The sequence below is a fragment of the Penicillium citrinum genome (genome assembly GCF_028827155.1).
Source record: "Penicillium citrinum strain IBT 23319 chromosome Unknown utg000005l:1.0-1900146.0:1.0-1900348.0, whole genome shotgun sequence".
Lineage (NCBI taxonomy): Eukaryota > Fungi > Ascomycota > Eurotiomycetes > Eurotiales > Aspergillaceae > Penicillium > Penicillium citrinum.
In genome coordinates, this window is record NW_026622690.1 from 1 (window position 1) to 144,179 (window position 144,179).

Here is a 144,179-nt window from a genome sequence, read left to right on the forward strand (position 1 = left end):
CTAAACCCCCATAAATATCACAGCCACAATACAACTATTCCCGTATTTGATGGTCTGCAATACAGAACTCTGATTCCTCCGCAATACTATGGTACTATTCTCCATTATATACTGGAATATCTCTTCTATATTGATCTGATATAAATTATATTGCCGCTTGATATAGACCTCGGCGGTTTCCACTTCTCATAGATTGGACTTGTGCTAGATACCGGAGGTCTGGCGGTCATATTGAATATATATAGACTCGAATCCTAAAAAATAATGCCAATCCTGATTTGTCTGGCGGAATAATTCGCGGTGCTATGCTGTGGTATTGAGATTCTCCATCATCATCCAGCTATATTGTGTTCCGGCAACATTTGCGGAATATATAGTCTGGATATCGGCAATAAATGCTCGCATCCTATTGTCATCTATAGATATCTCATTATCAATATTCTGGAGCTTCTTCTCGATATTGGCCATGAACTGACTGCTGGAACACAAATACCGTCGGCTGATAGCGATAACAATATCACAATATATCTGCAAATTCAATCTCTGTTCTTACAATCCAATAGCGGTCTTTTATTTCAATATCTTCCACAACCGGGTTCCACTCCATACAGTCTGTCTATCAGGGTCAGAGGACTATATATATTTGGCCCGTTCGCCTATAATAGCGGGTTCACTGTAGAAATACTGCTGGTACAACTGTATCTGCTCCACAAATAGCAATATCAACCATAAATACTATATCACCAACTTGCCAATCTTCTGGAATAAATATCGAAAAACAATCTTGATATTGTTGGCCATATGAAATCCTTTGTGGTATCAACTAACAAATATCACTATACTATTCTCGATAAAAATATTGCGGTGCTTCTACTTGCTGTTGCGATAGCGGATATTCATTAACTCGGGACTACAGCTGGGCTGGCCGGCACAAATATAAACAACCATACTTAACTGTTCTCGAAACTGGCTGACAATACAGAAAAAATAGTCAATGGCTTGAATACAGAAACTCTAACCGCCGGGCTGTACAAATCAATGCTGTAATATGGGCTCCTGCTCAATACACTGTATCAATCACTATCAATCTAGAACAGATTATGGTATACAGATATCTTGAATAAAACTCCATTCAGCGGTACTTTGGATAGCATTGTTATATAAATAATTCTATAAGATGGCCGGAGGCTTTTGATTACCGCAAAATATCAATTTATGGATCAACTGCTACTGTATCTGGTCAATCAATCTATATACAAAACCTCAGAAATTCTCTATAGTAAAATAGATCTATTTGTACAATAATTCATCTCCGGACTTCCACCCGATATAATTCTCGCTGGGAATATTCATAAATATAGTCCGTCTATATATATATAAATCTAACCACCACTGAACAGAACTATTGGTTCTACAGACCATAAATAAATCAACCAAATATTTGATCTATTCGGGAAATATTCGGCTGGAATACTGATACTGCTCCTGGATCAACTGTCCTAATATATTATTGCGGCTGGAGAGGAAACTATATATTGCTGCCGGGGACGGTAGTATACTGCTATATTCTTTATTGTTATATATATATATTTTGTCAATACTGATTATATTGCTTTCAAACTATAACAGATTCTGCTGCCCAGCAAATCCTCGGCAGATCTCCAATGACTGTGGATCTAATTGCAATACTTTGTGTAAAATCAAAAACTATATAATTTTGATCAAACTAGATATCTGGAGAGAAAAATTCTTGGATATAGTTCAACCAAACTATCCGCATTCAATCACGACTGTGACACAAATTATAGTATACCCATATTCATTGTTGCGGATTTTCTGGCATAATAAATCAATACAAAAATTCAACAATATATACTCAATAGAACAAATTTCAAATGGCTTGGATTCTTTGTTGTTGTCGGGATTGGAACTACTGGCATGGGTTTGGATATACTGCTATACAGTATTCTATAACTGCTGCTGGCGGTGGATAAATAAATATTTGGGCGATTTCCAATTATATTCAATCTGAAATAGTCAATCAATCTTGATATACAATGAAATATATCAGAGAACAATAAAAATGGACATTGAATATATAATGGATTTCACAACAGAATATAATATATGACAATATATATATTATTGTATATCCCAGATATAGATTCCTATATTTTCAATACCGCGAAATCTTCTCAACCAATATAGTATACTACTGTATTTCCGGGATAAATATAAATATATCTGGATTTGTGCAAAAAATATCATAATCTGCTATTATAGTGCTATATACTTTTGGATAGCCGTGGCATCTAAATATGTCAATAATAACTTATGCAGACTCTCATTCTTTATAGTATGGACAACTTCAATATACAACAAATATCTATATATCTTGGCAATCTCCTAGTTTACCAATACCAATCGCTCTATGATCTTCTAAATAATCAATGCTGCGCGCTTCAGTCCCTCGGCATTCTTCTCGGACTGCTGGATACTCTCAAATAATAGCTGCCGGAGAGTCCTTTGTAAATACCGCACCCATTTTGTCCGATTCAACTATAGCATAGCTTCATTCAAATCCTCCGCTTGGATAATGGTTTTATAGATCTTTTGATCTTGCTGCTGATACTCTTCAACAGTCTGCATCAACTGACAAATACTGTCAGGATCTTCAGCGGGATTCTCCAGAGATTTATTGGGATTTGGCTGTGCAACACAAATATAATGCGACCCGGGCCCTTGGGCGAATATATACTGACATAAAACGGGCCGGATATTGACCTGGATAGTGGCCTGGATGGCTTGTGTCTGGATTGGTGTGGGACAGCCACGGCTTTGCTGTACCCGATATTGATGAATATTCAACCAATGCATCTTCATAGTACTGATCTGACGGCATATATATATTTCGCATTGTAAACACAATATCCCGTTCTCATGGATGGACAATTCGGGGATAGATTTGTCGACCTGGCGGGGCCAATACTCTATCTTGGGCTGATTGTTGATATAATCCCACTGTTGAATGGTGGTATGGATATACTGGGCCCATATACCGGGAATCCGATGAATACTATTTGTTAAATGGGCCTTGACCTGGGCCCGGTGTACGGTATATTGACATTTCTGGCAAATCAATATGCGGAATTCGGCATTGACACAAAAAAATTTGTGGGCCTGATATTCACAGTTCATTCCGAATATCGATATATATATAATAACTGACACGGTATATACGGGAAATAACAAAAATATAATGTACTTCAATCGGGCTGAAGTTCAAATGGGATACTGACAGGGGATCTGGTAATCAACCCCTGAAATTTGAAAAAAAAAAACAAACAAAAATGATACTAAACTGATTGTGGTGGTGAACTGGGATGGTGGTGATGACTGGTCGCAACAGACGGCTGATGGATACTTCATCAAAAAATCTGGCTATTTTTGAACTACAAAAAATATATCTAAATATTGTCTGATCGGGCTGAAATTGAACTATCTAATAAAACTAAATCTAAATTACAATATACTGAAATCTGGGGTTTATGGGACCCCAATAATGTAAATCAAATGGGGGTATGAAATCTAAATCAAATGGGCCCCGTCTCCACTTTTTTTCCCCATACTTAACAAAACCCTAAAAAATCAAATGGGGCCCATTTGATTTACCCCTATGGGATAGGGCTATCACCCCCGGCCTAGATGATCAGAATGATCTTCTCTATTTTATTTCAATCTCAACAATTTGAAAATTTCCTATTTGGGACTACTCCCCTCTGCTATTAAGACTATTAGTCATCCCTACTACTAGTCTTCACAAATATAGAGATAGAGAATCTGTGAAATTGTGTACAAATCTTATGAGATATGATTTTTGAGATATGATTTAATCTAAGATATTTTTGTACAAAAGATCCGTTTCTTTGAAAAAAAAAAAAATTAAGAATAAACTAAGAAAAAAAAAAAAAATATAAAGATAATAAAATCATACAACAGATAGATACTGAGAGTTAAGAATTAAGAGAGAGATGTAAATCTTTCTGACTGTATCCCATCGAAAATAATTCATGATTTTGGCCAAATTAGGATTTGATCGTACAACTGCAATTTTAGAGCAACTGACTTAAGATTAGAGAATAAGAAACTATATATATTTATTTAGAACTGATAAAAATTTCGTACGATTTGACCTGACAGATCTGAGTGCAGTCAGCCCCCCCCCAAAAAAAGTGCAGTGAGGGTGGTGGGTCCAAATACTGCCCATACATTATTTTTTTGACCGCCCTGCAGTCAGCCTCACTGCACCAGGTACTCTGGGATAGGGTTAGCTCGTACAACTGCTACAGATGATTAGAGAAGCTAAAACTGAAAACTTTTGAAGAACTTGAGTCAGTCTATAACTTGCCAGAGTTTAAGCCTGATTGTCCAAAAAAAAGTGCTTGCAGTCGTCTTCAGAAAATAGTGTGCAGTCGTCCAAAGTGGGTCCGATTCTGCCCATACTTAAGGCCTCTCACCGACTTGCAGTCAGGCCCACTGCACCGGGTCCCTTGGGATAGATATACCGTATTGTATACCCCAGTGTCATATAAGTCTTTACCGTCACTCAACATTGTGGTGTAATAATAGTGCTGGTAGAATGAACACTTATGCAGACATTCGCGCTAAGTGTCACTTCTTCAAATACGGTATCTGTTGTGACGGTTCGTAGGAGGCCGTTTTCCACTCCCTTTGTTCCGCCTTGTTTATATAACTCCAGACCCTAGTAGGTTGGTTGGCTCTCGGTGGCCCATCAGTAAGTTGCGTCCCCTCGTCGCATGGTACGTAACACTATTAGGCACGGTTTATTAGAATCTAAGAACCTTCGTGCTAGAACAATTATATACAAGTTGTACTTCTTTCATTTCATCACTATCACAACTTATACTTTCCAAAGATGTCTCCGGAGTCCTTCTTCCTGATGCAATTCTGCAAAGTACCGAACAAGTGACACTTCGTAGGATTGAATTCGGGGAGAGGGTACGGTTGTTGCGTTTCACCATCAAGCCCGCTTTCGTAGGATCTACCTTTCGATTAACGGTATCCTCAAAATGTACCAGCCTCTTTCTACAAAGAAAGCGCACTTTGCAATTATAATTTGCTCGTGATAGGCTGAGGAAACCCGAACTTAGAAATATCGTTAGTTGTCTTTCCTTCCAGTGCCAACTCAGCAGTTACGCGACCAATAGCCGGGGCAAACTTGAAAGCATGAGCATTTCCGAGAGCAACAATAATGTCTTGGTGCTTTTCCATTGGGCTGATAATAAACTGGCGATCCGGGGTGATGGTGTATTGGCAGGTTACTGTCCGTAGCTCATCACCATGGTCTGGAATAAGGCCATCGACGAAGGTCGTCAGTTCCTTGCGCAACCTCTCCGAGGGTACCCAAGTACGCTCCTCAGGTGTCATATCATTCCGACCAGCATCCTGACCAGCCTTCAGGGCTGGCTCTCCGTACAGGGGAAACCCGTAAAACCACTTCTCGCTCGAATCCGCGCCGCCCCATATCCATACGGGGAACTTATCGCTCTCAAAGCGAGCCTCGTGGTCGCGCTTAGGCTTGTAGTATGTGACTTGCTCCTGCATGACCGTAATGGGCAGCTCGACACCAAGTGGCTTGAGGAGTTCGTTGGTCCAGGCGTCAGCGGCGATGATGACCTTTTTTGCCTGGAAATCGCCTTTAGACGTCTTGACGAGAGCGCCGCCGCTGGCTTGCGGTATTACGCTGTCAACACGGGTGTGATCCTTGAGAACGGCTCCGCTACCGCGAGCTAGGTATTGAATAGCTGTGACTGACTTGGAAGCATGTACGATGCCCGTGTCTGGCGTGTAAACGGTATCTACACTGTCAGGAACATTAAATCCAGACCATCGACGATTTGCTTCAGCGGCACCTAGGAGCTCATAGGGGATACCATTGGCATCCAGGCTATTCATGAAGGTGTGAGAACCGTTTGGTCCCTCCTTTGGGAGGAAAACAACGCCACCAGTGATAGTAAGCATCTGCATACCAGACCGTCTCTCGATCTCAGCCCAGTCCTTGTAGGCTGAGCGGGCAAGAGCAACGAACTCAGGGGCACCGTAGGAAGTTCTGACAATGCGTGACGTATCGTGGGATGCTCCCTTCACATGTCCAAACTCATACTGCTCGAAGCCGATGACTCTGGCGCCCTTGATAGCGGCTTGGTATGCTGCTGAGCTTCCGAGGGCACCTAGGCCTACAACAGCCACGTCGTATCTCTCAACTGACATAGTAAGATGAACTTGAGTGACGAAGAACCTAGGGGAGGAAGATCGGAGTAGTTTGAGAAGGAACAAAGATATGAAGCTTTGGAAGTGAAATAAATAGTCTGAACGGGCTTGGAACATATATGTAATGAATGACAGGATCGCCCATCCATGTTTTTGAAAGTAGAAGGTGGTTCCATTTTGGCGGAAAGATCACAACTTTCCCAGCCGTAGTTCGCATCGGTGACCCTGGCCGTAGCTCAAACTTTTGACAACCGTTTTTTACCATGGGTGTGTTGTATAATTAGTGCGAAAATAACGTAATTAGGCCTTAACTGGCTTGTCAACCAACGGAAGCGGGGAAGGCGGGGTAGAACCTCGTCTTCTCTTCCCCAACTCCGCCCACTAGTTTTCAGGGTGCGTTAGGAAAGCAGTAGACTTCTAATAGATTATTTCTATCTATATTCTAATTTCCATAATGGAGATAATCTACTTGAAATCATCTAACTAGATATAACTAGCTCACGTTAGGATAGGTTCTAATCTATTATGCAACACATAATTATGGGCTCATCAATATTGGGTGTGTAATCGTCATTTTGACTGCATTAAAACTTGCAGCTCATATTTGGCTTTGGCAATGCTCGGTTCACGGCTGGATATTCGCCCAGCTGCCTCTCGCAGTTACGCAGGAACCGTAGTTTAAACAGGTCCAGAAATCTCGGGGTTTTTACCCGTAACCCTAAAGCCAAGGCTGTGCTCAACTACATTTGTCGTAAATGCGCAATATTGAGGGTAGTCGTATTGCTTGTTCGCTAGTCTTTAGGCTCCATAAATATGGTCCCTACATGCTCGGTCCAGGTACCGGTACCAATCCCCAAGCCACTTTCTCATCAGAAATTAGAGTCCGTCTATACGCGTGTCTGCTCCATTGCTATGCTGGTACAGAAAATACGTGGCTAAAGCTGCCTGGGTAAAAAATTATTGTCTTGCCGGCCCATCGGATAAGTGACACTACGGCATTTCTCTCCGATCCGTTACGTGATTAGATATTACAAGGACCTAGATATCGTAGTTCAATATTATCTGCAGCCATGCCGAGGTGGTCGGACTAAATGTGGGTATAGTCGTGCCCAATGCAGAAAAACATATGACAATATACGAATTTGAATAGTGTGGAGACAATGGATGTAGTTTCCCGCTTGAATTTTGACGCTCGCTATTTTGAAGAGTATGTCAGATACTTAGGGCTAGGAACCAGCGGCTTGCAGAGGATACGCAACTGGGAGCTGGTTACTATTCGGAGACATGAGGTCCCATACTTATAAGTTCGGTAACGTCAAATGTAACCTGTCTTAAGCTCATGGCGGATACCGTCAGTCTGTTTCCACTGGCATGGGTGAGCAGAAAGAGTGTAGTTCGAACTACAGCCTTTGAATACTACGTCAGATTTAGAATTTCATCGTAGAGGATCGAAACCTTCTTCAATGGCAGAAGGCCCCTTGTATCTCTCAAATCGATTGGGCCCATGGGTCTCACTAATGCCATAATGGAGCTCGTTCTGGTGTTTGATGGTTTCATTGAAGTAACAGTCTCGCTCTCGCCGCAAAACAGACCGCGCAAAAAAAGGTATTATTTTGGCCGGATTTGACGTGAACGCTGGCACTTACAACTTGGGCTGCTTAATGCGAGAATGGATGGATGTGCATGGATGAACGGATTTATTTACCCTGTCCCCTCACAACTATATAGATCCAGGTGCGTACAGGTTGAGTGTACAACTTCCTGTAAACGAAGTCAGAGCCTCGTCAACCCCTTGTAGCCTAATTGCCGTTCCCAATGCTAGGCTGCTCGCTTGGCGCGCGACTTTGGAACACCTCGGCGGAGTCTAGCACGGCATTCACCGTCATAACCCTCGATACTGTATCTGGTTTACCTCTCTTACCTTCGGTTGAGCCTCGGAGTAGACGCAACACGCTTCGGAACGCGTCCCCTACTCCACTCCGTAACACCCTTCAAATATCTCTCAGAATTAGACAGTCCACTAGCACGTGATTGACTGTCACCTGCGCTAGAAATGTGAAGTATCAGGAGTTAGAGTTATCCCAGCAGCTCCATGCCGATGAACCCGACGCTGCCTTGCTAGAAGCAATTATGTTCACAATAGATCCGTAAGTCCCCGCAATCATAACAAATGACCCAATGATGATGATAAAAATATTCCAAGCTGACAGAAGAGCCCATTTGAGAGTTGCGTTTTCCCTGCCCTGTTTCCAATTATCATATAGCCACATACCACCCATTGGCTGGAATGACATTGCTGTGCCTAGCAGGGCACCGATGAGTGATACCAAGTCGCCAAAAATAGGGATACCACTGGCAATAAGGTATGAGGATATCGTGATTGCAAAAGTACAGCCAAACCAAGTTGCCCAATGCTTGAATGAATTTGCTGTCAGATGCTTAGAGCCTCGCAAGATCCGCACGAATAGATATTTGCTTGAGAACTAAAGCATTTTGCGTTAGAAACTTCTTAAAGCTAGGCATCCTATCCAGGGCTCCCTATACACTTACATGAAGAACGATAACTGTGCTAGCCACAAGACCGGGTAGTGCAATCCCATAAGCGATTTTCTTGAGTAACGGACCCGCGGATCCAAGAGCAGGGGATGCGACGTGAGATCCACAATAGTAATACAGAACAGTGCCAATGGCGATATAAATTCCGGTTATAAAAGACTGACAGATAAGAAGAGATCGAGTGTAGGTAGAAGGATTACGCATTTCGGCAGCGATAGGGAAAAACCCTAGATTAAGGTAATCAGTATAACTAGTCAACAAGCATTCAGGATAAGCTTGGGTTCATAGCTCAATCGGTGATGAGAGGTCCAAAACTAGGGGATAATTCACCAGGGGTACCGGCATAGGCGAAGACAATAGATGATACTGCTGTGATTCCTTCAGTGAAAGACGGACTACCAACGAGCTTGTAGTCTGACATCCAATTATCATTATGGGCTGCAGATGCGACTGTTGATGGCCGTCCCTGAAGGCCAACCGCGATTGTAGCAATCATAACTTCAGAGGTATAATCAGTCAATTGGGGAAAGGTGATCGGGAAAGAAAATGGCGTCTCAACTTACCAGCTGTGAAAATCGAAAACACCCCAGCCCATGCCGTCCATTTAATTTTCCCTAGAGTACGAATACTCGCAAAACCAAAGGAAGCAATAGCAGACACAGCAACAAATACTGCAGTGCATGTCCCATGAGACGAAACTGCATTCAAACCTATCGACGTGCTCAAAAGCCCAGACCCAGAACAGAAAATCCAGTCTATCAGACATAAATGAGATCGATTTGTGAATTCAATGGCTTGTAGAGCTCTTACAGATGCAAACCCCTATTCCAAGTACCTCGCGACCTGTCCGGCCGAACATCAATTCCCCCGCATCATCGATAGCATAAACCTCAGGATGATTCAACTTGAATTGACCAATCACGTAGTTCGACCAGGTCGTGATAGCTGCAACCGCAAGTATACAGATGATACCCGGAATAATCCCTAATGAATCTAATACATGAGGAATAGAGAGAATCCCAAGACCAAATTGCGTCTTTAACATAATGGCTATTGCCCCAACCCATCCAACCTAATACATGTCAGCTGCACGAGTTGTTCGCGCTCGAACCTGGCTGGCCGGTACTCACGTTACGGTAATTGGGCCCCTCCTCAGTTATCTCACCAAACACTGCATCTTGTACAAGAGCGTCTTGAGGTGGATGCAAATCTATTGATAACTTTTCAGCCTGACCGATGCCCTGGTCATTGTATTCTGCCATAGTGTATAATTTCAAGTTAATGGACTTTTTCCAAGCTTGTGATGACCGGGTGCAACAATTCAAATTTTCCTTCGTAGGAATTAATACTAGAGCAAGGTTTTGGTCGGTATAAACAAGATTATATAAATACGTAGTAAGTGAGCAATGCTAGTTCGAGTAGTACCTGTCTATGATGTTATCAGATATCGGAAAGACATGCCATTAGTAAAAGAGCATAAGATAAATCGTTGACCAAGGTACGAAGCTAAATTCTGAAGGCAAAAGACATATAATTCTATCTTGTAATACATGCATTCCAATGTTCTTTGTGGTTTGTGCGACGCATCCAGTCTAGTAATATATATCTCCCTTGCAAGAGCACCTTGGCTAACAAGGTGAGATCGCAATTCTGCTATTTTCCCAAGAGAGTGAAAGTGAGCTCCGGCTCCGGCTTGGTATCTGACACTTTTTCGATATTTTACGGATGATCTAGTGACATCCCCGCGTGGAGTCTTGGTGCCGATCGATCCTCGGGTTTGCCTTTGACTGGTTTAACTTAGATTGTGCGGGGTTTGATGCGGGGAAATCGGCAATGTTGTATCATGCGGTACCCTACGGCCACGAGATCCGACGACAGGTGATGTCTTGGTGGTGGAATCGACGGCCCAACTGTTGACATTGAGAATGACGTTGTTCATCCAGGAGGTTCTGTCAATTACTATTCGAGGGTATGCATGGCTATTCCTTCGGTGCATTTCATGCCTATATTTTGAGCATAATTGTGACAGGCCAAGTTTTGCACCCCGCGGGCAGCGCGGGCCGTTTTCATGTCTACATCATCCCTGTTGGGTCCACCCAGAATATAGACGGATAGAGTCAAACTAGTATACTCACCGTTCATCGGATTTAGCCGATAGTGAGTGTGAAGTGCCACCAAGGGGGTCATGTCGGAGAGACTTGCCTCGATACCAATAAGGTTTATATGCCAGTGGCGGTGGCTTCAAAGGCTTCTCGTACAGCTTCGCCTCCCTTCCTCCTACCACTGAATTCTCCGAATATGGCTCTAACAGCCCACTCCCGCTCGGGCCTTGGGTTTTGTGGGTCTTTGATTAGGAGGCCCTCTTACGCGAGCCCAAATCATTGAAATGCGCGTTCAGACCAGACTTCATCTTCTTCAACTCCGCCGTCCTCCTTCAAGATGCCCCCTAGTAGGATTGCTCCAGAAAGACCCACGCTAAGGGCTAAAAAGCGTGTCACCAAAGCGTATGTTAATCCTCCACAGTCTCAGAATGGCCACCGCAATGACACGTGATGGGAGGGGAAATCAGTTGCAGGAGGTGTCGAAACCAAAAGATAAGATGTACTGGTTCACATCCATGTGACCAATGTAGCAAACGCAAGTATGTTTGCCATTTCGACAGTCTGTCAGAGCAAGTGACGGTCACACGAAGGCAAGTTAGGATAGCTCCGCGGTGTCAATAAGTGTCTAAGTCTAATGGTTTGATCAAGACAGATATATCAATGAGCTTCATGAGAGAATATCAGCTCTCACGCATAGACTCGGGCAACAAAAGCCTGTCAATCAGTCTGGAAATCGTGAAAATCGTCTAACGATTGGTTCAAACTCGCCAGGGCACTCTCCAGATGAAAGCACAGCATTATTACCCCCTTCAGAGAATAGCCACAACCCGGAACCACTTACTCAAGATGTTTCAGCATTGGTGTCCAATCTCTGTGATAAAACCAGGATCAAGGCTCCGCTTACGAACCCACTCGCTTTTCATATCACGGACTGGGTCCCAGGTCCAACAGGGAAGCTACGTGAGTGCTTCTGGTTACTTATAAAAAAGGTTGAACATTTCAACTAAGAAGTACTCATAATAGTGTTCATGGGAACGTCGTCTACCTGGGCATTCGCTAGACGAGTCTTAGGAATGACCCACGTGAAACTGACGGGATCGACGCTGTTTCCAGATCGAAATAACCTACTGTTTGATGATCAAGTTTACGATATCAAGTGGGATGGGAACAAAGCGAGCTTGCCTCATAACAGCTTTGATGTTTCAAATCTTCCTACGCCAGATTTTGCTAACTTCATTATCAGCTCTGTTAGGTTCCACTGTGGACAGCTGTTCTATCTTTTTGATGATGAGCATTTCATGAATCATTTTGAGAAATTCCAGCGAGATCCTATAGCAGAATCGCGAAAATCACCACTATGGTTTTGCCACTATCTCCTGCTTCTCGCATTTGGGAAGTTTTTCGTGGTTCAATCATCCGAATCAGAACGTCCTGCCGGCGTAGAGTACTTCATTCAGGCTATGCAATGTATTCCGGATTTCAGTTTTTTTGAAGGGGATCCAATTGAGAGGATTCAGGTTATGTGCTGTGCTGCATTATACTTACAATCTATACACCGTCGTGGGCCAGCATATCGGATGGTCAGCCACAGTCAGCTGCCCAAAGCATGCTGTATACTAATTATGCGTTTACTTTAGATCGGCAATGCTCTTCGTTTATCCTTAGAGCATGGTATGCATACTGAGATGCACGGCAGCTGCCTTGATAAGCATTATGTGCAGAAAAGTAGACTTGTCTGGTGGACTGTTTACATTCTAGAACGTCGAATGTCGTCTCTTTTGGGAGTTCCATTGGGTATCTCAGAGGAAAGCATCAGTGCCCCATTTCCTTCAACCTCGGCGCAAATCGACAGCTCAAATACTTTAGAAATGCAAGCAAAGCTTTGCCAAATATTGGCAAAGGTGGATTTGAGTGCGTTCTCCCTTCGCTTATTTCTCTTTGCTTAACTAAACCAAAAATAGCTGTATACGGTGTTGAAGGAAAATTGGATATTCGTTATCTCAGTGCTACTCAGACAGTTCTGCGAGATATTGCTCACGTTACAGAATTGTTGAATCAATCTTTTGATCTTTTTTCAAATGGATCTGTGCGTGCCACATCGCGGAGTTCAGCGCACCTTCATATTCTTGAACATCAGGTATGGATTCCTCAACTCATGATTTGTAGATGCTATCCTAACAAAAACACTTTAGTGTATCATTCTGACAACAAGGCCACTATTGTATATTTTTCTCCAGTCGAGATTAGGCCACTCTGATCCGGCATTAATGGACTGGCTGCAAGTTGATACTATCAAGGCACTTATTAGTATCTGTGTGGAGTCAGCTCAGGAAACTCTGAGAATTCTATCAAATCTACAAGAACAAGGTGTTTTAGGTATGTCAGCCCATGTTCTGTGCTATTGCCTCGCTTTACTGTACTTACGCTGCCCTTCATAAGAAGTATTCCTGCCTTTCGACATGGATGCAGCATTCATGTCGACAGTTTCACTCTTACTAGCCGCGGCAATCGAGCCTTCTATACTACGCGATCACACGCCATGGTCAAAGCGTGCCTACGCCATTTTGGAGAATATGAGTTCCCGTGGTAATATTTCTGCAAGACTGATTCAGAAGGAGTTAAGGCAATTGGATGATGAACTTGCTCAGTTGATGGTCGGGTCCAATTTGACAACATTTTTATCTCCCAGTCTACCCCGCGAGCCACACAGGGGTAGAAATCAAGGCGGGACTATTCCGGCGGTTGTGGAAGAAGGCCCTAGCCCTTTTATGGATCTAGGTCTTACGGGATTTGGGCAACATTACGAGCTCTGTTCAGACCAGTTGATGGATTTGGCCAACTCGCTAGATCTTGATAGTCTGACTTGGCCGCTTCCACATCTCTCCACGGATCTGGAGATGTAATCTTCACCGTGATTACTGAGAAATTATTATAGACTAGTCCAAATTTTTCTGTACATCTTCATGACTGATATCAAGATCATTACCATTCAGGAGCAGTATACGACTTGAAAAATAAAAAGGAATTAAGAATACTCAATGGGAATGATCTATTGCATTGCTCGCAATTCAGCACTTCAGCTTCGAAAAAGACACAATGTCAAACTCGTTCGCAAATTGTTGTCAGTTATATTCTTGATATCTTTCACGCGACAGGTATCAGAAATATGAACTGCTGTAGATGCGAGGGATGCCTCGTCGGCTGAGATACCACGCCAATGGTACTTACTGGGCCAAGACAACCAAATCGGCTTAACTTGGATTTCTCACTAGCATTTTTCAACTCCGCGGTAAAATTTGCGACAAGTTACCAATTTGCGAATCAGACATGTCGTGTCGAAAATTTAGATCCAGAAAGTAACTATGCAGCGCTACGGATTCAAGACTCGCCCAGCCAATCAGATGGTGAGTTCGGAGAAAACAGCCGTAGTGCAAGACCATTCGCATCTTCTATGTCTTATGGGTCTTCATTGTTTAATGATTCTCCATATCGGTAGATTTGTATCCTGTCCCATGGAGGACTCTTTGATACCACTGATAAGTCCGCGAGGTAAGCGAACTGGAAAGAGTGGGACGTACTGCAAGCAACATAGCTCCCACCACTATGTAGTCGAGTATGAATGACACCCTCGCTCACCAATACTAGTATCGTGAGTGTAGTCACGTCCTCTACGAATATGCCGATCAGGTCGGTATACTAATCGAGTTTCCGCAACAGCTTCAGAATTCTTCGAAACAGACGACCGTGGTGGTGTGGTCCTGTTTGATGGACGTCGTCTCACGGCTGACGTGATGATGACCGATGGAGTTGGTACCAAATCATGGGCATTGGTCGTTGGAAACAAAGAGCCTCTCATCAGCTCTTGGGCTATTATGTTTAGTCGGGTACATGTATAGAAGGGCATTGTCGATCCGTTCGTAGGTTCCCACTTCCCAGGCACTTTCATCAAATGTACTCTTTCAGTCCCTTTCGGCGGGATAATACTTCATCTGAGTTAGTAAATGGAGCTTCTTCAAACTGCCTAAGCGGTTAGCGTCTCTCTTGATGTCGCTAAGAGAGCCGCTAGGCCGAATTAGGTAGATGGTTGCCCCGATTTCTTTTGTTGTCTTTCGTTGCATCTTTAATTGAAGTCCACAATAGCTGTGCTGAATATGTCTGACTCGTTTCGAGCATGCCTGCCACCTCTATGTCATGCACTATACTGGGACACAAGACTCTTTAGGATCAGCTGCGCCTTTGGGCGAAGGCTACGACGTCATAACCACGCTCGCCAAAATGAATCCCCTGTTTGTTCATTTACGAATATGTGTACATTGTTATACTGTATTGAGCTACAACCGCGGATATTTGCCTTCATTTCGTTCATTTATTCGGCAATAATGTGTACCATTTCGCGCAAACTGAACCAAGTATTCCAGTGAAATGCCGAATTCCGGTTACCAATTCAACTAGCATACTAAATTCAGAAGCTTTTCCGTGGATGGTAATGACTTGCTCACTCGGCTGCAGGGGATATAACAGGCTGCGTTGCACAGTGGATGACGCCACCAGCCAACGCGAGTGTAGGCACATGCACTGGTCGGATCACACGCTCAGGGCATAGCTTGCGGAATAATTCCACTGCATCCCGGTCTCGCAAGACGTCGCCAAATTGAGGGACAATAACGCCCCCATTCACAAAATAAAAATTAACGTAGTTAGTAGCAGGCTCCTCATACGAGAGTGGGCCTAAACTTCTAGGATCCGGCTCGCTGAGCGTATACAACTCAAAAGGGCGACCTTTTGCATCAGTTGACATCTCAAGGGTCCTCCGTATTTCTTTATATACTTCAAACCATGGCCCAGGAGCACTCGGGTGCGGCTGCGAGATGATAACAACCCCAGGCCGGATAAAATTGACCTCGGCATCAACATGCACATCCGTAACGTCAAGGTCTTTCTTCCCAGGGAACCAGATAATTTTTTCAACCCCCAATAAGCGACTGAGTTCGCTCTCGATTTCCTCAATAGAGATGCCGGGGTTGCGAGGCTCGCCAATGATGCTGCTCTCCGTAGCTAACAGAGTTCCTTCGCCATCTATAACCAACGCGCCGCCCTCCAAGGAAATCTTTGAGTCAATGCGTACCACTGGAGAAGGTAATATGTCCCAATCAATCATCCGTTTCGCGAAAGTCGAATTTTCTTCAAGTTGATGAGGCTCCATAATAGGCCAATGAAGTCCGTCTGCAGCGCGAATGTGGTCGGCGATCTTTTTGCGTTTTCCCCATTCACTGAACCTAAAGTCAATGGCAAGACGCTGCCGCCGATTGTTCTCATCGGTTCCACGTACATACACCGGACCGGTGTCACGAACCCAAAGATGGTTTGTGAGGAAGGGAACAGCAAAGATGTGGGAAGTATTGCCGAAGGATTCTTGAATGGTTTTATCGACCATGGCTTGGGCTTTGTCGACATCTTCGGGTCGACAGAAAAGACGAACAGGCTCGAACTCAGAGATTGCAGCAGCTAAGTGCGCAATTTCATTGCAAGCAGCCTCGTAGTATTCTTCGGCAATCGAGTATCTTGACGGAAATCCCAGTATGGTGGCGATGTGAGGAGAGGTTTCTGCAGGATAGACATATCGGCTGACACCATCCATTAATAGAGAGCATTCCTCCAACCCTTTTTGGTGGTTGGCCATATTTCCCACTAGGTTCTAGTCAATCACGCGCGTTCCGGGGGCTATGCTACAAAATTACTCACGTCCTTCGATGTCACCGGTAGTTAAGCCCGCAATTATGCCGTTTGGCTATATATACAAAGTCCTTAAGCGAAGGTCTCGTAGTATAGTTGACAGTTCCACGGGGATGAGTAAAGTGCAATATTTATATACTAAAGCGCACGCCACTAGTGCTCGGGGGCACAGCGGACAACAGTCCGCAAACGTAGCAAGAACGTGTGGGTCCCCAATTAGAAAATTGGAGTGAGGTATGGTTGAATATTCTTGGCAACGAATTAGTCATTTTTTGGAAAAGAACAAATCCGTAGCTCATGTACTAACCAGCTTTGGAGTCCTGGTTGAGCCTTTAAAAGGATATTCAAGTATTGCCAGACTGATACATCAGTGTTGACTGCAGCCGATATCCATTGCCGTACACGAAGGCTGCTTTGAGTCCGCAATTTATAACTGACTCAACAATTCGCTCCACATCATTTGGCCCCCGATAATTCCGCTGACACAGCTAAAGTGGATCGATGCTCGCAGATGGGTAACGCAGCAGATCTGCCACATGTCATTAGCCGTCAGATTCGCCACTGGACGAACGGTGCGGGTTTGCGGAGGTTCTGCGAAACGTTTGCGACATGGCCATATGCTTCTACTCAAAATCCCACCAATTGGGCACCCACCCTCCTCCCTGTGATAAGAAATGCCCTGTGTGATAAAACGCCCAGCAGGTACCTGCACATTCGAGCACCATCACTCTCAAACCACTTAGGGAATATCGCTTAAGAGCAGCAGAAATAACAATTATTTAATTCTTATTTAATAGCTTTATTTATGTGTATAAAATTCATAAAGTGCTAAAGTGGCGAATCACAAGACAACACGCAGAACTGGAAAATCCGCTGTTTACTACTATAACGCCAAGATCACCCACGAAAGCATCCGAGACAGATGCTTTAGAAGACGAGGTCGCACAGTTCCGCCTACCCAGTGAAACGGGATAGAAAGCTCGTGACAGCACGGTCGGTACGTGCAGGTCGAATGGGGCAGAAGGATGCGAGTAGATAACACCCCAACTAGGCCTAACTGCTGGCACTCTCTCGAATAGGCTGGAACTCGTGTAATTGATCTCTGGGTGATGCTAAAGATGCTATCTAATGAATGTATATAAGGCTCCCTTCCAAATTAGGCCAACTTCCTTACATAATCCCCATACTGGTGGGCAGGCCGATACTCCCCACTAGTTACACCAGTTATCTACATAATATTTATATAATGAAAATTATATTACCTGAGAATGTACAAATTTTCGTGGAAAGCTTGGCAGCAAAAAGGTACATAAAGGAAAATTACCGATAAGGCGAATATACGGGGAAAAAGCAATCGTGTAGCTTCGTGTATGAAAAATACTAAGTTATTGCGGGTAACCGAAGCAGCAGCCCCGCAACCCTGTCCGCAAGTAGGAAGTGGCTTGTTTTGAGGAAACATACTTCTAGTCGAAATACTTAGGGAGTGCTTCATATTATGAAACTATACTGTGCTTCAGGAAAATCACGAATTATGAATAATGTATTTCTATGTATGCTGCCTTGACAGTAATGCTATAGATACAAATCTGGAATTATGCAGCTTCTCCACGTTTCCCGCGTTCATCCAAGAAGTCTAAATGATATTGAGAGAAATGACCGTTTCGGGATGCTCGCGACCAAGCATCTTCTCTCGTGCTTCCAATGCTCATTGATGTATCTCTTCCGCCTCTTCATATTTCCCTTGTCTGTAGAGCATATTCCCAAGGTTACTGACACTGCTAAGTGTGTCATGATGCTCGCATTCAATCACCTTCTCATGTGTTTCTGATTCCGATCGATACATCGATTCTGCCTTTCTATAAGCTTCTTGAAGATTTAGAAACGGCCTATAATTAGATCAGAGGGTGGCGGTATTTAATCGATCTTCATCATCTGCGTCATTGATAGACTTCAGCACACTTTTGGCATGCGCAAGGAGGAGCATTCCATGTTGAGCCTAGTTTTTGTACTCGCCGTCCTGAAATGCCCGCGCTATTATCCTTCGTGACTTGGCCTGCCAGCCGTGGAGCTGCTGGTGCATGTCTAGCCACGCCCGGGCCGATACTGTAACTGCACCAGATAGTGCATGTTGAACAATCGTTCGTTTACAGGGGGTGTGTGTGATATCATTTACACTGACCTCTCGCAATTCAACAGCGATATGCAGTAAACGACAACTATATATCTGAATACGTACAATTAAAATGTTCCACTTCCTGACATGAACTTAGAGCCTCGTCACGGCCTATCGTGGCCAAATGCCTTTCCCGTTGTTAGGCTGCCCTCATGGCGCACGGCTGCGAAACCGCTATGACGCCTCGGCGAAGTCCAGTACCATCTATACCGTCTTCGCTCGCGAGACGGTGTCTGGTTTCCCTTTCTCACCTTGTTTTGAGCTTACAGTGATATTCGAGATCACATTTACCTCGATACTCTCTCTTCTTATCTCACGGGGGCCCGCCCACTTTCCCTACCACGCCAAGATACCATCATGCTATGTAGCCTCCATGGGTCATGATAAATTACCGTAAGCTGTGTGTACACGCTTCCTCTCTGCTTTCAAGTAGCGTGTTGCTTGTTGGCCGGTCTCTGAAACTACGGTAGCGTCTAACATCGGTTTCCATGCTACAGATACAGAGGCTCATTCAAACCCTAATCATATGACAGGTGATAAATGGCCCTTTCTGTACATATCTGTAATAATACCAAATCCTTTTTATAGATTTCAAGACAGATACAATTTTTTGTCTAAATTTAGAAGACGAGAACTCCTAGAAGGTTCTATGCAGGGATAACATGCATGACAAACAAATAATATTTGAACTACTGTAGCAAGGTGCCAACTTCTCCTTCTGCAACTTGCAGTTGCTTGACTGCAACGCTTAGTGCTTCTTGTTTTTTTATTCGGGGCCAAGGTTGATAGGCAAGGTTTTCTGAATCATTGAAGGTTAGCGTTCCCTTTACAAGATTGAACCTGGACTGGCAATTACAGATAATTTCAAACGAGGTATAGTTCCTGACTAATTTCAGGCCAAGGGATTATTATTCTGTCTTTAATAAATCCGATCAGGATATGTATACAACGCAGTCATAATTTCGAGAATTTTAGTATCGTTGAAAAAAAAAAAGCAAGGATACCTTTTCGGCCCCATAAACTTGCCCAGACACTAGCGGCCTCGGGGGCTGGGGGTCGGCGGTCAACTTCTCTGATCGATTTTTCTCCCCTCTTTCGACCACGATGACTATCGGTCCAAATGCCACCAATTACGAACAAAGGAAGTAATAATCTTAAAATTATTCTTTCCGAGCCACCGCCATGCGGGCACCTCCCATGTGATACCATTATCGGCAACATCGTACGATCAAGAAGCATTCTCGCCACGGACGCTATCATCACACTTTCTTTATGCGGCCGCTCGAAAACAAAGATCAATAAGAAAGGAAAATGTTTTCTCGACTCTCGGCGTCTGGTCAAAATAAGTCCCAGGATTATCTTCAAAGGTGCTTTACATTTAGCAAAGGGCAGCAAAGACACACTTAGCTGGCCTTTCGCAGTCGGCATCCCCTTGAGCCCCCGACATGCAGATCAGGCCGCGATTGCGGAGTCAGCCTGATTCCTTTAGATCAGGAGCACCCCGGTCATCATTTTTTACCGGCGACTTTTGAGTCCTTAGGTCCTGCTTTTGGCGAGCGGGCGATGTGCTTCGTTGAGTACCATATCACTGCACATCTCCAATCTGTATCTACCCGCCGATCTGAGAGCTGTGAGGCAGTACACAGAATTATAATGGACACCCGCTAGAAACCATATTAACAACGCCTAAACTCAAGGTATTTGAAGCCCAGGGGTAGATTCAGAGCCACCGTCTGATGCCGGGAAAGGAGTATACGAAATTGACGTTCCGACAACATATGCAAACATTTCTTGAATCTTCAAAAGTGCCAGATCTCAACTTCCGTATCATCCTCAAAACACCGGCTGCCATCCAGCTGGATAATCCAGAGCCTTTTCAGCACACAATAGAAATTCAGCCTCAGCCCGACAGAACCAGCGACATCCTTCAAGACCGAATGCCGAACGTTGTAGTTGCCAACATTCAAATGGTGCTAAAACAAAACACGGTCCTTATTGGAGAAGACTTATTTGGCGGTAGCCTTACACACGCCTATTGGGAGCCGGTGGAGCTGGGGTTAAGCCATGCCTTTTGGAATCAGAAGTCTCCTATCACCATCTCTACTACTAACGAAGATCCATTGGTAAATATAGGAGAACGTTTTGGGCTAACCATTCAACAAGATGGATTGGCATCGAATGGAGCAATCCTAGTTGGCGGCAAGAATATCGCCCCCGACTTTCTCATTTATAACATTGAGCGCACGCATGAGGTTGGGTGGAAGGTGACTATTCTTGTGGCTGGAAGAGCCCATGAAGTGAAGTTCAATTCTGATACAAGAATATTTGCTGCCCCGTGTCGTTGATAGTGCATTTTTAGGTATGGTCGTTAAGCTGTTATTTTCCGTTCTGAGGTATGGTTATCTGTCATTTGGTCGGTTCCGCCATGTGGCTAAATGTTAGCACCCACAGAGTGAGTCTTCTATTGGAATGATTTGTGTTCGATTAGAATGTTCTGCGCAATTTGATTCGCAAGTCGATCGTCTAGCATGGATATGGAGTGATCTTTTTTTTCCTTGATCAAAATATATGCTCAGCTACAGTGGAGCAGATTTGTACTTAACCCTCATCGCTCAATAATTGTGCGGTATCCATGGACGAAGAGGGGAAAGAGAATGAAGTATTTAAACAAGCAGACAAAGCAAATATTATCCGTTCCTCTTCAATATCAAGCTTTCTCTCACCCCGTTTTTGGCTGCCACTGGTTCGGCTCAATCTGAAGAGAGAAGCGGCGGCGGGTCAACCGCCGTAACAAGAAAATTTTCTTATCAAGTGTCTGTTCAATATCGCTCTTCCCATGAATATAGACAGAAGGATTATTGATTTCAGGCGTATTTTCACTGCTGCCCAGTGCGTCGATACTCTGCCGACAGCCGATTCAGGGTCAGAGCTGGCTTCGCGCAGCACGCATCCGACAGACAGTCAGCTGAAGCACAAAGATCACCCAGCACCTAATCACAATGCCAAAGCGTTCGAGAACGATATTGCCGTCCTTGCATTACGAGGAAGTCTTGTAACCGGGCCCAACGTTGCTGCTCTAGAGCTTCCTTTTTCTTGGTTAGATATTTCGGCGACAGGAATCAAGTGTTCGGTTTCCGGCTGGGAACTACTAGCCATGGAGGAGCAAATTTTCCCATCAATCTCCTATTCGACTATCTCGAAATCGTTGATCAGAGCTCTAGAACGCAGGTCGGAATTTTTTCTTGGAGTTGTGGGCGTGGGCAGCATGCCTACCTCGGCCTTTAAACTAGTACCGTCAGTGATATTGCACAATAACAAGGGAGTGAAGTATATATTATGAGGCGTAAATACTTCTACGTAGATGTGATTATAAGAATAAGTGAAGTATAGCTTAGCGATATTATTTATCTTAGACCGACACGCCTGCTCAACCTGCGCCCGGTATGCCGTTTGTGCGACGTATGAGAAGGGAGACGACATAGAATGATGCGGTTAGAAAAGCAGAATTTCAAGACCTCTAGAGACTCATGGGTGCTGGAACCATCGCAGATCGACAATCGTGGCCGACCGCCCGCTCGGTCTCGAGTCTGCGGATCAAACACATGCTTCATCCAGTACAAGCTGATTTCTGTGTTTGTATAGCCTGTCTTGGAGCAGGCAAAATGCCAACCAGGGGTACAGTGCCGCCCGGTATTGCCTTCCATATCTGGAAACAGAGAGATACTGTCGGAAGCGGTGAGACCGTATATAAGGGTCATCCCAAAGTGGTGGAAATCTGGTGTATTAGTTACTATGGTCTATCCCTAACAATTTGTATGTAAGTTTACATAACACTACCTAACTCTTCCTGGGTGCTGTATCCTCCTTAAGTAAGGCTCAATTTGTTCTGACAGATACTCTTTTAAACCCTAGTCACGTGATCTATTAATCCAAATATGGAATTGTGTAAAGTACGAGTTATGACGATACGTAGTACTGGCATCTGATTATGTATCCCAGTTGTACCGATACAAATCTTGGAGGCGGGGCCGACTAGAAAGCTCCATGCAAACCAAGCAAACTAGCGACTGGTAGCAATAGATCACCTTCCATCATCCCTCAGTTGATTCACTACAGAGTATTTAGCACTACATTTAGTGTCCATCTCCGGCCAAGTCAATAGGCAAGGCTTGACAGTAAGCCTTGTTTCGTGATTACAATTGCTTATCGCCATGTGGCAGCTTCCGTTGTTCATTGGGCATCAGGCATTCCTGGCTAACCCCTTAAGGAGTACAGCTCTAGGTAACCCCTTCCAAGATTAATCATGTTGAGCTGCTAAAACTATATGAATTCGAGATAGAAAAACTAATTTAGAAGGCTTGGCCATTGGTCACCCAGTCTATATCCTTCTTGGAATGGATCTGTCGAATCAAGAACAACCTGTTTGAATGCCGTTATCCAAGCCCGACCTTTCACGGTTGGCAGAACAGCAGGGTAGTTCCCTACCTTGGAAACACCACGTATGCGGCTAATGAATTCCGTTCCGATGATGCTCCTATGTTTGAAAATCTCTCCTTCTTGAATCTCACCCCTCGCATACATGACCGCTAATCTGGCACATGTTCCTGTTCCACAGGGACTGCGGTCAAATCGCCCGGGTGTCACAACTACTGCATTGGTAGCAACTTTAGAGCCGTCTTTCTCGGTTTGGAGTGGATCTGTGAACTCAAGAACACTGAAGCCTGTGATGTCGGGGTTCTCCGGGTGAATAGGGGTGTAGACAGCTTCAGTCGCACGTTTAATTCGTTCTGCGATATCAATCAATTGGCGAGAATGTTGTTGGGCGATAGACAAGCCAAGTGAAGATGTATCCACAAGTAAGTACATCATCCCTCCATACGCAATATCGACCGAGATCTGGCCAAGTTCCGGGACTTGCACTTTGAAACCGAGCTCGAGAACGAAAGCAGGAACGTTGTCGAATTCAACGCTTTTGCATTTGCCAGCTTCGCACTCCGCAGTGACTGTAACCAGTCCTGCAGCAGTATCTAAAGTCACCTGTGTAACAGGCTCTTTCATTGGGATCATGCCAGTCTCTAATAAAACCGTTGTAGTGCACATTGTGTTCGACCCAGACATAGGCGCATATTCGTTACTTTCCATAATGAGAAAGCCGGCATCAGCGCGGGGGTCGCAAGGGGGGAGAATGACATTCACATTCATTGGGGCCCTGCCCCGGGGTTCATTCAAAAGCAATTGGCGTAAGCTATCGTTTTTTTCAAAATATTGAAGTTTTTCGAACATCGTCTTTCCCGGCACGTCAAGAACCCCACCAATAAGCACATCGCCCACCTCCCCTTCCGCGTGGCAGCCGACAATATTGGTCGAGCGCGAGAATGGCATTGTTGAGGCAAAGCTGGAAATCACGTCTTGTCACAAGAAACTTCGGACTTCGGAGTTTGTGGCAAGTTGCAGATAAATAGAGTTGGAGTGAACTGCAGTCCTTGAATACTGATAGTTAAGTGGATTGATGGGGGTAATTCAATGACATATATAAATAACTTCTGAGATTGCAACTGCAAGACGAGATCGAAGTGACCGAGAAATAGAATTAATTCCACCCGGAAGGCCTTTCCCCAGTATTCATTACTGTGCGAGGATGCCGGAGGAATAATAGTGAAGGGTAGAGTGGGGTAGGTTGATTTGAATAATAATGATTAGATACAGAGTGTTTGGGGAATATGCTTCCTTTCGGGGAAAAATGGAATTTTTTTGCGAAAAATGAAGAGCAACCTCGACAGATAAGAGCCTTAAGCACATACTGTGGAGTTTATTTCCTCCGTTGGTTCGGGGTCTATTTCCTTTATTGATTCGGAATCTTTTGACGCTACCGAATAACCGCTAGTTCTTTCGTATCTTAGTGATTGAGCGCTCACTACACTGCGCCACCTTCGCCGTTTGCTTTGTAGTGAGCCTGTTCTTGCTGTATATCATATAAATAATCATCTTACGTTGCCAGAAACCGTTTTTTCTTGACATTTTTAAAGTGGTTTGGGTGACTGGCATGTGGGAGGTTGGGAGTCGGAACGAACGATCCTTTAGTTATATATGGACATGTCACCGTACATTACTGTACTATACAGTTTTATACTTTCATCCTCGATACCATGCAACCCTAAAGAACAAATGCTTAATTACGGAACTAACCATATGAGGCTTAGCGTATCCCGTGACTTGGGTTTAAAAGAGTAACTATCTGTCAGAGCGATTGGAGTTATGTAAGCATGCGGTGGAGTCACCATGAACTCGGATAAGGAGAAAGGAGGTCACCCCCCATATAAATTACTATGGGGTAGTATTTAGTAGAACTTCAGACTAGACAACACCAATCTCGTTGAATGCACACTTGTTTTACACCGCCTATCTTAGCTTTGACAGTATCTCTCTGTTTCCAGATATGGAAGGCAATAACATGCGGCACTGTATTGTGAGTGGTCCAGGAACTACGATGGGTGGCTGCTGGCCAGATGATGAGAGGGTGCTGGAATCGGCCATTGGCAGAAATGCATTCAACTGCCGTGACCAGCGTACGTTTCACGGTGGCCCTCGGTGCTTTCTCACATCATCCTTGCCAACAAGCACTTCGATGGCGTTGAGAACGCTGAGAACTCCTGTCTCGTCCATATTATATATATTCTCCAGGAGAATGGTCGGATCGGTCAACTCGCGATCAATGATGGCAAATAAATGCCGGACCTTATCTATGATTTGCCGGTCATCTCGTTTCCAGTCAATGGCTCCTATCCGCGCGCTCTTAACTGCGGGTGGCGTCGATAAAACCCTTGCGGCCAAATTTTCCCCGGAGGTCGGTTTAGAAACAATTTTCACCAGCCAGACCCGGTGATGCTATCACAATCCTTAGGTATACTGCCGAATTGCATTGCATCACTGCGCGAAGCTTAGCCACAGTATCAATCACGATATCTTGAAAATTCTAGCATCTGCCAACCTGCTGAATCTTGATGACTGTCAGTGGTGTTCCGGACTTAATTAATTGCGGCGGATTAACTATTAGACACGAACTTTACCGGTCTATTGGTAGTGGTGAATTGGTAGTGGTGAATTGGTAGTGGTGAATTGGTAGTGGTGAATTGGTAGTGGTGAATTGGTAGTGGTGAATTGGTAGCGGTGAATTGGTGAATCGTCACTAATCACCGGCCTAAAGATCGCATTTTTGCCAGTTACGCAGGCAGAGATGACTTGAATACTGCGATCTCAGTATACTTTTTGTATATTCTGTTATTATGAGATTAGAATCATGGCTCTTAAAACTAATACTGTCGCCCTTGAACAATATTATGAACAAAAAGATCTGAGCAACTAAATAGTCAGATAATGAGCCTTTTCGCCGTTGAACACCAAAAACATTTAAATACTCTGGGTTAATCAGAAATAAATACAGTTGAGTATAATTGGTGGCGCAGTCATGTTGATAGAAATGTACACACATTTTGACTATCAATCACAATTGAATGACTGTACAGAGTGGGCAAATCCTACCATTTGGCAATTTTCACCAGGGTGCTTAATTCAAGTTGAATACTTGATTCTGGAGAAATCCCGCATTCTACCTTATGTGAACTCCTGCTCATATGTAGTTCAGGGTCTACAAGATGCCCCCTACGAACAGGAAGTTTTCATTTATCTTGTATATACGATCATGTGAGTGATCTTCTCACATAGCGCTGATCTTGAAGAGATTAGTTCTGATAGGTCAAACACGGCTAGTATGAATTACAGTGCCCAGTGTTGATGCCAAAGCACTGCGCTCTGTGTTATACAATATTATTGGCAATAGTACAAAAACTGAAATTAGTAGGGAAGGTAATGGTTTGTGCTCACAGCCAAAATATTTACAGCCAAGATATACACCATTTTGTTTGATAGTTCTAAATAGTTATAACTCGAGTGGCGTTTTCACCTCTCTAGGAGTGTTGCGATTTGTGAATATAGTATAGAGATCAAAATAGTCTGATTTTGCGATGAAGATATAAGGTGCAACCGAAAGTGTTACAGTACTGAAATCAGGGGTATGATTATCTGAAATCTAAGATTAAAGTAGTTGAAGATCTCTCAGATTGCGTAAATAGGCGATTTGTCCCTTTTATTCAATGATATTAAGTATAGTGAGCAGAGAAAATACAAGATACCAAGCAATAAGGATTTCGAGAGTTATTCTGTTAGATATTTGAGATACGGTTCGAAGTCATGTGAAATGAATATATCAGCGCAAATGAGTATTTGCTTGGTCCACTAATTAGATGAATATGATTGTCGGATATTTGTGGTAAGATGAGAGTATTCAATGAGGTTCTATGGGAAGATATATTTAAAACTGAAAGTGACCGATAATCTTATGCAGATCTTGTTTTGCTATATACAAATATTCCTCGCGGATAGCTATAGTCATCACCTGATCGACGGCCCGAGTCTGATCAGGTAATTTTCTATAATAATTACAGATATACTGTAGAATGATTTCTATATTAAGTGGCAGTAATATACTTTATATAATTCTTTTACACAATTTGTTATTTTCTATGTATTCAATTTCGTAAATTTGTAATTTTTGTATCTCTCTACTGCCAAGAATTTCGCTCAACTCTATATTGTTGTTATCCACATTATTGTAACGGTCCGAAAAGATAATGACCGCAATAGGTAAGGTTCACTTATGCATAGTTCTCCTTTATACTTATTTCTGATATCTTGAGGAGTGATCTTGGTATCCCAGTCGTCAACAGCAGATTTCATGGTAGTACATTATATCTTGTACTTCAGCACTGCGATATAGTATTTTCTTTGTTTTTCAAGTGCAGTGATACCAGCAGCCATCTAATAAAGGTATTCTCTATTCAATTGACTTGTCAGAGGATAAACATGCTGGACTTGGTAGGTACCTCGCGGCTGTTTCATCACATAGGACATTTCATAATACCGGGATGGGGGTTAGAGCAGTTCGGGTGGCCTTAAGTTGGCCTGTACTATGATCCAAGTGAACGGAATAAAGCGAATTAGATTATATGGCTATCCCAATTTGAGCGCGGGGAATGGAGTAGACGGAAACCACAGTGTGCTAAGATTATGATAGGATAATAAGTACATATTTGCTTTTCTACCTTATATTCTTTTGTCAATTTTTCTCCCCAAGTGGGATTATACGCCAGCTCATTGGGACGCCGTGCGTGTCCGCAGTCTGGCTTGTGCTCGGGAATCCCGCCAAAAAATCCAACAGCAGGTCCTCATCACTATCACCACATCCCTCACTATCGTCATCATCTTGATCTTGCCTTGAATCCCACTCACATAATATATATATAAGAGAAGACTCGGCTCTGTTAAATGATTACTTTTTAAAATAGACATCATTAACTTAATAGAAGAGGCTCATACTAGACGACCACGATATTTTTAGAGAGATTGGTTCAGAAATACTGTAATACTACAGAAGACTTTTCTGGCATTCTAGATAGATAATATAGTTCATTGATGGAGCATAATTGCTTCAGTCAGACTTGTGGAAAAACTTCACTTTCTTCAGTCTGTAATTAGCAATTGAATACAGATATTGACTGAGCTGTAATTATAGTTCCAAAGTTCAAGTCTTTTTGTTATTTATATTCAAGCGCTTATATCTATAGCAAAATTAGTAGAAAGTATTGTTTGTTTATTTCTTTATTAAAAAGATAAATTGATTTGTCACTTGCTATTGAAAAGTGAGACTGAAAATCTTGTTTATCACACTGGGCACAAAAATAGAGCAAAATCTATTTTCCGCAGAGCTAGCAGCAATAGGATATATATTTATATATATTGAAAATGTGAAGGGCTAAGGCCAGGTTTAATTTCAACAAGGCGTTGCCTGCAAACTGTTATTGTCAAACTTGAAGAAATGTAAATACATGGCCGACGCGATTTGGATACAGTGTAGCTTCGGTGCTATATTGTTCTGTTCCGACAGCATATAGGGTAAAAGGTAAACACAACGACAAGATTATGTGGTACACATGACTCTATATCGGGTTCTGACCTGTTACAGTACCCTCCCTCTCCTATATAGATGTAAACAATCTATTCGACGTAGAATATGCTTCGCTAATCTTCTCGGTAGGGCCTGATTTGTAGCCGAAACGCTACTATGTTTGGCCTCAAATGTATTCAAAGCGTTATACTCGCCCATGTTCTCTAGAGGCTTCTATATAGGCTCTGTGTAGTTCGTCTACTTCACTAATATCCAATGCTTTTTGTGCTTTGTATACGCTTCCAGTATCTTATCCATTTGCCATTCTAATTCGTTATTGATCTCAATCGGAGGGGATCTCGAATCATCAACAATCTGTATAGAAAGCGGATCTGAAGCGGCTGGTCTAACAAGATCGATATAGAATACTGAATATATATTTTCTGGTATATTGAGTTTCACTGTGTGGGAGAATAGAATCTCTAGTATCTTATATTATATATATAGCCAATCCAGTTTCTTATATAGTCTTGCTGAATAAATATTCTTCAGATTTAACTATATTAGATTGTTTTTCTTGTAGATAGATACTGTTTAGTATATTCTATTGATACTGTTCTGCTGCTTCTTCTATGCAAATACTATAGTAGTTTGTGTCTATTCTGTTGTATCTCGAATCCGATTCATCAGTATTTTGTCTGTGAGACCGGGGCCTGTTGTTGTTGGTATATCTTCTTCGATTGTTGCTATAAAATCTATATTGTAGCTATATATAAAGAAAAATAGATTTATCTCTATCAATCTGATATTATAATTGTTGATTGCAATTGTTACTATTGGCAGCAGATCTATTCAATTATTCTGTGTATAGTATATAAATATATACAATATTTGTTCAACTTTCTGATTTATATATTCTATTGATTTATCAGTCTGCAGATAAAAAACAATTGATAGTTGTCTCTGAATCTGTAGTTTCTTGCAGACTATTCTCCAGAATTTGTTTACAAACTGCAGTCTATAATTATTTACTATTGTCTTTGATAGATTGTAGTATATATAGAAATAATATAAAAATACTTTAGCAATTGTATCTGATATAATAAAGTTTATTTCAATAAGAATAATATTCTTTGTAAATCTATCTATAATTATTAGATAGTTTGTCTCAGAATCTTTTTTTACTACTGATAAACTGATAATAAAGTCTATAGAGATTTTGGTCCAGATTTGTTATAGAATCAGTAACAATTTTAATAGTCTATATTTTGTGTTTTGCTATATTGTTGTCTTTCTATATACTATATAGTTCTATACAAATCTTCTTATATTATATATCAATTTAGATCAAAATTATCTTTGTGATAGTATTACAAATATAGTATTCTATTCTAGATATTTAGTAATAACTAAATTATATATTTGTTGTATAATCTATATATATAATATTTCCAAATCAGATATTTATATTCTATTTTGATATTGTAATAATTCTCTCTTGTCAAATCTGTATTTGTCTAGATTAATCTTTGTATCTATTTCAGCTAAAATTTATCTTTGTCTCTATTATAGTGTAGTAGTATATTTCTGATATATTGTATTTTTGTATCTGGCTTTTTTCTATAATTGTTATATTTCGCTATCTTGAAATATACTAATCAATATCTCAAAATCGATTATCTTCAGTTCCAGAGCAGAGAATATCTATACTATTAACTATATTGTTATTTTCAATATATTCTCAAATAGTATACAAAATCTGTATAATATATATTTATTATCTAGATTCTATAACCAATTTTGTTTCTGTTATGACAGAATATCTGACTGAATAATTTGTTTTCTAGAACAGTAATACAATTCGAAATCGAATTCTTTTAGCAGATCAGCTCAATATATTTACTATTTTATTAGCTATTGTTTCTTGTAGAAATATTGAAGATTCTTATAGTCTGTAATAATAGTGAATTGGAATATCATTTTCAATTCTAGTCTTTACTTTTTTAATATTTATATAATTGAAAGCAGTTTCTTGTTGTATATTTTGTAGTTTATCTTTGCTGAAGATAGCTATTGTAAAAGATAGATACAGAATCTTAAAGATCTGTCTTTTTGTATTTGAGAAAATATATTTTTTGTGGTCTATTCTGATATATCTATTTCTACTATTGTTTCTTTGTCAGTTTCGAAATATACTAGAATTAATACTGATATAAACAGATTCTTTAGTTTCTCAAATCTATACTGGCAAGTTTTATTCTATTAAAAGACTGTATTCTTCTTTATTAGAGCAATCAGCAGTTCTGCCAAATCTGCAAACTCTAATATAAATATTCTATAGAAATTGGCGAAGTCAATAAAATTTTGAATTTTCTTTGTTGTGGTAAATATCAACTATAATTTGATGATTTCAATTTTCGCTGAATCAACTGTTATTTCTTCTCTAATATATAGAATATATTCTAGATATTTTATTTTTATTTATTTGAATTCTGATTTTTTGATATTGTATTGCAAACTAGTTTATTGCAGTTTTGTAAATATTTTGTATATTTTCTGTCGGTAATCTGCTAGTGATTTATCGGAGTAGATAATAATATTGTCTATATATACAGATATAAAGATATCTAGATATTTGTATAGTATTTGATTAATATATCTCTAGAAAATTGCCGGAGCTCTGATAAAATCAAAAGATATAATATTTTATTTATAGAGTCTATATTATATTTGAAATATAGTTTTATATTCTTTGTCTAATTGTATTCTAATTTTATAGAATATTGCAATAATATCTAGTTTGGTAAACTATTTTGTTTTTGCTATATTCTGTAATATTGAGATCTGAAAGGGGTGAAGTTGCATATTTTGGTATTGTCCTAGACTAGCAGTATTATATACAGATGCATAAGCATATATCTGTTCGGTCACATACGGATACCCTAACACTAAGATTATTTATACAGCAGCTGTAATCTACCGGAATAGCAGTTCCGGGATCTTATTCTCCCCCATCTGATTCAAAGTATATCCGTATGCTTTATACTGTGGTTATAGCATCTGCGGAATAATAGAATAGCAGTTAGATACAAATTGTCATAATTGTAAACAATCTTTTAAGTATACAAACGAAAATTAACAACAAACAAGTATAGTAGACATATTATAATATATCCGGTCGGCTGTTATTGGTTGGAATAGCTTCAGAATTTTCTAAAGAGATAAACAAATCGGAATAATTCAGGACAACCAGTTTGCATTGTCTGGCAAATTCCATTTGCCACCGGCCAGATCATTCACTGGGAATTTCCGCATTGCGCCATCTGGAAATTTTCTTTTGCTACAAATTGGGTCTGTTTGCTTCCAGGGTCTAGAGTTATATATAGATTCTTTTTGCCTTCTATAGATTTTTTTTTCTTTGTCATTCTCTTTCTTCTTCTTCTGGTGTCTTGGTCGAAAGTTTCTACTTTGTTATTGCTAGCTGGTTTCTTCAAGTTAGATAAGTTTGGCTGCGGCTGTGCGCTTTCGCATTCGCTAATCAATTCGGCAGTCCCTTTTAACCAAGTCTTACTATCCCTTGTCAGGATTTGTATTGCTCCGGATAGAGATTCTTCACTTTCTTAATATTTGTTATCTTTCTCAAGATAGATATATTTATATCCAATCTGTTGTGATAATCTCAACACTAACAGTTTTTGACCAGTTTTTTCTATTCCGAAACAACTGCAGTCTGGCCAGATTCCGGCTCTATAATCAACAATAAGCTTTTATAGATCGATAACTTCTGTTTGCTGTATAGCAGTATTGTCTTCAATCAGTTGTCAATTGACTGAATATAAATATCCGCAATTCTTTATCTGTTGTCTTAGACTAATATCTGATTATAGATATAAATTTGGATGTCTTATACAATTCTATAACTTCCATTTTCTTGATTGAATTGGACTGCAATCTACTGGCTATAGATTTTCTTCGAGTAATCGATTGGCATTCGGATCCAAAGAATTGTAGAGAACCTCAACAATTGTATATAGCTTTTGCACAATATATAGAAATAGTGGCTTCTCCCGGATATATTTGTATATTCTATAGAAATAGTTATAGTCTCTTCGGTAGTTGTATTGCAATAGTGGTAAACAGAGATATATTTTTTGGCGGCTCTTGTTCTAACTGTATATTCAATACCGAATCAACTTATTGCAATTTTCGGGCAAATTCTTTCGATTTTCTATTAATTCAATTTATAGAGATTAATCCAGATTATTCTTTGCTCAGTTTTTTTTCACAGATTTCAATTTAGTATCAACTGGCAGTATAGAAATTCAAGAAAAAAGCTGACAATTGACTGGAATTTTTTTATTCAGATTTTCTGATCTTTTTTTTGACAGATTCAAGAATCTAGTTAAATATAGATTAATTAATTGTTTGCTCTATCTTAATATATATTCTGGAGATAATTATATATTTGGAGACTGAGCAAGTTCAACTGAGAAATTTCTTTGAGAAAAATGGTCAATTGAAATCGGATAAGAATATTGAAATAGAGAAAAAGAATTCTTTCTTTAAGTAATTGTTTTGGTTCTTTTCTATTTGTATTTGCTTCTGTTTTTGTGCTGGTAATATTGTTTGGGATTGTTCTTTATTTGAAAATTTCAAAAATATTTGTGTTTTGCTATTTTCTGTTCTGATTTTCTGATGAAGTTGTCTGTATTTTCTTTTTCTTTGTTTTTTTTTTTCTCTTTTTTTTTTGTCTGATATCAAATATAGTTGTTTATAGTTAGATATAGAATTATTATATAATATTGTCAATAATCTTATATTTCTGCTCGGAAAGGAATATAGTGATAATGCAAATAAGAAAGATATAATAGTGTTATATACTTTTTTCTATTTGTATCTGCTATATTATGATTTTTCTTTCTTTATCTATCTTAATTGTTTATATATTGATTTGTTTATTAGTTTTATTATCAGTTTTATCAGTTCCAGTTTATTCAGATATATTAGCAATGGATAGATACCACAATATTTTTTTTCTGAATGATTTATTGACTTTTTATATTAGAATCTAAATCTAGAACTTCTGTTTCTGTTCAATGCGGTTGTATATATAAATATATCTCTAGCTGTAAGTTTGTCGATGTCTGTCCAGGGATTTGATATTAATTATTTGTCTCTATACAGCCGAGAGCAGTAACAACAATATATTTTTTTTTCTCTCCAAATATTTCTGTATTTCTGTTCAGTTTGCAGCTATATTCTCTGCTAAGGAATATTGTCTATCCGGTCTGTTATCTTTGTCTGTATCCAAAAGTGCTCTTTGCAAGATTTTTTCGATTTTGTATATTCTTGTACAAAAAGAGATATCCAAGTCTGTAGAGAATAGTAGTGAGAGAGAACAATATAAATCTTTTCCGCTCTGTTCATTTATATTTAGCTAATTTATGTGATATAGTCTTGACTGATCTGGATATCAACAACAATTCTATTCTATTCTCAGCAAACACCAAGATAGATTAGAAGATATATATTCAGCCAGTTCTTTGCGATATTGACTAATATACTGGTCCAAAGTCTTGTCCCAGCCCTATTCAGCTCTATACAGTCTATATCCAATATACTGATATTGTAGCTCTGACTGACTATATTTACCGAAAGTATAGTCTCTGCCAAAAAAGTTTTTTATTTCTGCTGTTTTATAGTACTGCTGTCTGGGCTTGTCTTCAAGAAATTGTGCACCAACTATAACTTCCAGGACAACAGCCGCATTTATTTATTCTGTAAATTCTATTTCTCTTTTTACTGTTTCTGATATTGACTATTTATAGATCTTGAGAATAGTGGTCATTCCGATTTTGTTTTGGATATTCTTTGCTGAATAAATCCCGAGTATTCTGTTCTATATAGCTCTGTTTGCATTGATATTCTCTTCAAACTATTTCAACAGAGATTGTTCTCTATTGTCATTTGCTACTATTCTACAGTTATTGTTTCTGTTTGTTCTATTTCAATCGGCTTCAATTCTCAGAAACTGATTCTGTTCTTGAGTTTGTATCTATAGTTGTCTTTTATAAATAATTATTTCAATATCTATCTCTCTGATTGTGGAGACAATTTCTGGAATTTTTGCCATAAATTTTGAGATTATATCTCTAAGATAATTCAGTGATTGAAGCTTGAGAGTGAACAACTATATAATTTTCTGGAGCAGTATAATCAGATTGATCTGTCTGCAAAGAGATCAATCTCTGATGATCCATTCTTCAATTCTTTTATATAAAATTGGAATCTTTATCTTTTTCTGAGGAGTTTCTAGTATTTCCAGAAATATCTATTTTTGTTGTTAGATTTTTGTATTCTATTATTCAATAGTATTTCTTTTCTACAATCAATCGATTATAGTATATAGTTTCTTTTTAGCTGTAGTATTCTATTTTGTAGCTGAGAAAACTATAACAGCAATTGGTTTTTCAAACAGTATATATTTATAGATATCAGTGTTCTGATTATTTTAAATATTTTCTGAGAGAATATTTTCTCTATTCAATATATTTTTATATTCGAGTTTGTCTTTAGTATTATTTCCAGAAGTTCTAGATAGTAATTTGTTCCAGTCTATTTCTATTCGGTTTTTCTCAATAATATATTTTGCGATCGTTTTTTTCTCTATCTGCTTATAATAGATATTGTTGTATCTAAATTTATTTTATTCTGTCCAGATAAATATAGATAAATCCGAATATCAAGATAGTGAATTATCTGTATCAAAGATCTTTCTAATCTTCTCAGAATATTACAAACTGATTTCTGATTGTCTCAACACATTTTGTATCACAGAGAATATCTATAACTGTTCTGGATTTCTCACTTTTGCTTCCAGAAATCTAGATTCATTGATAAGATTTCGCAGTATGCGGTCATTTGGCTTCTCTAAGATATATATTTCAAGTGGATAAGATTCCAGAACTTGATATAGTTTAAATCACTTATATTCAAATTTTTTTCTATTTTTATTCCATATTAATATCTAGATATTTTTTTGGAAACTGGTTTTTGTGACTAGACTGTTATATATACAATTTGTTCTGATAGTATAGTTAAGCAATAGTTTGTTTATCTTGGTTTGTATATCCAACAGAATTCCCAGTTTTTCAATCCAGTCTGCGGTTGAACTGAGTACTATCAAATTATTATTATCTAGTATACAAAGATATATTCTATATACCAGATAGTAAAGACTATATTCTGTATTTATATATTGTCAGATCTGTATAGCAAATATTGCTGTATTCAAATACAAATTCCACAACTTAGTAGATTTGTTCATCAATAGTTTTGTGAGAATATTGCCAATCAAATTATTAAAATTCTCAATCTTTCTATTGATTCATAGATGGAAAAGTATTGTTGTGTGATATTTTATATTCAAATATTTGAGATAATGATCGACAATTTCTGATATAAAATTGGTACCTTGATCTGAAATTAATTTCAGTGATGCTCTGTAATTTATAAACAAATATTTATATAGAAAACAGCCAATAATTTTCTTATCTATTTTTTTTACAGTCTCAGTAATAGGCCAATCAATAATATAGTTGATAGCTATAACAATCTATCTGTTGCTATTTGGTATAATTGATAATTATCTGATAAAGTCTATACTCTATTATTGGAAAGACTGGATATCTGTAGCGACTATATATTGTATTGTTTTCTTTTCAAATGATTTTCGGAAATTCTGTAACACTTGACAAGCCGGATATAATTATATTATTTCTTCAATATCTTGTCTTAGTTGTAGCCACTATATATATAATCAGATAATATTCAATAACTCCGGAAAATCCAAATATCTATACTCTCTGTATAAATAACACAAAAGATCTCTATAGAAGACAGTCTCTAAAAATAAAGCAGAGATTTTATTATTGTGGATAAAGATTAGTTGATAATTTTCTGTTTTAGTATCCGGTTTTGTCTGGAAATTCAAGTTCACAGCAAATTGAGATATTGTCTGGACAGTAAGTTTATCAATTGGTATCTTTTCTGTGAGAAGAAAGAGTTCAGTAGTTGTCAACTAATTTTTCTCGGAGACTTTCAATATAGTTTGTGAAAGATCAGAAATTGTCTATATAGCGATAAGAGAGATATTCTATACTGGTTGGGATTTCAATATATTTACAGAGCTATCTTCGGCAAAATCAGATCTGCGGCTTAATATATCAGAGATTACTATATCCGATCTCTTATAGTATTGGATAATCAGATTGTACTCTTGAAATTCGCAGATCTATTATATCAATTGTTTACTATAAGTTTTGATTGTTTGCAAATATTTTAGTCTTTTGTAATCGGTTACAATAGTGGTTTGAGTGCCGTTTTCGATATATTGATTCTATTTACGCAATGTTTTCTTGATAGTCAGAAGCTTCTTTTTATATATAGAATAATTTAGTTCGGTATTTTGAAACTTTCTTTTGTTGAATACAACTGGATACAGTTGTCTGTCTTTTTTTTTTTGTGACAATACTATTCCAATGGTCTATTCGGATATATCTGTCTCGATGATAAACAGTCTAGAATGATCTATTTGAACAAGAATTGAAGCTTTGACAAACTTCTTTTTCAGAGTGCAGAAAACACTTTTATATACAACTGTCCAATTAACTAAACGGAATTTTTGATATTATAGTATCTTATCAGATTTCTTGAACAAATTATATAATAGCGCGCAAATATATGCGAAATTGCGAATAAAGCAACAATAGTAAGTCGCGAGACCCACGAATTGGCAAATCTTGTATATATTAGTCGGTCTCGGTCACGATTTCACAATATCAATCTTAGTAGAAACAGAATATATCTCTCTATTGTCAATAATATAATTACAGAATTCTAATTTATATATAGCAATTGAATATTTGTATAATTGAGCAATCAGCTGGTTTTCTTGTAGTGTATTCAATACTATTTGTAAATATTCTCAATATTTATTAATATTCTGTAAATAGATAAATATATTATCCAGATATATAATCACAAACTGATCCAAATAGAATTGAAACACTTTATTTATTATTATCTAAAAGATTGCGGAAGTATTGCACAATCTAAATAGCATTGCAAATTATTTATATTTGTTCCAAATAGTATTGAATATAGTTTTAGAGATTGAACTCTGGTCTATACAGATTTGCCAGTATTCTGATATCAGATCAATTTTTGACAGTATTTTGGATATATCTATATAATCCAACAACTTCTGAATCCTTGATAGTGGATATCTGTTCTTTTCAGATAACTGATTAAATATTCAATAGTCAATATATATATATTATGATTTGTCAGATTTGCGAACAAAAATAATCAGAAAATCTCAAGTGCTTGAGAATAGCTGAATTAGATTCTTATAGAGAAAATTCTCAATCTGATACTTTTGTTCGCGAAATTTTTTATCTGACAATAGATATATATTAATATTGACTGGAACAGTATTCTCTGTATCAATTTCATAAGATATAGATTGATTCGAAGAAAGAATAGATAGCAATAATTCTCGAAATATATCCGGATAAGAATATATAATTTTCTGGATATTCGGATCTATATATTGAAGTAATCTATTGCTCACAACTGATCCACTTTCTTTTTTGGCTGTTTGCATAACAAATAGTATAGATTTATATAGTTTTTTTGATAAAGTTTTCACAGTTTGTTTGATATTTATAAAATTGAAGATTAGATTGTCTGACAGAATAGAATTGCAGCTAGAAATAGTATTGATTATATAAGTTCAGCAACAATTTTATAGTTTTATTTTAGAAATCGTCCAATCAATCTAAAAATTCCGATATTTAAGAAAATCTTTTTCCAGTATAAACTGATAATCCGGAAGATCTAGAATCTATATCTTTAAATAATCTCGCTATAATTCAAGAACTATAGATATATATACTGCTGTCTTTATATACAGAATTCGGCTGTCTGGTATACAGACTTGAAATACTGTTTTGAGATATTCGGATATATTATATAGTATTTGCTTCAATATCTTTGAGAAGATAAATATATATAAAATTCTGCTGTCTAACAATATATAAACAATTATAATATCTTTCAGCAGTTCAATTATAGTGCAGTAGAACAGCAATAAATCTTCTATAGTCAACAATAAGATCTGGACTCAGAGCCTAGAAATATATAGATTTAGAGAATTTGATAGATTCGGAATAACTGAAGCTTTTTTTAGACAGCTAGCAAATACTTTGATATTGCTAGATCTTTCTAGTTTTCCGGTTCTTCTCTGGCTATATCTAATTGATTGAGCTATATATCTTGTATTCGATATTCGCGATATATATATCTATGTTTTTTGCAGCGAAAATATACAATATTTATATAAAACTGTTTTGATCGAAGATCTTCTGAGATCACAGATATAGTACTTAGATCTATAAAATTATCATTATCCGCAGTTGATTTTCGATTGATATAATCAGTGACTGTTGCACTGTATTTATAGATAATGAATTGTTCTATAATTCTGTTTAGTATAGTTAGTTGCTTATATTCTTTTTTCTATTTCTATTATAAATTCGCTTTTATATCTATAAGAAGAAATTGAATAAGAATATTCTCTGTAATTATAATATCTTCGCAATCAGCAGCAGTATTTTGTTTGTTGATAGTATATTCTGTGAACAATTGATTATTTCTTTGTGATATCTGGACAAATTTTTTTTACTTCTTGGTCTTCTCCAAATATTTGCCAAATTCTTGTAGAAACTAATATTTGAAATCTTTCTATATAACAATCGGATCTTCAAAGATCAAATCTCTTTATTTCTTGTATACAATCTATATATTGTTAGTGTATTTGATAAGTGCTTTATAGATATATATAATTTTATTCTTGTTTTCTAATATAATTCCCGCAAAATATTCGGTTTCGGTGAAGAACTATTTGCAGTTATATAGAAACTGATATATAGTATTATAAGAGATTGTATTGCTATAATCACAAATGGATTTGATCTTTTTCAACAAAAATTTCTTGATCTTGTTCTGCGTTGATTGATTGAACAGATACAAGATCAGAGACTTCTGTCCTAATCCAATTGCTCTCGCAGTAGCTAGATTTGTATTTTCGATAAACTATACAGACTGCTTTATTATCTAAATATATTCAATTATGTACTCTCCAGAATTATCAAAGAGCGCTCAATAATTTTGGACCATATCGAAAGAGAAAAATAATAAAGCTTGCTCAATATCAGAACTAAGAGAGCAAGAAGTTTGAATATTCTATTGAAACATTACAAGCAAATAATAGTATCTGGCACAAATAATTTCTTGGTTGGATATACAATATTAGACCAAGGCATATTTGAATCCGGTCGGCTGTGTTCTCCTTTTATTTGTTCCCAGATCGATATTGTCTGTTTACTTTCTGATATCGGCGGTAGAGAATCCTGTCTTTTCTCCACTCTTAGTCGGAAGAATGCATTCACAGTGCGTTATCCCGAGCATTCGACCAATTATATCTATTGATATTATTGTCGATCGTCACATTGCTGGTATAGACCGACACAATTGTGTGATTTTTATTCAAAACTTGGAATATTAGATCGGTCCGGTTTTGCAATTGTGTCCATTGTACCTCGATAGCATCATTCTGGCACAATATAAGGATTGACGAGGGGAATAACAACAATATCTGCTTGTGGATTCCCTCGATCAGAATCTCAATATCCTGGTGAGAGATAGGAACGGTCTCTCGCTCGCAATCCGCGGCGATTAGACCCTCCTCGGACTAACCGTAGGAGATTGGTCTCAGTAGGACATGCTACCATATGAGATCTGAGGGGTGAAGTTGCATATTTTGGTATTGTTCTAGACTAGCAGCATTATATACAGATGGATAAGCACGTGCCCGTTCGGTCACATGCGGATGCCCTAACATTAAGGCTATTTGTACGGCAGCCGTAACCTACCGGAATAGCAGTCCCGGGATCTCAATCTCAATAATATATATAATTGTATTTTATTATAATTCTGCAATTTGCCATAAATTCTGAATTTTTCTGAAATATTGTATTTGGAATTAAATATACTATCTTTCTTTATAGTATTTTAAAGCTTAATTATTATTTTTTTTTATATACTAACAGATATAGATACCAATTTTGAAATTCGAAGTAAATCAATCAGCACTATATATTCTCTACTTTCGATTTAGTATCTGCGATAATCATTATCTAGATTTCAAGAAAATAATTATTTTATATCTCTCAAAAAAATAAACAGAGAATTCACAATTTCTGGCCAAAGAGATATTTCTGTTTTTTTCCAAGTCTAATAGTTTGAACAGAAATTCAATCTGTTTTTTCTCTCAATATAAATCAATAGAAAGCAAAAGCTCCTCTTTTATTATAGATTCAGATATATTTATTGATTTTGCTGAATAGATATTTGGATTTTTCAGACTCTCTCAATTACAGATTCTGGCTATCAGAGATTTTTTATACAACAATTAATATAATAGACAGCAAATTTTGATGGCGCAAAGAAATTGCTCACAGAAAGATATAGAAAAGAATTTTAAGCAATTTGGAAAGAGCAGTAGTTGTTCCAATTGAAGTGAAATCTTTGAAATTGTAATTGCTACCAATAAGAATATATAAATAATAATTGAGAAGTCAGATTGGAAATTCTTATTCTTATATCTGAATTATAGTTTATTAGATTCTTTTTTTGAATAGTTTTTCCCAGATAATTTGTTTCAAAATTCTATATTATTCTAGATTGCTAGTTCTGACAAATAATAAGTTTCTTATATTTATTATTATATAGATCAAATTTGTCTTTTTAGCAAAGACTATCTTATATAGTAGTATATAAGAAAACGCAAAAAGAATATAAGTATTTAAATTTTATATCTATAGAACTATAAAATATATCGGAGTAATACAAAATTTGGACTTATTTGAAATAAGTTTGTAATCTAATTATAAATTTTTAAATTTTAATATTTTGCTCCAATTTGGTAAAGAATAACTGATATTGTATAATAGAAAATTTTAAGAGAATACAAATATTATACAATATAATTCCAATAACAGAAAAGTTTTGATTGACTTTTCGCTGTACAAATATAGTAGTAGAATTGAATATTTGAAATCTCACTATATTCTATAGATCCAAAAATAAATCTTTAGTCTGAGCAATAAAAACAACCAATTTAATTAAAGTTGGCGGCAATATTGAATACAAACTATTTAGTATCAAATAGATTTTTGTAATCAGGATCAATAGAACAAATACTTTCTATTTCTATCAAAAAGCTCAAGAAATTGTCTCTATATAAATAAATAGCCAGTTGAATATAATACTTTGCTTTTAGACAGAATAGAATCTTCAAAATAAATCTGTATGTCAGTTTCTGTATTTGTAATAAATTGTCTATCAATAATTCTTTTTGAGATAGAAAAAAGATATATTTATCTACAAATTCTGCAGCAAAATAGTTTGATATACAGAGCCAGAATTCTATTCAGTCAATCTGCTCTTGAATAAGAAATATAGCTATATAGCTGAACAAATCTTTTCTATATATATTATACAATAATGAATCCGGTTCTAACTATAGTAATCTGTGGAGAATATTATATACAGAATAAAATATATATTCCACAACAGTATCATCATAGCCTGAGTCTATATAAGAAAATATATCCAGCAATCCATAAAAATTTTCTGAAGAATCATTGATATCGATATTCCATAAAGGATCTGTATATTTATATATCAGCAGTTGATATTGCTCACATTAGCTCAAAATTATAACAAATTCCAAGAATTATATATAGCGAATGCAAGTCGTAATTTCCGGCAGTGCCAACAGTTTCTGTTGCTAGAGACAAAAAATATCAGAAAAACAGCGCAATTATATGCTGGCATAGTCCGTCATTTAGGGCACCGCTTCAAGTATGAAATCTGAAGATACTATAAATACCCAAATTCCAGGTAGCAATGAAAATAGAAAGAATTTCGTAATTTCGGTTTGGTAGAGTCTTTTTGACGAAAGCTCTTTTCATTGACAATAGTAGATATTGAGCAGTCACTCGCTGCTTTTTATGCCGGAAAACAAAGTCCTATGCGCATTGCGAGAGGTTGGACAAAGCATCAAATTAATAAAAAAAATCAATTTCATAATTGATGTTTGATCGAGAAACTTTTGGTTTCCTTATTCAAATCTAGCCAATTGGGCACTGGCTTCTAGATACCCAATTTCCTGATTGACTAGTGACTATGGCTTGATTTGCGATACTTTCACGTACGTTCTTCAGATTGAATATGCTTACCTCGGCTACTGGTTCCATCGGTATGTATTTTTCCAGCGCTTGGTCGTTCGTTCTTTCTCAGGGATCATTGCCAAGTGTGTATCACAGCTTCGGTCTAGGCTGCTGTATACTACTAGTGGCCTTGAATGGCTACTATCTTTTATCATCGTATCCAACTTTCTGGCCCAATTTTTACGAAACGGGCAACACTACGGAATTGAATCCGTTCATATGATTGAACGTAGTACAGTAATGATGATGATGATGAACGTAGTACAGTATGGATGGATGGATGATTTCATTTACGCTGAACCCTCACGAACGATATGCAGCCTACCACTACTGTATAAATCCGTGTACGTACAAGTTCAGAGTCCTCTTCCTGAAGGAACTTAGAGCCTCGCCGAGGCCTGGTCGTGGCCTAGTTGCCGTTTCGTTATTAAGCTGCCCGCTTGGCGCCCGACTTCGAAACCTTGTGACGTCTCCGCAAAGTCCAACACAGCATCCACTGTCTTGGATCGACGTAGTATAGTAGTTTTCGAAATCAGCTATAACTCGACACTCTTGCAGCTTGATTTGATTGAATGATATTCAGCAGCTCCAGCCCCAGGCCGCTTTCTAGAACAAACATTGTATTTTACAATACGGAGGCGAAACTTCGCTGTCTGTATTTTAAATAACTGCTCTAATAGTCCGGTGGTTGAAACACTTCATTATTACTATAGACACTCTATCTCAGTGCCCTTCCCTTGTTTTCCTGATCAGGCTTTCCTCCGGACCCTCGCCCACTCACCTTGCATCTCATGTCGTATCTGCTCAATCTGTAAAACATTCCATCCAACAGTGTTGTGATATGAGACTGGTGTAGATCAGGAACTAAGCCGAATCATCGCAATAAATCTCGGTTTATACCTCTAAGCTACAACACATGCTTCTGAACTATAACATATGGTAATGCCTCATTTGGCTCATCCTTATAAACAAGTTGTGGAATTCATCAGAGGACCTCGCGAAAAAAGGCACGATTCATATAGTGGATGTAACAGTTTGGATAATCATTTAACGCTTAGAATCCTTCTGTAACTTCTCACAAATTGTAAGAAAAGTAGTCAAAGCCGTGAGGCTAAAATTATCGCCGAAGGGCACTAGAATTTGTAGTGTCCCGCATTTAGTTGAAACAGTCGTAATATCGTGGACTAAGGCAACCACTGTATCTGTCTCTTCATCCACTAGCATCAGCCTAGATTTACGTTTCCAGATGAAGAGTCGGGGACCGCTTGTATTGGACAAATTACCATTTGCCTGTGGTGGGAAATGCGCCAACGTTGTGAATCGGTACTGGATAGAGATTGGTGTATTTTGATGCATATCAGACCACCACGAAATAGATGATTTGCCACTAGGACTTTTTGCATAACCAATGTCATTGAGACTGTTTTTTTCGATGAATTGACAATGGGCCACTGCTCCATTGGGCGCATTAGTCCCACTTTCATAAACAATCAAGCTTGGCTTTGTGGGACTCTGAGGATGCGATTGAGCATGGAATTTCAAGGAGTGATCCCCTGAAAAGATACGGTATTGGTGGTCTGCATAACGAAATATATCCATGATGACCGGCTCGTTGCCCTCCGACAGTGCTGCAGTTATGACAGGGTCTTGGGCCCGATATTCAGGCGGAGAATCGATGTGAATATCCATGTCAAGTGAAATGGTGTCTTAGGTTTGGCTCTGGTCCCTAATTCTGATGAAACTCAGCGCTTAGCCTTCTTGAGGAGAAATACAAGATGAATAGTGTAAATAAGTGATGACGCACTCTAGGGTGGTTTGACTTTGGCTTTCGCGATGGCTGTACGCTATTACCAATACAAGGCTAATCGTGGAGAGGAGAACTTGGCTGGTCGATTGGCCGCCATCGCCATTTGCAGTTCCAATGACACGTACGCCCGCCTATTTGGCCCATTTATATATGTCCAATACATTGAACGCCAGAAATAAATGATGAGTAGGCTCGGGAATCATCCCTGTGCCCGAACCTCCTTCATATTTGTTTCAGTAACTGTTTTCACCTGCCAGGGCATTACGTATGTAGTGATCTTAATAGCTAATTTTGACCGCAGCTCTAACCGGCCAGATCCAAAAGATCAAGAAAAGTTTGAGCTCTCGCTGAATCCCATTGAACAGACATTTCCAGCTCGCTCTGCACAAATAGGTCATGCAAGGCATGTCAGGTGCAAAGAAAAAAGGCCGGAGGCCTACAAGCCAGAATGCGAACCTGATCCGCTTTGTCAACCTGACCCTTTCTTCGCAATTATGTAAAAATCAGGACTTGTTGGGTAGCTTATGTATTGGGATCTGCATTTCTATACAAGCCAGACTCCACGTATCACCAGCATTTTATAGCGCTTAGAATTGGAATAGCGCTTGCTCAGATACCGATTTCATAATGCGTCTTTGTTGCCCATATGTCACCTGTGTTTTCTTTGCACCTTACCTGATGATTACCAACAGTATCTAATTTAATACTTGTTTCTTGTACTAGTAGTTTCGGGGTATAGCTGGGGTGGGCTACTTATAGCAGATAGTATTATCCTCTTGTCCAGCTTCTTTTGTATTTCTTTAGAGAACTTCTTGAAAATTATATATCGACTAACAAGGTAAAAAGATATATTTTAGAATAGCAGACTGGACTAGTGCCCTCGGATTTTCATTCATCAACTACTATTATTGTATATATTAGGAGAGAGCATCACATCGCAGCGGGTATTCTAACCCGCTCTCACGCCGTTCTCACCTCTCTCACCCCAGTCTCCAGAATCCTCACCCATATCACCCGCGCTCACCCTAACATAAAACTTGACGCTATTTTAAGATCCAGGGCTCTTTGACTACTGGCAGCTTTTAGTATGTACCAGATACAGCTAGGAAGGGGAATATAGAGCCCAGAAAGGGCCAGTTCATTGATAGCCATCGCTGAACGGTCAAACAATTACTAAGCCACCTGGACTTTTAAGATATGAAAAGTGCTCTGGTGATTGCTGGAGATGATAGCTGCTAATAGTGATCATTTTGAACTTGTATATTGTACCTAAGTATATCAACATCTTCGACGAATCTATCATGTTTCAAAATCAAGCTCTGCCCCTTATAACTCATCATCCTCCCCATCAAAGTGAAAATCCCATCCATATGTAGGTCCTGCACAGTATGCGGTCCCAACAAGCAACTTAGAGTTGCAACTCTCTGCACTCAACGATGGATTGACCTCCAGGAATAGACTCCAAGGTATCGATTCCTGAACACAAATTGTCGTACAAGTCTCTTGAAGCTGTTTGTTCGTAACAACGTGCCACTTACCACACCGCAGAGTTGTTCCATTAGCAACGGGTACATTGTCGGGCGGAGGAATTTCTGGAATGGTGTAGCCATCGCTGTAGTCCGGCGTCGTGGTGTCTGTATCTGGAGCGTCTCCCGTTGAATTTCCAGCCTGCGGACCGAGACAAATGACATGCCCGTAAGCCACATCACTGTTCATATGCAGGTTTGTACACTGGTTGTTAAGCCACGGATTGTACTTCTTTAGAGTAAGACCATCTTGGTACCCGACATTCTGCGCTATTTCAATGGAGCTGCAGGTGTCGTTTGACTGGAGATTATAGATATGGCTGCACTGGAATGGGATGCAAAGTTTTGTTCCCGAGGGAATATTGTTGCAGTTCTTCAAATTGACGTTGCCCATGAACAGAGCAGCAGACGCAACTTGGTGAGCCCGAGAAATTGAGTCGCAGGTGTCTCCTTTCACGGATATATAAGTCACATCAGAGGGACAGAATTCCGTGGTGGGCTCATAGGGATCAATGGTAGGTGTCAAAGGATCCGGGATATTAGTAGGCACATTGAGTCCGCACATGGAGTTGATATTTTCCAGTTGCAATTTCCAGGTTTCACTGTAGTAGGAGTATGGAGTGGATTGCATCTTTTTGTAACGGTCCACTCTACAGAACGAACAAAGCTCATCAGTTGATTCGTCCCAGGAAGTTTGTTTGTTCAAGACATCTAATATCCGAGTAATTGAAGTTAGCAGCTTTCCGCAAAAAATGGATATAGCCACCCAACTTACCACCGCAATATTTCCCAGTAGCAGGATCTTGAACACAAGTTTGATTCCATGATGCCCAGAGCCTACCTCCCCTAGAATTAAAGGGGAAGGAGGTCTGATTTACACCTGCGCAGTTTTCGGTGACATGGCTGAACCATGACTTGATAGAGACTTCGCATTCAGCGGAGCACACCTGCTTACTGAGTGTATCATTCTCAAACCCACCTTGCCAATTAGCAACTTGGAACCCTTGAATCTTATCAGGACAGTCAACCACCTGCGTGAGCGCATATTGGCAAGATGATGGAAGCGTGTTCAGGAAATTCCCATCATACTGATCCTCATACAAGTAGAATCCGGTGAAGTTTCTCCTGCCGATGACACTTTCCTCCGCGCGGAACCAGCCAAGCAACGACGAGGTATATCCGTTTCTCGAATCTTTGGACCAAATCGCTGTTTCACCAAGAGGGCTGATGGATTGAACAATTGCTTTTGTCACAATATTAACCAGCCAGATTCCACTACTTTGCTCAACATAGAAAGCCTTTTCTTGACAGTTGTTTGTTTTCAAGCAGTCCTGGGAGTATGACCGGAACCAACTGTAGATTCCTGGAAAGAGAGGGCAAAGATGTCAGTCGATGATTTTGAAGTTGTTTGCAGATGGATCAAAAGCATACCTGCCCCCAGAATGGATATAGATTCCGAGTCCACTATTCTCACTGCCCAGGAGGATGTGCATGTTTCACAATCAACATCCACGGGATCATTCGGGAATCTTCCAAGGGTGAAAGGCTCCGGCATTGGAGGACTAGGCTGGAAATAAGGAGACTCTGTTTGAATCATCCCCATAACCAAGTCCTTAGCTCCAGATATCTGATACTGATATAACACACTATGCTCAGACGCTGTACCATACATCCACGTGGGACCTTGGCTCTCCACGAGAATACCTCGCGCCACGTAGACGTCAACTTGATCCTGCGACTTTATGTCCATATCGTGATCTGCGACCCATGCCCAAATATTCTCCATATAGGCCGAAGCCTGTTTGGTAATGCGAAGCATGAGTGACCCAGCAACACAGTCTTTGTGAAGCGACGAAGCCTTCTTAGGGCACTTATTTGCTTGAAGCTGGGATCCGATAGCGCCACCAACCCGGAAATGGGAATCTTTTTTATTGTTAGCAGATGTTTTGTGACATGTGGGATAGTTAGTACGTACCCCAAAGTCCGGCGGAACCTTGACTGGATTCATGAACATTCCATTCCATAAGAACAGCCCCAGCTGTAGGCCCAGATGTAGTGAACATCATATTCTGAATCTCAAGAACTCCAATATCCCCCTCGTTTCCAACCTGAACAGCCACATGGGGACTCTCCATGTTCTCAAATTTGATACCCATTGCCATTATTTGCGGCCAGGCTTGACCAATGATTCGGGATCCGAGAGGTACATGAACAGTATCCTTGATCACATAAACACCATACGGAATATGAACAATCGCAGACATATTCGCTGCATATGACAGAACGCTGTTCAAAGCCGCCGTGTCATCTGTGACACCGTCGCCCTTTGCACCGTAGGCCTTCACATCAAATACCTGCCCACCACCAAGATCGTAATACTGCGGACGGCGCCTAGTGAAGAAATTGAAGGTTCCATCAACATAGGACTTGCTGCCCGTTAATGACCTCTTGCGATTAAGAGATGGCAGTTGAGTCTGCTGCGCAAAGTGCATCCCACTATTGTCGGCGTAGAGGCCAAAGCCCCAAGTGTCGAGCATGACTTCATCCCCGCCGGCTAGGAGAGGCTCGGTGCGAGTGTCTGCCACAATTGCCTTCTGGACATTGAAAAACCCCACATTTTGTAGAAGGACCGCTGTAGAGTTGTCTTGGTATGAGGATGTGAGGATTCCGGTCGCGGTGTTGGCTATGATAGCATCAACTGCCTTAAAGACATATGATCCCAACGTGCAAATTCTCATCGCATTAGGTGGCTGGACCTTCAATGATCCCGGGTCTACGGCTACTGTCTTCTCCGACCTTGCAGCATCTGAAACAAAGCAGAAGAAGTTCTTCGACTCTTTGACCAATTTCTTATCAGTCCATGATTTTGACGGAGTTGATCTGGACTGGGAATATCCCGAAGCAACCGACCGAAGCGGAAAGCCCGAAGACTACAAAAACTTTCCGACTTTTATGAAAAACCTGAAGAATGCCTTGGATGGAGCAGCAGGGCGAAATACCCTTTCAATCACTCTCCCTGCATCATATTGGTATCTTCAACATTTTGACTTGAAAAACCTTGCAAAACATGTCTCGTTCTTCAACATCATGTCCTATGACATGCACGGTACTTGGGACGAAGGAAATACATGGACAGGTTCATTCCTCAATGCGCATACCAATCTTACAGAGATCAAACAAGGGATGGATCTTCTTTGGCGCAATGATGTGAAACCTGATCAGGTGGTGATGGGTCTCGCATTTTATGGCCGTACTTACACAACAATTGGGGGGTGCGTCGAGCCTGGATGCGAATATGCATCTGGAGGTCTTGCCGGAAAATGCAGCCATGAAACCGGTATCTTACTCAACAACGAGATCATGGACATCATCAACGAGAGGAAACTAAAGCCTAAACTGTATAAGGAGGCAACGGTCAAGGTCGTCACTTGGGATGACCAGTGGGTTTCTATGGACGATAAAGATACCCTGGGCCTGAAGGCAGATTTTGCTCGTGAGCAATGTCTCGGTGGCATAATGGTCTGGGCTATCAGCCACGACACGCCCACGGCTGACTTCTCTCGGGATTTGGCAAAGGTTTCGAACAGACAAGTATCTATGCAATTCGACAAGATCGATAATGACACCGTGATTGAGCGGACCGATCATAGCCAATGTCGCTGGACAGATTGTGCACAACCCTGTCCGGCTGGGTGGTCAATTATCACGCGAGCAGATAAATGGAAGAAATACGACAGTGAGCCAATGATGGACTCCACTTTTTGCGGCGGTCTTGGCTACTCGTCGTTCTGTTGTCCACCAACATCTCCACTGCCAAAATGTGGCTGGTATGGTTATAATAAGGGCAAATGCAAAGCTGGATGCGAAGATGGAATGCTTGAGATTGGTTCAATCACAGAGGGATGTGATTTTTCTCTGCCTCAGCAGTATCAGTCGGCTTGCTGCTCTCCCACGGACGATGATGGAAATGAATTGCCCAGCATGGCTCTGTATAACACTTGCGAATGGTCTGAGTGGCCTACCTGCGCATCTGGAACGTGCTCCGGTGCAAAGGACACCGTACTGGTCAATTCAGCATGGGGCACTGGAGCCTCCGTGTGCTACAATGGGGGCCGCGACTACTGCTGTGATACTTCGAAAAAGAACAAGAAGTTTGAAAACTGCGACTGGCACGATGGCAGTGACCTGGTCCATCCAGTCACCGACAACCGTTGCTGGAACGGCTGTCCCGATGGTCAGATGCGAGTAGCGTCGAGCAGCTCTGGTAGATGTCTCAGTAGTGGAGCGAGCTCATACTGCTGTGATGGTACCGACTACACGGAGACAGAGCATCTATCGGATGATTTGCAAAAGTTCGAAGATGAGCTTAGCAATTGGCTTACGAATGCCGTATGTGAGCTTCATCTGAAAAAGCGAAGTGGCGGTCTCGAAAAGCGTGAAGATCTTTGTGAGATTGTCGCAAAGCATTCTCTGGTTGTCAAGCTAGCTGCGATCTTTGCTGGCTACTTGAATTTGAGCGGTCGAACAAGCCACTATAATCACCTTGTCAACATCTGGAATATGGTCTCTAACCCGTTTGAACATCTCAGTACCAAGTTCATGCTTCCATGGATAACATCCAATAATACGTATCCGGAATTCTATCAACAGGGCTACGAGGATACTGCAAGGCGCATCTTGCAACTCCCTCAAGGTTATAATAATATGATTGCGGATTCCAAAGACACCATCTTCTGCACATTGGATCTGTGTGAATACGGAGATGGTATGTGTGATCAGGACGAGAGCGATTTAGATCTCAAACGCCGTCAGGACATCTGGACGGAAAAGGTGTGCAACGAATGACTCCCTCAATCTCTTCACTGTGCTAACATGTATCCCATTTGCCAGAATAACGTGCTTAAGCTTTTGGGGAAACGAGCCAAAGCAAAGCAGGAATCAGCTGATTGCGAAGATAAAGATGGTAGCGTAAAGAAGATAAAGTACACTCGATTCGCATATCCTGGATCAAGTGAGTGGCCCGCGACATCTGTTCAAGTTCGAGAGGCCGTTGGTCTGGTAAACTCGGAGAGTTGCACGAATACCGAAGTCGAGGAAAGGGAAGCTACCACGGAGGATCGCGCTCCTGGACCGGGAAATAGCAGTCCAGAAGTCAATAGTAAGTGCTCAAGGGAAGACTGCAAGGAAAATCTGATACTGATCAAGCTATCTCATAGCGGAGCATCTCATTGAAATTAAGTTGATGGGTATTTTTATGCAATGGGCTGTTGCAGAGGGAAATTGTGGTATTGACTGCAATTTCTTCCTTGATTTCTTCACTCAGGATGTCATTGAAAACGCACCTCGGACACCAGGAAGCAGCCAAAATCTCAAGAAGCCAGTTGATCGTGTGATGGAACAATTTGGAAGCAAATCAAATAAGGAAGTATTCCGGTTGCTTAAACAAAGTATCAATGCGATCAAAGGTGATGTAAGTGTGACTTCTTTCCATCAAATCCAAACTGATCATCATGAAATATTAACATACACTTCCCTTTAGCTTTGCAATTTGAACGATGCTCCAGGACGCCGAGGCTCCTGGCCAGAGCTGGTTCAGGATGATAACCCGCGTCAGGCATTAACTGTAATCCGAGAGGTATGTGGCAACAGGGCATCATCTAACGACAACCGAGGACTACCTCACTGACTACCACTCGCTAGACAATTTCGGTTTATAATTATCAAAATATGCCCAAAGTTTTGAAACGCTTCAAAATGGTCAATGATGGAATTCGTACCGAGCTGAGCCGCGCTTCAAAGGCTTACAAAGACCAGAAAGGAAAGGATATTGACCTCGCAGACTGTTGGGACCGCTTTTTCAAATCCAGGAAAAATCAAATGGTAGCTACAGGCCACGTTTTTGTCAATGAGGCGATTGAGCAAATGCACACTAGATGGACCCAAGATCCAGGGGCCAGTGTTGAGTGGAATGACCGGGCTCGTGCGGTCCGCGATGCTCTTACAGAGCTGGAGAGCCACGTCGGGGAGATTTACATGGATGATCTCGAGCTTCAAGACCTCAATTAGCTAATTTATTTGGAAATTCTCTCAGCAAAAAATACCAACCCCTCTAGGTTGTTCCAATCGATCCATGAATAGTTCGAAATACAAAATCTGTGATCAAATAGGTTCATTCTTCTCTGGTTCAAATGAAACATGAACATGAATCAGGCGGCTTGACTTTCTATTGTGATAGAACTCTGCCGTTCACGATACTCAGACTCGGTGATGGTCGGGTTTCTTGGCAATTTAGGTTCTTGTAAGCGGGAAAAGATGTTGTAATCAGATGGACAGAGAATCACATCTTGCTTCTCAATAAGCGATGAATGTCCATCTGTATAGATAACGTTTCCGGGATTTTCCATTCCCCAGTCTCCCCATTGTTGTTCGCCTGTCTGGAGATCTTCACAAGATAGAGCAAAGGAGAAAATATCGCGTAAGCAAATTCTTAGTGACCCATCATAGAACTCCGAGCATTCATTTTCAGGATCCTCTGGGTCAAAGTCACAGTCGATCACATTAACGTATCCGACTAAACCAGAATCAGATGCATTACTCTTTGGCTCTGAACTTGCCAAAATCGACCGTATAGAGCGGTCATCCAGAACAAGGCAATAGTCAAATCGAGGTCTGCCAATATGACGGGAGTAGCCCTGTCCCTCGGCCCATTCAATATGTCGTTTGCGAATGGTTTCAATCGAGGCAAATTCTAGCTTTGGATCCTCGACAATCACATTTCGATAGCCCTCGCAAACAAGTTCACGAATATTTGGCTGGGGTGGGAACGGACGCTCGAATCCTTTCGGAGTGGGACCCATTGAGGTGTAGCAGTACCGATCAATCTTTGCAATCACAGCAGCCCAGTCCTGGTCAGATGTAGCTTCAAAGCTTGTGCGATAGATAACAAAGCCCCACGGCCAACCGCCGATGCCCCTCGAGTGAAACTGGAAAAATCGAGGAAGATGGCCATTCCAACCCGATCTCCATCCCGGTTTTGTTTGAAATCTTTTTCTTCTCTCATGGGGGAGTTCCTCGGGGGGGAACTCGGGTGATTGCCATGGTGTCGTCCATGAGTTGTCGTGGAAAAGCTCCGACGCCATGCTTCCAACCTAGGAAGATTTCCGATAGAACACCCCAGGGTTAAGGAAATATGAGATTCGAGAGATAGTAGATACCTAGGTGTATGGTACCAAATTAAAGGCTGCCAGCGATGCCTCGCTTAAATGTGTCCGATGGGATTTGCAGTTCGCTGTCGTCTTGGCGGGGGATTTACTGGTTCGGCTAGCCTTTGCTTGGCATTCTGCCGTAACTTCAATGCGGTGATCTAAATCGGCTTGGCTCACCTTGGACTTTTTTTTCCCAAATCTAAGTCAAAAGAGTGAGCTGGTATAGATTATTTCGAAAAGTACTGAATAATAGTCCTCAACTTTGAATTCCTAGATCAATATACAATCCACTATAAATCCTTGAAAATTATACGAGAAAGGGATGAGGAAAGTGCAGCAGTAACCAGATAGAAGTAGGCCTCGCCAAAACCCGCCCATTGCCCAAACCCGCCCGCGAAAACCCAGCCCATGGGCCGGGTTGGGTCTTAGTCAGCAAACCCGTGGGCGGGTTGTCATATGGGGAACCTGTTGAACTATTAAGTGATGCTTCAATGCTCATGTTATTGAGGGGAGCTGATTGTGTGTTGTGCTGCATGTGTTATGTCTTATGTTGTCTAAGATACAAGTAGACTGAGTCAAGTATATATGTATGCACGTGATTCCAGCCTTATTATTATCTCAGCAATCGGAATATTTTCAACATTAGCGTCGCCGACTCGGGTGATTAGGGTGAGTGCGCAATAGACAGGGTGAGAATGAGGTGAGCCGGGGTGAGAATCGTACTGGTCATGAAAGGATTGCGCTTTGACCTTCGAAGCTGCAGTGAAGCATACATCATTGGCTAGTCTACCACCATCTGAGGCACTCGTCTCCTTGGCATCTGCACATCGCCACCTACTTTGATCAAAAAATGGAATGACAATCGTGTCCTGTTTACCTCGATATCTTCGAGCCTGCAACTACGTTGTTTATGCTGGTTGCTGGTGGTAGTCGGGGGGGTTAGAAATAGCGACGGGGTTTTGGTTGGGTGTCCGGATTAACCGTGTGTCCGGATTAACCGTGAGCTATGTTAGTTAGTTAGTTACCTGTATTACTTAGTAATCTATCACACAAAAGTAACTAGTGAAACGGGAGAGGATGCTCGAGGCAGCACGGTCGGTACGTGCAGGTCGAATGGGGCAGAAGGATGAGGGTAAACAACACCCCAACTAGGGCTAACTGCTGGCACTCTCTCGAATAGGCTGGAACTCTTGTAATTGACTCTGAGTGATGCTAAAGATGCTATCTAAATTGAATGTATATAAGCTCCCTTCCAAATTAGGCCAACTTCCTTACATAATCCCTATACTGGTGGGCAGGCCGATACTCCCCACTACACTAGTTATACTGATAAAAGAGATTGACAAATATATATTCCAATCTATATATATCAGAGACAATAACTGTCCAAGTTGATCATTGTTGACCAATCTGACAGCCGCTAATATCAAAAAGAAAATAGTTTGTCAATCTATCTTGTTTTCACTTCAATCTAAATCCAAAAACAAAAGCTGCCAATAGTATATTCAGAGAATTATATAAAATATATTATATATATATATATCTTGCTCTCAGAGAAGCAAAACAATCAATTCTGTGAGAGTCTCGAAAAAGTTGTTCAGAAAGCAGTGGAGATCTGGTATTCTATACAATATTCCAGAAGAAAGTACAAATCAGATTTTGAAACTGACAACAATAATAAATTGATTCCTTTTGTTTTCTCCGGTCTAGAGTTAGTAGATATTCTGTCCATTGTTAATTCTCAGTGCCAGTATTCTCTAATTATAAATTCTTATATATATACAATAGAGAAAAATAAAAAGATTTTATTTACTTCTATCTGGCTGCTCAGCAATATAGATCCGCAATAGATGGCCGCAGAGCGGAAAATAGATCAAGACTCTTTCCAGTCTATATTTGAACAAATTATATCAATTCGGCTATACAAATTTATTGGCCGCAAAAGTATAAATAGCCATTGATTGCCGACTTTCAAGAAATAGAGTGTGAATAAAGGGAATAGTATTTTGGGATAGCTTGATATCAAGAGTCTACAGTACTTTATATTCTGGTTTTACTACTTATTTTGAGACTGATATCATTCTTAGTTTTTTATTCAGGATCTTATTCCTATTAAATATCAGCTGGTCAGCTGACAAATCTATATTATCGGGAGAACTACACTGCGCTGGTCATGCTCTACACTGATAATACAGGGCTCTCAAAAGCATTTTCATCTGGTTCTTTTATTCATTTCTTTACTTGAGCTATATTTCAGATACGCTTTACCAAATTTGTAATAGCCCCTAGCCTTGGCTGGCTTTTAATTTGACAAAGCTCATTGGACTAGGCACTTTACACTGGACTAGGTACTCTATAGATATATGCGGGTCGGGCCAAGATTTTGAAGCTTCTTGAAGAATAAAAAGTGGTGAAACTGATTTCAATCCGCTCTGAACCTGATCTATTTAACCATCTTTCAGAGACCAGGTGCCACTAGCATATCTTTCTAAGCACTTTGGGACCGGCATAATCCGGAGGAAGGGGTTTATTTCAAAGAGCTGAGGTTCTGTATTTGTTGAGCTGTATGTGGCCCATTTCGATGAAGGACGCATCAACTCCGGCCTTGTGAGGTGATCGGTACAGTGACAGGGTCAACTGACATAGTTTGGGCGATGAATGGCCGATGATCGAAAGAAATCACCGAACAGAGCCATCGGAATACAACGATGTCCTATTAATTTGACAGATAGCCTCCGTCGGGCGCAGTGAAGCTGGGAGAGATGAAAACATTTGTAAATATGGCCATGTGGATAATAGGGGATAGGGAGCTATTCTGAATTGGGTCCTGGATGCATTGAGCGGAGTGCCGTTCCAACGCATATTTTGGAACATTAAGACGCAAGTATTCTTGGACTCGGTGGCTCGGCCCGTCTTGTTAGTGCAGTATTGACAATCGCTCTGCGGCGAGAAAGAGACATCAGCAGTACCCTCCGAAGAACAGAGAGCCCGAATTAGATTACTTCTACACTGAGACTCAACATGTAGTCCGGGGCGTTGCGGATAAGCAGTGGCCACGCATGGGGCAACCTACTACACATGGGCTGGCTCGTAGTACATCCAAAACGACTGGGTTGTTACCCAGTGAATCATCAGCACATGCTTATCCTTCGCAACTACCACAGTGATCAAACTTACCCTGCTAGCTGCTACCGCATGCGGCTTTCTAGCAGGGCAAATCGGCTGCAGAATTCGATCTAGAGTAGAAGGAATCATTAGTAGGTGGATTACAAGGGCCTGTAGTAACTCACTATCGTTGCTGCAGGGTCATTTCCAAGACAACTGGGGTTCGTCGGGTAGATTCGTGCACAGGCCAAGGAGATAAACTGATCTGGACATATTTCACGTCAGCATGTCTTCGAATGACTGGGCAATTACACTTACTCACCATCACAGATTTCAGTATCAACATTAGCCAGGCTAGGGGCGATACAAAAGGTGAGTCCGATCAAGAGTTCATGGCAGTTCGAAGGCAAACCTTACCGGAAAGCAGCTGGTGAAGTCGAGAGCATTTTGCACTGAGACTATAGGGGGAAGTTTGCGAAAGGAAGTTGTGGGTGGCCAAAGGTCTGATACTTATTAGCATTACTGCAAGCCTTTCAGTGTCGGTCGGTACAAAGGTCGTCGCACACTGAAAATGACCAAAAGAAATGGCCCTCCAATTTTAGCGGGTTCTTCACCATTGATCTTCGGCGGCATTCGAAATTACTGGCATTCTCACTATTGGGACCATTTCAACACGCACAAAGCTACCGCAGATCGCGCTGACGACATGTTCTACATTCATCAAATGCGTCTGCACTTCATTGCCACAGGAAACAGCGGCCACTTTGTTCAATTTTACACACTGGCAATATCGATATTACTCGCTGATCAACTGTTGAACACTGTTGATATTGTTGCCATCTTCTTTTTCTTCTTTCCACTTGTTTCTGATGCCGTTAGGGAGCTAAATTCGCAATAGCTGTATTTCTTTGGTGTTGCTATCTGTTCATCACTATCTCCAGAGATATTGGCTTCATTCAGATATATTTCTGAGCTGTAAATAAGGTCCTCACTGTTAATATTATTTTTAGCTCTATCCGGTTTATATTTCCGAGCACTTGATCAGCCGTGATGAGTCACTACCGGAAAATATTTTACAATTCAGAAATCTATTCTGGAACTATATTGTATACAAAGATATATTTATTCTCTGCAGATACTTATACAAGAATATCACTTTGAACTGAAGTATCTAGTTTTTGTAGATATCTTGGATTTAGTAGACAGACAAAACTGCAAAGAGCTATCTGCTAATTCTCTATACAAAGTGCCCAACGCAATAATATATAGACTATATACTGTGATCTAGCATAGTTTTTATAACTAGGATTTTCCATGATTAAGGATATCTTAGAACAGATATCTCAGAAGAGAAACTGTCTCAAAACAGTACTCTTATTGCAATCTCACTCTCAGATACAAACTATTTCTGAGAAAAGTGACCAATTCTGCAATCAAGATATTCACTGCTGCCACTGTTGCTTTATTGTTCCATTGTTCTGTTACAGTTTTGGAAGCTATGGTAATCAGCTGCTTGATCTGATCAAGTTCTTCAGTGCCTGCAAACTGGTCTTTTTTATGCGCGGAGATCACAAAATAGTATTGCTGCCATTAACTGAGACAGTATGGTAACAGTAGTCTAAATAGATATTGTATAGATACAAATTATAGAGTGAATAACTCTTATATAAATATTTTTGTGCAATCTATTTGACAGACAATAGATCAGATTGATTTATAAAAAGACAGTCTGATTGATTCTATTTATTTTGTTTAAGTGATCAGAATCTGATTTCAATATATTGTCCGAGTAGAGAATCAGATTTGTTATATATTGGAGACTAGAAATAAATATTTGTTCAATTATTCTGAGTTGATATATATTTGATATCTTTGTATATTCCTTCCGCAGACTAATTATCAAATATAGAGTATAATATTCTTTATATATTTTCTGATAAAAATTATTCTTCAGTCAGAGATAAAAATTGATAATAAAATTGGTTGAATTTATTGTTGAGATATTCTATCGCTTACTTTTTTCCAACTATTTTTGTTTTTTCTGAATCTTTCTCAGACTGGCAAAGAATATCTTTAGTTCTTCTGATCCAATAAATTTATATATTTTAGATATATTATCTTTATCTGATAAAGATAGCTGCTATATCAGAATATTGATATTGAATTTAAATATAATATCTGATTTTTGTTTCTGATTTTGTAACGGTACTAAGGTACAAGCTAGCACTTGTTGACTAGGTGAGAGGATAATGGAAGAAGAAGAACAGAAGACCAATTCAATCGCTTAGTAGGATATACAGAGAGACTGATTCTTGAAGAATCTTCAAGCAATCAGGATAACACGAGCGAAGTCATTCAACCTTTTCCTCACGTGCCTTCTTCGAGAAAGAAGCGGTGTCGAATCGGGTTCGAAGCATAAAGATCAGTAACTTCACCGAAAGAGGTAAGCTCAATGGCTTCACCGTATCATCCTTCAGGTCCTTTGTCAGGGATCCCGTGACACCGTCTTATAGGCCGTTTGTACGAATGACATGTCTGAATCGTCAAACATAATTTGACCTGAGCTGTAACAACACCATCATTAATTGTTCCTACCATGAAGGTCTTATATAATTGAATTCGATCAATCCCCAAGCAATGATGTGGATAATGCAGTTTGGTTTTAATTGCGGTAAAGGGTTGTCCAACCTTTGCACCATGCCTTCGACAGAGGGTCGTCGTAGGAAAAGTCAGTACGCCACGGAAGACAGCCGAACATCTGGGTGTTTATTAATGCACGGTAGCCAGGTTACGCTGTGTATTTGAGGTCCATCTTAGATATTTCGGTGATGAACAGGTGTTGAAAAGGTCGTATTCACTTCCTGTTGTGTAGGTGATGAGTTGGTAAGAAGTCCTATAAGTTATAGCTTCATAAACGAAGAAGACCAAATTGCCGGCAATATCATTTGACCTAAGGCGTAAACTTACTAAATCTAGCCTAGCACCATTAGTAAATGAAGTTTTGTCCGAAGCCTCCCTATCATCCTCTGTACAAGGGAAATTTCAGGTCCTTGGTAAATACTTCTCGCGAAGCATGTTCTTCCAATCCTCCATAGTGATATCCTTATCCCCCCATGGAACATAACCCACGGGAACCTTACCCAGTCTCTCTGGGTCCCACTCGTCAACGTAGAATCCTTTATGGCTCGCATCGCAGAGATTCTTCACGAATTCACCCTTGTGTAACTTTTCGCGACAGTCATTGCACAGGTTGATCTCAATACAGTCTGCACAAACCCACAGACCACCAGGATTCTCGCCTTTCCAACCACATGAATCACATATACTTACGCATAGCCATTTCCGCTCCACTTTGTCTGGATTCTTTTCGGTGCCGTCTTCCAGGGAATTCTGGTTTTTCTTCAAAGCCGAGAAGCCAAACGCTTCCATTGCATAGGCCGTAGCCGTGTTCTTTTCATCAAGAAATAGAGATGTTATGTTGCCAATTTTTATGAAGGCCCATATATCATTAGATAAATCATCATCAGAGAGAATTTCCAATGAAAGCTGTAGACTGTTGCGAACAGCCAGACGAGCAAACCTTTCTCTGCCTTGGCGGGAGTAATACCGTGCAAGATACATCCAAGGTGGGAGTATCAGAAGCTGGTCTGGAACTTGCTCACATTCAATTCTGGATATACCTTCAATGAGGCCGATGCCTGCTAACATTTCATTGACCCCTGAGTTCACTTTCTGCAAGGCTTCGTTGTAATAGATCTTTCCTAGAACGGACACAACATGGTATAGTACATCACCCGGAGCGGTGGCTAAATGGAGACCGATTCTTAGTACTTCTTCCATTATTTGCTTGACGGCATCGACAGGAGGATTTGGAAGTTTCGAAAGCGTCTTTGCTTGAAAGCACTTAAGCCAAATCATAGCATTGCAGTCTTCATTCTTTGAAGCATATTGGATACCATCCGTGTACACGAGGTCCATAATGTTGAGCTCATTTGTCTTCATTGCGATCTGAAAAACTATGTCGTGGAAGTCATATCGCATTGCCAATTGAACGGTCGCAGCCACAAGATGAGTCTCGCCGAGAGGAATGGAGTTCCTTGATAAGATTAATGGCGTCATCCCACTGGTCACGCTTCTGATACTTGCGTAGAATTTCCAAAAGAGTTCCAGCGTCGCTGGGATCATTTTTAATAGATTTGGAATATTCTTTGGGCGCGTTGTCAAACTGCTCCGCTTGCCAGTGTCGATCACCCAGATCGCAGGCCATCTTAGCCAGAGATTTCTGATGAACTTTCATCCAAGCTGTATCTTTTTCAAGGCGATCAATGAGATTATTCAAAATCTCGATCGCCTCTTTATTGTTCTCAACTGTCTGTGCAAGGACTTGCAACGCCCGCCAATTCGAAGATTCAATTTCGAGAGCCTTGCGACAACGAGCTTCTGCATGAGATAACCATTGGAACCCTTGAAAGACCAAAGCCATTTGGACCTCCCACAATGCTTCTCGCTCGATGACACCAGCGACTTTTTCCGACCACATCTCTGCTTGTCGTATCTCAGCAGGAGTGGGAGAGTCGAGGTTTGTCTTTGCCAAGGTTGTCTGGGTAGTATAGTATTAGCGTATGTGAGGATTTATATTTTATAATCCCGTAAAAGTACTCACCTTGGCTAGGAAATGTAGTATGAACTTGAACGTAGGCACGGCAATGTTCGGAGGCGAGGGTTCTCGGAGGCAATGAAATGCCATTCTAACAGCAGACTGTCTAAGCAAAGCTAGAAATGGCTCTTCCGTAAGTTGGTCAATCCACGATTTTCCTTTTGGATCAATTTCGGAAGCAACTGCGGAGTCCTTAAGCCATGTTTTGATTTGGTCTGCGGTACTATCTTCCCACATCCAATCTGGTACGCCTGGTGATGGACTGACGAACCTGAAGAGGTTGTCAATACATGTGTTATTAGTGAACAATTTCACAAGACCAGGGCCAATTTGACTTTTCAAATCACGATCTACCAGTGCCAGGTCTACCTTGGACAGATGCTGCATTAGCTGGCGGGCTGCGTATCCTTGCAGCACCTTCAATCTCGCATTTTCCTCCATAGCTAATACACGAAGGATATCTGCGGCGATTCTAGCATGTGCAGTATTCTTGTCTTCCTGATAAATCTGACAATTTTTGCTGGTCATCATCCGCTGGAGATACTGCTCCATCTGGAGCTTTCTCAACAGCTCAGGTGGACACACGGTATTAAGGAAGTACTGCACAACCTCAATCTCTTTTGGATGGATGTCCTGGTCGTTCTGTTGGTTGTCTTGGGCGATTTGACGTCGCTGGGGAATAAGTTCAAGAAACTTCGATGACCGGAGTTCAACAAACCCATCATTGTCGATTCCAAATAAGAAGTAGCTGGTCTTGAATTTATAATCCAAACTCCGCAGAGAAGCGGCATTGCTTCTTAGCTGCAGAATAACTGTCATCTTCTCCACGGACAGTCGCTCTTGAGAGTTTGCAACCCAGAGAAGGATTTCATTGATCTCAGCTATCTCCTTGGATGTACGAGCCTCATTGAGTTTGTTAATCTCTCCTCGTATATGATCATCCGTCCCCTTACCCGCGTTATTCAGAATTGTATCAATTTCATCCACGTATTCTGACAATCTGATCTCGTTTAACGCCGTGGTAATCTTAAAATAGTCACCATCAGTTTTGTCGCTCAGGGCCTTCTTGACCTTTTCTCGAAGCTCTGGCACTCCGTTTTGACGGGGGTCAGATAGTACATCGATACTGTCCATGCGCGAGTCGATGAATTTTAGAATATCGCCTTCATTTTTGTCCCTGATCGCGATTTGAGGACACGCGATCCCTCTTCCTACTACCTGCTCAATTGTCCTCGGGGTGCATGTGAAGATGATTCGGGCTGTTCGATTTTTGGACCGCCATGCGCTTTCCAGGAGATTGAGCATCTCAGGGTCAACCACATCACCTTCATCGCCCAGTTTGTTTATGACGATATAGAAAGCAGCTTTGATACCTTCCAAGTCCCTGTTTTCGAAAAGAAGTTGCGGAAGCATTTGCTTGGGGTCAATGGTGCCAAGATCACGACTTTCGTTAGCAGCTAATTGCATGTAGGATCCGTCGCCATTTGCACACTGCCAGACAAGGGACTTGGCGAGGATATCAATTCCAGTGTTATTGACCCTTTTGTCCATGAAGTGAAACCCAACCACTCGCCTTAAGTCGGTATCGCGATATTCTTCATTTCGTCGCAGGTGATGAATCACGGAGGAAGCCAGATAACTCTTCCCAGAAGACTCTCCGCCAACAATTGCAAGCATGGTCGCGCCTTGTGCCGGGTTCTCCCAGGCCCGGAACGAGGCATCCGAGAACAACCATTCACCAGTTCCTGTCACACGCTGTCTCAGGATATTCTGATGTGCTGTTTCCCAGGTGGCTCTTGGTATCCCCTCTCTATCATTCCACATATCTGCGCTTTTGTCAAAGGCTAAAAGTCTCAGAAGGGCGCTCTTGTCATCTGCTTCTCGTGCCTTCTGCTTTCTCTCCTCTCTCTCCTCTTTCTGGTCAGCCACGTACTCGTGCATTGTCAAGTTTAGATCGCCAAGAATATTTTGGCTCTCTTGGCCGTTTTTGGCAATCGCGCTCAATGTGTCCTTGGAATGCAATTTGAGGTATGTGTCTGAATCCGTCTGGACGGCCTCTTCTGAACTTTTGACACCTGCCAGCTGGCCATCCCAGTCATCCAGATTGATAGTATTGCGCAGCCATACCAGGCCTTGATTCTTGTAGTAGTGGCACACGCTCTTCATCTGGTAGGTGAGAAGTGCTTTGTACAATGCTACCACCCTATTTTCCAGCTGAACAAGCAATTCTTCGTAGGACGTTCCGTCCGTCTCGATATTCTTTCGGTTCAACATATTCCCAGTCAGGGCGCAGTACCACTGCATTCTGGTTACGACGTAAGCAATGCCTTCCAGCTGCGACTGTGACGCTTGGGCGGGGTTCAACAGAAACTAGATTCAAGTCAACCCATTGTTTCGGCTTCCAAGAACGTCATCTTGATCATAAAAAACTCACCTGCAATCCAATACAAGCGCCTGCCCAGGGCAAAGCAGCTTGTGGGTTTGTTTGCACCGCCAAATCAATCACTCCTTTGAATTTTAAAACGAAGCCTGATACTTTACCCACAACACTGGTGACTTTTGCGCTCTTCTCAACCTTCTTCTGACCTGCGTTAAGCGCATCCTTCATGACCTGTTGTCTTTGGCGTGGGTCTTTCATGCGTGCTACAAGCTTATCACTCTCTGGCCCCGTGATGTCTGCATTGGGGTTGGTAGTCCTCGGCAATATTCTCACATAGCCTTCGACAAGTGCTGAGTTCTCGTCCGCAAGCTCGTCATACGCGCGATTCCATACTATTTCCGAGGTAGTAAAGACAGAACCGTTTTCCTCTTCGGTCGGAACCTTTTGAGTTGGGACTTTACTCTCATTCTCAACAATGTTCACATCATTGGAAATGGGTGTGAGAGTAGGAGGTGCATCGTTAATGACCGTTTCCTCTGGAAGATTCTGCTGGGGCGTGGCAGCTTCCTTCCCTTTTTCGCCTTCAGCAGCCTTCTTTTCGGCCCTCCGCTTCTCCTTGTCTCGTCTATGGAATGGCAGTCGCATAATATACCGTAACAAGCAGTTAAAGCTTGTATTAGGCGGTTTGGTGTCAGAAATTAAAAATAATGTGCAACAAAGAAGGGTACAGATCGCGATTTGACGTAGTCGGGATCACGATCTAGTGAAGTGAGGATCGAAGAGACAAACAATTCATTGAACGGGGGAAATGCAGGCCCTTTTATGACATCCTTCTGCCCCACTGAACTGTGGTAGATTTTGCCTACTTTGTGGATTCTGTGCCAGGGCTATGGCATCAGTGCTGTTTTTTGAGGGCTGAAGAACGGCCCATCGCTTTAGCTGGTGGACTTGACGATCGCAGCCAACAGCCAATAATTTGCCGTAGAAGACGTCAGCACAGATCTTTGGTTGTTCAATCTGTGGGTCCATCTCGATGATGTTCATCCACTATGACAAGAGTGGAGAAGTAAACAACCCAAGAGAATATGGTTGGGTCGTAAATGGCCGATCCTCATAGCCGGACGGAACTCGTTCGCTCCGAAGGAACTGCCCAGGTGGCCCCAGCGCCACTCATCGAACAAAGTAGTATCTATTGGTAGCAAGCTCACTACAACCCATTAACTTGTTTCTTCAGACGCCTGGAAGACAATAATATTATCCATGTTTCCTTAGTTGTTCGCTAGAAAGCAAATTTATTCCTTTTTTATTGCTCTATACTAAGCATTTCTCATTCCATACTAGATGGATACTTGCTCAATTAAAAGAAGGTGAAATTGCTTCTTTGTCCATTTGTTTATATCTGCGCCAAAGTCATTGAATTTAAAATTGGCTCAACGGTGGACCCGGATCCAGGATGGTGGACCTGTCACGATACAAGACTGGATCAGGATCGCCTCGCTGGGATACCTATCTCATCCCGCGCGCCTTGTCTCCTGTACATAATCCAGCAGATCCAAAGGCCAGCTGTCACAGGAAAATCCTGTGTCAAATATACTTGTGCGCTACCTATACCTTATATATATGTAGTTTGGGAATATCGAAGCGAGAGCTTCGATATTGTGGCCTCTTTTGGCAGAGTGGTAATCTTGTCACGGGATCCCTGGCAAAGGATCTGAAGGATGATACGGTGGAAGCCATAGAGCTTACCTCTCTCGGTGAAGCTACTGATCTTCACGCTTCGAACCCGATTCGACACCGCTTCTTCCTCGAAGAAGGCACGTGACGAAAAGGTGGAATGAACTTCGCTCGTATTATCTTGATTGCATGAGGATTCTTCAAGAATCAGTCTCTCTGTATATCCTACTAAGTGCTTGAATTGATCTCCTGTTCTTCTTCTTCCATTATCCTCTCACCTAGTCAACAAGTGCTAGCTTGTACCTTAGTACCGTTACATTAATATCTTGTAATTACTGTAGATATATAAAAATCAGATTTAGCTGCCATGATAGTGGTCTTAGAAACCGAGAAATTAAGGAATGCCCTTAGCAGTAGATATACTCTATGTTCTATTAAGTAACAAAGGCATGTTCTGAACATCTGAGCAAGGGATCTAGGCCATAGACACACGCACTACGGGCGACGGGGACATGCAGAATCGGCGAATCAAGACGCGAAGAAATGTAATGGGGGTTGACTTTCTTTTCCACTAGGGTATAGACATTATATCCCTAGACTTTTTGAAGTATCCTACCCCATGGTGCTAGTACCTGATCTACTTATACCCTCCAATCGGAGACTGAAAAGAGTGAAGCGTAATGCTCATGATTATATTGATTGTGCCAACTTTTCCCTGGATATTGTGGAATCATCATTTTGCTAAGCATAGTTCTCAGCTTCTCGAACCTATCGCCGAAAATGAAAAGAAGAGTTGATTTAGCTGTTTGCGAGAAATCAGCCTTATTGACAAGATACGTAGACATCAATGTTAAACGAAGAACATGACACAGAACGAGTTGAATCTCCTGATAGAATTCCTAATTTACTCTCCTGCCAAAATATCATTTATACACAAGAATTTCGTCCTATTGTGAGACAGACAACCTCAATGTGGAGTTTCTAGGTGACATTCTGTTCATATTGGGGTTGTATCTCGTGAGATCAAACTGTAATACTGCATTGTACTTTTGAAAAAGGAAGGGCTAGATACTATCGCCAAAGATTAAGTCTATATGAGTATGTTTAGAGCTTCTAAAGGGTCGGCAAGATATAACTACCTGGTAGTATATATTCAAGTCTTCGCTGCGACGAAAATGTGTTAATTTCTTTGTGATATGCCTTTGACCTCAGAATATGCCTGGGTTTTCATAAAATATATCTATGTATGTATATGTATATATAAATTTGCGCTCAATTATCGCAAGCGTTATCTTTCGATGGCAAAGGCAGTATAAAATCCATTGCGTTGAATGTGCCAAAGCGACACTAAGCCTTTTCAACAAGGCTCTTCGAATCCGCCTCAAGTATTACATTTCCAGAATCTGCCTCAAGCAGATGCTTCTTGTCCGGAATACCATTAGAGTTATCGGTCTCCAATAATCCATTGGAGTCGCTAACTTCATGAATTATCTTCTCCTTTGCAGCATCTGCGGCGGTAATTTGACTTCCTTCCGCTTCCCGTGGCTGCATTGGCGTGCGGTTTATAATACCATGATCGATCTCGGCCTTTTCAATGTCGTTGATATCAGAATCTGGCTCCGGAAATCGCCAGTAGCAAAGAGTAATAGCGAAGAAAAATCCAGAGTCAAAGAAAAACCGTAGGACCACTTGAATAGTTCCCTTGCTCTTATTTATATCTGTCGGGACCTCGTTGTCTTTGAGATAATAGACCACAGCCCATACGAAGTTTTGGAAGTTTATGGCAAGGAAGAAGCCACTTGCTGCAACGAAGAAGTAGAGCGACATCTATCAAATAAGTTTAGAGACTCTAAATTAAACTTCATGGGGTCCATCTTCACTTACCTTGAGATTCATCTTTGAATGACCTTGAGATGCTTTTAGGCCCACATAGAATGCCCAAGCGACGATTTCCCACGCAGCCAACCAGAACAGAATGCATCTGGTGGAGATATATCTTATCCCAGTATGTCATATATCTGTAGTAAACGATCTCTTCGACAACCACACGGTTCCTCCAATTAATCAGCCAGCTCCAATCAACAATGACCAATGCCGCGAACATTCCAACAAACGTCCAGTGCATGTATCTCATGATGGTGATGACCTTTGCCTTTTTTTTATCAATTTTGTCCCCGAATACGCGGTCTCTGAAGATATGAACAGTGGCATAGAAGACATAGAACATAATGGTGTACGAAACAGGCTCGAAAAGTGAACCCAAGATGTCACAAAGATTGTACCAGTTCCTACCTCCGGAACTGTAGATTATAATCATTTGCAACACAAACAGATGAACCATGGCCCTATGTTGTCAATACGCAATTCAATAAATGCATTCAAAGAGTGGGTAATTAACTTACACGGCCATTGAAAGCATAGCTACTACTGTCATGATCAGTGGCATGGGCCTGAGTGCATTCCTTCTTGATTTTCTCAAGAAAAGGGTGAGAAGTGACAAGCTGAGCGTACTTGCAATCAACAAGAAGATGAAAGCTGCCTGGACAGAGGAAAGCACCTGGCTGCTGTCACTGCCGGTGTTCCAGTGGTGATATGAATTCCAAGTGTCGTTGCCATACTTTCCAATGCCATATCCAAGGAATCGGTGTTCTGCCTCCTCGTAGTACGACATCCCCGGTTATACTCAGCCTCTTTCGCTGAGAGGACAGAGTGGAAAGAAGTTGAGATACTATTAGGGCCAGGATTGCGAGAGAGAGAGAAAGATAAAGGTCTTTAGTCACGACGAGGACAGTGCAGTGTGTCGTCATAATCTGCAGCCCTGAGTTTTCCATATTTCGATTGATTGGCTCCATTTGACAGGGAACTGTCAACTACACGGACTACAGTGCTTATATCTCATCTTTTCTTTCGATCATCAACGTCCGGATTACCTTGTTTAGCTATACTAGCACTTAAAGTGGATCTTCCTCAGCGAATGTGAGCAATTTCGCACGCCCACTCCGTTGAAGGTTTAGTCTCACTTTTGGCCCCTTAAAACCAACAGTGTCTCGCAACTCAGCGAAGCCAACGGCCTCACAGACTTAGAACTTGAGATCCCCTTACAATAATTTTGATGCTCACGCAATTAGTATAAAGAACTAAGAATCTGTCATTTCGCTGATCAACAGCAGCTAATAACCTGGAAATAAACTTGGCCCTGCTGGCGGAGACGAGCAATAATCGTCACTTGAGTCGCTCAGCTTTCTGAGAAATATTTTTTTTTATTGACTTGAAATTTTCCCCCAAAATCTGGATCGCAGAGCACGACAGTAGATACTGTACTATAATAACCCATCAACGGTGTATTGTGTTGCTAGTGGTGTAGCAGGTAGCTAAAGGAAAAAACGGTCGTAAGGCACAATTTATTCGTATACATGTTAAATTCAATTAAACTTTTCCATACCAAAAGCAGCTTTTTGTAAGAATAGACATAATAGTCACCATAGGCGGCATATGAATGCCTGAGGCCTAAGGCTGACAAACCCGCTTCGGGGTGGGTCAGCCGGAGGTCAACGGAGTCCGGTTGTCAACGTAGCTTTTTAACATTATATCGAATTAAGAACAATGCAACACTCTAATAACACCATTAAACCCCTTCAGATAACAGATTAGGATCAGATGGAGGCAATTATTCACAGATTTCAATACCATCTGACGATATCGCATCCAGTTGCTTCTGCATCTCTTCTCTGCGGGCTTTTATACCGAACTTCACCTTTTTACCTTAGTTTTTACCATCACGCGCATAACGAATTGCATCTTTAGTAGTAAGAGTACCAAATTTGCCGATCTGCTTTTGTTATTTGCGTGCAATAGTTGATTTTTAGGGTAGTTGATTTTCCAGTGTATCAGTTAACAAACTAATATCCTCAGTAAGGCGGAACAGGCGAGCGGCCAACACGTTCGATTTGATGGCGTATTGTCTCCGGTATACTTTCATGCCGGATTACATTGGTCAGTTTATCGCGTGTACGGTATGCATTATATACTGATTTAGGAGGACTGCTTGGTATACTGGATGCATTCAGAACTGGTGGTGGTGAGCCGGTGAATATCTTTAATTTAGATTCAGCGATTTTTTGATTGGCCAATATATCAATAACAAACTCTGGTTTGTATGGCATAATACCACATTAACCAAATACTTTGCGGATTGTGCGAATTGTGCGTGGTTGAAGAGCTTGCTCTCAAATAGCCGAAACTTCAGTAAAAAATACACTGATATCTCGGGCATCTCCTCCCCATTGAGTGATCTTATTGTTTTTGGTACGGTATGGCCGTTTAAATGACCGGAATGGTGGCCCATCAAGCGTTTGAACAAGATGTGTAGTATGAGCAGGGTATACATATGGAATAATATTATAAAAGTCGCAACGTTCAAGAAATTCAAATGTTAGATGGCTGCGATATCCATCCATGATCAACAGTCTGGGCTGTTTCCTTTTATTTGGTAGGCGACCTTTAGTATTGAGATGGAAAAATTCCAGCCAATTGAGTGCCAATAGGTCATTCAAATACCCTGATTCGGAAACTGCAATTCGTGTGGTTTCTGATAATGTTCCACCTTCATACCAACGCATCAGATGAACAATTCCTGGTGCAACAAAATAGGGTTCTATTTTCCAACCATCAGCCGCAATACATTCAATACCAGTTAAGAACTGGCCTCGTTCAAATGAACGAGTTCGAGTGCGGTGTTTGGTTTATGCTGCAATGCTGATCTCGCTGCATCCGTCTCGAATTTTTTGGATTTGTATCTGTGTCTATGGGAAATGTATGTCCTGAAATCTTCACTGAATATTCAGCTCAAGAACGAGAGACGCCAGATAAGCGAATCAAGTGAATGGCTGGAAGACGAGATTGATACCCTTCGTCAGAATTGCAACCGGCAAGCGATGGAGTTGGAAGATCGGATACGGGTATTGGGAATGTTGTACGGCCGTATTATTTCGGTCCTGCAAATCCTCGATCCACTGTACTCCTCCATCGCGATGTCTTGATGCAGAAAATTGAAGCTGGACCATTTCGTTCAGAAATATCTTCTGACAGCGATATAATTATATACAAGATTCACAAGATGCATCAAATATGGGGACTAATGGCACGAACCTATATTCACAGTATTTGTGTCTTCTGATATTTGTATTCGGCAATCTAGAGATATTCTGTATTACTTATAGAATGTATTTCCGTTGATTCCAAATCTGGCTATTAATTTAGCTATAGATATAAAATTGAATTCAAATCAGTCTTTAATATCTGTTTATATTTATTTTCCAAATTTGTTTCTTTGAAAGGATTAACTATAGAAGTTTTCAGTAATCCTCCGCAAATAAATTCCACAGTTTTCCGGAAAAGAATTGTACAATTTTGTTGCTCAAATTTCTACGGTATCTGTGATAGTAGACAGAATACTGTTAAATTTTTATCAGATGATCAGCTGAATTTAGTGAGAATCTTCTGAAATATAATATTTTATTGAATAGGCAGTATCTATTTTAAATTACATAGCAAATCTATCCAAATCTATATAACTAATGAGATCTGAGGGGTGAAGTTGCAGATTTGGGTATTGTACTAGACTAGCAGTATTATATACAGATAGATAAACACATACCTGTTCGGTCATGTACAGATACACTGGCACTAAGAATATCTGTACGGTGGCTGTAATCTACCAGGATAGCAGTCCTGGGATCTCAATAGAATAATTGATACACAGACTGATTCTTAAAGAGCTCTCGGATTCTAAATATATATATATATAATCTTATATATATTAGAATTCGTATTAGAATTCGGATAGATCACTATATAGAGGTGACTCGAAAGGATTTAGGCTTCGGATCGATATCGAGTGCTTGGGCTGTTGTATACTTCCAACCCCGTGACAACGGGGGCATACCAAAAAAGAGATCTAAGTGGGTCTGGCTGTTTATGAGCGGCTTATGAGCGGCTTATTTTTTATAAGCCAATTATTAGCTATCTAAAGTGGATACGGCAGCGGATACAAAATCAAAACAATCAATCATTAGTTGATCTGTATAAAGAACACGCTGGTCAACAGCACTGGCTAACAGCACTGGCTAACAATCTAGATTATAGATTTAGCAATAGATATAATTCAAGTTCAATTTATTTGGTCTAATTTAAAATAAATCCAATTCAATAACTACTACTGTGTATAATACCACTGCATTACTGCCAAGCTTTTGCATAATAATGCCATTTTGCGAAGATCTAGCTTTACCCCACAATTTTGAGCGGTTTCCGGCTCATTGAGCCGCTCATGATCAAGGCATGAGCGGGTGTCCATGTCTAATATTCGGCGCATTTTTAAATTTGGGATTATTGTACTTGAAATATCTTTTCTATTCGTTGATACAATGTAATGGGATACTTCAACCAAGGCCAAAACCCGCGGTGGCTGCCAGTGGGCGGGTAAGGAAAAATTGAAAACCCAACCCAAACCCACGTCTGGCAAGGTCTAGGAGGTGCTGATCAGGTTAAGTTGTTGATCATGTGACCCGTAAATCGAATTGGCCACCGATTATTAGGCTGCAGTAGATGTGGTTCCTCAGTGACAACATTCTTCATGCCCGTCGCGCAGGAGGGAGCTCCTAACGGATATCCCGTCTGATCTAAGATAGGATCTGTAGCTATCTTCCCACACGGCAAGGCGAATGGAGCTGTGTTGCTTGAAGGGATGGAAAGGTGCGAAATATATTATCTGGACTGACATAGAGTATGATGTGAAGCGTTCTGCACAGCGATAAAACAACATGAATAATGTTCATAGAAAGCGGTGGACATCAAAACCATGTGATTTACGGATCAGAAGAAAGTTTGTTGTACATAGGGTAAATATGGATAAGATCGGATGTTAGAAAATATCATGTGATTGACACCCTTTTTTTTTCTACATACGTCAGAATGAGCCTTACATTGAAATTAACTCAACCGAAGAAGATAGATAAATGATTGAAAACCTACAAATTATAGTCTGATAACGTTTGTCACACTTCATCCACCAGTGGCTATAATATTGCAAACCTTCACTATGTCGTGCAGCAATATAGATCACATCTCTATTTCCGCACCAAAAGACGAATTCGAAAATGTGATCGAGTGGTACAAAGCCGCGCTCACTCCACTCAAATATAGAGAGCTCATGCGCTTCCCGGGCGCTGTGGGACTGGGAAATGAAGTCCCCGATTTCTGGATTACAGAACGAGAGTCCAAGTCTCCACAAGGGCTTCATGTTGCCTTCAAAGCTCCTGGTAGGTTACTTCTGTATCTCATCTCAAGGTGGTAATTTCATCGAAAGCTAAGATATTACATACCATGCGACTGTCGATGCTTTCCACGAAGCTGCTCTTGCCGTTGGCGGTAAATGCAATGGCCCCCCTGGGAAACGACCGCAGTATCATGAGAATTATTACGGTACGTTTGTTCTGGACCCTCTTAATAATAATATAGAGATGGTAAGTCTATCTGAGTGGGAATACAAACTCGAGAGGTTGTTGGTCTCAATTAACGCCTTTGACCAGGTTGATCATTGCCCTCATAATGAGGATGGTTGACTTTGTGGTGGCTCTTTTATGAAGAATATGATTAAAAGCATTTGATTCATTCTAGCTTTAAGCTTCTATGGTATAGTTAGTTCGCTGAGAATGACATTATATGAAGAGCACAGGTATTATAACCATGTATCATCTTCTTCGGATACGGGATTGTTGCGGCGACCCCAAAACTGCTCACAATCAGTAGCACGGTTTCATACCCGTCAACAATATCACTGGTACCGTGTAGACCTGTGAACATGACCAAGAATGGTACAAGACAGCCAAGAGCGCCAGCGTCAAGGCGTGGAAGGTCTGATGGCATACCACTGCGTGGCTGCACAAATAGCTCAATGGTCTGGTGTCTTCCGCGCGACCAAGAATGCAAACTGGGCTCTTAGTATGTCGTCGGATTCATGTTCCTTGACAAATCACAAGTTATCAGCGAATGTGGAATGTCTGCCTCAAATATCCTCTCTTAATCCCGATGACCGGGCTGGCAGGTGGAGAGAAATTGGGGTGGAAAGAGCCCCCAGGCCCAGTTCTACCTTGGCTATCTAGATCGGATTATTTACCGATGGGTGATTTGGGAACGGCGTATTTGATTGCTGTAAAAGAAGCAAAGCGTGTATGGCGAGTAGCCCCTGCGAGCAAGAATGACAATGAAAAGTCCAGTTAAAAAAAAGGACTTCGGGGTTCGGGGCTGAATGGAAATCAACAATCGCGCGGCTTGGTCATAAGTACCTAGGGGAATATCTATGGTTGATGCATGAATGATTATGAGATGATGTGTTTTTTGAGTAGAAGCAACGCTCATAACTGATGAAAAAGGTGAAATGAGATAACCGCCATTCCGATTTTTGCGGGGATCCATGTTGTTGAATATTGAAACGTGTAATCAGTCGTTTTCTGTCGTATAGCCACGATTTCCAGATAGTATTAACAGGGAAGAAAGGTTTTTGGTATGTTCATTCATCAAAAAAAAACCATGCCTCCGAAATGTGCATAGCCTCGACGGGTAATGTTGAACCAGCAGTGTCTCGACGACGGTTAGTTTTGCTGACGCCCTCACAATTCACGGCCATGAGGACTTCCCTGTTAGCAGAAAAAAGCCTGCTATAATGCTAAAAGTGCCCAGTCTCCGGCCACTTCGACGGTCCTCCTCCAGCATATTCTTCTTACTCTGAAGCAAAATATCCAACACCTCTCGTCTTCGCTACTCCCCTCTAATACGTACCGACTACGAACCCCATATTTACGATAGAACTGCCTGGTTGTACCGCCCTTAGCCTGCCCAGACGTGGCGCAACAACCTGCAAAGGACAGTAAGTGTGACTGCCACCCATCTGAGCCATGGTGATATAGAAGAGCTTATAAGTAACCTAGCTCCACCGCCCTGCCCCTAGACGAGTCAGAGACGGTCCTACTGAACAGAAGACATCTTCAATACAAAAGCAGTAAGTAATGAAGGGACCCTAGATGTCATTTGCTATTGACTCCTAATGGACTGGTAGCGCAGGCGTCTTCGACGTGCGACTAGACAACACACAGCCGTTCGCGGCAAAGCAGTTAGGTTACTGTGGAAGCCCAAATATTAATTATTGAGTCATCTACATCTTTAAGTTGCTCATTCACCCTTGTCAATGCCGATGAGTTTCGTGAGTCGCTTTGTTTCTCAGTTCGAAAGTACCACTGATGTCAGATAAATATCAATTGCAGGTTGAGCGAACCCTACCATAGCCTAACGTCCTTGAAGCCAGATCGAAATGCCACTCGATTTGCTCTTAGATTACTACTAGGTTGGCAGCCATTAAAGCGCATAAATCACAGAGATTAATAGAAGTATTCGGTATTCTCGAGTGTCGAGTACAAAGCAACAAGACGCAAAGAAAATTACCAAGAACTTTTAACGCCAATTTAGCACTATGTGCAGTGAAGCTCCCCTCCATCATGCGTGTGGCAGTTCTTACATTGTCAGCTTGAGGGCTCTATCATTTGGAAAATTGTGACTCACTTTAGGTACATCATTTATAGTTGAAGGTGCCTCTGCAGTGATTTTCGCACTTGCGGACGTAGGTTGGGAGCTTGTTTCCTTGTCGTGTGTATGGGGCTTTCCAGGACAGCCTTCCTCCGGGATTGCGATGTCATAGGCGTAGACCTCCAGTGCAAAGTATTGAAGAGTTTCGGAATCACGAGTTGAGAGAGTAGCATTCTCAATGGCTTGATCGACAACTTCTTCATATCCATCTGCGAAATGGTCAATCCAATTTTGACCAAAGGACGGCATATGATAGAGTCGGTGCAGAAGATCCGCGGCCCAGAATGTATTCGTTTCAGACCCAGCGACTGTGTATCCCAAGGCACACATGGTAGACAGCGAGCGGCGGGTCTCGTAGCTCAAATCGCAGATAACTGTTTGGTCTGTTCCGTTTTCGCCTCTCCAGTGTCCTGCATAGCCTTCGAAACAATCAGTAATTTACCTCTACTTTCGGAAAAGAAGAAAAAGTCACATACCTTCAATATTACAGTTACCATCAGGATCATCACACCGAAAAAGTACATTGCTCTTGTTTCCATCGATCACCGTGTCATAAGCGCCAAGGGCCTCCATAGATGGACTGTCACGAAAGTATTTTCGGTATATTTCACTCTCGTTTCTCCAGCGCAAGATATGATCTCTTGCATGAGCTGCGATTAATACAGTTTCGCTCAGTCCCATCTCGATTTGGCGACGCTGGGTGGCATTGCAGCTTGAATGGATCGGAAACTGAGTAACAGTGCCAGCATTCCAAGCAGCAGGTTTTGTTCCATAAGACGAGCTAAATTCATTTGTGCCCGAAACGGGAATAGCTCCGCTAGTGGAAGCTAGAAATAGCAGGATATTGAGAGAAAGTACTTTCATGATGGAGGTCGCACACGGTATTTGACTTAATGCTACATGGTCGAGTACATAGCTTCCTTTTATATTGAGTGCGAAAAAAATGTAGTTCTCACAGGGTACTCAATCTTGCACTTGCCAAGTACAGCTGGATACGCTCCATCTCGCTCTAAGAGCGTAGCCGGAGTAATTCCCGCAACACCTATTTAGCCAAGAAACAGAAACAAAACTTTCACTTATAACATACTACAAGCCTTTGCTTTCGCCAAGAGAGGACCTTGGAGGTAAGCTTCTACGCACAGGCGTCTTTTCCGCTGGCAGGTACAGAATTTGCCTCTGATGCCAAGCACCAAGACTAGCAGAGTCCCGCCAAGATGCTTGGGAGCAGTTCTCTCCGAGGGAAATATTCCTATCTGGCACTCACCGCGTGCTCTTGGTATAACCAGAAGATTTTGAGCGAGTCGCTCTGCAAATCGCAAATCCTACCAAGCTGATATGCTTGGTGCTTATCAAATTGCAAATATTGGCGGCGATGGTTTGAAAATGATCAAATGAAAGAGATAAAATAGTGAATTTACTCCCTCCGATGCTTTAACACCCTCTTGGGAGCGAGGTGAAGCGGATCTGGAAGAACTCGAGGAACGAAATGAATGACTGACAACACGACCTTGCGAGGTTGTAATATTACTTGCAATCATGAAATGAAATTTTATCAACCCCGATGCTAGTGAGATGTTACTAGCTATAGAGAAATAAAAATCCTTTGCAAAAGCTCACGAGGCTCTAGTGGATGTAAATCATAGGTAGTCAAGTTGACTTCGATAAACGCCTGCCCGGGAGCAGGAATGATAGTGTCATAACAAAATGTGATCAGATACACCGGGGGAATAAAACGTATGACGGAAAATGGTTTCTTTGAAAGTCCGGAATTACAGCGGGCTTTGGGATGTACAGTAATATTATTTTTAATCCTGAGGCTTTGAATCTGGCCAGCCTAGATATGGGAACTAGAGGAGCTGAAATCTCAGAAAATTAACTTGTTCAGAAGACCAGAAATTATGGACGAGGTTTGCCTGCAATTGGTCTGCGTATGACGACCATGCGCCATGCGTGGCGCATACATCCTCACCAACCTTAACAAAGGATATCATCTCGTCGGTCTATGGCCCATCCGCATCACTCACGATGACCCCCGAAGTGCCCCTTGTTTTCATTTCGCTTATTTGCAAGATTGAAAAGCTCCATCAACCATGGATTGCTTCCCTTTTTTCCTGATTTTCCTGATATTATCCTGGGTCTTCCAACAAGATGAAGAGTTGGGCAATATGGCCAATGTACAGAGCATCCTAATACTACCTAGTGAAACGGGATAGGATGCTCGAGGCAGCACGGTCAGTACGCGCAGGTCGAATGGGGCAGAAGGATGAGGGTAAGCAACACTCTAACAAGAGCTATCTGCTAGCACTCTCTCTAATAGGCTGGAACTCGTGTAATTTATCTCTGTGTGTTGCTAAGGATACTATCTAAATGAATATATATGACCTCCCAAATTAGGCCAATTCCCTTACATAATCCTCCTCCTGGCAGGCAGGCCGATACTCCCCACTACACTAGGTATCATCGCAACAGCCAAGTTTGAGATATCAATAATGTCTTACTCCTCTGATTAAATACCAAGTGTAACCAGGTAGAATCAGTCCGTTTAATAATTATCCCACTGAGCTTTGAAGCAGTGATCAGGTGTAAGACGAACCGCTGACATAGAGCGTGGTAGCGGTGTATTAACTGGACCTGACTATACTAGTATATATGCAATCGTATGGTCAACCTGCATGTTTGTCATCTTCTGGTTACCTTATTTGGTGATAGGGTCGACTAGGTACTTGTTATGCTGCATGTACTAAGTAGGCCAGACAAGCAACCATAGTAAATGCGGTATTTCATATAGGTATATATCAACAAGGAGAACAATGCTAGGGACTCGTGATCGGACTGACACGTTGCATCACCCCTAGCCCGTCCAATCTTGATACTGAAATCTGAGACTAAGCCTGTGCTGACGATTCACTGGGTACGAAGCCAGCCGTTTTGGATATACCACGGGCCAGCCCATATCTGGTAAATTGTTCCATCCGTTGCCACTGCTTATCCCCAACACCCGGGACTAAATTCGAATCTCAGTGCGGACGTAATCTTATTCGGGCTCTCTGTTCTTCGGAACATATTGCTGATGCCTTTTTCTCGCTGCAGATCAACTGTCAATCTTCCACAGAAAAAACGGACCGAATCTCTGACTTCGAAAAGACTTGCACCATATTGGTCCAAAATATGTGTTGAAAGCACTCCGCTCAATGCATTCTGGACCCAATACAGAAATGCTCCGTATCCCGATTAGCCACACAGTAACTTTGCAAAATTTTTCTCATATCCTCGTTTTACCTTGTCGGATTGAAAACTAACTGCCAACTAGTGAATATCGGCAGTGTATCTAATGGTGAATACCAAATTGATCACAACAATATTGGAGGGGAAGGGGGGGGGTTCTATTTGTATTTTTCTTTGCTAATGTGCATTTAAGCAATCTAAATAATCACCATCGTTTACCTTCAATCCATTAGACAAGACATACACAAACACCATGCTCATCCAACTAGTAATTGCGAGTTCACACCCCTATAGATACACCCTTTTGATATAGTTTCTTGGGGAAAGCGCCCAGTCGGTTGTGCATTTACGTAAATGTTGGGCCGATAGTACTCAATACTACACTGGCAGGGATTAACGAGCACAAGTTTGGGGTCGCGCCATTACAACGTACCAGGACTGCCAGTCACTTTTGCATTTTGTACCTTGAGAGATTATCAAATGGGATCAATTGATTAACTAGTGAAATAAGACATTGTTATTGAGCAGAGATAAAACCTCGAATGTAGACATTCTCAGTATCCCAAAATCTTGTTAATCTCCTTCTCGAGACCGTCATTCTTGCCTTTCAAATCGACAGGATTGAGGCCCATGGCCACCTTTCCGGCCTCGGATTGGATATCCTTAATATTTGCTCTGTCAAAGAACCCGGTCTCACCCATGCCTCCCGGGAAGTCCGGTGGAGGGATACCCTTTAGGAAGGCATCACGTTGTTGGGCGACGTATTGCTATAACTAGTCAGTACGAGGCTCATACATGAAGGGAATAACCGACTTACCGCATTGTTCGGGGTCAAGGGAACGGATGGAATGTAGAATACACACGCATCGTTATCTCCAGTGTTGACAGTCTCGGTACCATGGATAGTATCAGCGCTCCAAAACACTGAGTAAGGTTAGCCTTGTTTCGGTGCTAAATTAGATATTTGTTTTTTACCGGTGTCTCCTGGCTCAACAGTAGGATATGGAATCATGGTTTCCTGGAGTCTCAGGTGAGGGTGGTGATCAGGTGTATGTTCTTGGGCCGTTCCCGGGTTAGCACCATGAAGATAAAGGTCTCCCTCTTCATCATCAAGAGAGAACTTCCACCCATCAAGTGAGTCTTTGCGAGTAGGCTTGAAGAAAGGCCGAAGCATCCAATAAGCAGTAGTTGGCTGCAGAATGGGGTGAACAACGAGAGTACCTTATTCAACGTAAGTACTGGGGGTTTCAATATTAATGTTTTAAATGTTCTCTACTTACCTTCCTGAGGCCCATGACGTGAAAGCCCGAGCCAGCTTTGAAATGCTCGGAAAACGGAGCACCCTCCTGGGGCTTCATACATGTTCATATTGGCATCTAGACGGCCCGTCAGATCCCATGGGTCGTATTCTTTCCACTGTTGATTGTATTAGTTGACCATTTTCCAATTCACAGATAGATCGTGTATCTAACCTTTCCTTGGAAGATTTTGCGGTAGACGTGGTTGTAAGCTTGATCCTCCCACCGCTCAACTCCTCCGCCATCAACGTGAGGAGGAAGTCCAAAATGTCTATCTCCAGGTGGGCGGATTTGGACACGGTCGCAATAGGTCAGTGGAACCGAAAAATCAACTATAAACCATGTTAGTTCCTCTCTATAATGCTTGGTAGACATTAGTAAAGGTATGTTGATGCGGTTACTTACTCTTTTGATCTGGGGCGGCAGAATACAATTGGTTCATCCAAGTTTGTATGGCAAGCATGTTGGGATGTGACCGTGCTTTCACCTGAGAGGGACTCCAGTATGATTCGTAAATGACCTAGATCCAAGTCAACGACAGTTCAGAGAAGCATCTTCATATGTAACATACCTTCTCGTCTGCATTGGCTGGAAAGCCTTTGAAAGGGTGTTCCTTAAAATATTGTCGAACATCAGCGAGAAGCGCCTCAGCATTCCCCTTTGGCATGACTCCTCTAATGACAGCAACACCAGTTTGTCGAATTGCTTCCTTGTTAGCGGCCGATACATTCCCGGCTTGAATATCCGCAAAGTTCAGTTGAGGGATAATCTGGCTACATTAGATCTGGGATCGTCGGCTCGTAAGATAACCTGGAACATACCGACTCTCGCTTGGTAGCAACCTCCTCAGTCCGGACTTTCAGAACCTCAACGAGCTCATCCCATGACTTTTGAATCTCTTCTTCAAAGCCAACGGTTAAGTGTCGTTTCAGATCTCGAAACCGGTCTGGCAGCGGCGCGCTCTTTCTGCCGGAGAAGGTAGAAAACACAGAGGAAATATCACCCTCTTGCTTATCTTTGCGAGTGAGCGGTGTCGCTTCGGTCTTCAGTCGCCGCTTGGGGGTTCCCGAGCATTTGCCCGCCTGAAAGGTTGGGCACCGAAGGCATTTTGGTGAGACGAGTCTGTTCATGATGCGACTCAAACCACGTTGCAATGTCGTTATGTGAAGAGGTAATCGCACAACCTGCCAAAGTAGGCGCCTGTGATAATTGGGGTTTCGAAAAAGCACATCTACCAGCGTCTTATATACCCAGCTTTGTGGGGAAATTGGCGGAGCCCCAGATTTGGTACCTATTGAAAATGTGATACTAACAGAGCATCAACCCCATAGCCAACTCCCATAGCAACTGGTTAAGGGCGGGAATTTGCCTAATCCAGCAATGGCCATCCCGTCTTCGATTACATCTTGACCTTCGTCCTTCACAAGAATGCTTGTTCAAGTGTTTCACTGTGGAGCAACTTCATAGTAACACTTGGTGGCAATGTCGGCTGGAACTTAGACGGATCCGCTTCCTATTTAGGAACCCCTCCCGACTACGGTCTGCTAACAACTTGGAGGTTTGAAGAAGGGTACCAGTCGACTCGAACAAACCTAATGTGAGACTTTTGAAATAGTAGTTTCCAATCGTGAGTTGCGTTCTTGGTCTTATGGTGAGTCTGTTTGGTTCTAAATTTTCCTTTGAAAACCTTGGAAACAGTATAGGGCTTATTACAAACACGCAAACCTCCACCCTGCACAAAGTATAGAGTAATACTCTTTTGATTGACTGAGTTACGTTCTAGGTGTCACTATACTGGGGTCTATGACCTATTTACACTTTGCCACGGATAGTTTCGCGCTTTTTTCTTTATTTTCCTTCTCACAAAACCCACAATCCGCTCGCAAGGCCTTTATTCCCATTTGTTGTCAAAAACTTTGCCATCGACGTAGTTGATCAGTTCCTTCACTGGTGGGAGATGATCGAAGCCAGCACCAAACTGCATACCTTGGCGGAGGACCTTGCGATAATTCTTGCCAGGTGACACCTTTCCGAGCACATATTCTTGCCGGGTCTCGACACGAGTAGGAACAGGAATCGAGCGGCCCACAACAGCCTCCATGCCCTGCCACGCGAAGGTAATAGCTTCCTTGGCGCCAGCAGGGATACCAGCATCATCAAGCATAAGAATGCGAGTATTTGGATAGTGTTTCTGAATATATGCGGTGATATTAGGGTTATAAGCACCGCCACCGCACATAAATATTTCAGCAATTTCTTGGCTTGGTGCGTAACGACGATAGTGGTCCACGATAGCCTGAGCTGTAACGCGAGTAATAGTGGCAACAACATCGTCTGGACTAAGGTTTTTCGCTTCTGCTTTGACAATGAAGTCATGTGCAAGTGTATCACGGAAGACTTCACGGCCAGTTGTCTTGGGCGGATCGAGTGAAAAATATTTATGCTTCAAGAAATCATCGACAAGTTCCTGATCGACTGTGCCTCGTGCACCCATCTCTCCGTCCTTATCATATTCACGAGCTCCGTTTGTATAATGACGCACGACTGCATCAATGAATACATTTCCTGGTCCGGTATCAAAATCGTAACATTCGTTTATACCTCCCTGCGAGTCTGGCGGAATGAAACACACGTTTGCGATGCCACCGATATTCTGGCAAGCACGCAATTTTGTGGGATGATGCAGTACAAGTGCATCAAAGAATGCAATCAGAGGAGCCCCCTGACGGCCGGCAGCTTGGTCGCTCACACGGAAATCAGTCACCGAGGTAATACCGGTACGTGAAGCAAGGAATGAGCCTTCAGCCATTGTTAAGGCGCTGCGAGTCTCCCCGGGCTCGGGCATAGAAAGTAGCCAAATTGTTTGCCCGTGTGATCCCAGAACATCAATTGACCCAATATCAACGTCGTACTCCTTGCAGAATTGGTGCACCGCATTTGCAAATGTCTCGCCAAGGATGACATTGACTTCCGATAATTCGGAGGGGGAAGTTTGGTTGCGCAAAATCATGTTCATGATGCGCTTTTTAATTGGTTGCTCTAGAGGAATCTCTCCATACTGCAGACGTGTTAGTTGTATCACAGGATTTCAGCGAGACAACTCACCTTTAGCAACTCAAAGTTCATCGGCGAGTCGGGAGTCTCCTGGCGGAAATGGCACAAGGCACAGTCGATCCCATCCTTCGTATAATGTCAGATATATCATTCAATAATGATCAGTTGGAACACTCACCATCGACGTCCCACTGTTCAGACCAAGAACGGTGAGGTCCAAGGAATGGCCGGTAGTGCCGTTGCTCGTGATGGAACCCATGATTGGCTGGCTCTATGTGAGAAACTTTAACGTCGATACCAGAATCTATGCAAAGAGAAGCAAGTTGGTATTTATCTGTACTTATCCGAAAGCCCAAAATTAGACCGCCGGCTGAATAGGTGACACATTAAGAGCCCCAAGTCCTAATCCCATCGGCAAAACGGAGGGTCGGCAAAACGGCTAATGCCTCATTTGCCCCATTCTCGGATGAAGGGGTCGCTGAAGAAAGCCTACTGTACTCCGTATAGAAACTGCTTACTACTGTATACAGCACTCCAGACTTCCGCTTAAACTGGTGAGTGGCTAAATGCCTAATTAGAAATAGGCGCAGCCGCTCCTGTGCCCCAGAAAACCGTCCACGCCGATCATCCGGGGCACTCCGCATTGTTTCTTCAAGATTCTGATGGTGTTACAGAATGTGTAAGAAGACACAGGCTAGGATTGAATGACACCTGGCTGGCCCCGATGATAAGACGAATACTAATTCTTGAAAGAATTACAGAAGACACAATGCTTCGTCGTCGTTGTTATGACGCTTAGTTATCTCGTGGCAAGGCAAGTCGGCATTCCGGTGAGTGGGGCCGATCGATTGCCGTGGCCAATCATATTAACCCGCTAGACCTTGACATTATCAACTTCTTTTGTCGTGGAACTAAACCTAGTTTTCCCCGTTGCAAAGCTGCGAGCATTAATAATGCCGAGAGGCGGCTTTTCGACTAGAGCCAAGTAATGATCATTTCAACTGACGCCGCTTAAATGTTTATTCGCTTAAATCAACTATGGTAAGACCATCCTGGGCATCTTCTCACATATGTCATCCACGGTGGTCAAAAACGCCATACCTTGTATATAAATGTTTCAAAGTGGTCCGATTGTTACGGGAAATGAAAGGATATTGACAAGCGGCCACGATGGGTTATACGACAATGTGGAAGCGGCTTTCGCCGCAGCAGCTGAATCTTGCAATTCAATTTTTCTCTTTGGTATCTATTTTCTTCGAAGGTTATGACCAAGGAGTCATGGGTGGTGTGAATGCTTCTCCCAGATATGTCACGGAGGTCGGTATTGGTACATCCGATGGCACTGTGACTGATACGACGCATGAGGGCGGCATTGTCAGTGTCTACTATCTTGGAGCGATATTTGGCTGTTTTGCTGGAGGATATCTGGCTGACCGGACGGGGCGTATTAACGGTATGCTTATGGGGGCAATATTTGCTCTGGTGGGCGGCGCACTGCAGAGTGCTGCTCAAAATTCGAATTTCATGATCTGTGCTCGAGTTCTTACGGGTATTGGGACTGGTGGTAAGTAAATGATCGCGAACTTCAGCTTGTGCTAAATTAACGGTGATACAGCTTTGACTGGCATCACCCCTGTCTTGGTAGCGGAAACCTCGTCGGCAGAACACCGCGGCGGATTTATGGGTTACGTCTTCATTGCCAATTGTAAGGATTTCTTTTCAGTATGTTTCTTTTCATAACACAACTAATTTTTTTCATTCTTTTAGACCTCGGAATATCCATTGCATATTGGACTTCTTTCGGTCTCGCTTTCATCAATAACGGATACTCGGACATCCGATGGCGCTTGCTGCTTGCCATCCAATGCATTCCGGCCCTCTTTCTTGTTTGCTTCATAAAAATGCTACCTGAAAGTCCCCGGTACCTTGCATCAGTTGGTTCTCAAGTGGAAGCGCGTGAGATATTGGGAAGGCTTCGAGCACACAGGTCTACAGAACAGCAAATTGATCTAGAATTCTCTCAAATTGTCACAACCGCAGAGGAAAGTCACAATTCAGTATTTCAGTTTGCGAAGATCCTTCTCGGTTTGGGGGGGAAATTATATCCGAATTTGGGGAGAAGAGCTTGGCTATGCATCTTGCTACAGGTCATGGCTTCCTGGACAGGGATTACTGTACGTCTATGAAAAGCACAGAACTTATTGGTTCAAAACTAATCAAGCCAACTATAGGCGGTTACTGCATATTCCCCTGTTCTTCTAAAGCAGGCTGGATATAGCCAGCTTACACAGAATGGCCTAGCTGGGGGAATCAACACAATTGGTATCATTGGTACACTTATAAGCGCTCAGATTGTCGATCGTCTGGGTCGCCGTGTTTGCCTTATATCAGGAGCAGCATGGTTGCTTGTTGTGAATCTAATCGTATGTTAATCCACCTTGAAGTCATTGCATATTGTCTCTAATTGTGCTTCAGGCTGGATCTGTTTACGAAAGTTCGTTGCGAAATCCCGAAAAAGCATCCCAATATGCTCCAGGAGCTGTTGCAATGCTATTTTTGTTTAATCTCGGGTATGTACGGCACATTCATCCCCGAACTCCTATTTCTAATGACTTGACATGATATGATAGCTATGCATCAACATGGGGCACAGTCGCATTCTTGGTGCCTACGGAAATATTTCCCAGCGACCTCCGAGCACAGGGTAATGGCTTTGGCATTACTGGCTGGGCTATTGGCGTCGGCATGACCACTCTCGTCAACCCGATCATGTTTGAATCAATGAAGGTACACCACCTGGCCTTTAGATTTTTCCATTCCCTCTGGATATACTAACAGCCTTTTCAAGAGCCGTACCTACTTTCTTTTCGCCGGTCTTAATTTGTTATGGATACCAACAATCTATCTATGTGAGCATTGTCCCATCATTACACGACACAAACCATTGCTAACGAAACAGTTTACCCTGAAACCCGCAACCGGTCGCTTGAATCTATCGAAGCACTTTTCTCAACGTCGAGCCCATTCAACTGGAAGATGGAGCAGGCGTTCAATTTGCAAGCCGATGTCCTGGTGGATGGCGGAATTAGTAGAGATGACGGCAAACCAGAGCTCGAGATGATTGCTTGACGATGACTTGGATCATTGTACCAATGAAGGAATTTTGTATGGTAGTTAGTTTACATAGTTCTTCAGATACACTGCTGCCTACATCACTCTCCAAAATTGGGTCGATACGCTAGGAAGAATGGAGAATACTCCTAAAAGCTTCAATTCTCGATACTGTTGACAAAGGGAAAGATTGCCAACTAGCGGCACCCTTATTACCTTTTGTACAGTGATCTAGTCATCGTTTTGCCTTTTATTCAGATTCCAACTCGGGGTTTCTCAGAATACTCTCTACGGCCGGAGATAGAGCGGAGATAAAATATACTAACAATTCCGAGTCTACGGCGCACCGTGTGTGATATGCCTATCAAATTTTCGAATATATAGAATATATGACATAACACGGCCTTTCCTCTATGATACCAATCAATTTCTAGCAAAGTAGAGGCGGTATGTAGCGGCAATAAATATGAGATGTAACTTTTGCGTTCATGCTGGCCGAGTTATGGCTCAACGGAATAGCTTCCTGTGAAAAACTATACTAGATCAGAAAAACATTTGCTAATTGCAAAATACAGAAATGAAGATTTTTTTATTATAAATAGATACAGAATCCCCTTAGCAGAGGAATAAAAAGATTTTTTCAAAAATATTTCAGAACTATACAGTAAAGTATTTGATCAAGGCTTAGCACAGCGACGGTATGGTTGCGAGACGGTATATTTGAAATACACATTGACATCACAAGGGTCAGTTTACAGTGACCAGATAGCTTCGCGTAACAATAAACAGTTGATGTATATAGAAGATATATTTCATAATATAGTTTTAATTATAATAATTAATATTGTTTATATTCAAAATGACAGATTTTTTGAAGGCTAATGGGACTGATTGGAAGTGAAGTGATAATTGATTTCATTTATATCGCTTAATGAAAAAAAATTCATTATCCAAATTTATATAGTCCTTGATATATACAGTGTGTACAAAGTGTCGGGATAAAGGGCGAAAATGGACTATAGCTTATTGATATGTTAAAATGGCGATGCAAATTGTGCTTTGTTGTTCATGTAACTCATATATTGTATGACTAGGAGCAGCGGAATAAGATAAGTTCACTATAAAAAATTCATTGATGATTCCATAGTTTTATAAATCTGTTCGCGTTGGAAAAGGAAATCATGTAGCAAATCAATCGCCGTTGGAAACGAGCAACAGATAAATTGTATATGGAAACAAAGGCAAGAGTATAAATTAGGCAGACACATTTGCATTCGGCCTGTGAATCTGCTCAACGGTGGGTTCTGGAACCAAGGAGGTTCAAAAACACACGGTAGTTCCGAATTGGAATGAGAGAGATAGGGTGGATTTGCAACTCGAGTTCCAGAAGTGGCTCGTAGCTCCAACTGTCTTGCTTCCAGAGCTAACGGTCGACCTGTCATCCAAACTTACAATTCCAAGTTTGGCTTACTTTGCCACTTTCGCCAATGCAAAGATTTTATTGGCTCACTGTTACTCCTTTTCTTGGTCCACATTGGAGGGCCATTTCTCTGATCATCCTTCGAAATACAGTGATCTCCAATAATGCAGACAATGGCCAGGAGACCATCTACTCATGGCTTTTTATTGCCATGGGTACCACGCGTATTGTTGTGGAGGCAAGGCCAACCTCTTGGCCAAATGCGACGATGAAGTGTTATCACTAGTGATTCACGAGCTAATAGTCGACGTCATTACTCACTGAGTATTCACACATGATCTGGCTATAAATCAAATCTCAAGGATCGAGGAACCCAGGATTGGCTGTGAATCAATTGTCCTTTCATCCACACACACAGTCATGGCCAGCGATACCACTCAGAAGCTCGCAGTTCTCATTGATGCTGACAATGCTATGCCGTCTACGGCGAGGCTTTTACTGGCCGAGGTCGCTAAATATGGCACAGCTAATGTAAAGCGGGCCTACGGCAATTGGACTAGCACTAACTTGAGTGGGTGGAAGAAAGAGCTCCTCACGCATTCAATCCAGCCGATCCAGCAATTCGCTTACACCAACGGAAAAAACGCGACCGACTCAGCAATGATCATAGACGCGATGGACCTTTTGCACATGGGCCGTTTTGATGGTTTCTGTCTCGTCTCTAGTGACAGTGACTTTACTCGGCTAGCCGCTCGTATTCGCGAATCCGGGTCAATTGTTTATGGATTTGGGGAGCAAAAGACACCAAAGCCCTTCATCGCCGCTTGCGATAAATTTATTATGACTGAAAACCTTGTTTACCACAAGGAACTTGTACCGCATCCCGATAGGATCATTATGCCCAAGAACCACGCTCCAGTACAGCACGCCGATGAAGACAAAGACTTGGTAAATCTGCTACGTACGACGATCGAAACAGCGTCCGATGATCACGGATGGGCTGAACTCTCGCGTATTGGAAATTTGCTTACAAAAAAAAGCCCTGATTTTGACTCTCGTACCTACAGATACTCCAAACTCAGCGATTTAATCTCTGCCTTGCCGCAGTTTGAAGTTATACGGCACGCTCCTTGGGAGGGTAAACCCAAAGGAATCTACGTACATGATAAGCGTCTGAGGCGCAAGAATTCTTCAGATTGATAACATGAATGAGTTTCGTTCTTTCTTGCTCTACGAGCTTTGGCTTTTATCAGGTCTGGGGTCACAGAAGAATTAATCAGCAAACTAGGTGTCAAATAAACTTACCAAATACAAAAAACAAAAACAGGTTCAATATTTCAATCCGAAGTTTAAACTAATAGAAATATGCTTTAAAACAAAAACATTCGAATAAATGGCAAAGACAACGGATCAAAGCTGTATCGATCAGCTTCGCAAAGTTTGGAAAACCCCCTCTTTGTATTCTCAGGGAATGATTGCAGGCCATACTGCTCCTGATTAGCTGCGATGCGAACTAGGGGTCCAACGGCATTATGCGCGCAGTGGCTTTCAAAGATACTTTCGAAGAGATGCAACTCTCTGTCCCAATATCATCGTCGAAGAAGCAATCGAATCCTTGATCCGGATTTTCTACGTAGGACTGCTAGTCTCGCCCAATTGAAAGGATCAATTCCAAGGGCAATTCCTCTGTCATTGAGATTTAATAGTAACAATAGTATTTAAAAGAGTTGTTCGGCCGAATAAAATAGGAGAATATTTACTGAAAGAGAATATTTACTGGCAGAGAACATTTGCTGAGGATAATAACAGAGAGAATAGAGAGGATGATAGCAGAGATCTAATTGGTAAAAAAATTGCTGTGGCCAGATAGCGGTCTCCACAAATGAAATAATCTAAAGATTTCGGGGTCAAAAGGCATTTCCGTCTTTGTGCAGAATTTCAACAAAGAGTAGTATACAGTAGTAACAATCACCACAATTAATTAAATAAAATAGTAAAAAATAAAAGAAAATTATATATATAATAAATCAATCTATCTGATTTATCTAGTATCAATAATTTAATATATAGCTAGCAATATTAGCCCGAAAACAGTGCATTTATATATATGAATAAAAAATGGCAAATCAGTAATTTTGGTAATTTGCTATAGTCAAATCGGTAATTTTGAAACAGCTAAAAATTACTGCATATAATAATGCCAAACTTCGATCCACACCTGGGTCAGCTGGGCATACCCGCGGGTACCCCCGGCCATTGATGGGCCGCCCATGATGAGTAGATTTTTCAAAAATCGGCCCATGGGCCGCCCAGTGCACAGGTCTATTTCGGATAATGTTTTTTTGTTTATAAAATATCAATATTGTTCAACAGTATCAATTTATTGTTTTTTTGTAATAGAAACCGGATATATATTGTTTTCAACTCTGATAATAAATATTAATCCAATTTAGATCGAAATTGTACAGTATATTTTTTCAGATACAGATACTAAATAGTATTTGTAGTTCTCGAATTGGTCATAAAAATTCTACAGATTTTTTTCGAATTTCTGTATATTGTATATAAAATTTTAAATCTATTCTAAAAAATACTTTTCAAATATTTATAGACAGATTATATTGTTTTCGGATACAATACAATATCTATTTATTCTGGCAGTAGATATCTAAATACTGTATTATTTTATTGATTTTAATATTATCTATTCAATAGATATTAGAATTGTTTCCGAAAATTATATTATTTAGACTATTAATTCAAGGTATTTGTTTTTGTTGTATAAATTTGATAGTAAAATTTGTAATTATTATAAAAGAACAATAGATTGATACTGCTAAGAAATATTGATATTTTATAAACAAAGAAAAACAGTATCTGAAATATAAATATAATAAAAGAAACAATAACAATTATTCTAATTGCTTTTAGAACTGCAATCAATCAAAATATTTCTCAAATCAATCAAATCAAAAAGACAACAATTTATTTTATTCTTTGAAATAACAAAGAATTGATCACAAAATAGATTCAAATTCTTTTTGCAATGACTATCTATTTTTAGACTCTAGAAAAAGATTCTCCAATATTGAATACTATAATTGTGAACAGAAAAATTATATATATCCAGAATATTCTAAAGCTCAGCAAATCTCAAAAATCCAACAAATAAAGAATAATTCAATTACAAATTGATAAAGAAAAGACAAAGAATCAGAATAGATTCTATAGATCCAGATTTATATTCTCAAATAAAAATAATTGCACAAGTTTATATTCTGATCTATATTAGAAACAATATTAAAATATATATAGATCTAGATATATATACAGAGATCGATTTGATTAGTATTGAATTTGCGAAAAAGTATTAATTTTAGAAAACAGAATTTATAGTATCTATTCTCAAAACTGTTGAAAACAAACAAATATCTATCTATAATATTTGGACTGTCTCTATTGTTCTCAGAGATTCGAGAGATACTAAAAAAATTATAAAATAATTCTATATTGCAATTAATAGAAATCTGAGATTTGATAAATCTCTAGTATTTCTATCTAATACAATCTTAATAAATGTGAAGACTAGTAGTAGGGATGACTAATAGTCTTAATAGCAGAGGGGAGTAGTCCCAAATAGGAAATTTTCAAATTGTTAAGATTGAAATAAAATAGAGAAGATGGTTCTGATCATCTAGGCCGAGGGGTGATGGCCCTATTTATGTTAATTTGATGATAGTGAATAGAATGGTCATTTGACCTGAATTGCCATATAGTGGCAATTAATGATATCATCATCGGCAGTTGTTGTCAATACTATAGCCGATATTATAGTATTTATAATATATATAATATAATATTCAGAGCCCCCCCTTAATCTTTATTTTATATTATTTGTTTATTATAGTATAATATAATACTATAGATATAGTAAAATATAATATAATATAAAGATTATAGTGAATATTATATTTGCCATATTATTTTAGGACATAACAAATTAAACACATTTTTAGTAGTGTTTTTTGTTATAATATCGGCAATATTATCTTTTGTTGGTATTGGTACAATTTTAATCATATTGTTTTGTATGGCATCTCTGGTATAATGATATATAATATCAATATGCTTAGATCGTTTGTGGAATTCAGGATTTTCAGCCAGTTTTTTGGCACTTTCATTATCCACTAATATAATAGGTATACTATTAGTAGTATAGCCTAATTTTAGTATATTATTAAAATAATTTAGCATATTGTTCAAATAGATAGCTTCTTTGGTAGCTTCTTTCAATGCCATATATTCTGATTCACATGTTGAGAGGGCAACTGTTGTTTGTAATTGGCTATTCCATGATATAGGATTTGTTATTCCTAGATCATTTGATAAACTGAATAGATAGCCAGTAGTAGATCTTCTATTATTAAGATCATTGCCCCAATCAGCATCACAATAGCCCTTGATATATAAATTATCACCACTACAATTATAGATAATGCCATAATTGCTACGGTGTAAGAGATAACACCAAATATTGGCTAAAGCATCAAAATGATGTGAATCAGGATTTGACATAAAACGGGCACAATTTATAACAGCAAATGTTATATCAGGCCTAGTTTTTAATGCCAAATATAGTAACGAACCAATTTGTTTTTGGTAGTTTTTAATATCAATATTACTGGCCTGTGTTATATTTTTATAGTATTTAACACCAGGTTTGCCAGGTAGATTGGTTGGTTTATATAATTTGTTATTAATAACAATATTATTATTGTTATTATTGTTATTATTGTTATTATTGTTATTATTGTTATTATTGTTATTATTGTTATTATCAATATCACTAATATTATCAATAAATTTATTTAGTATTTTATTGGTATAATTGATTTGTGATATTGTTAGTTGTTTGGTTTTATAGTTTATATTAATATCATTACCTAGAAAGGTAGTAATTTGGCCAATTTCATCTAATTGAATAGTATTAGATATTTGATTGGCCAATTCTTTGATATAAACCAAATCTTTGTGTAATATTAAAATATCATCCACATGGCATATTATAATGCAGCCATCTTGTGAATTAATATAAATCCCTTCATCATATATAAATACTTTAAATTGTAAAGCATTTAATATATTTTTGAGATATTTATTCCATAAACGAGGGGATTGTTTTAGGCCATATAGTGCTTTATTTAGTTTAGCACATTTATTGTTATATTGTTTGTTATTGTATAGGCCAATTGGTAGTATTGTATAAATTTCAGTGTCAATATTAGCATGGCAAAACGCATTTTTAACATCATATTGCCATATATATAGACCTTTGTTAACAGCTATTAATAATAGCATATGCCAGGTTTCTGTTCGGCATGTTGATGAAAAGGTCTCTAAGAAATCGATACCTAATTTCTGATTGAAACCCTGAATAACCCATCTCGCTTTATAGCGAATAGTGTTATTTTTATTTGTAATATAGCTTTTGTTGTTATTATTATTATTCATTCTTTTTATAATGGGTTTCATCTTGAATATCCAACGGCCTGATATCGGTTTAATATTGGGTGGTATGTCAACAATATCCCAGGTATGTTGATTGACTAAGGCTGTATTTTCTTCTAAACAAGCCTTCTCCCAATATGGCCAATCAGGGCTCTTCATAGCATCTTTTAGATTGCTAGGCTCTTGAAGGTTGGCTATTGTTAGAATGAATGGTAATGGGCTTTTAGCCATTGGCCGGCAAATGTCATCAATAATAATAGTATCAGATATAGTATATATATATTGTTTTATACTATTATCATTATTATTGTTATTATTATTATTATCACTACTATTATCAGTAGTAGTATAAATAGTGTTGATATTATTGGTATCTTTTGGTATATGAATTTCAATTTGATGATTTGGATCACTTGCAATTTTAGCATCAACCTGTGCCCTAGTTTTAATGTAGGGTTGTTGATTTATTAATTTAGATTTTCTAGATTTAATATCTAGATCTAAATTTATTGATTTATTATTATTATTATTATTGTTATTGTTATTTGATATTGAATCAGCATAAAATTTGTTATTAATAATAGTAGTATCTCTTACTATTATTGTTATTCTTTTATTTGGTATATATAATTTATAGTGGCCAAAGTGAGTATAACCCACTAATATAGCTGATTCTTGTTTATTATTCAATTTATTAATCTGTTGATTAATAGTATAATAAGCAAGTGAACCCCAGGTTTTGATATTATTATATATATTGATACTGGGTTTTATATTATAGTATAATTCAAACGGTGTTTTGAATTTTAATGCTGAATGGGGTGTTATATTATATATATATGTAGCAGCCAGTAAGGCCTCACCCCATAAATAGCTAGGTAATTTGCTATTTATCAGCATTGCCCTGACTTTATTCATTAAAGTAAGATTTATTCGTTCAATTAGGCCATTTGGCTCTTTGGTATAAGCAGGGCTTGTTGAATGAATAATACCCCTTTTGGTAGTAAATTCATTTAACATTTTATTGATATATTCAGTGCCATTGTCAGTAAATAATTCTTTGATATTAACACCAGTTTGATTTTTTATTAATATGGCAATCTTTTTGAATGCTAATAAAGCATCATTTTTGCTTTTTAGTAAACTGACAAATAAATATCTTGATGTTTTATCAACAAATGTTATATAGTATTTGTAATGATTATAGGTGAGTGGATTTATTGGGCCACCAATATCAGAGTGTATTCTTTCACCTATTTTATATATCAAATTGTTATTTGATTGTTTGTTGATATACCGTTTGGCTTTGGCTTTTAAACAAGTATCACAATCATATAATATATTATATAGTATATTATATGGTATATCTTTATTATATATATATTTTATAATATAGGATAATGGCTTAGGACCTAGATGGCCTAATTTATTATGCCAATTCTTAATATCAGTATTATTGCCGATATTATTATTATTATTATTATCTAATAACAATAATTTGTTTGGTATAGTATTAATAGTATTGTTAGGGTTATTAGATATAGGATACAATATTTTAGTATTGGTATAATATAAATTTGTTTTATAACCCCTTATTGTGCAACGAATGTCTCTGAATAGAGATACACTGTTGGCTTTAAAAATAGCAATACTATTCAATTTAGTAGTGCTTAATATATTCATACCTAATTCAGGCATGTATAATACATTATGTATTATATATATAAAGTTTTGGTTTGTTAATATAGCAATTGATCCTTTTATATTGATTTGTTTATTTAGCATTTTGCCCCAACGAACAGTTTGTTTTGTTGGTTTTTTAGCATAAAAATAGTTAATATCACTAATAACAGATACAGTAGCAGCCGTATCAATAACAAATTGACAGATTGGACCAATTTTATAAATAGAATCACCATTTTGGTAGATTAAATTATCTGATATTTTGTTATTATTAATATCAATTTGTTTGTTATTAGTATTTGAGATTGTGCTTCAGCATCAATATCAAGCAACATATTGTCAATATCCATATCAAATTCGTTTTCATTTTGAATAACTGGCTCAGTTTGATCTGATTGGCCTGATTGGCCTGATTGGCCTATTTGGCCAGTATTATTAGTAGGACTGCTATCATTTAATATAGTATTAATGATAGCCTGGTTCCTTTTCTGATTTTCGAGACTGTACTCGGATTTTGGATATTTTGTTTTGTTTGTATTGTTTGTTCTGTCATTCCACCAGGAAGGACGTTTGTCAGGATATAGATAAAAGCATTGATCTGTCATATGATTAGTCATATGGCAATTCTGGCAAAATTTACCTTTATAGGGCTGCTTCTTCCATATTCTGCTATTTGGCCTGAATTTACCATTAGCCCTAAAAGATTTAGGGTTAAGGGTTTTAGGTCTAGGGTTTTTGTTGTTATTCTTTTTGTTAATACTGTTAATAGTATCAACTTCTTTGCCACGTGATTCATCAATCAAGCATTTAACTAATGAATCAAAAGTATAGGCAGCAGGATTATCACGTAATGATTGTGTAATATGTTGAATGAAAGCAGTATAATTGTTATCCAAACTGTTCAATACCCATGCTATTATAACCTGATTAGGTAGTATAATATTTTTGGATATTAAATCATTGATTAGCAACTTGATTTCATTCAGATAGGCCTCCATACTGTCGTAATCGGCCAATGAAATATTAAAGAATTGTTTCAATGTGAGGTATTCAGTTGTAAAACCCTTTGGATTATAGATATCTCTTAGGGTTTGCCAAGCCCTAATTGCATTTGTTTCATCCTTTATATACAATAAAGGACTATCCTCACATAGCAGTTTGATGATAGCTAATGCCTTTTTGTTTTTAGCTATCGGTATAGTATTCAAATTGAAATCAGCTGGTAGTTCACCATTTGCTGGCACATTATCAAAACCTAGATCATCTTTAACTAATAGAGCATATGCCCTAATAGCCCAAGTGGTATAGTTGTCAGTGCCACTCAATTTGGTAACCTCTATTTTAGATAGGGTTGCCATATTAATATATATATCGATAGATATATATATATATATAAAAGGTGATATAATATTATATATATAGATATAATAATAGTTATTGACAGTATCAAGTTTTGATCTTAGATAAGATTAACTTTTAGATAAGATTAAACTTTAAAATAAAGTTCAACCTTCCGGTAGAATATCGGATAAATAGCAGAGATATATCGGAGAAACTGTAATTGTTCCTCAACTGGAAAACTATATCACACTATATATATCGTGATATATATTGTAGATATAACTTCACGATTGCCTAAATAGGAAATAGTAGATTAGCAGTAGCAATCCGGGCTCATAACCTGTGAAGACTAGTAGTAGGGATGACTAATAGTCTTAATAGCAGAGGGGAGTAGTCCCAAATAGGAAATTTTCAAATTGTTAAGATTGAAATAAAATAGAGAAGATGGTTCTGATCATCTAGGCCGAGGGGTGATGGCCCTATTTATGTTAATTTGATGATAGTGAATAGAATGGTCATTTGACCTGAATTGCCACATAGTGGCAAGTAATGATATCATCATCGGTAGTTGTAGTGAATACTATAGCCGATATACTATACTATAGTATTATATAATATATATAATATAATATTCAGAATAAATTATTATATTATATTAATTCTGTGACAGAATTGTTGATAATTCGAGAATAAATTGTCCAAAATAAAAATATTTATAATATATCAATTTAGTAAAAATTGCAGAAAAAAAGTCTATATATATATAATTCTTCAATTTTCTGAGAATAATCCAATATTCTCTGACAAAAATAAATATAATTTAGTAACAAATCAAAATCAAATTTCTTCAGAATTTATAGAATACAAAAATATATTCCAAATACAGAATTCACAGATTATACTATCTAAAAAAAAAATAGACTACAAGATTGAGCTTCAAAAAAATACTATATTTTCTTATAGATCTATATATCTTCTTTTACAGATAAAGTTGAAGATTCTATAAAAATATTTTGATGAGAATCTGAAAAATAGTCAAATCAGATTCTCTACAAACTCTATTGAAGCTTCTATTTTGTTTATTTCCAAAAAAGACAGAGATCTTTGATTATATATCAATTCTAAAAATTGAACAAGATTTCTGTTAAAAATAGATATTCTTTATTTTTTATCTCAGAGATTCTTGATTATCTATTAGATACTAAATTCTTTAATAAAATAAATATTCAGAATATATATTATTATATCAGAATCAATAAAAGCAAAAAATAGAAAACTATATTTTATATCTATTATAGATACTATAAATATATAGTTATACTATTTGATTTTATCAATATTCCAGCAATATTTCAGAGCTATATCTATATAGTATTTGCAGAATTACTAGATACTATTTGTATTATATATCTAGATAATATATTGATCTTTTCAAAAATCTGCAAAGAATATATAATTTATCTTTGAAAAATATTCAAAAAACTATAAGAAACTCAATTTTTTGCAAAATCTATTAAGTATATATTCTACCAATCTGAGATTGAATTTCTTAGATTTATTATAGATCAACAAAAAATAGTTATAAATCAACAACAAATTGAAACTATTTTAAAATAGAAACTATCTCAAATCTATTATAATATATAAATATTTCTAGATTTTTATAATTTTTATTAGCAATTTATTCAAGATTATTTATTTATTATTTTATCTTTTACTGAATTTTTGAAAGAAAATAAGAATAGAAAGAAATCAGAATCTATACAATTGAATAAAAAAGAGACAAAAATATTTTGTATTCTATTCAAGATATTTATAAAAATACTATTACTACAATTCTTCAATTCTATAAAATCTATTTGTATAGAGACAGATATCTCTGGATTTGGTATAGCAGAAATATTATTCCAATTGTATAAAGAGATATAGTATTCAATTGTATTCTGGTCAAAAAAATTTATATCCGCAGAGTATAATTATACTATCTTGAATCAAAAACTATATACTATTATATAGTTCTTTAAATACTGGCGACAATATCTCAAAGAAAACAGATATTATATTGAGATTCTTTTTGATTATAATAATCTGAAATTGTTTATATAGTAGTTCAAGATCAATAAAAAATAGATCAAATAGTATCTATATTTGATTCTATTTGATTTTGTTATTTTGTATCAATCAGATAAAACAAATTCTATTAATAGATTGTCTCAAATTCCCAAAATCAAAAAATTCTTTTTTGTTGAGAAAATATTGAAATTATTTTATAATCAATTCGAATTCAAAATAATAATAATTGTTCAAGAATTGTTTATAGTTGATAGATTATTTGAGAAGAAATATAAAAAGAATATTTTATATTCAGCAAAAACTAAAGTATTGATCTACAGAGAATCACAGAATATAAATATTTGCTCTATTAGTAGTTTATTCAACAATTTGGTCTATAAAAATATTATATATATAGAATATATTTTCTATATAAATCGGATACAAAGTATAGATAATAGAGATAATACTATTGATTATATAAATTATTCTCAAACTGATTCTAATAGAAATTGGACTAAAAACAATATTGATACAGAGAATACTCAAATCTTTTGCAAATCAGATATATTTCAGAGTATAGAGATTAATAATATATCTATAGATCTTTACAAAATAGTTGTTGTAGAAAATCTAGATCAGAAAAATAATATAATTATCTATAAAAAATTGAATTGTGTTCAATTTATATTTTCTAGAATTATATTGACTATAATAGCAGTTAAAAATATTTTATATAAAAGAATTTCAGAAGAGCTAAAAAATTTTATTGTTCAATTATAGCTCAAAGATACTATAATTCATAAACAAAAAACTATATTATTGAAGAGCAAATATAAAAAAAAATATTGAAATATAAATCCAAAAGAATTGCTCTGCTATACTAATAGATTATATATTTCTATTGTTGGTAATCTGCAATCTAGATTGATCCAAATCAGTTATAATGATTCTTTAATAAATTATTTTGGAAGAGCTTATACAATTGAGCTATTTCAATAAAAATATTATTAAAAAAAATTTCAGAATAAAATATAAAACTATATTGTATTGTATACAATTTGTCAAAGAGTCAAAGCTCTATAATATCAATTTTATAGATAGTTGCAATTATTCTCTGTTTCTCAAAGATCTTTTACAGAATTGACAATAAATTTTATTATAGAACTATTCAAGATAGATTATCAAGAGAAAATAATTGATACTATTTTTATTATTATTGACAGATTCACAAAATATTTTTGATTTATTTCTATATCTACTATAATCAATATTGCTGAATTTGCAGAACTATTTTATAATCAAATTGAATTAGAATATAGAAATCCAGATAGAATTATATTAGATCAAGAATCTGTTTTTATCAATAAATTCTGATCAGAGCTATACTATTATTTGAAGATTAAACTCCAATATTCAACTGTTTTCTATTTATAGATAGATAGATAGACTAAATAAATAAACCAAGTTTTGAAAGATTATCTATATTATTTTGTGGACAAATAGTATACAAATTGGATTCAATTTCTTAAAATAGCTCAATTTGTATATAACAATATTATAAATCAAATAATTCAAGAAACTCTATTCCAAATTCTTATAGATATCAATTCAAATTTCCAATTCTACAAAAATAACAAAAAAGCAGAAATATTTTTGATAAAATTGCAATTGTCACAATTACAAATTGTATACAAAAAAATTCAGAAAACAATACAAAAAACCCAAAAACAATATTAGAAATATTACAATAAGAGATATATTCCAAGAGAATTCCAGAAGAATAAATTGATCAAACTATCTATTAAGAATTTGTATTTCAAAGATTAGACAAGAAAATTTCTATTTTGATAGATTGATTTATTTCAAATCTGAAAACAAATTGAATTGCAAATATATTGTTTATAATTATTAGACAAATATAAAAAATTGTATAATATATTCTCTATCTTTTTTCTAGATAAATAGAATATAAGACAAGAAACAGATTAACTACTATTATTATTAGATCTAGATAAGAATAAAAAATAGAAAATTGAAGAAATTCGAGATAAGAAACAAATACAGAAAGAATTCTATTTCTATATCAAATAGAAAAGATAATTTTCCGAATACAATATATAGAAATTAGAGATTTATATAGACAATATCTGTAATACTATTTGTATCTATTGAAAACAAAAAAATAAAAAAAGAATAACTATTTAAACAACTCGATTCTGAAAAAGATACAAAGAGAATATATCTAGAAAATAATATATTGATTCAGCAGATAATCTTGAATATCTATATAATAATAGTATAACAAAATTATATTTGACTTTTATTCAATTAGTATATTCTTTATCTTCTATTATATAGCGAAAATACTGATAATAATAGTATTATTCTTCTCAAATATTCTGGAGATTGTCTCTAATTGAATTTCAATTATTCTGCAGCAATATCTGTAAATAGTTCTCAACAAACAAAATATATATAATAGAATTTATTTTCTTTATCTCAGAGTAGTGATTCAAATAGAGAATTCTAAAATTCTCCAAAAATACAATTATTATTTTACAAAACTATTTAGTACAACTTTGATAGTAAATTAGAGATAATAGAAATTTAAAAACAATTTAAGTCTACTCCAATAAACAATTGCAATTATATATATCTCTATAGATAGTTATAGACAACAGCTAATATACCAAACAATTCTTTATATATTTATTGTATTTTGAATAGCTGTAATTTATATAGCAATCAGAATAAAAGAAAGCAATATTTGATTTGCTTTTTTTTGAGAGATTACTGATCTATAAAGTCAAGCAAATATCGCAAATCTTGGCAATATTTGTTGACCGCCAATCTAAAGAGACCGGAACTGAAGATATTTTGATATAGAAACTTATTTGAGACAAAGACAAAATCTGAGAAATCTATATAATATAACAAAATTAGCAATATAGAATAGATTGATACAGGAATCTTTTACTGAAACTGAGGGATTCTCTTTAGAATCCGAAATAAAAGAAAGACTAAACAATACTACTTCTAGAAACAAATTGATATTTTTATCTTGAATTGGAGAAACAGAAATAACAGAATTGATATTGATTCGAGTACAATTAATAAATATAAAGTATAAATCTCAAAAAGATTCACCAATATTGGAAAAATAAACAGAAGTTGTTAATCCAGATTCTTGTTTTAGAGATTTTATATTAGAATAGCTATACTGATAGATTGAAGTCTTTAATAAAAAAGAGATATTTCTCCGAATCTATTTAGAACTATATCAGACTATAATAAAAAAAATAGAGATAAAATAAAATAGATAATAGATAAGAAAAGAGAACAAAAATATAAAAAAAAGAATATAAAAAAAGAGACTAAGATATAAACAAAAAAGATATTGCTATTCTATAGAGAAGATATATATATTGATCCAAATAGAAAGATATAACTATTTATCTCTATCCGGAAATTCTCTGTTATATAATTGTATATATTTTATCTATTTCAATATCTATATAATCAAGACAATCTCTTTGTAAGAAAGAAATAAATCGGAATTGATTATAAATTGATTCTATTATAATCCACAAAAATTATCTGCCAGCTTTAATATACTATCAATATATCTGATTTTACTGGAATTCAGTCTATTTACTATTGATCTGAAAAAACTTTGAACAGCTATTTACTATAAATTATATTCAGAATTCTTGTACTATAAATAGTATAAAAAATTAATAGAAAAAGAATTAGAATATTAGATAAAGATCTATTTTCTCTGCAAGATTCCAGCGAAATAGTATTGACTCTCTTTTATTTTATTGATAATATTAATTGTAAATCCAAATTAAATATAATACTATTGAATTATATAGTAAAACAAAAAAATCAATATATATAAATAGTATAATATCTATCAAATACAAGATATAGTCTAATCAATCTGAATATTGTTATAGTCAAGAATCCAATTATCAGATAGCTCAATATAATCTACTGTTTGAATTCGAGCAGTCCAATCTAAGATATCAACAAATATTTTAGTATTCTTTATTATTATAATAGATATTTAGAATCTATTAGTCTATGAAACAATTATAAACCGAAATCAAAGATATACCAATTTGCAAATACTATTTTTATTTTTATTCCAGCAGATATAACAATATTTAGAATTAATTGTATCAAAATAATAGTCAATACAAAATATATAGTTGTCAAAACTATTTATCTTGTATTGAATAATCTCTCTATTAAAATATCAAAGATAAAATAAATATTTGTCTTGCAATACAATCAGATTTTGATTATCTGCACTACTATCACTATTTATATTCAAAATATCTCTGTCACTGCTACTATAACTACTGCCATCACTGGCACTATTATTGTTATTACTACTATTACTATTACTATCTCTGTCTCTATCTCTATCTTCTGTCAAAACAGCAGCCGTTTGTTGTTTACTATAGACAATTTTCTATTGTTTTATCTGCTTCTTTTTCTTTTGATATTTTTTCTCAGTAGTAAAGAATTGTTCCAGTTTCGCTTTCTGTATATATCCACTATAAATATAAGACAGACTGGTAGCTGTTATAGAAACTATTGCAATACAACTAAATACTGCAGTTGCTGAAACAGAAATTGTTGTCAATACTACTATTGCAATCTCTATAGTTGAACAAATTACAGAAACCGATCCAGAAACTGCTGCTGATACAGCTGTCTGCCAGCGAAATATTGTTGGAGATATAGATACAGATATAACAATCTCAATACAAACCGAATATATTTTGTTATAAGAATCGAGACTGAATATTTTCCAAACAATATTTTCCGGAAGCATCAATTTTTTGCTGATTTTTTATATCTATTGTCTCTTTGAAAAAAAGATCTCTTTGAGCTTTTGCTACAAAATCAATACAGATCTATTCTATCTATATATAATAAAAAGAACAAATCTGGAACAAAGAATTTATTTATATTTCTATATTATTCTTTGAAATATCTATAGATATATCTAGAACCAGATTCTCGAAGAAAGGGAGAATAGTTGTTATGGGATTCCTGACAAAGAATCTGAGAGATAATACAGTGAAACTATAGAGTTTATCTCTTTCGGTGAAGTCACTGATCTTTATGCTTCGTATCCGATTCGACACTGCTTCTTTCTCGAAGAAGGCATATAAGGAAAAGATTGAATGACTTTGCTTGTGTTATTCTGATTGCTTGAAGATTCTTCAAGAATCAGTCTCTTTGTATATTCTACTAAGTGATTGAATTGATTTCCTGTTCTTCTTCTTCCATTATCCCCTCACCTAGTCAACAAGTGCTAGCTTGTACCTTAGTACCGTTACAGATACAAACTAGTATTTGTTGACTAGATGGAGAATAATGGAAGAGGAAGAATAGAAGATCAATTCAATTATTTAGTAGAATGTATAGAAACTGATTGTAACGGGTAGGTTCTATTGTTTGGGTTTATAGATTACCACTCGGCCAAAAAGACCACAATATCGAAGCGAGAGCTTCGATATTCCCAAACTACATATATAAGGTATAGGTAACGCACGAATATTTTTGTCACAGGAAAATCCTGTGACACTGATTCTTGAAGAAAATTCCAAAGAAATTTAACATATACATACAAAACCATTCAGCCAGTTTGTTATATAGAAATTTCGATATATATTCATGCCCGAAGCAGGGTTGTGGTGCCAGGAATATTTTATTCAGATACAATCGATCTCACACCACACCGTTTCACCAGGGTGATCTTTTCATTGTCAGAGATCCTGTGACCCTGTCCATGGATATTGCACAGGTCTGTATATCAGAACTGGAGAATTGTATATATTGTAAATTCAGATATATTAGTACGGTATTGGATATAAATTGTATTGATATATATTTAATAGATATTTAGAAAATATTTCTACGGATAATTGATATTGTTTAGAAATTTTTATAAAATTCTATATTTTTGCTATCGGATATCAATATCTAAAAAAAAAAAGATTATAACAAATATTAAAAATTTATACAAAGAATTTTTTTTTTTTAATTTTGTTCTAGTTACAGATATAGAAACAATATAAAACTTGATATTTTCAATACAGAATAATTAACGTAATCGATAAACGAGCCGGCCACGTTTCTACTTTTTCGCATCTCCAAGCATACTACACTATTCAAACCTCCACCATGCCATCAAATCGCAGCCGATCAAGCCAAATTTCGATTGAACACAAGGATGAATTCCTATTATCTATCTTAGCTATTCGAAACCATGACATAAATTCGGTTCGTGAAACAGCGCGCCGATTTAACGTTCAGCGTTCTACTCTCCAAGAACGACTATCCGATTATACAAATCGCTCTGAAACACGCGCCAGCAGCCATAAATTGATTCAACTCGAATAAAAATCGCTAAAGCAGTGGATACTAACAATGGATCTACGTGGAGCCGCCCCTAGACCTAGTACTGTACAAGAAATGGCGAATCTTCTACTTGCGAAACATGGTTCTATTGTAACGGTATCCTGGTGGTGGTGGTGCCTTACAAACATGCTCGTGCGTTACCCATCTTCCTTATAAATGTAGTTTGGAAATATCGAAGCTCTCGCTTCGATATTGTGGTCTTTTTGGCCGAGTGGTAATCTATAAACCCAAACAATAGAACCTACCCGTTACAATCAGTCTCTACCCAAACTGTTGGCGAAAAATGGATCTATAATTTTACTCAGCGCTATATAGAGCTAAAACCTCGGTTTTCTCGGAAATACGACTATCAGTATACAAAACAGGAGGATCCAAAGTTTATTCAGAAATGGTTCGATACTGTTCAACAAACAATTACTGAATAAATAGTATTCTATTGGAAGATAACTACAATTTTGACAAACTAGTTTACTTCAACTGCAAAAATTATTATACAAGCCGAATACTACAGTCGGAGATCTGTTTTACAGCCAGGAAATCGGGAATAGATGACTGCGATCGAATCAATTAGCGTTTCTGGATGGTCGCTTCTATCAGTTATTATCTTTAAGGCTAAACAATACAACCAAGTTTGATTTGACGGTTTTTCAGGAGACTGGTGTTTCGAAATTAGTTCAAATGGATAAGTACTCGTGCCCATGGCCTAAAGATAAGCAGGACTGATACTATGGGAAGCGATCTGATATAGTCCATTTATTTGGAATCTGCTATGTGAACGTCTCTCTACCTGATTGCTTTACTCCTGCAGTGAAAGTTTGCCTGATATAGTAGATGAAATCCCCCCCAAGCTGCACGCAGCACATAGCCACCACAAAGATAACCGGCGCAGTCTCTGGGAACATTTTCAAGGAGGTAAATGGGGTCATTATAGCCGCTATGTTTGAATAGTACCCACTGAGAACACCAAATCCTTCGCTTGTTTTCGGCTTCTCTTTTTCGGCTATACCCCATATCGTTGTCACAAGCCCTGTTAGTCCTAGTAGGCATGTAGTCCAAGGCGCAACATAGTCTTGAAGGACCGAGTCAAGCAGACCCGAATTATCCAGACAAAATTTGCCTAAATTCACCCAAGCAAGCACGTCGGCAACGATAGTCCATTTACCCACTGATACGAAATTGCTGGCGATAGTGGGACTGCTTGAGGCAATCAGTAGGCCGAAGGACAGCGCCGTGACTGGTGCACCTGAGATCTTGGATTCTCGCTTGACTGTCTCTAACACAACTTTTACGGCCGTAACTCCAAATATGCACATCTTCAAGACTCCAACGACTGTCTTTGCAAGTGATGGTAATTGTGCCGCTGTCACGGATCCAGAGACCTTGGAGGATACAGACGATTTATTGGGTTGGGAAAGCAATCGAGACAGCTCAGAAAAGCTGGATGCTTTGATGAGAGAGTCTGTTGCAGGGTTATCCAGGAAAGGCGTCTCGTTTGTAGCAACCTTATAGATCAATGTTCCCGGAATAGCTGCAATAAGGCAGGTAAGATCCATGCAGGAGAGTACATCCCCGTTGGTAATCTTTTTATACAAGGGTGAGATGACTGGAATTTCGAGTGGGGTATCGAAAAGGTCGAGAACACTTGACATAAAGTACTTGATCAAGTCCACAAGCTTGAGAACAACGTTTTCGGCTGTGCCCATCAGGAAAGTGGCGAGGATGCTGAGGATCTTTTGAATCATCTGGATCTGGGACAGACTATGGGTCTGGCTAATCACTTCGTCTTTGATTTGCTGAGCAGCTTGTTTTAGGACCTTTTCTTCGTCTTTGACTGCGCTTTCGAGTATACCGAGAAGCTTCTCTATGGCGCCTGTATCCACTCCAGGCAGAATCCCGAAAACATATGCACCGGTAGCCAATTTTGGGATTCCGTTGATGGTGTGGTGAACTGCCCAGTTGGATTGGGGGCTATCAGCCCCGGATATATCTTTTGTCATCTCTTGCTGAGTATCACCAATACTCTTTCCCGGATCTTGGAGACCTTCCCAGGACTTTCCATTGATGAAAGCCTGTAATTGGTCAAACCCATCCTGGAGTGACACCCGAAGAACATCTATCTGGTCCACGGCATTCCGAGCATACTGCTTAAAGATATTTTTCATAACTCTGTGAGTACGAAGAATATCCCTCCAGTTGAAGATAAATCCCAGCCAGGCCACCAAATCTTGAAAAAATACCTTGATTTTTTTGAAGATGAACTCAATTGCACTACTCACAGCACTGACACAGTCGAGGATTGCCGTGTATATTTTGTCACCAACATGTACGATGAATTGGTAGACTCCTTGGAACGGTTTGACAAAGAATGCCTGCACATCATCCCATGTGCTCTTCAGGAAGCTGAATAAATCAGCTGCAGATGTGACAAGCTCAATGAGCGTACTGCTCGTTGCTAGGCTGGCGGAACAAAATGTAGCGTACCCTTCTGGGCCAACAGAGCTTCCCAGCTTTCTAAGCTCCAAATCTTTACCTTCATAGAAATGGAGTTGGTTGGCGTCACTGACCACTCCCCAAAGGTCTGCCTCCCCGTTGTCTTTCGTCAGCGCAGTGGTATCACGGGACCCATCTATTGGAAGGTTTGATCTCATTTCCAAAAGCCTTGGGACGCATTCGGCAATAGCTTTTCGATTATATTCAGATACATCAGAGGGGACAAGCGGTTTTTCGTTGCCTTCTAAATCTGTTATGCGCACATTGCTCAAGTCATTTCCGCTCTTGATTTCCGATAATCGTAGAGCGATATTTGAGTGTGGATCGACCTGAAGGGTTTGATCACCACTAGAAAGGGTAAAACAGATGGCAGACAGAGACTCGGTCTCCTGGACGATGGTAATGCTACCAGTACCATCCGCCTTGATCTCGATGGGAGACCCAGGGTTGAGCTTGCGATATACATTGTTGATTCTTAGAGGTGCTCCTTGCTCGGAACTAATGGTGACGGGGGCCCCATATGCTGGGGAGCCCATTTTGTCAGTGCATTTAACATGGGTAGTGAAGGTCATCACTTCAATCATCTGGTCGACATTTGTTGGTGGCAAGGTGATGCTGCGCTTGATCCAAGTGCTTTTTTCAGCATCCTGGACAAGTTGTGTCATATTTAGGTCACTGTTTAGGGCAAAAATAACGTTCGTGGTAGTCTTTTGATTGAGATAAAAGGCAAACTGGTCGACATCCGAGGCAATTTGAATTGGTGGCGACCATTTCTTGCACTCATTTTCCTGACCAGCTGGGCAAGTGGCGTATAACAGCTGCCCTTGATAATTAAGACCCCAAACCGCTGTCTGAGAGCCAATTGTGATCGATCTTAAACAGGTGGCTTTTGCAAAAGTGTTGGTGTTGCATACGGGGGAAGAAGGAATAATCAGGCTGGGTTGGGCGCCCTCTTTCTGCTGATCTGCTTTATAGCAGTAAAGGCCACCATCGCCAGCCACAAATAGGTTAGTGAGCCGGTGTTCTGTGGCGCACGAAGATATGGCGGTTGTGCCTGGTGGAACTTGCAGCCGAGCAGAGGCTGGAGGCAGATCTGGATCCCAGGGATTCCTCATCGGGGTAAAGACAAGACTTTGGGATTGTCCAATCTTTCCCAGAGTGTATATTCCGTCGACAATATCATCCTCACGACGTCCAAGGCAGCTGGATATCGATCCTGCTGTTACCTCGTGGGGCAATGGATGATTCTGCCATTCCATCGTGTCGGCGACGGGTTGAATGTAATATCGCTCAATTGTCTTGAAAGCGCTCCCAGGACTTTTCACGATATCCACAAACCAGGTTAAAAGCTCCAGTCCGTCTTCATCAACTTTTGATAACATATACATGTCGGCAATGGTGAATGGCGACGGGGCTGGGCTATCTGATTTGAAAGGCACACTTGTCCAGGTGACACCATGTGCCCAATTTTCCGTTGAGGCTGGATTGTTGCGAGACAAATAAAGCAGATCATTGCCTTTGATGGTCATAACCAGAGCCAAATCGATCACTAGTGTCACTGGATTTTGCGAAACAACGAACGACTTCGCCTTTCCCTCGTCGCCGATCTTACCCCGGAGTGATGAAGACATATCTGTCCGAATCCAATCACTCGATCTCTGGATTTCTCGTGTCACATAGAATATATCGTCAGACCCTATTGAGAAGAAAATAGCATCTTCGTCGGCGGTTCGAAGGACCTGGAAGTCTTTTGGGGTGCCTATCTCAACACCATGGTGCTGGTTTTTCATCAGCTCCGAGTCTGCTCGCAACTCAACTTTCGTTTCGGGAGTTGCCATGGCCGATAATGGGCTATAGAAAAAAAATGATTTAAGATAACTTTAGTCTATGAAAATATATGAAAATGCACGAGGACCAGAGACTAATAAGGGATTTGAACCGGCTGCAGTGACATACTAAGACGGTAACCAACGTTATGATATATCACATCTTCAGCTGCGCCTACAGTGTATAATTACCCTTCAGCTGCCATGTGGTGCATCATCGTACCTGTCCTTCGCAACACGATTAGGCATTTACCACTCTGGTGTATAAGGTGGGCTCACGATCATCGCAAACTAACTCGATCTGATTTCCGGTGCATTAGAAGCCGGGTGGGGTTTTCAACTCGCTACTGAACAAGTGGGCATGGCGCAATACTGGTTGCGCGGCTAGGTAGAAAGGAAATTATGGGAAAGATTGTCTGTATTTTCTGATCTAATGATGGGATTCAGGCGCCCAGTGCCAGTGCCATACTGATTGACAGAGAAGAGACTTTGTATATCACTATTGGATTCCAGTGCGGGGTTTTAAAGTTCGGGAGTAAGGGGGGATTGGGGAGAAGATCGCATTAACTTCGCATATACCAAAGGCCTAGAAAATCTACGGATTACGGTTCGTTATCGTTCCTGGGTCTGCCCGCAACTCAGTTCTCAATTGTAGGCTCGCCACCATAGTTTGAAGACAAGACTACGAGCAACAGCATGGGCTTCAAGGATCGTTATTGAGCGAGACTAATAGATCAAATTGTACCTCCGAAGTAATGGGGCATGATGGAATCACGACAGAAATCTCTAGTGCGATCAACACTTTCTCGAGGACTCCGATGGAGGGGTAATTGGTCAGTCAGTTAGGCATGCATGCATGACCCCTCAATAATTGTCTTTAGAAAACACCCCCCGAGTTCCAGGTTGGCTAGAGATCAAGCATATCAAGACCTCAAGACAGATTTCAAGTATCGTAGGTCCAATGTACAGATAGGTTTTTCTAACTCATGTATTCGGACCCTCCCATATATGGCAAGATCTTCGTTTGAGGCGCTAGTATGTGGGAACTGAAAACGCATGATGATACATACATATGTGCAGTATGCCATCCAACCATTTCTAGCCACGAAGTGACTTCACTCTAAGCCACCCATTCTTTGCATCGGGGTTTATCTTTGACAAGGGTTTTGACTAATTCTGCTGTCTCCATGACGAACATCAAGAGATTTCCATTTACGATTTGTCAATCCAATCCGAGCCGAGACTTTGGACCACAGCCCTCATTATTTATAGTGATGGTATGAACCTTGCATCAATTATATGTGGACGCGGTCATTACAAACTTTATAAGAGCCAGTGTCTTGCGAGACTATCGTGGAGCAATTATATCCCTTTTTACCATCTCTGGCTTTCTGGAATTGGACCTTGAGAAGGGAATTGTCAATGATGCCTGTAGCTAAGAGTAGTTCCAACTCGTCTCACTTGTCCTCCGAACGATATGGCTACGACTTTGTCGTTTCTACCACTCAAGGAAGCATCAATGCAATGATGAAGCAGTACCTCCTCGCGAACAAAAAACCCGAAGTCTGCTGCTGTTTCATCAACAAAGATGGCGAAGAAACTCAAGTCGATCTCGAAGAAGTCTTAAGCAAGAGCAATAACACAAACCCCTTTATGATCCCTCACAATACCGATCTCAACGATTTAAAGATTCAGAGAATTAATGATGCTCGCTTCATTCGTGGTTGGCGTGCTCGCCTGGGTATCCCTCAAACGAGCGATCCGTCCGAAGTCAGGGACCTGGTGGAGATTGGCTCGAGCAATGAAGCTGTCAATTTTCATTTGCTGTGTGCAGAATTCCAAGTGGTGTCATATATCGAGGGCGCCCGGTTCAGTAAGCCCTACTGGCTCAATGTTTCACAACCAAAGAACAATCCGTGGATCTTCAGCAGCAGGGTGAACTTAGCCAAACGTATTTTAGATCCAGGGAAGAGCTCCGACGAGGTTCCGATCGATGTCAAGAACAAGCTCAAACAGTTGCAAAAAGAAACAGCCTTGACAGACTTTACAATTGAGCAACTATTCCTGGACCTCGATAATGCAGGGCTCATGGACGAGGGTGGTAAGTTAGAAGGAATTCGCGACCCAAGTCCGGAGTACACTATGCTGAAAGAAACTTTTCTCGGCTCCTACTTTGACCAGATGAAAAGGGATAGAATGCCACTGCTCTCGTCTACTATTCGAGGCCCCGCTCAAAACAAACCAGTGGCAGAATCAACATTACAATTGACCAACTTCATTTACAATCTCAGCCCATACCTTGGGGCAAATGGTCAGCCGGTTGAAGACCCGGATCCCTTCCAGAAGAAGGCAGCCACCCTGAACTACCTGTGCGCTGCCGATGGGCATTTCCTTCCGGCACGAACTCCCTTTACCTGGAACTGGATTGACGTTTCCGACCTGCGCAAATTTCACGGGACAATTGCGATCAAGCGGAACTGCCTTGCAGAGTATATGGGCGCCAAGCTAGCCCAGCATGTTTTGCCGAGCTGTATAGAGCCCACCTTCAAGATGTGGAAAACTTTCTCGGAATTCGGAATGACTTGGGACTTCACCAAAACAGCCACAGAAATCAAGCCTGTTATTACGGCGACAGGAGATAAGACTCTTCAAATTGCATGGGCCTCGCCGACATATACTGAGGATTGGTCAGACCGGGTTTCCACCCTTTGGGCCACCGCAAAGAGCTCCTACAATCTGGATCTTGAGTTTGTAGCAAATTCAAATTCCATGCGCATCACTCAGCAGTTTGTGCTCAACTTTGAAGCTAAGGAGGCCTGGAGTAGGGGAAAAGCGGATATTGTCGATCAGAGCCGCACCGACACTTACGAAATCTCGGTCAACGATAGAGGCAAGCTGGAGGCAACGTGTACACCAGGCTCTTTGATCAATAATTCAAAAGACTTTAAATTGAAGTTCTCCTTCTTTAGCGACCCTGGGTGGGCAAAAAGCGTCCAGGATAAGTCATACTACCTGGAAACCTTCAAGCCGCATCAGATTCCCTTGTCGTTTGTGCAAGATTATGTGTTTCCCGGAGGCAAAGCATTTATATTCAAGGACGTTACTTTTTCGGAGTATAGTGATTTAGTTTCTCATATTACTTATGCGGATCCCTAGATGCATATGCATATACGTGTAACCTGATAACCAAAAATATTATTGAGATTCTGGCACCTGGAAGAGTCCATGAAGAAAAGGGCTTTTCCATACATCAATAGCTTAATAACAGGCAGTATTGACAACAGAGCCATGGCAATGTTAGAGAAGGGAGGTTCAGATACAAGTTGAATAAGTTATCCTAGATTGCTTGGTAAAACCTCTTGAAACTTTTTTCTGCCTCCTGCATAGAAGAGTTTGCATAAAATGGAGCTGCTTCCGAGCTCAAGCGCCAAGGCCTGATCATCAAATAGGAATAGGCTATCCCCGCGATATCTTCGTAGGTCCGTCCCTTGGCGTCGAGTTGCCCGCGTAGAGGTTGTGGGCGGAAAACATTCATGTCACATGTTATCTGCATGTGAAACTGGTCTGGGTCAGCCGATGAAATTGTAAATTCTTCTTTGAGTACATAGAAGTCATCGGATTGTACCTGAACCCGCAAGCATTGAAGTGAGTACATCAGATACAGAGGGGGTTGGTTCCTGCGTGGTCGTTGATCTTGTCAACGCCCAATATGAGTAGGATAAGCGCACCCGCTAATCATACTGAGGACTACTAGCATCTTACTGTCACCTGAGACAACCAAGTGACAAGAATCATCAACGTTTGACAAGCGACTTGGACTGCGCAATCTTATAGATATCGTTGTCAAAGTAAGGTGGCTGTACAGCAGACCTGAAGCCATGACGTATGCCTCTGACCTTATAACACCTGAAGGCAAAATTAGATTTGCATGTTGGAGAGCCTGGCTTAAACTGGACATATCTGTTGATGTCATGAAACACCTCAACCACCAGAAACACCCCTTTTTTCTCCATGGCCAACTTACGGTCAAACAATTACAGTTTGTCTACGTTTTGTGTGAGCTCAACATCAACTTAGTCATCCATCTTTTCCAACGTAACAAAACTTCAATAAATTTCCAAATTCCCCAAAAACCACGATAAAATACGATTGGATACAGTTCTTGTTTCCTTCTTTTCTTGTTACTGCTGTATTAGCCGGTGCTGCCGTTTATGGAATATATCAGACTGGTTGTGCAAGTATATTTATATTCTGTTATTCTGTTGCAGATTTTATATGGGTGCTACTATGGAAAAATCTGTACCGGGCTTCTATAATTATGTACAATTCGACGTTCGGAATATACAAACAGTATATAATATTTTAATTGATTATAGTTTTAAAAACAATTAAAATAATTATTATTGTTTCTTTTTTTATATTTATATTTTAGATACTATTTTTCTTTATTTATAATATATCAATATTTCTCAGTAGTATCAATCTATTATTTTTTTATAATAGAAACTGAATATATATTATTTTCAATTCTAATAGTAAAATATTGATTCAATTTAGATCAAAATTATATAGTATATTTTTTCTCAAATATAGATATCAAATAGTATTTATAATTTTTAAATCAATTATAAAAATTCTATAGATTCTTCTCAAATTTCTATCAAAATTTATTATATTTAATATAAATATCTTTTTCAAAATTCTGTATATTATAAATAAGATTTTGAATTTATTTTAAAAAGTATTTTTATATATTTATGATCAAATTATACTATCTTTGAATATAATACAATATCTATTTATTTCAATAATAGATATCTAAATATTATACTATTTTATTAATTTTGATATTATTTATTTGATAAATAATAGAATTATTTTCAAAAATAATATTTAGATTATAAATTCAGAATTTCTATTTTTGTTATATAAATTTGATAATAAAATTTATAATTTTAAAATTTTTGATTTTATTGAATTTCAGATATAAATCAATATTAGACCTGTGCAATACCCATAGGCCGGCCCAGCTGGGCGGCCCATGGGCGGGGTATGGGTAGGCTTTTCGGAAATCGGCCCAGCCATGGGCCGTCCAGATACCCAGCGCCGGCCCAGTTGTGGGGCAAATTTAGGGTCTTGGCTAAAATGTATAATTTCATAAAAGCTTGGCAGTAATACAGTTGTATTGATACTGATATAGTTTAATCTATATTTGAATAGAATATAGTAAATAGTTTTTTTAATAATTTATTGTAATTTGCTATATTTAAATCGGTAATTTTGAAACAGCTCAAAATTACTGCATATAATAATGCAAAAATTGGATCCACCCCTGGGTCTGCTGGGCATACCCGCGGGTACCCCCGCCCATTGATGGGCCGCCCATGATGGGTAGGCCTTTCAAAAATCTGTCTATGGGCTGCCCAGTGCATAGGTCTAACTATATTGATATATTAAAGAACAGAAATATTGACAAAAATATATAATTGAATAATTTTTTTTTCTCAAATCTTTGACAAATATTTAAATATTAGATATTATATTTTATATTTTAATATTATTATAGTTTTATATTCTAATTTTTTTTAATATAGATCTGGAATATTCCAAAAAAATTTATTTCTAATTAATAATTTGAATAGCTAATTACTAGTATTATTATATTATATTTATTTTTTGCAATTGTCAAATAATTCAAATTCAAAAATCTGATTTAGTTTATTCAAAAAAAAATTTTCTCTATTGATTTATTTATTTAGACTATATTATAATATCAAATCTATTCAAAAATTAATTAATATTGAATTGAAATATTGAATCAACTGTTCAAATATTTCAAATTATCTATTAATCTAAATTGTTGAATATTTTTTTAATAGATTTTTATAGCAATAACAAATTATTTTATTGATAATAATTAGAATTATTGTAAAACTCTATTAGATTTCAAATCTTTTGATAATCAATATATAGATATCAAATTTGATCAGAAAATATTTGAATTACTGCTAAAATACAATATTCAATAGCAGATATTATTTATTATTATTAATAATATATTAAATAATAGTACAATAATAATTTATTTGACTGATTGCTATATTACAAAGAATTGAAATCTGAATATTATTATTTAGTAGATTCTTTATTTAATCTATATTATTTAACTAAATCTAAATAAATTATTTGAATATATATAAATAATTCTAGATAATAGATATATTGAAAATATTTGAATAGAATCACAAAAACAAAATATATATTATATTATCTATAAATCTAATATTGCCAATATTCTTTAGAAAATTAGCCAATTTCTATTTATTATATAATATATTTATTAACAATTTAATTTTTGAATAGATCTACAATTTTACTATATTTATTAATATCAGTTTTTAATATTGTTCTATCTTTTTTCAATTGCAGTCAAAAAAATCCAATTTTGTATCTATTCAGAATATATAAATTAAATAGAATTTTATCTATTTTATATTATTCTGGATAAAATAACTATAGTTATATTTTGACAATTATTATATAGTTAATAGTTCTATTTATTAATATATACAATTTAGCAATATAGAATAATAATAAATTGACTATTTAATTTGTATTACAAACCTATTTTATTTATTTATTATTATACTATACAAAATTATAAATATTATTATATATTATATATTTAATATATATAATTGATTATTTATATATTTCAAAAATCAAATCAGACAATTTTAATACAAATATATATTATAGAAATATTAAATATTTTATATATTGAAATAAGTCAAAAACAAATTTAATCAATATTATTTCAATATTGAAAAAGAAAAATTAATCAAAATCTATTCTATTTCTATTATTCTAATTATCCAATACAAATTTGAATTTTTTTAGATTTCTGAATAATAAAATAAAAATTATATAATATAATATTGTCTAATATTAAAATAGCAGATTACAAAATATCAATAGCAAAATCAATATTCTATTATTTATTTAAATCAATATTTTTTGAATAATATTATTGATTTTTTTAATATATTATTGAATAATATTGCAAAAAACTATAATTTAATCAAACAAATTTTGAACAATATTTAAATATAAATATATTTGATAATTCTAATTTATATAATATTATATATTAATTTTCTGTTTACTTTTTAATTTAGAAATAAAACAAATTTTTTCTTATGATTTCTGAAAAATATATAATAAACAATTTCTGATTCTATCTATTTTTATTTGTGATTCTATATCAATACTGACAACAGAAACTAAAATAGAATAGTTTTTTAATTTTATATACAATATATATTATTATCAGAAAGAATTATTGAATATAATTACTATTCAAGATCTTATACTACTACTATATACAAATTGATTTGATATCAAAAATAAAAAATTTGCAGCAAAATATCAAATAAAACAGAAATAGATTTTTCAGCAGACAGATCTGATTGAATATAATTCAGTCAATAAAGATAATATTATTGAAATCAGCAATAGTAAAAAAGAAAATTATTCAGAAACAAAAATATTTATTAAACAAAATTTTTAGCTAATTCAATAGAATATTATTGCTATCTATTTAGAAAATTAGAATACTGGATTATCTATACTATTAAATAGTCAATACCGGTCAAAGCAGAAAAAACAGATTGTCAGAACTATCAAAACTACTAGCTCTATTTTGGATTATAGTATTGATCAAATATCTAATAATAATACTACTGAATTTTCTATACTATTGCAATATATTTTGAAAAAATAGTATATCTAGTCTAATCGGTTTAATGACTATAATCTACAATATCAAACTATCTATATATAAATTCAGCCGAATAATTATATTTCTATATTGTAGATATTGTGAATAGTCTTAATTTTGTCTATTTAGACTGATTTACTATATTGCAGTTTTATAATCTGATATTACTATAAATTCGATCAAATAATTAGATTTCTGTATTACAGATACTGCAAATAGATTCAATTTTGTCTATTCAGATTGATTTGCTATATTGTAATTTTGCAATCTGATTCTGCTATAAATTTGATTGAATAATCAGATTTCTGTAGAAGAATATTAAATTAGAAAAATATAATTTCTTTTTCTAATATTTTTTTTCTAGATAGTTTTATATTTTTCTAATTGAAACTCAGAATTCAAAATTCAAATTCTGAATTCTAATTCTATATAAAAATCTTTTTCTTCTAAACTATTTTTTCTCTATTTTTTTTACTATCTAAATTTTTTTGAATTTTTTTCGAATTTTTTATTGTTCTGCAATAAAAATCGCTATTTTTGCTATAAACTATATTTTTTTCTGTTTATTGTATTTAGACCTCGCCAAAACCCAAGGGCATACCCGAACCCGCTGCCCGAGCCCTAGGGCAAGGGCATAGATTTGTGCCCTTGCCCGAGTGGGTCTCGGGCATGGGCAGAGCACGGCATGCCGTGCCCAAGGGCAAGAGTATGAATTTATACCCTTGCCCGAGTGGGTCACGGGCATAGGCAGGGTACGGCAAGCTGTGTCCTAGGGCATAGGCACAAATCTATACTCTTATCCTTTTTTGTCCGAATAGATTTGGGCACGAATGTCCCAGTGGTGTCTGAGAATGTCTGAAAATGGAAATTTTATAAAATTTATTAATTTTACGGTATTTTTGGGTATTTTATTGGTAATTCCAAAACAAAGTGCTCCGAGCAGAATATAACTAGAAAAAAATAAACAATATTCAATGTCAATAGAGTTTATATAAATAAATAAATAATTGATATATCGGATGATCTGATATGAATAGTATAATATAAATAGCTAATTTGATTATCAACAATTTTATTTCTTTTTAGCTGCAATTTTAATAATTATCCAGAGTCAACAAAATTATATATCAAATATTCTATAGTGAAAACAACTATCTATCCTTATTTTCTATCTTTTATTATCTCTATTTCAATCTTAAAAAGCAATATTATCTAAGAATTGTAAAGTCTATACTCAACTCAATAAAAGAATAATTGAAGACTATAGAGCTCTTATTCTATCTCTTTCTGTTTCTCAAATTTTTGTATATACTGAGTATATATTTTGTTCCACTATACAGTAATGAAATTATCTACAGTTTGCTTATCTTGGCCGAATAAGATATCAAGTTTCTTTGTCACACAGCAAATATACTACTGCTCTATATCCACAAGACAAGCCGAAATATGGTTGTCCAAATAGAGAGACTGCAGGAAATGCCAATAGATCTTTATTGTATTTTGCAGAGATCAAACCAGAGAGTATTTTTGGTACAGAGGACAAATCTTAATGGGCTTTGCTTAAATCCTCAAATATATTTTTTTCAGAAATATCGAGTGTATTTCTATTATTCTGCAAAGCAGCAAATCAAGATAAAATATTGATTCTTTGTTTGATCACAGAACTAGTCGATCTATATAGTAGTAGCAGTGAAAATAAATATATATTGAATACAGCACAAATCTGTTTAGTCCAATCTATATTGAATTTGTAGATATAGCTATTATTCTATTACTCTAATCGAATAGTATAAATAAAGTCTGAGCTGCAATTTGGGATACTGTTCCACCACTCTTGCAATTTGTTTGGATTATGCATTCCCAAAAGAAATTCAATACAATTGTCAATATTCTCATTCTTTAGTGCAACTGATCCTTATAGCAAAATTGTCATCTTGGCCGGTATCTATATAGTCAGCTATATTAATATCAATATAACAAAAAAAGATTTGCTCGCCGGTCTTGATATTCTTAATATAGTAGAGATATAAGATTAAATACTATATATAATCAGATCGAAAAAAAATATAGAATATATAATAGTCTAGATCTTGCCGAATCAGCTGCTATACTAAAGAATACTATATATTTCTCTGCCAACCGATACAGAAATGATTATCAATCTCGCGATAGTGGTATTTGTAGAGAGTAAACTCTTATTCAATTTTATTAACCAGACTATTTGGATATTGACTATTCCAATTCTCAATTAACCAGACAAACAAATCAGGAACAACAATACTACTATTCTACTATATCTCGGTACACAAATTGATAGTTGATATATAAGACTGTATATATTCTCTATAATAAATATATCTGAATAATAACTCCATAGAAAATCACTAACTATATTTCTCGAAATTGGCAATCAAAGATAGTATTTATTTTGTCTAGTAAGCAAAAATCGATTGATCAAGATAGATTATATCGATAGAAAATAAGACAATAGATATATTGTCTGGATATAGAGATTTTTCGGCCAAAAACTATCTAATATATTCTTTGTAATATATATTTCAATTATTCAGATACTAATAGATATCGATCAAACAATTAATCAATTGTTGATATAATTTTTTGATTATATATATATTCAGTATTGCAAACAGTCTCTGCGCATAATTGAAACAAATAGTGGTTGATAAAATGCTATCAGACAAGTGAAAAAGCTTCCGGTCTAGTTGATACAAAGCAATTTACTGATCTTAATAGATAGAATAATTGATAGATATTGCAAACTTATTTATTTTCGATACAGAAAAATAGTATCCGCAGATATTAGCTGAGATATCAGATACTGAATAAGAAAAGATATTGAATATAGAATCAGAGATCTATAAAGAATTGTAGCTGCTGGTCTCAGTATTCTCTATCTCAATATCTGCTTGATCGATATTCTCTATTTCTGTATTAGTTGTTTCACTGGTAATATTTTCAACAGTATAAAAACTGGCAAATATAATCGCAAATACTGCAGTCAAAACAGATAGATCAAAATTATAATCCAGATTCTGTATACAACAAAAACTATTATTGTCAATCTGCAATTTAGCTGCAATCAGATTATTATATTGCAAAAGATTAAGATTTTGCCGAATAGATATATATAATAGATCAATCTGGATTATTCTTTTGTTATATTGATGATCTTGATCTATATAAAAAAGATATTGTATAGTTTTATTGTTGACTACTAATATAGTTATATTATAAGACAGTTTGGTTGTTATTAATTTCTGCGCTTTCTGGGCCAAAGTTTTGGTTGTAATATAGCTATAGAAGAAATATTGGATATTTTCTTGGTCCTATACAGAAGCTGCTTTCTTCTGATATTTGTTGATAGCAGCAAAATTCTGCGTTTTGTGATTTTGGATTTTAATAGTATAAGAGAATCATTTTTAGAAATCCTCAGATAATTTACTGCTCTACTATAGCTGATTGGTACAAACAAATTTGTAAAATTGATAGATAATAGATTCAATATACTAATAATAATTGATCAATTATTTATAGCAATCAATAGCCAAACTATAAATTTTGGCTTTGTTTTGAATACTGACAGAATTTAAGATATTGATTATCTGATCTGTATTTGTAATATATTGATTTTCGATTACAAGATTGACAGAGAATTCTGGTATAGCAGAATACTCTATAGTAGAAAACAATAGATATTGATATAGCTGAATATTTATTGATTCAGCTATAATAAGCACTGATCTGCAAATATAAATTAGTATAGACAAAACAATCAGATTTTGCTATTGAAAGCCCAAGATCCGGAATCGAATCCAAATACAAAGAAATTCACAAAGAAATTTATAAAGATAGAACAAAAAAACAGTCAAAGAACAGTTCTATTGATATAGTCAAAGAACAGCTAAGCAAAACAAAATCAAACAACTGTATTCAATATTAGTATAAAATTCAAATTTAAAGCAGAAAAAGAGATCGGATACAGATTTGCTATATAGATTATATTATAAGCTATATATAGCAGCAAATTATATACTATATACTGCAAGCTATATACTGCCAGACAAGACAGAAATAAAATAGAAAATAGAGAATCAGACAAACTAGCTAAATCGACAATTGAATTGACAGAAAGAAAAAAAGATATTTGAAGAAGAAGAAATTGAAAAAGTAAAAGATTTGTATATATACTCACAATACAGTTTATTCAGGAAGGTATTCCAGACAGAAAAATACTCTAGACAGCAAACAACCGAGAAACAACCAAGAAACAACCAAATAGAGAAAATACAAGAGAGAACAGCTATTATTGTGTCTGAAATATATAGCTGATACAGCTATAGCAGTATATCAATCTTAATTTAATAACAAGATATCCAGCTGTAGATATTTTTTGACTGAAAAACCAGCTCTGTCTTTGCAAAGTTTTTATTGTAGCGGCTCAAAGCTAGCTGGCTAAATCAGTGGCTTAGTATATTGTTTTGACCGCTTGAGAAATAATTGCAGTAGTATATTATTGCTACTGATATTACTATTAGTATTATCAATTCTGTTATTTGCTGCTCGATTTTTATCAGTATTGTTGTTCTGATATAGTCTTTTTGATATATAATCAGATAACTAAAACATCGGTTGAATATTATAGTAATCAATATCCAAACTCTGTAAATATAGATCTGAAATATCTATCAGCTGATCATTATTATTTTGTTTATTATTGCTAATATAGTTGATATTTTCTTTATCCAGTTCAAGAATATTTGTTTTATCAACCAAATCGGTAATACTATCTATATTGTCAAAATCTTTAGTGAATACAAGCTTTTGTCTGTCAATATCCAATCTAGTAGCACAAAGATAAAGTATCTATTCACAAATAGTAAAGGGATTCAGTGATCTCCGGCAATGATAATAGATATTGTGACAAGAATTGAACAATTATTCTACTTCTGTCCTGTTTGTAGAAATAGACAATATATCTTGTACAATAGCTAACAAAATTAGATATTGTATTTGATAATCTTTCCAGAATTGCTGCAGACAAATATATATCTCCAATATCACTGAATAATTGCAGAATCAATATCAGCCCGATCAAAATAAAAATTAAAATATATATAAAAATATTCCAAATCAGATTCAGCAGTTATTTGATAATACTGACTAAGTTTGTTGCTGATATAATTTAATATATTCAGTATTTTATTATACTATAGAATTCTTTTGCACTATATTTGCTTGATAGATATCTCAATATATTCAAACAATTTGTTGTAAAGATAGAAAATATAGTAGATAGTAATATTTTTTGATATTAAAATAGTTTTGATATATCTATAGAACAGCTGAAATATAGTAAGCAAATAGTCTATCTAATACTATTTATTAGAGCTTAGTTTTATTGTATTCAAATTTTCCTGATTATAATATTTATCAAAATATTTCTACAATTATTTGATACAATACAATATCAAATAGATTGAATTCTATTAGATATATATATCTCGGACAGATATAAATAATCGTGGACAAGAATCTGAGAGACTGCTGTTTGTGCACTGCAATTTTAGAAAAAATTCTTTATATAAACTACTACTATTGACAAAGACAGTAAGACTATATATCTAATAGAAAAGAAAATATTAGTAATACAAATATTATTGGAAAAGATTTTTTGGCTAAAAAATATCTGGCAAATAACTGTCAACAGAGCAAGACTATTGAAAACTAAATATTTTTCGGCCGAAAAATAGCTACTTATCTTTTTCAATATAGTAGAGATTTTGATCTCTGAGCCAATATAATTATCAGTTAATAAAATAGAATCTTTTATTTAGCTGTTTTTTGGTTTGACTTTTATTTGAGCAAATATAATATTCAAACTGAGCTGAATTATATAAGCTAAATAAGATAATTGTATAAAATCAATATTATAATTCTTCTTTATAGCTTTGATCAAGATATTATTGTTGCTGACATTATCAGATATTACTGCCATAATCAGATCTTGTATATTGTATTTTCTTAGTATCTTGTCTATCAAGATTTCTGCAAAATAGATATCGGTATATTGTTTCTGCAAAAATTCAAATCCCAGAAGAATCTCTTGATACTCCTAGTCAGCATTGATAAAATAAGCAACAACAGCCAAAAAAGCCTGATTGAATAGCAATATCCAGCAATCAAAACTGAGCAAAAGTTTGGTATTTGGCGGCAGTTTGTTTAAAATCTGCTTTTGCTGATTTTTTGCCAATTTTTTGAAATGGCTGCAAACTGTTTTCTCTGAAATATAATTGATAGAATAGAGAATATTTTATGCTAGATCAATTAAATCTCTTTATACTGATTGCTCAACAATGGTAAATAGAAGAATCAAATTCGAGATAGTAATCACTAATTATTTTGTCCATTGGCTCTCGGAGTAGAGATCGAATTGTTGATATATAGTATACTGATAGTGACTATTATTAATAATATAATAAGAGATTTTGTGTTTGATTTTATCTGATTATTAGTTTGCTTTTTAACAAAAAATAATAATAATGTTTTTTTGGACAGACAATATATATAGTGCTTCTGTTATATATTTGATCCCTGCAATTGATAGAACAGATATACTAATATACTACTATATTTATAGTATTTGATTTTAGATTTGTCAGTCTGGAAATGAGCTATTTGGCTGAATATATTCTATATATCTGATCTTCTCTTTTTGCTATTCCATCTGATTTTTTGACTTTCTGGCTTTTTGGTATATATAGTTTGCAATCACCAGCGCTCGAAATCCCTTTTGCTTTTATCTCAGTATACTATTCAATTTCTTTTTTGATTGTTCTCTAGCGATTTCGGTATCACTGAATATCTGGATATAGATAGATTGACCGATAATATTGACAGTATTGGTATTCTAGATATAGTTGTAGATATAGAAATGGATATAGAGATTGCTGCTGCTATTGCTGTTGCTAATAATTTATTATAATTATCATAGTCAGTTTGTGAGAAGAACAAAATATCCGAAAAAGAAAATATAACAAAATAAAGAATTTCGGGATAGAGAATCAACAATTGTCAGATATTCTGGATTTGAGAATCTGAGAAAGATAAGAATTCCAGATATTATATATCGGTTGGATATACAACAATTAACAAATAAAAGAGATAGATATTATATAATAATATCTACTTTCGTTTAAAATTTTGTATGAAAATAGAGATTGAATATAGCTATTGTATATATATATTTTGTATTGTGAATTATATAAATATAATATATTTATACAAATTTGTGATGATATAATTGCTATTATTTATTTAATTTGTATTTTTAAAAATTTGTTCAGAATTTAGATAATTTGAAGATTGGTTGGCTGTGAAAATAGTAATAATACTCTATATATACAATATATAATTTCTATTTTGCTACCGGCACTAATATATAAAATTCAATTTACAATAGAACAATATCCAAATTATCAAAAATAGCAATACTATTCAGCTATCTAAATACAAGAGATTCAATTATAATTTTGAAATTATAATTAAATTATTATTGATAGATCAAATTGCCAATCAATCAACAATTACATTGTTGATACAGAAGAAAATTATACCCTAAAATTTGCATTAAATTATGCTAAACCGGGCATTTTGCGGGTATAGCGCTAGAGCATAGGCAGGGCACGGCATGCCGTGCCCAAGGGCAAGGGCATAGAAATTTGCCCTAGGGTTGGGCATCGGCGAGGTCTAATTGTATTGTATTTGATATTTATTATATTGTTTATCTGATACTGATTTTTTTTTATTTTTTTGAGTATCTTAAATTTAGATTCGAATTTCTTTATTTTTTTTTTTGCTGGTCAAATATTATTTTTATTTTTTTATTCTTTTCTCTTTGATTTTCAATTTCTTTGATTCAAATTAACAAATCAATAGAATATAAAAACTACGATATCCACTATAATTGGAAATCAATAAATATTTATATTATATAAAGATAACAACAATATTATAGTCAAAGATATTGATATATTTTATATTGATAAATTATTTATTTAATAAAGATTCAATATAAATAATTTTTCTATATTGCAGATTGAAAATATTCTTATTTATTATAGATTTGACAAAATATTCAGAACTATTTCTACTATATTTATCAATATTATCTATTCTATATTAAATTGTATATTTGAATATATATATTAGTCTATTATCAGCAGACTGAATTTTAAATCAGTCAATTATTTATATTTATCAAAAAATATATTCTTTGATATAGATTCAAGAATCAGAAAATATTCTATATTTGCTAAATAAATATATATTAAATTATTGAATATTAAAAAAAATTATATCTATATTAAAAATATATATTAGTAATTTGTAATCAGATTTGATAAACAGATATCTATTATTTTATAGATATCAAATTGAAAACTATAATTCAGTTGATTTTTTCTATACTAAATAAATATAATTATAATTTATTTTTCAATAATTGAATTCTAATATTGAATAATATAACTATTTTCTGATTAACTAATTCAGACTGAGATTTCCAGAAAATACTAAAACTGATTGAGAACAATTTCAAGAAAACAATTCAAAATAGACATTTTATTAAATTAAATTAAATACAGTTTATTAATCTAAAATTATAAATATCAATTAATAATCTTATTTACAGTAAAGAATTTGAAAATAATCTTTTTCTAATAGTTATTGATATTTCTATTTCTTCTGTTTCTTTTTCTATTACTACTATTATTGATACTATTATTGATAATATTAATATTGTTTTTTTTTGATAATAATATAACTATATTTATATTTAAAAGATCTATAATTTTTAATTCTAATCTAGATATTGATATTAAAGATATCAATTCCGGCTATAATTCTGTCTTTTACAAAATTTCTGATATAAATATAGATTGATAAATTAAGATCTTTTTAAATTTGGGTTTGGTGATTTTGCTGACAATATTAGTTTCTCTATCAATTTAGAGATTGATAATAATTTTGATTTCTATATTGATTAGATTTTTGATTCTAATATAAATATCAATAGCAATATTAATTCTGAAAATAATATTGACAATAATAGAAAAGATAATCAATTCTATAATTTTGATTAGTATTCAATAATAAATTATTTTTGTATTATCAGCAAAACTAGAATAGATTCTATTTTATATATTATTAACAAATTTATTTAAAGCAAATAATTGATTATATTTTGTATTATAATCAAATTAATTATAAATCAAAAAAATATTTTGTCTGCTAATTTTTGTGCAAAATATATAGAAAAAATTCTTAAACTATTTGATATATTTAGCAATTCCAAAAACTGTAAACAGTTAATAAAATATATATATTTGATTTATTGCTGCAGCAGCAATTAGAATTTATTCAAGAAAAAAAAATCTGAGATTATTTTGACCGAAAAATAAGATCTTTTTTGAAAACAATTTCTATAGATTTATCTACTAGCAATCTATTTTTCTGATTATAGATTGACTAAAAATATCTATTTATTTGATTATTTAGATTATAATTTATTGTATATATAATAATATTGCTAAATAGTTAGATTCTTCTATTTATAGTTTTTTTGCAGAAAATAAAAATATTATTTTGCCAGATCTATTTTTCTATTTATTAGTTAAATAGTTTAATATTTCTACTAATAATTTATTTTCTTTTGTTTATCAAAAATATATTTTATATAATTATTATTTCAATAAACAAAATTTTATTAACTGACAAAAATATCAAGATTGATAATATAATATATAATATTTAATTATTCAATAAATAATCCAGCGAAATATTAATTACTATTTTATATTGTCACAGGAACCTGTGTCAAATATACTTGTGCGCTACCTATACCTTATATATATGTAGTTTGGGAATATCGAAGCGAGAGCTTCGATATTGTGGTCTCTTTTGGCCGAGTGGTAATCTATAAACCCAAACAATAGAACCTACCCGTTACATATATATATTTATTTTTGTTCTGATTATATTTGACAGTTGATCTTCTTTTTTTATTATACAAAAAATGTTTATCCAGATAAGACTATTGAATTCTATTATATTAATATTAATATTTGCAATATATATTAAATAAACTGAAATTAATATTCTCTAGAATTCTGTTTCTCTAATAGCTAAAAACAATATCAATTGTATTGAGATTCTATTAAATATATATAATATATAAAAACTAAAAATATAGTAGAAGATATTCAATAAATATACTATTGCTGATCAATATTATTATTTAACTAATAGTTTTGTTCAATCTATTTATTTCTGAATATAAATTTTTAACAATATTTCTGTTTTCAATACTAATTGAAAATATATAATCTATTAAATAGAGAATATCAGATTTATATTATCTACTATTTCTTACAGATCAACAGATTCTATAATTATTATTTGTCAAATTATTCTAGTATAATTTGTCAATATCAATAAAGATTATAAAAATCTTGATATTCCTGAATCTAATTTATAGTCGGATTTTTTAATAGTATACTATAATAAATTTTATATTATATATACTCTCTCTAAATTGAATTCTATTCAGAAAAATAGATTCTATTTATTTTTTCTATTATTTTTTTATTTGAAGACAATAATTTAATTATCAAATATTTAATAGAACAATTCTATTAATATACAGTCAGAATAGTCTCAGAATTTGATATTCTTTTCAATCCAGATAAAGATATAGCAGTAAATATAATATATATATCTATTATACAAATACACAAACCAAATATTTTGCAGTATCCTGTCAGCTAGCCGTGACTAATCCACCTTACGGAGGAAAGTCCACCCATGGGCATGCGCCTGTGGGTGGGCCTCAACCTAACAACAATATCAGTCTAACCACAAAATATTCATTTTTTTTATTCAATGTGTTTATACAACTACCACTATGCCTAGAAGTCCTCAATTCGATGAAAACGATGTTATTTGGGCCTGTGAAGCCGCTTATACTGTTGAAAAGCCTAATTTATCAGCGCTATTCCGACAATTCAAGGTGCCTTATGGAGTTCTCCGGGGATATATATGCCAGAGTGCAGGACCACAAAAGGATCGAAAAGCGTCTAATATAGCGTTAAATCTATATCAAGAAAAGGTTTTGGTGTATTGGATTGACAGAATGCAAAGGAATAGTATATCAATTACACCGGTTGTTCTACAAGACTGGATCAATAATATATTAGTATATGCTGGATCAGAGTGAAAGATTGGTATGATATCAACACAATATTAATATAATATTAATATTGAATTATTTATAAATCAAATACTAATCGATATTTGACAATTTAGCTCGATTTACAATAGATTTACTGTTTTATATTCTGTTTATCTCCAGAATTGAAATTATAATCTATTATTCAAAAGTCTAAAAAAGTCAATCGAATAGAAGCAGAACAAGCTGCTGTTTTAAGTATATAGTACAATAAATTGATCTATATGACAAAAGATTTATCTGATTATCTGCTATACAATTTTGATGAAATTGGTTTTTAATCTGATAAAGAAGATAATCAAAGAGTTATCAATACTGCTGATAGAAGATTTTGTTTTTTCAACTCCAATATCTCTAAGAATGTTATTGTTATTGAATATTGTTCAGCTGACAGCTAATTGATAGTTTCTTTTATTATATTCAAAGATATATATTCTCTGGAGGACTGGCTGTGGAAATCTGGTGTTCCTGAATATATAGCATTGGATATTTTATCCAATAGCTGAATAACAGATAAACTGGTATTGAAATAGCTGAATTATTTCAACAAAAGAACAATATCAAAAATTAATAAAAGACAAAAAAGAATATTGTTATTTGATAGCTATAGTTCTTATATAATTTTCGAATTTCTCTTTAAATATAAAGAATATAATATTATACTATTCAAATTTATACTGTATACAATCTATTTTTGTCAGCTATTTGATAATCTATTTTTTCTGAATTATAAATAGTATTTCCGATCTGAAAATAATATTTTGTCTTTTTGGAGTGATTTGCTATATACAAAAACTGAATTTCTATTTGTTCTGAATCGAATTCGGCGAAGAACTTTATCTAGATATATTTTTCGAAAAGTCTTTGAGAATTGTAATATCTTTTCTACAAATAAATTGAAAATATTGAAACAATTTCAATCTTTCAACAATTATTTTATTTCAATTATAGATATTTCAGTATCTAATTATATCTATTATAGAGAGACAGTATCTCTTATAGATAATTCTATATTCTCAAATATTTCAAATACTCTATTCAAAAATATTGAACAGCTTCAAAAAAATCAAAAAAAAAATATTGATTTAGCAGAGCTGCCAATCAAGAACCAACATAATCTCAATAAAATCTTTCAACATAATCTTGATATTTATAAAAAACTCCAAGTTGCAGAGGAACAGTTTGCTATTGCACAGAATATTATATCAAATATACACACAGCATAAACCCTGTTGAAGCAAACTCGCACACACCGTCAAATTAAATCTCTCAGTGATACAGGGACACTGTCAGCTCAAGATGCCAATTGTTCAATTGAGACAAAACATATGAAAGATACCGAGAAGGAGAAATACCGTGAGAAGAGAGAATGGATTAAATGAAACGGTCACCTACCAAAACAACGTACTAAGAAGGAAATTCAGACATCAGAAGAAGCGGAAAAGGCGTCTCTACAACATAGTGACCTTTTTTGGATGGATCCCCTGCCTTGTTAGATAGTTACTGTTATTAAAATGAATATTTTGTTGTTAGGCTGAGGCCCACCCGCAGGCTTCGCCTGCGGGTGGGCTATCCCGTAGGTCGATTAGTCACGCATAGAGCAAAAAATACTATATATATAATAGCTATTTTTTTTTTCTATCAACAAGATTTGCAGAATAAAACTAATAAAGAAATAAAGAATATATAAAACTATTTTGCCAGATTTGTATTTTTTTTTGTATCGATATTAATAATATTTATTATAAATTATATTAATATTAATAGTTGTCTATCTTGTTCTAAAATAAAATCAGATTGTTGTTTATCTATTTCTTTGGATTGCTATTCAAACCAGAATAAGTATCTAAATACTATTTATCTATATTGAACTACATTAGTATCAATATACCTGCATTACTACCAAATTTTTATGAAAATATATATTTTAGCCAAAGCTCTAAATTTGCTCCACAACTGGGCCGGCGCTGGATATCTGGACGGCCCATAGCTAGACCGATTTCCGAAAAGTCTATCTATACCCTGCCCATGGGTTTTGCACAGATCTACTGTAAATTCTGTTTTCTGAAATTAATATTTTTTGCAAATTTATTGTTAATCAGCTCAATTTCTATATATATATCTAGATCTGTATATAGTTTTATATTGTTTTTAATATATATTAAAATATAAAATTATATAACTGTTTTTATTAGAAAATAGAAATCTGAATCTGTGAAATCTATTCCAGTTTTTTATTTTTTTTTCTGTTGATTTACGATCAAATTATCTTTTATTTATTGAATTTTAACGTAATTCCCGGCCGAGCGGTTAACCCGGTCGAGCGGTTAATCCATAGCCATTAGATTACTTCATAATCGATTATTTCAACCAACACCCATAAATTTAGCTAAATATAACGGTTTTTACATGCATTGATCTTGTGGCCAATCTCCCTACACCCACTACACCTAGGTGGAGCCCTTGTAGCCGATCCAGCTGCCTGATTGGGCAGTTCGCTCTGTGTATGCGAATCTACTTGAATAGCTTCATCTAGCGATTTCAGCTGTTGAACAAGCTGTAGATCTTCTTCAACGGTTAAATCCTCTTCGCAGAGTATCTGTCTAGTAGACCGATTGTGTTTCTGGCGTTTCTTTTCATTGACTGTATAATAATCGGTATTCTCCTTTGCTAGTAAAGCACCGCCGTATAGCGCTAGAGCGCATCCTTTGATTATCTGGTCTAATATCTCTTTTGATGGGCTTGAAGGACTATTTGACCGTTACTTTAGTAGATCTTTTAGCATAGAAGCTTGTTTGAATAGCTGAGTAACGGTTTTTGGTATTTGTGGTGTGAATTCGCTAGATCTGCTGTTTGGCCGGCTGCCAAATGGTGATGGAGTTTGTAGCGAGATATTGAGTTTGCTAAGCACTCTCTCAGGATCTAATAATACTAGACTATTCGCTGCGAAACTATTTTTGATAGTAGGATTGGTTGATTGAAAGACTTCTAGCTATATATACTAATAGTTGTCTAAAAAATCAAATTTATTGATATAATTATATTCTATACAGGTAAAATTGTTTACAAAACAGCTATATATATATTTAAGTATTGCAAAATAGTCAATATCTAGTGGTTGTAATAGATAGAATAAATATATTGGTATACAGAGTGATATAATATTGTTTTCGGTATAGATTCAATCAAATTGAGATATAAAATAGCTTTTATAATCATCAAGAATTAACAACCGAAACCGATTCCGTATATGCGAATTTGTATATAGAATAAAATACTTTTTTAGCCAGTGTAGACCAATTTTATCAATAGTCCAGTCATTATTTGAGACTTCAAATCGCCAATCTTTTAGTAGTTCATCAAACCAACCAATTTGAACAACTTTATCTTTAAAAATAATATATAGTAGTAATAAATAGCTATCTGCACAGATTGCTTCGATCACAGTAATCTATTCGCGATTTTCTGACTGGAGAAGAGATCTCTGACTATAGTATTCAATATATATAACAATTTTCTGATTTGCAATAAAATCTATTGCAAATCCTGTCTTATCAAAATTGTAGATATTCTCTGATTGTATACCATTTTCGTCAATTATATTTTGTACAGTTGCAAACCACTGCCGAATTGATTTCGGATCTTTGTTTAAAGCTCTTTGGTAATCATATCTTCACAAAAAATATGTACAAAGTTCAGGACGACGGTTGATAAAGATTGATGGCCAATTCTTTCCAACAGTAGATAGAGGATAGCTACCGCGCGCAGCGAGAAGGATATTAGCCATTTCTTCTATAGTTGCTGGTCTAGACGCTGCTCTATGTGTATTTATAGAGATTATCCATTCAGCAAGCGAATCCTCTTCGAATTGGATCAATTTATGGCCATTTGGACGTATATCAGCGTGTGAAATCTGGCCATAAGAACGTGTATATAGTGTAGTGTATAGGATTTTGTATAGCTTAGCAGCTGTATAAATAGATTTGATTCGGCCATTTTTGATATCGTTAAGGGTCAATAGGATCTTGCTCTCTTGATTGATAGATTTCGGCAAAGATCCAGTGCGAATTGGTGGTATGGTAGATGGTTGAATAAGAAGAGATGGGATGAAGACGCGATTTTAGATGGGGTTAACCGCTCGACCGGGTTAACCGCTCGGCCGGGAATTACATTAGAGTATTCTGATTATATATAATTTTTCTGTCTGTAATTATAGTATTTGATATTGAAATTTTTTTTCGGAATCCAAAAATAAACAATTATTTCAAAAAAAATTTGAATTATAAATTTTCTGATTTGATTTATTTATAGAATATTTTGATTAATTGTCATTTCGAAAATAATTAAAACAATTATTATTATTATTTTTATTATATCCGTATTTTAAATATTGTTTTTTAAAGTAAATATAGAATATATTATTTTCGATTCTGACAATAAAATATCGATTCAATTTAAATCAAAATTATATAATATTTTTTTTCAAATATAAATATTGAATAATTTTTATAAATCTCAAATTAATTATAAAAATTCTATAGATTTTGTTCGAATTTCTGTCAAAAATTATTGTATTCAAAATAAATATTTTAAATATTTATAAACAAATTTTATTATTTTGGATACAATACAATCATTCATTTCAATAATAGATATTTAAATACTGTATTATTCAATTGATTTTAATATTATGTATTTTATAAATACTACAATTATTTTCGAATATTATATTTAGATTATTGATCTAGAATTTCTGTTTTTATTATATAAATTTAATAATAAAATATTATTATAATATTTTTAATTCTATTAGATTTCGAATACAAATCTCTGAATATTATACTATACTATAGTAAATATCGGCTATGGTAATTAATACAATTACCGATAGTGATGATATCACTAATCGCCACATGGAATCTAATAGAATTAACTCTATGGCAATATCTTCAGAGATTACTATTCTATAAATAGAGCCGTCGCCCCCGGCCTAGGTGGACAGAACCATCTTCTCTATTTTATTTCAATCTCAACAAATTGAAAATTTCCTATTTGGGACTACTCCCCTCTGCTACTAAGGCTACTAGTCAACCCTACTACTAGTCTTCACAAAATTAATATTGAAATTAAAAAAATAGAAAAAAAAACTAATTTCTATTTGAATTTTGTTTTCAAAAAATCTAATATATCTTTTGTTTTCAATTGTTTCCTGAAACTTTTTGGATATTTTTATTTTTTGAAAATTTGTTCGAGTAATTGGAGAATTTGATATTTATTTTTATCAGTTTTGCTAAAGAATTCTACTGTTGAATCAAATTCGATTTATTTTTTATTTTTTCGAATCAAAACTAGACCTATGCAATACCCATGGGCCGGCCCAGTTGTGGTCAAATTTAGGATCTTGGCTAAAATGCATAATTTCATAAAAGCTTGGCAGTAATACAGTTGTATTGATACTGATATAGTTAAATCTATATTTGAATAGACTATAGTAAATAGTTTTTTAAATAAATTTTTATAATTTGTTATAGTTAAATATATATTTTTGAAACAGAGAAAAATTACCGCATATAATAATGCAGAAATTGGACCCACCCCTGGGTCTGCTGGGCATACCCGCGGGTACCCCCGCCCATTGATGGGCCGCCCATGATGGATAGGTCTTTCAAAAATCCGCCCATGGGCCGCCCAGTGCATAGGTCTAATCAAAACATCTGAACTAATTATTTTACCTTGAACTATTTTTCCAAAATTGATTTCAGATACTAATTCAATTTCAGATTCGGTAATCGGATCGGATAGGATCGGATATAAATCGAATACAATTTCTGTCGGATTATCAATATAGTTTCAATAGAAGTTTCAGAATTAGCAGTAGAATTGTGACAGATCGAGAATATCATTATTTTTCTAATAATCAAAAAAAAATTAGAATTATAATATTACTAAAATACAAACTAAATATTTCTTGACTAGATAAAAAAAAATAATGAATAAGAAAAAATAGAAAATCAATTCAATTATTTAGTAGAATATACAGAAACTGATTTTTGAAAAAATTCAAGGAATTCTATATATACAAACAGAATTATTGAGTCAGTTCGTTATGTAAAAACCTCGATATATATTTATGCCCGAAACGGGGTTGTGATGTCAGAGAAATTTCATTCAGGTACGATCAATTTTACATCCAATGTTCATCAGAGTGACTTTTTCATTGTCAGGGATTCCGTGATATCTTTCAACCAAACCAGGGGAGTGGTCGCTCAGCTAGCCAATCAGACAAATTGTCCTAATCTAAATCTGACTGTTTTTTTATATATATTTTTTCTGTTATATTTTATGGCCAAATTGACAAATACAAAATTTATCTATTTCCAGTTTCAAAAATATATATATATATATATATATATCTAGTGCATGTTTTTGATCAAGAATTAAATCAATATTTGATTATTTGAATCGAAAATAATATATAGTCTATTTGAAAATAATAAATCAAAATAACTGAAAAATGAGAAGACTATATGTCGCCGAAACAGCTAAGCTTAGGGAAAAGATGGTATTAAAAGGTGTATTATTGAATATAAAATAAAAGAGAAAGATATAAGATATTTCTTTCATTTCGATCGGAATTTCGATCTTTTTTATGTTGAATTGAATCAAATGAGCTAGTCTTCATCTACTAGACCTATAGCCTAGATTTTTTGTTAAGCTTTTTGGCATACGTAGGATATTCAGCCGTTAAAGCTTAACTGTTTGACAGCATTTTCATTAAAGCTAGGCCTTAACCGGTGGCTAGGTCTGTCACGGGATCCCTGACAAAGGATCTGAAGGATGATACGGTGAAGCTATAGAGCTTACCTCTGTCGGTGAAGCTACTGATCTTCACGCTTCGAACCCGATTCGACACCGCTTCTTTCTCGAAGAAGGCACGTGAGGAAAAGGTTGAATGACTTTGCTTGTCTTATCCTGGTTGCTTGAAGATTCTTCAAGAATCAGTCTCTTTGTATATCCTACTAAGTGATTGAATTGATCTCCTGTTCTTCTTCCTCCATTATCCCCTCACCTAGTCAACAAGTGCTAGCTTGTAGCTTAGTATCGTTACAAGGTCTGCTGGCATGCCAGTGTATGCCGGTGGCAAAGCCTGTTTATACGCTGATGGATATGCCATATTGATGACAGTGCCATCTGTCAGGGTCAAAGCTGCTGTCCAGATGTGTTGACCTAAGCTGTTAGGCATGGTCTAGGTTGTCCTAATATTCAGAGAAACAATATAATAAAGAATTGTTCAAATGAATAATCAATATTTCTTTTTTCAGTTTCAATGGTTGTTAATTCTGGAACTGAACCAATATCCTTTTACCAATACTATTTGAATTATCAATGAATTTTTTATCGGAATATCTACAATTTATTGATAACAGATATAATTTGTATATATTGTATATTATAAAACATAGTAGTATCCTCAGTTATATTTTCAGTATATAAATTTTTCCAAAAGTAGTTGAGAATTATTGAATCCGAAATATCGAAACAAATCTTTTATTAAATAATTTGTAGAATGTTAATTGTTTTTTACAGAATTACAACCAATATTATGTTTCATAAATATATATTGTATTTAGTTACAATATCAAAAAACTTTTCTATATATTGATAATTTTTTGATCAGTAATTGATATCTGCTAATTGTATTTATTGATAATTAAATGATTACAGTATTCTGCAGTAGTTAACCAGAAAAACTGACGTTACAAACAGTCTTTTATATACAGAAAAATTATTTATCAAAAAAAGTTTTTGATTGTATATTCGAAAAACAAATTATTGTAATTAACAATTTGTAAAAAAAACTTGAATTTTCTGGCAAAATCTTGAAATATTTTCAATAATCATAATTCTTGATTTTTGATTGTTCTGCAAAATTGTATGTCTTCAAGATTGTTCAAATCAATATTCAGAATTTCGATATTTATTGACAATATAATAAAAAAACCCAATAACTGAAAAACATAATAAGATATTGAATTATTTGCAGATAATAATAATGTTCAGCAAAAAAAAAATTGTCTGTTCATATATTCGCAAAACTTGTTTCTGCCCAATCGAAATGGTTGGGCGGAAAGATATAATAGCGGTAAAGGCTGCTGATATAATATTTTGTATAACAATAGTATAGGAATAATCGATTGAATTACTAATAATGTAGTATGTGGCAAAATTGTTGTATAATATGAGAGAACCAAATTAGCAAACAGTGAATTTATTATGTAATTGAAATCTGTTTAATCAAGGATCGCACTAACGAATATTTACTGTAGTTCTGAAATAAACATCGAAATTACTATAGATATTCTCCAAATATCAGTACAATTGTTTGAAATGACTATATTTTTGATAATTATCTACAAAAAAATTGATATTTTTTCAGACCAACTTCGCTATATATATCTTAATGGAATATCCCAGAGTTTTGTTAATCTTTTTCTTCGTGGAAATAGTCTGAACAAAATACTTCGGAACTTAATCGTGAAAAATAATAATAATAATAATAATAATAATACTAATAACAATAATAATATCATATTCATATTTGTGGGACCTAACTCGGATTTGACAACAGATTCTACAGAACAGTTTAGAGATTCACCGCAATTATATATATCAAAGGATATTATATAATTCAGTTTTTTTTTTTGGCAAATTTAGTTTTTTAAATAGTCATTACAACAGTGGTCATTTAATTGTTTCCATCTAAATACATACAAAGACTTCTATTTATTTTGTTTATCCTTTCCATTGGAAATAACAGTAGAACCGGGTTGATCGATAAATATTTATATTCTAGATTATAATTTTTTCGAAATCCTCTGTTCTGCGAACGAAATAAAATTTTTCTACGGTAAACCGACCGGTCTGTATTCCAAAATAATAAATTGCCTGTGCTGATATACAATATAGATATTTATACGTAAAAAAATAACAACTGAAAAAATAGTGATTTGAAAATACAACAAATATATAAATAGTAAAAGAAACTTAATATTGATCAAATATATATAGATTTAGCATAAATTGAATTGCTTTGATAACGAAATTTGATTGGATAAAATTATATAATTCAAAAATATTGATTTTGAATCGAATCTGGAGTACAAAAACAATCAAAACTGTAACGGAAATAGTATAACAGAGTAAATCGAATTGTTTATATAATTTTTGTATTGACAGTGGACAGAATTTTGAGCAGGATTTGTATTTAATACATTTTGTATTAGTAAACAAAAATAGCAAAGTAAATTGTCAGAACAATTTTGTTTGATTGTATTCATACGAATATATTACTATTAAAACAGTAAAAATTGTTGGAACTATTGATCCAGTACTGTTTCTATTTTGTAAAATAGTATCAAAACTCTGGCCAAAAAAAAATGGTTTGGATTGTTGTCTGATTGCTTGCAAAAAATATAAAAATAATACTTTTTAAATATAAAGATATCGATTTTGAAAATAGACATACATCTATTGCAGAATTAAATACATATTTTACAGTATGATTGTATAAGTAAAATAATCAGCCAAAAATTGTAGTTGTTTGTTTACAATATCGAACCTGATAAAAAATATATATCTATATTGATTTCAGAATTACTATTATCGATATATATTATTGTTATATTTGTTCTGTCAAAACAATTATGGAATATTTGATCTTTTCAATGTTGTGTTGATTCGTTTAGAACAATATAAATAGAAATCTATTGAAAGGATATTGTAAAAATTCGATTTGTTCAAGATTCTAATATCTTAATTTATTGTATATTTATAATAGGATATTATAATAGAAAAACAGCGTTGATAAAATTGTAGAATTTCTGATTTGATGTATTTTTCTAATCAATTTTTTTTAGCAAATTGATATATACACAATACTGACGAATTGAAGAAATAATAAAGTCTCGAAAATCACACAGAAAATATTTGCAATACAATAAAAATTCTCATATTCTATAGAGCAAAAATAGTGTTATACCAATTTCCTATAGTTTTCAATATAATATATCAATAGTTTACTATATTGAATAATCAGTAATGAACTGAAAAAATTATATGATTATTTATATTTGTTGAAAATAATATACAATTTTTTTTTTGCAAAAATAATCAATATAGAATTTTTAAATAAAAATATTTATCGATGATAGTATTCAGGTATTAGATAAAAAATGTAATTGAGTTATTATAGAAACCAATTGATCGAATATCGATACTGTAAGCAAATTAATCAAATAATTAGGAAAAGTTTCGGATCTATTCTAAAGCAAATTGATTGAATATATTATTGTTCTATACATAGTAATTTGTATTGGTCTGATACAAAATAGAAATTGATGAGTATATTTACTACAAAATGCATTCCAGCCCATGAGAAGTTCCTCCACTCTAATTTTCACAGCAAATCCTAGTAAATTCAGTACACTATACACTACATTATGAATATTTTGTTAGTAAATTCCTCATTACGAACTTTTAAATTATAAACAATCATCCAATCTTTATTTTGTACAAAATATTTTTATATCTATTTTATTGACAGAGTAACTGTAATTCAAAATTTCGGCAATATTTGGAAACCGGTTTTTACTATGTGGCGCCATGCAAAAATATTTATCAATCTCGTAGTCCATTTCGTTAAAACAGATTTTTTTTGCCAGAAAATAGATATAAAGAAGAATTGTAAAGAAAAAAAGTAATTTTAATAGATATCTATAATGCAAATTTTACAAATTAGTTTTATCTATTAATTTCCGCATATAACTACAAATATATAATTATTGTAGTCTAGCTGTAAAAAGAGATATAGTGTATATATTGATTCCAAAACTATATCACACTGTTATTTATAATTTTCATAACTAGACTAAAATATCAAAACAATATCTAGAAAAATCTCGATTTGATCTGAAATTTTGGTGCTCAAAAAATGGCGTGGGGAACTTCTTTCGGTATAGAATGTATTTAAGAATAGCAGAAGGAAAATAATCTATACTAAATAAATTATTCTATACCAGAATTATAATATTGTCAATATAATCAATTATTATTATCATTTGATATCAAGATTGAAATTTTCGAAAACTGTTACTATCATTGTATTATTTCTATAGAATATATAAGATCTATATCATAAAACAGATAAAAAGTGGAAAATTGTCACTAATTTGATTTCTTATATTAGTGAAATAATATTATTATAATTAAACAAAAAGCTGATTATTCAATTAATGATAAATCTGAAAATATAGTTTATATAAGGGTTTGTAATATAGATAGGAATAAAACATCGAAAATATTGATAATATTCACTATTAGCCTTGAAGTTACACAATAATTTGGTCGATTAAGAAAAATAACTATATGCTTTGTTTATATACTTTTCGATATACATAAACAATAATCATTCAAATTTTTCTGTAAAGTAACTAAACCGGAAAAGGAATTTTGGTTTTCTAGAAACTTGAATGGATTTGAAATAGTTTTCTGTTATATATAGTAATTTATATTTATCTTACACAAACAAGTAACTATATTGACTAATTTAGTTGTTATGAATCCTATGAAAATAATATAACAAAAAAGTATTTAATCAAATCTCTCTATATCAGAATTGATGTAAAATTAATATAATCAACTACTATTATAGAATTATCGCCGAGATCGAAATTGTTCAGAATAATAAAATCGATTCTGTAAAGAATATTAATAAAATTGATATTGTAAAAAAAAATATGAAATTGACAAAAAAGTAACGCTGAAAAATATCTATAATTATTGATTTGTCTTTAATCTAGTTTTTTGTATAAAAAATACAATGTATTAGTTGATCGGAAAATTACTAGTCTGTTGACAAAAGATTCGGGAATCTAATATATATAGCGATAATAAGAAAGATACTAATATAAAATATTGTCAGATATATATATATACTATTTGATACAAATGTCGTTACTATATATATATCAGTCTTTTTCAGAATTTGTATATTTTTTCAGAAAATAGATATTGAACATAACTGTAAGTTTTATCGATAGACTTTTGGATATATATATAGATAGTAAAAATTTTATTTTTTGTAAAATCGTCGGAATAGATAGTAATAAAAATTCTATAGATTTGATTTAGTATCGAAAATAGTTAGACTGAATAGTAGATTTTGTATATAGTTTAGTCTAATGGTTCCGATTACTGTTAATCTATAATAATAGAAATAGCGAAAATAGTAATTATGCTGAAAACAGATCTTAAATAGTACTATAGGAAAGATACAATAGTCGATATTGTAATAGTATATGTGAGAACAGTAATAAAAATAATATCTGATCTGAAAGTATTATAGCACATCATTTGCTAGATTATTTATAGAAATTTGTCTTCAACTAATAAAAGAATCGAAATTGTTCTAGAATAGCTGTATAGAGAGAGTGTTTTCAATATTTTTATAAATATTAATTTCACAAAAACCGATGTTTGATATAGCAACAAAGAATTATATATAGATAGTTTCTTTGGTAAATATAGTATATTCGCGACGACTATTGTAAAGAATCAAGATAAAAAATCTAATCTTGTTTGCAAACAATTTTGGCAACTTTCTAGAGACTATTGATATTAGATAAAAACTTTTCGATATATAGATATTATCGACATTTTATATAATAATATAACTAATACTACACGGAAAAATATTTGTTTTAAATATTACTTATATATCAAGAGATTAGCTGTCCTTTGTAACGTAATCCTTGATCGGATCAGAGTAATCGAATGGGCCACCGGTTTATATCATCATCCGTTAATATCAAAACTGTATCTCCACCCTACAACATTATTAGATATTGGTTTCTTAAACTATTATTAGGACATTTGTTTCGTCTGTACTCTGTATTTCGACCAAAGAATACATCTTTATGGTGGCTCTTGATTGGCCAATTCTGTTTCAGTTGGGGTTACTCCATTTCTGCTATACCGTTTTTCGGGACATTTGGCTGTAATATTCGACTAGTTATATCGGATCGAAGAGTTGTTCGAGTATCAGATATAGCATATATACTTTGGAAACCAATTCTGTTTGCAATTGTTTATCTGTTTTCTTATTATATTAATTTTATGTTTTGTACATTCAATGTATTTGTTGAACTCATATACTCATATACTTTTTATTCGATCGAATTTTCGATAAAACAATACTTCAATAAAAAAGTATCGGTTGATAAATATAATAGAATCCAGTAGATAGTTACGATTGTCATTATATTGAATAGAAGAATATTGTGGATATTCATAATAATTGAATATCGAATTTATAGAATATTGTTGCTAATGATATTGATTTTATTGAATATTATTGTATATATATATGAGATCAGATTTTCAGAAATTCAATTTGTTGGTAGAGTAGATATTATGGTACAATCTTTTTTGAATATTCTAACTATATATTTATTTGACAATCGAAAAAATATCGATATCGAAAAACTATAAAATATATAAAAAATGAAATATTTCAATATCGAAATAATACTGACTGATTTGAATTTTATATCCAATTCAGTTGTAAACCAATATCTATACTTATTTATGATATATAAGTACTATTTTTGTCGAATTTTTGATAATAAAATAAAATAAGATTGGGAGTATTTTAAATGAATTTTATCGATTGTTTATTCAATTGAAGAAAATTTAAAGTCAAAATTCTGATACCATAATTTGTCAAAACCTGTTGATAATTTGTTTTTGAAAATTTATATTTTCAATTACTGTTATTCTTATTTGTTGTTCAGTTTGAAAAAGTTTCTTATACCAATATAATTAAAATAAATAACAATATACACTATCTATACTGAAAATAGAATCGTATGATATATTGTATCTGTATTTAACAACAATAAAAGTTTTCTTGATAAGATAAAAAATCGAATTTATCTGATAGTCAAATAGTTGATTGCTAAATATAATTGTACTATCTCTAATTATTAAATCAAATCCATAATTCTCTTCTTAAGTAATCAGCATATTGATATTTTTATCTAATAAAGTAACGAAAATGTTTTTGGACATAGTAGATAATACAAACTAAAATTGCTTACAATAATCTATTTACGTATATTAATGTAGATGGGATACAAGCTGGCCATTTGCCTCAGGGTTTAGCTGTGAATCAATAACATCACCAACACAGTACTTTTCATTCTCATTATTGCTATTAAGAACGAAGTATCTGTCACATTATTATTCTATGTTTCGACAGTTCCCATATCTCTGATGTGGATATTGGATCTATTCTGTATCATCGGTCGGCAATCCATTTTTACCACCATCACTCACTATTTTATCGGTCACTATCTCGGTTTGCCGATGTCTCTCCATCAATTCAGTATTTCCTCCAGATCGGTTAGATATTCGAATATTAGATATAGTTAGTATATTTGTATTTTTGGGAATTCAATTCGGTTTGCAATTCTTTGATTTTTTTTCAATAATACAATATTATATATAGTATATTCGGTTTCTTTTTCCAGTTGATTTATTTTCTGTCCGAGCGAATTGGAAGGTAATTGAAAATATTTATACAATAATTGTTTACTCGAAAATATTTTGCAATAAATATTACGGGATCTAGTAGAGATTTGAGATTACTATACAGTAGAAAAAAAAGTAGTAGTATTGGAAATAATATCAATCTGATATCGAATTCATCAAGAATTTATTGTGGATTGAAATCAGTAACTGCAAAATTATTGATAACAGTAGTAATTTCGTTGAATATCAGTATATACTTGAAAATAGATTTTGAGAGAACCTATTCTATCAACAAAATATAAATTGTAATATATTTTCTCCTGTACAATTTATCTGTATATATATTTAATAACTGATAAAATATCGATATCAAAAATTTGTAATAAATATGATTTTGTTTAGCAACAATTCCGAAATCTGTTGTTAGATAATTGCTATAACTGTGGATAATAGAAAATTATCAAAGACTATATTTAATATCTTGGATTTGTCAACTAAATTTGTTTGAAATTATTACAATACAATTTTGTTATTCATCTATTTGAAAAAATTTTGAATTGATACAATATTGATATTATAGTATACTATATTTCATTGAGAACTTTGTTTTTGAAAATAACAGTTGATAATATAGATTTTTAGAAATTGATATTTTCATTATATTATCTACTTTTGTTTACCAGATTGAATCAATTTTTTTCCAATTCGATCTATACTGATAATACTATATACAGTATTTACAATATTTATAGTGAATCTATAAATATTTTTATCAAAATATTATAGCGGATAATATTATTACAAATATTATCAAACTATTTCTGAATCAGTTTGTTATTTTTATATAAAATATACTGATAACTATATTGATATAAAAATATATCTTTGCTTGATAAAATTGGAAATCTATTTCTGGCCAACTGTAACAATTTTATTATCGCTATACTGTCGGAAAACTATATCTGCCACTATATTGTATTTGGAAACAATTTCTTGTTTTCCGTATAAAACATCCAATGTTCTGATAAATTCTTTTCCATTTCGGTCAATATATAATTATTGATATATAACGTAATTCCCGCATGACCGGGTCACCCCATCCAAAATCGCATCTTCCTACCTACATTCTAACTTCAACCACCTACCATGCCACCAATTCGCTCTGAATCTTCGCAGAAATTGGCCAATCGGGAAGGCAAGATCTTATTAATCCTTTCCAATATCAAAAATGGCTGTATCAACTCTCTTCGCGCAGCAGCGAAGCTATACAAAATATCTTTCTCTACACTACAAATATACGCCGACGGCTGAATTGCATATATTGATAAATATCCAAATTGCTATAAATTGATTCAATTAGAAGAGAATATATTTACACAATGAATAATCTCTATGGATTTATATAGAACAGTGTTTAGACCGGCTACTACTGGAGAAATAGCGAATATTCTACTAGCTGTATATAGTAGCCAATCTCTATCTATTGTTGGTAAAAATTGGCTGTCTCAATTTATTGAATATTGCGATGAATTTCGAATATATTTCTCAATACAATACAACTACCAATTAAACAAAGATCCAAAAATTTTATAAGTCTAGTTTGCGACTGTACAAAATATAATTGAAAAGAATGGAATACAATCGGAGAATATATACAATTTCGAATAAAACAGATTTTGCAATAGATTTTATATTTTCGCAGAAAATAATTATATAAACTGATTCTATAATCGGAAATATATATTACAATCAGGAAATCGCAAATAGATAATTGCTATTGAAACAATTTGTATAGATAGCTATTTGCTATTGCTATGTATAATTTTCAAAAATAAAATTGCTACTGCT

The 144,179-nt window shown here is 36.4% G+C and overlaps 26 protein-coding genes across 26 annotated transcripts; 10 read left to right on the top strand and 16 right to left on the bottom strand.

Annotated features, from left to right (window-relative positions):
• Positions 1–2,559: 2,559 nt before the first annotated feature.
• N7469_005862 (uncharacterized protein) lies at positions 2,560–2,877 on the bottom strand (the record flags this gene model as incomplete). Its single annotated transcript, XM_056644782.1, has 1 exon — positions 2,560–2,877. The coding sequence occupies one exon, from the start codon at positions 2,875–2,877 to the stop codon at positions 2,560–2,562; it is 318 nt and encodes a 105-aa protein (XP_056500020.1).
• Positions 2,878–5,130: 2,253 nt separating this feature from the next.
• N7469_005863 (uncharacterized protein) lies at positions 5,131–6,291 on the bottom strand (the record flags this gene model as incomplete). The annotated part of the gene is made up of 1 exon (XM_056644783.1): positions 5,131–6,291. The coding sequence occupies one exon, from the start codon at positions 6,289–6,291 to the stop codon at positions 5,131–5,133; it is 1,161 nt and encodes a 386-aa protein (XP_056500021.1).
• A 2,063-nt stretch (positions 6,292–8,354) lies between these two features.
• Positions 8,355–10,109, bottom strand: N7469_005864 (amino acid transporter; the record flags this gene model as incomplete). Its single annotated transcript, XM_056644784.1, has 6 exons — positions 8,355–8,774; positions 8,842–9,074; positions 9,178–9,345; positions 9,411–9,602; positions 9,658–9,919; positions 9,978–10,109. 6 exons carry the CDS (start codon positions 10,107–10,109, stop codon positions 8,355–8,357), a joined length of 1,407 nt encoding a protein of 468 aa, XP_056500022.1.
• A 1,177-nt stretch (positions 10,110–11,286) lies between these two features.
• N7469_005865 (fungal specific transcription factor domain-containing protein) lies at positions 11,287–13,852 on the top strand (the record flags this gene model as incomplete). Its single annotated transcript, XM_056644785.1, has 7 exons — positions 11,287–11,351; positions 11,602–11,909; positions 11,973–12,529; positions 12,587–12,860; positions 12,911–13,086; positions 13,142–13,325; positions 13,389–13,852. The coding sequence occupies 7 exons, from the start codon at positions 11,287–11,289 to the stop codon at positions 13,850–13,852; spliced, it is 2,028 nt and encodes a 675-aa protein (XP_056500023.1).
• A 459-nt stretch (positions 13,853–14,311) lies between these two features.
• On the top strand, positions 14,312–14,845 carry N7469_005866 (uncharacterized protein; the record flags this gene model as incomplete). Its single annotated transcript, XM_056644786.1, has 2 exons — positions 14,312–14,353; positions 14,609–14,845. The coding sequence occupies 2 exons, from the start codon at positions 14,312–14,314 to the stop codon at positions 14,843–14,845; spliced, it is 279 nt and encodes a 92-aa protein (XP_056500024.1).
• A 599-nt stretch (positions 14,846–15,444) lies between these two features.
• Positions 15,445–16,629, bottom strand: N7469_005867 (agmatine deiminase family protein; the record flags this gene model as incomplete). Its single annotated transcript, XM_056644787.1, has 1 exon — positions 15,445–16,629. One exon carries the CDS (start codon positions 16,627–16,629, stop codon positions 15,445–15,447), a length of 1,185 nt encoding a protein of 394 aa, XP_056500025.1.
• Positions 16,630–20,591: 3,962 nt separating this feature from the next.
• Positions 20,592–21,200, top strand: N7469_005868 (uncharacterized protein; the record flags this gene model as incomplete). The annotated part of the gene is made up of 1 exon (XM_056644788.1): positions 20,592–21,200. The coding sequence occupies one exon, from the start codon at positions 20,592–20,594 to the stop codon at positions 21,198–21,200; it is 609 nt and encodes a 202-aa protein (XP_056500026.1).
• Positions 21,201–23,199: 1,999 nt separating this feature from the next.
• N7469_005869 (proline racemase family protein) lies at positions 23,200–24,237 on the bottom strand (the record flags this gene model as incomplete). The annotated part of the gene is made up of 1 exon (XM_056644789.1): positions 23,200–24,237. One exon carries the CDS (start codon positions 24,235–24,237, stop codon positions 23,200–23,202), a length of 1,038 nt encoding a protein of 345 aa, XP_056500027.1.
• A 20,022-nt stretch (positions 24,238–44,259) lies between these two features.
• Positions 44,260–44,901, bottom strand: N7469_005870 (uncharacterized protein; the record flags this gene model as incomplete). Its single annotated transcript, XM_056644790.1, has 1 exon — positions 44,260–44,901. The coding sequence occupies one exon, from the start codon at positions 44,899–44,901 to the stop codon at positions 44,260–44,262; it is 642 nt and encodes a 213-aa protein (XP_056500028.1).
• Positions 44,902–46,345: 1,444 nt separating this feature from the next.
• N7469_005871 (uncharacterized protein) lies at positions 46,346–49,424 on the bottom strand (the record flags this gene model as incomplete). The annotated part of the gene is made up of 4 exons (XM_056644791.1): positions 46,346–47,256; positions 47,321–47,908; positions 47,977–48,468; positions 48,521–49,424. Coding segments are annotated over 4 exons (2,895 nt in total), but the record flags the coding sequence as incomplete, so codon positions are not given.
• N7469_005872 (glycoside hydrolase family 18 protein) lies at positions 49,255–52,611 on the top strand (the record flags this gene model as incomplete). Its single annotated transcript, XM_056644792.1, has 5 exons — positions 49,255–51,375; positions 51,436–51,703; positions 51,762–52,015; positions 52,085–52,180; positions 52,246–52,611. Coding segments are annotated over 5 exons (3,105 nt in total), but the record flags the coding sequence as incomplete, so codon positions are not given.
• A 140-nt stretch (positions 52,612–52,751) lies between these two features.
• On the bottom strand, positions 52,752–53,684 carry N7469_005873 (uncharacterized protein; the record flags this gene model as incomplete). The annotated part of the gene is made up of 1 exon (XM_056644793.1): positions 52,752–53,684. One exon carries the CDS (start codon positions 53,682–53,684, stop codon positions 52,752–52,754), a length of 933 nt encoding a protein of 310 aa, XP_056500031.1.
• Positions 53,685–59,897: 6,213 nt separating this feature from the next.
• On the bottom strand, positions 59,898–60,857 carry N7469_005874 (uncharacterized protein; the record flags this gene model as incomplete). The annotated part of the gene is made up of 1 exon (XM_056644794.1): positions 59,898–60,857. The coding sequence occupies one exon, from the start codon at positions 60,855–60,857 to the stop codon at positions 59,898–59,900; it is 960 nt and encodes a 319-aa protein (XP_056500032.1).
• Positions 60,858–60,885: 28 nt separating this feature from the next.
• N7469_005875 (uncharacterized protein) lies at positions 60,886–64,537 on the bottom strand (the record flags this gene model as incomplete). The annotated part of the gene is made up of 3 exons (XM_056644795.1): positions 60,886–61,455; positions 61,519–63,882; positions 63,947–64,537. 3 exons carry the CDS (start codon positions 64,535–64,537, stop codon positions 60,886–60,888), a joined length of 3,525 nt encoding a protein of 1,174 aa, XP_056500033.1.
• Positions 64,538–66,913: 2,376 nt separating this feature from the next.
• Positions 66,914–67,462, bottom strand: N7469_005876 (uncharacterized protein; the record flags this gene model as incomplete). The annotated part of the gene is made up of 2 exons (XM_056644796.1): positions 66,914–67,393; positions 67,451–67,462. The coding sequence occupies 2 exons, from the start codon at positions 67,460–67,462 to the stop codon at positions 66,914–66,916; spliced, it is 492 nt and encodes a 163-aa protein (XP_056500034.1).
• A 5,215-nt stretch (positions 67,463–72,677) lies between these two features.
• N7469_005877 (VOC family protein) lies at positions 72,678–73,188 on the top strand (the record flags this gene model as incomplete). Its single annotated transcript, XM_056644797.1, has 2 exons — positions 72,678–72,885; positions 72,938–73,188. Coding segments are annotated over 2 exons (459 nt in total), but the record flags the coding sequence as incomplete, so codon positions are not given.
• Positions 73,189–74,135: 947 nt separating this feature from the next.
• On the bottom strand, positions 74,136–74,522 carry N7469_005878 (uncharacterized protein; the record flags this gene model as incomplete). Its single annotated transcript, XM_056644798.1, has 2 exons — positions 74,136–74,262; positions 74,416–74,522. The coding sequence occupies 2 exons, from the start codon at positions 74,520–74,522 to the stop codon at positions 74,136–74,138; spliced, it is 234 nt and encodes a 77-aa protein (XP_056500036.1).
• Positions 74,523–75,090: 568 nt separating this feature from the next.
• On the bottom strand, positions 75,091–76,069 carry aspf2 (major allergen Asp F2; the record flags this gene model as incomplete). The annotated part of the gene is made up of 3 exons (XM_056644799.1): positions 75,091–75,132; positions 75,182–75,624; positions 75,682–76,069. 3 exons carry the CDS (start codon positions 76,067–76,069, stop codon positions 75,091–75,093), a joined length of 873 nt encoding a protein of 290 aa, XP_056500037.1.
• A 2,915-nt stretch (positions 76,070–78,984) lies between these two features.
• N7469_005880 (DUF1479 domain-containing protein) lies at positions 78,985–80,858 on the bottom strand (the record flags this gene model as incomplete). The annotated part of the gene is made up of 8 exons (XM_056644800.1): positions 78,985–79,197; positions 79,248–79,354; positions 79,406–79,651; positions 79,711–79,846; positions 79,903–80,060; positions 80,134–80,248; positions 80,300–80,497; positions 80,550–80,858. 8 exons carry the CDS (start codon positions 80,856–80,858, stop codon positions 78,985–78,987), a joined length of 1,482 nt encoding a protein of 493 aa, XP_056500038.1.
• Positions 80,859–81,619: 761 nt separating this feature from the next.
• On the bottom strand, positions 81,620–83,041 carry N7469_005881 (uncharacterized protein; the record flags this gene model as incomplete). The annotated part of the gene is made up of 3 exons (XM_056644801.1): positions 81,620–82,786; positions 82,834–82,908; positions 82,961–83,041. The coding sequence occupies 3 exons, from the start codon at positions 83,039–83,041 to the stop codon at positions 81,620–81,622; spliced, it is 1,323 nt and encodes a 440-aa protein (XP_056500039.1).
• A 911-nt stretch (positions 83,042–83,952) lies between these two features.
• On the top strand, positions 83,953–85,911 carry N7469_005882 (Major facilitator superfamily domain general substrate transporter; the record flags this gene model as incomplete). Its single annotated transcript, XM_056644802.1, has 8 exons — positions 83,953–84,346; positions 84,398–84,487; positions 84,550–84,956; positions 85,014–85,205; positions 85,258–85,352; positions 85,413–85,569; positions 85,631–85,691; positions 85,742–85,911. The coding sequence occupies 8 exons, from the start codon at positions 83,953–83,955 to the stop codon at positions 85,909–85,911; spliced, it is 1,566 nt and encodes a 521-aa protein (XP_056500040.1).
• Positions 85,912–87,733: 1,822 nt separating this feature from the next.
• Positions 87,734–88,513, top strand: N7469_005883 (uncharacterized protein; the record flags this gene model as incomplete). The annotated part of the gene is made up of 1 exon (XM_056644803.1): positions 87,734–88,513. One exon carries the CDS (start codon positions 87,734–87,736, stop codon positions 88,511–88,513), a length of 780 nt encoding a protein of 259 aa, XP_056500041.1.
• A 15,837-nt stretch (positions 88,514–104,350) lies between these two features.
• N7469_005884 (uncharacterized protein) lies at positions 104,351–104,766 on the top strand (the record flags this gene model as incomplete). Its single annotated transcript, XM_056644804.1, has 2 exons — positions 104,351–104,477; positions 104,600–104,766. 2 exons carry the CDS (start codon positions 104,351–104,353, stop codon positions 104,764–104,766), a joined length of 294 nt encoding a protein of 97 aa, XP_056500042.1.
• A 342-nt stretch (positions 104,767–105,108) lies between these two features.
• On the bottom strand, positions 105,109–108,669 carry N7469_005885 (uncharacterized protein; the record flags this gene model as incomplete). The annotated part of the gene is made up of 1 exon (XM_056644805.1): positions 105,109–108,669. The coding sequence occupies one exon, from the start codon at positions 108,667–108,669 to the stop codon at positions 105,109–105,111; it is 3,561 nt and encodes a 1,186-aa protein (XP_056500043.1).
• A 1,413-nt stretch (positions 108,670–110,082) lies between these two features.
• Positions 110,083–111,813, top strand: N7469_005886 (uncharacterized protein; the record flags this gene model as incomplete). The annotated part of the gene is made up of 1 exon (XM_056644806.1): positions 110,083–111,813. The coding sequence occupies one exon, from the start codon at positions 110,083–110,085 to the stop codon at positions 111,811–111,813; it is 1,731 nt and encodes a 576-aa protein (XP_056500044.1).
• A 31,664-nt stretch (positions 111,814–143,477) lies between these two features.
• Positions 143,478–143,642, top strand: N7469_005887 (uncharacterized protein; the record flags this gene model as incomplete). The annotated part of the gene is made up of 1 exon (XM_056644807.1): positions 143,478–143,642. One exon carries the CDS (start codon positions 143,478–143,480, stop codon positions 143,640–143,642), a length of 165 nt encoding a protein of 54 aa, XP_056500045.1.
• Positions 143,643–144,179: the final 537 nt, after the last annotated feature.